Here is a 144179-nt window from a genome sequence, read left to right as displayed (position 1 = left end):
AAGATATATAGGAGGTGAAGGAAGAAGCTATATAAAGTAGTAATACTGTGGTTATATTGCAAAGGTACAGCCAGTAAGATTTTGACAGATTGGATCTAGGATATAAAAAAGGAGAAAAGTTAAGGATGATGTCAAGATATTTTGCCTCAGCAACTAGAAGAATGCAGTTGCAATTTACCAAGATGGGAAATATTAGGAAAGCAGTAGGTTTGGGAAAAAACACAGGAAACAGTTTGGATCACACTAACTTTGAAAAAACTATCAGACAGGTCAGTAGAAATTTCAAGTTGTCAATTAAATACAGAAATCTGGAATTCAGAGAAAAGCCCACCCTGGAAGTTAGTTTGGAAGCCATCAGACTGTTAATCAACATATAATCCATGAGACTTGTGAAGATCTTTAGACTCGTTCAGAATGGGATGTATATAGAAATTCTAAAAGGACCAAGGACTAGGACCTGAGGTCTCTATCATTCAGAAATCAGAGAATGAGAAGGGATAAATAGCCAGCAAAGATGACTAATAAGTAAAGGTTAGTGGCATAGAAAAAAACACGATAAACAACAGTGTCTAGGAAACCAACCAAGAAACAGTACATCAAAGAGAAGGAAAGAGTCAGTGGTGTCAAATGCTTTGAAGGTTACATTGCATGAGGACTGAGATTTTCCCATTGGATTTAAAAATCTGGAATCGATTGATACTTTAATAAGAGATGTTTCATTGGAGTTGTAGAAGTGAAACACAGAGGTAGAACTAATTAAAAGAAACTGGGGCAGGAAATATAGAGAAAGTTCTCAGAGAAGTTTACACCAAAGATAAGGAGAAAAACTGATGGTAGGAAGAAAGAAAGTCAATCAGAGAAAGTTTTGTTGCTGTTACCTTTAAGATAAGAGAAGTTCCAGCATGTGAAATGGTGAAAAAATTCTAAGAGGTGAGGAAATCTGATGATGTAGAAGAAAGAGAGGACAAATGTTAAAGCAATGACCTCGGGTAACAGTGAAAAAGGGATGTGAGCCGGTGTGAAGTAGATGGGTAATAAGAGGTAAGAAGACAGTGAACATTAGTGCTAATGCTTCATTGGAAGATATATATGTGGGAGTGGAATCTTAAAGAAGTTCTCTCCTGATTGCTTCTAATTTCTCAGTAATATGGAAATCAAGAGCAAGAGCTGAGACAGAAGCATAATTGGTTTGAAAAAATAAAATAAGGTAAGAAATAATAGTCTATGGGACAGAGAATAAAATGGGCTTCAGAATGGAGTAAGAGAATCTGGCAGCACTGAGGACCAGTGGGGACAAGTGATCACAAATTAGAAATAAAATCAGGAACAGAAAAACAAAATATGCTATATTACACCAGCCTTAAAAAGGAATGAAATTCTGACATATGCACAACACAAATGAACCTTGAAAACATTGTGCTGATTGAAATAGTTCAGTTCAGTCGCTCAGTTGTGTCTGACTCTGCAACTTCATGGACTGCAGCACGCCAGGCCTCCCTGTCCATCACCAACTCCTGGAGTTTACTCAAACTCATGTCCATCGAGTCAGTGATGCCATCCAACCATCTCACCCTCTGTCATCCCCCTTCTCCTCCTGCCCTCAGTCTTTCCCAGCATCAGGGTCTTTTCCAGTGAGTCAGTTCTTCCCATCAGGTGGCCAAAGGATTGGAGTTTCAACTTCAGCATCAGTCCTTCCAATGAACATTCAGGGCTAATTTCCTTTAGGATTGACTGGTTGGATCTCCTTGCAGTCCAAGGGACTTTCAAGAATCTTCTCCAACACCACAATTCAAAAGCATCAATTCTTTGGTGCTCAGCTTTCTTTATAGTCCAACTCTCACATCCATACATGACTACTGGAAAAACCATAGCCTTGACTAGACAGATCTTTGTTGGCAAAGAAATGTCTCTGCTTTATAATATAAACAGGTCTCAAAAGAAAAAATACCATATGATTCCACTTATACTAGGTATCTAAATTACCTAGAGAGTAGAGTTCCTATGAGAGTAGTCACAAGGTAGAATGGTGGTTTCTGGGGGTTTGGAGGAACAAGAAATGAAAAGTTATTATTTAAAAGCTGTTGTCTGAAGTTATTGTTAGAGTACCAGTTTGGGAAAATAAAAAGTTCTGGAGATTGATGGTAGTGATGGTTGGAAAATAATGTGACTGCACTTTATGCCAGTGAATTGTATACTTCAAAATGGTTAGAATGGTAAATTTTATGCTATACATGTTTTATCACAGGTCGTTCGTCATTCATAAAACATAAAATAAAGCAGAATCAGACATCAGGGTTGTGTATTTCTCTCTAGCCATGTTCAGCTATACAGCCATAGAACTGAGGGAGAGTTGCATGTAAATAACATTGTTGTTTTACTTTTCAAGGTAAAGTAAGAAGTCATTGTAATGATAAATTGTATAACTTAAGACCAAAAAGTGATGAGGACCCAAAGCTGGTTACAGGCACTAAAATTCTGGTGGAATCATTCCTGATCAGATTGGAAGATTATTGGAGTTGAGATAATTTGGGAACGTAAACTGAAAAAAACAACAAAACAGGAGATGATTTTCAGGGGGAAGGGTGCTTGAAATTAAGATTACGGGAATATTAAATTATATGTACTGACAGAGCCTAAAACATGACCAGGGGAGTGAAAAATTTAGGGACTGCTGAAGACAAAAGTCACTAGAGAAGGGTAGGTCAAGGAACTGTTGGGTCAGGGTTTTGGATGGAAAGATCTATGCAGACAGTGAAACGATCGAGAATTACAACAGTATTATTGTAAAGAGTGTCAGTAAGCCAAAAGCTAAAATCTTCCAAGAATAAAAGGGTGTGGGTGTGGGTGAGACAGAAGGTGGCAACAGATGATTGCAATCAGGAAGAAGAGGGGCAGTGATGCAGTCTGATGAAAGAAGATTTAAAGCTGAGTGTCTGCAAGGAGAAGGAGGGATGATTGGAATCTGCAAAGAGAACACAGACTCCATCTGCAGGTCCAGCAATAGAAAATGCGCGAAAGAAAATACAGCTCCCACTTGGGAGGGCTGCGGGGGAAGAAGTGCCCAGATCCAGGTAGAACACAGCATTAATGTCATGTTCAGGAAAGAGGTCAGCGATAAGGGCAGTTTGCAGTGACTGGTCTAATCAGCCAAGGACCACAAGGAGCAAAACTGCAGTCAGACAAAATCGGGTTTATTGACTTGATGGGTTGAAAAAAGTCACTCAGAGGAATCCTGGAACATCCGTTTCAACAAGAGGGAGGAGGAAAGCGTGCTTTGTAGGGGCTGGGTTCCTGCTGAAGGATTGGGAGGAGGGACTGAAGGAAGCCAGGATCAGTGCTGCATCCTTCCGTTTCTGAGGTAGAATGCAGAGAAGCAAGCACTAACTGGGGCTTCCCTCGTGGCTCAGCTGGTAAAGAATCCGCCAGCAATGCCGGAGACCCTGGTTTGATTCCTGGGTCGAGAAGATCCCCTGGAGAAGGGAAAGGCTACCCACACCAGTAGTCTGGCCTGGAGAATCCCACGGACTGTATAGTTCATGGGGTCACAAAGAGTCAGACACCACTGAGCTACTTTCACTTCACTTCACTTCAAGCATTAACTAGGGATCAGGGGATGTTATGAGGTGGGGGTGGCTGAGTGATTGGGTGTCCCCAGTAATGCAAGAGAAGAGCAAAGTAGGTCCAGGATGTCATGGGTAAGAAAGCAATAGTCATTCGAAGAAGGGAGCCCTGTGGCATTTTAAGGTTGCCGCCTCCTATTCACTTTGCAGTTGGCTTTATCTTTGTCTGACCTCCCAGCCCAATGAATAGCAGGGATTTTTTTTTTTTTTTCCTCTTTTCAGTCTGAACTGATATTCACTCTTTCAGTCCCAGACAGACTCACTCCTTCACTGAACATGATTCCAGAAGGCACACGGGAGGAGATTCAGAAGAGGGAGAAGGAGAGAGAGATGGGGCCACAACAGACATATCTGGACAAAGAGGATTGAAGTTTAGAAAATGAGTGATGACCTGGAGAGCATGGATGTCTTGTCCTGATCACTTCAGCCTACTGTCCTGAGATGCTTCGTGGAGGGAAGGGATGCGGTTGGGGAGGCTGAGTGCTCTGGGAGTAGGCAGGACCCGGAGTCCCGCCTCACCTCTGCTGAGGGGGCCCTACAGGAAGATGAGATTCTCTGGAGCACTATGGCCCTCTCTTGACTTCTATGAGAAAGCAGAATATCAAAGGGAGAAAACATCCGGAATGGGCGCTGCCCCATAGTGAAGAGAAGTAACATCAGAGGAGGAAATAAAGATTATAAAAGTATAAAATATATCACATTTCAAAATACACAACCATTTGGAATTATTTGATAACAAGGTAAATAACTCAATATACAGCATGTTCCCTGAAGTCATCATAGTGTTATACCAGAGGATGATTAATATCCTTAATGGTGTCCCTGAATTGCCAGTAAAATGGAAAATTATGGTGAGTGTGCCCTTTACAAGGCAATAAGATAGAACCAGAATATATTTTCTATTTCCTTCTGTTCACAATAAATAATCCATCTCTTCTTCTTCACTAGTTTCTTCTTCATCAAATTTATCTGGAAAAGACCCCACCAAGAAATATTGCCAAGCAGAATACTTGGCTCTACAGACAGACTGTTAGCCCAGAGGTTGTCCAGTGAGTGGACTAGAACATGCCAAGTCTCCAAGCTCACACTCCGTCCTTCAACGTGTGGTAAGAGAACAGGTTCCTTCCACCAATGCCACCCTTAAAAGAAACATGCTGGAAAACTAGAGACAAAGAAAACAGTCCCTGCCCACCGGCACTCACAGTCTAGCACAGATTTGTAACAGTAAACTCACGTTTTCATGTTTCACAATTCACTTAGTGTTTTCATGTGCATTCTCCCACGTGGTCCTCACAAATATCCTGTGAAGATATTCATATGTAACCTCATTTTGCAGTGGCAGTAAGTATGCTTCAGGGAGTTTAAGAAACTTGTCCAAGGTCACATTACTAATGAGTAGAGTTGTGGATGTTGTTGAGTCACTAAGTCCTGTCTGACTCTTCTGAGACCCCATGGACTGCAGCCCACCAGCCTCTTCCATCCATGGGATTTCCCAGGCAAGAATACTGGAGTGGGTTGCCATTTCCTTCTCCAGGGATCCTCCCAACACAGGCATCGAATCTGTAGCTCTTGCACTGCAGGCAGAATCTTCACTACTGAGCCACCAGGTACGCCCTAATTAGTAGAGACTGGACTTCAATTTGTGTCTCAAGCTTCACATGTGAACCATTCTTTGGCCAGACGAGGAGCAGGGAGAGATTACATGAGTGTTTTAGGGAGGGCAAACATAACTCAGCTTCCTGCATACAATCAGGGCACAGAAGACTGGTGAGACGGATTAAGAGAATGAGAAGGTGTCTGCACCTCAAACACAGGTGAGCTACAGGAAGCAGCCACACTTAGCCACTGGCTAAGACACACTTCCATTAGGTCTCTTCTCTTTCTGAGCAGAATGCATAAGTTCTAGCCTTGTGGTAGGTCTTACTTAGGCAGTATTCATCTGAGTTTGACCTCAGAATAATAAACTCATGTTATTGGTCTGATTTGACTTGAACCATGATCTTAAGTCTTAACTAATTGTGTTTATATTGGCCAAATCATATAAGCTCTTTTCATAAACAAAATTGGATACCATCCAGTTTTCCTCATGCAGAAACTGTTCTCATTTTCACTGTTCTCATATGTGATATGTGATATCACCTTAGTGATATGGGCAATATATCGATTGTGTTTAAGAAAGAATCAGACCTACATTAAAATAAAAGATCCTTCCAAAAAATAAATAAATAAAAATAAAAGATCCCTAAATGTTATACGTACATCTTCCTGATGCCTATAGAGATTATCTTCCCAGATAATTACTTCCCATTAAGTCAAGTACACTGGCCTATAAAGTTGGACTACAAAGAAAGCTGAGTGCCAAAGAAATGATGCTTTTGAACTGTGGTGTTGGAGAAGACTCTTGAGAGTCTCTTGGACTGCAAGGAGATCCAACCAGTCCATCCTAGGGGAAATCAGTTCTGAATAGTCACTGGAAGGACTGATGCTGAAGCTGAAACTCCAGTACTTTCACTACCTGATGCAAAGAACTAATTGGAAAAGACCCTGATGCTGGGAAAGATTGAAGGCAGGAGGAGAAGGGGATGACAGAGGATGAGGTGGTTGGATGGCATCACTGACTCAATGAACATAGGTTTGGGTAAACTCTGGGAGCCGGTGATGGACAGGGAGGCCTGGCGTGCTTTGGTCCATGGGGTCACAAAGAGTCGGACACGACTGAGCAACTGAGCTGAACTGAACACTGATCTATATAACAAAGGAAACATTTAAGAACCTACAAACCCTAGAAAATACAAGAAATAGATAGCTGTTTATTAATGTGCATGGCAAGCAAGGGGAGTTGAAATATAAGCATTCATTACTAATATGCTTTAGATACACCTAGAATTCTCAGCATGTGTTCCTACACTAAGACACAGTAAGCACCCGCTGTATACCAGCACGTGCCCTCACGTGGTTTACAGTTTACCAGGGGAAAAGTATCCGTGTGAGAAATATGCTATGAAACCTATATGGTATGGTGGGAACACGGAGTAAAATGGGAAATTAGATATTATATTATTGAGAAATTCTTATCAGCAGAAACAACTTTTAATCTTGATCATGGAAGAGGTTTAAGTCTTTGTTAATTGGGAAAACTGGAAATTTTTAGAAGAGGGTGTTTCCAATAAAATTGCATATCACAAGAGCCAAAAAATGTGGAATGGAGCTCTTAGAGAGCTAAAGAAAAAGACAGCTTTATGCTGTAGGAATCAGCTTGGACTTTATTCTCTCAACAATATCCTCATTAACCAGGGCAGGCTAACTTACCACAACTCTCAATTTCATTATTTTGAAACCAATTTTATATCAATATTATGATGATATATGAGTGGGTAGAGGGTAATGTTTGCAACAGCATGACGACCAAAACTAGGTGTCAGATCTTGCCCTTGGTTTTTATGTGCTTCATGGATAACACTTTTTCCTGTGGGTCAATGATTCAAGACAATCACAGAGTTCTACTTTCATAGGTATCCATGTCCAATAAGTCTGGAGAAAAAGTGAAGTCACTCAGTTGAGTCTGACTCTTTGCAACCTCATGGACTGTAGCCCACCAGGCTACTCCGTCCATGGGATTTTCCAGGTAAGAGTACTGGAGTGGGTTGCCATTTCCTCCTCCAGGGGATCTTCCTGACCCAGGGTTCGAACCCAGGTCTCCCACATTGTAGGCAGACACTTTACCGCCTGAGCCACCAGAGAAGTCGTGTACAAGAGCTGAAAGACTGCGACTTCACTTCTGCTGTTGGTACAGTGGACAGGAATCTTCCTGCCAATGCAGGGGACATGGGTTTGATCCCTGGTCCAGGAGGATTCCACATCCACAGGGCAGCTAAGTCCACTCACCACAACTACCGAGTCTAGAGTAGTTTTAGACTACCAGAGTGCACATGCTGAAACTACTGAGCCCGTGTGCCTACAGCCCACACACCACAACTTCTGAGCCCGTGTGCTGCTAACCCTGAAGCCTGCACACCTAGAGCCCATGCTCCGCAACAAAGGAAACCGCTGCAGTGAGAAACCCACGCGCCAGAACGAAGAGCAGCCCCCACTCGCCGCAACCAGAGAAAGTCCTTTCACATCAACGAAGACCCAGCACGACCAAAAGTAAAATAAATATTTTTTTAAGTCTTAAAAAAAACTGTAGAAAGATTTATTCTACATCTGCTGGGAATACGCTATAATAATCATTGAATATGTAATATCCTTCTAAGCTAAGTGCTTGCTGTGTATATACACTTTCATCCTCAAGATACTTGGATTATAAACTACTATTTTCTCCATTTTTTTTTTTAAGGAAGAAACTACAGCTCCGAAGATATAAATAGTTCATCCAGGGTCATGCACCTTATGAATGGCAAATTAGAACTCGAACCCAGGCTCACAGACTGCAAAAGCCATATTCATAATCATTACACTGACTCTAGAAATATAAATAATTACAGTTCTTTCCCTCAAGGAACACATAACTTAGTGGAGTAAATAGTCAACTGCAAAATAGACGGTAGATGCACAATATAAGGGCACATTGGATAAATACCTGCCACAGACTTAAGTTATGGGGGAATGTATTCCGAATGAAGGAAGAAAAGAAAAAGGCTATTTCAGGCTAAAGGGAGAGAGAAATAACGGAACCATGTCTCTATGCAAAACCACAGTAACTCCACAGGACCACAGGGTCTGGTGGATGGTGACAGGACCCTGAACTAAGACACACATTGGTCACCCACTGTTGCAGCCGCTTGATTTGGGTTTTAATACTCCACCTGGTATCAGTCTAGTTCAAAAGAATACAAAAGTTAGAGGTCAAAGACACACACAAATCCCCAAAATATAAGCTACAAGGAGAATAGCGTCTGTTAAACATGACCAGGAACACATGTAGTTTCTAAGAGCTTGCCAACTTCTGTTGCTACGCACAATGAAAATGTTGGTCTCTGTCTAAGGCTGTACGTACCACTTACCCTTTCATACCTCCAGGGTCAGGCATTTCAAGTTTACATATACAAAAGACCAGCTCTTCAGGGAGCCAGCTCAATGTTCCTGTAGGTCAGAAAAGCATAACAGGTGTAAGATGATCCAAAACTGTTAGATCTAATTTCAGACTTACAGTTTCAGGATTGTGGAATACCATTAAGTATTATAAACTCTGACAAAGGGGAGGGAAGTAGAAAAACAAATGTAAAAAAAAATTCACCAAAAGTGTCTGGGCTGTGGATTGCTATACTAGAAAGTATGATCCAGCACTGACTTCAGAAAGTTTTTTTTTTAATCTTAAATTAACCTTCAAAGTAGTTTAGCCTCATGAACTTGTATCACCAACACAACTCAACTTCCCCCCCACACCCACAAACACCAGCACCACCATCACCAGGAGGAGAGGAACTGTATCACTCCTCACACGGTGGTGGCCACTCGGGACCCAGGACTTTGTAATTCCCTCTGAGATGGCTCCAGCTTAGGCAATGATATGGGGGTTTATCAAAAACCAAAACAAAACACTATACCATAAGTGAGCTCAGAGAGGCTGCCTGAGCCTGTCTCTGAAATAGGGACTGAGCACAATGAAGTCCCAAATCACTTTTTTTCTTACCTACTGATCAACACACCCATAGTTTCAATTCATCTAAATTTTGTTTAAAAAAATAATCCTTGAATGTCAAATTAAGAGAGATACAAATGTGGGACAATTTATGTATCAGTTGAGCTCATCCCCTCAGATTAAATTTGTACTTTAATTAAACAAGTACTTTCCTAATTCAGTTCAGTTCAGTTCAGTTCAGCCGCTCAGTCGTGTCCGACTCTTTGCGACCCCAAGCACGCCAGGCCTCCCTGTCCATCACCAACTCCCAGGGTTTACTCAAACTCTCATGTCCATCGAGTCAGTGATGTCATCCAGCCATCTCATTCTCTGTCGTCCCCTTCTCCTCCTGCCCTCAATCCCTCCCAGCATCAGGGTCTTCTCCAGTCAGTCAGTTCTTCACATCAAGTGGCCAAAGTATTGGCGTTTCAGCTTCAGCATCAGTCCTTCCAATGAACACCCAGGACTGATCTCCTTCAGGATGGACTGGTTGGATCTCCTTGCAGTCCAAGGGACTCTCAAGAGCCTTCTCCAACACCACAGTTCAAAAGCATCAATTCTTTGGTGCTCAGCTTTCTTTGTAGTCCAACTCTCATATCCATACATGACCACTGGAGAAACCATAGCCTTGACCAGACAGACCTTTGTTGGTTAAGTAATGTCTCTGCTTTTTAATATGCTGCCCTCATTTTCACTTTCACTTTCACTAGGTTGGTCATAACTTTTTTTCCAAGGAGTAAGCATCTTTAAATTTCATGGCTGCAGTCACCATCTGCAGTGACTTTGGAGCCCCCAAAATAAAGTCTGACACTGTTTCCGGAAGGGTGAGAGAGAGAGAGAGAAAAGACTGAGCTACCTGAAAAGAGCTGTAACTGTTGGGCAAAGGACGCATCCAGTTTGTGGCGCGATGCCACAGGGTGAAGACTAAAGGGATAAATCCTTCCTCTCTCCCTCTGACCTACAGCCAGTGCTCCACCGTCCGGCCAAACAGAAGCCAGAGAACCGGGAAGGCTGTCAGCTGCAGTCAGTCCAGTTTATCCCCTCCAGGCACCGTGTCTGGAGGGTCTGAATGATCAAAAGCAAAGCCTTATAGAGTAACTGAAATTCCTTGTTCATAAATGAGTTCAACCAGATGCAGGGACCAAACAACATACAAATGTTTCTTTTCCCCAGTCACTCCTCTCCCTAGAAATATATTCTACACATTTGCAGTTCCTTGAGAAGTCACTCAGAACACAAATTATTAGTGTTGCTATGCTTTATTATTAAATTTTGTGCTCTGAATACAGATATGAACAAAATTCATATCAGCAGACACAAAATAGTGGTAAGTAAATTAATCAAAATATTTTATTCAGAATAAGTTTTCATCTTCTAGCTAAACAGAGACAAATAGAGATAAGAATAAAAAAAGATAAGATGTTTATATCTTAAACATTTCTACAATCATTTACCAGTTTCCCATCTTCTACTTTTCCTTTTTTTTTTTCTTTTGAGCAGCTTTATTTTTAGTCTAACCATTTTAAAGATACCTTCTTTCATTATAAAATTAATTTAATATCTGTGTTTGCAACAAATCAAATTTATTTCAATCTGTATCAGTAATATTGGCAGATAACATTGACCCCTCTCATAAATGCATAAATTCAATGTATATACACAGAAGAGCAAATGAACACTATGAAAAGACACTGGCAGCTTAAGGTAAGATTATCCTAAGATATACTGATATTTAAAGTCTCTGCTTTAAAAAAAAAAAAAATCCATGTGTTAGAGTATTAGCTGATTAGATCTCTTTTAAAAGTAAAATGTCCTATGGATAACAGATAAGTTTCTCAAAGGGAGCGTTCTTCTGATTCAAACCAAGAGTCTAAGCAATCTAAATTAGCATCTTGATTTTATAACATTAATCATATACCCGCTATGTGACAGATACTGTACTAGGAGGTGTTAGTGTAGTTGGAGAAACTAATTTATAAACACTTATAAATTCATGTGACTCAAGGAACAATCTATTGAAACATGCCTCCAGCCATTTCCAACAACTTACTTTTTCACAACCGTGTAACGTGACTGTCATCTGCCTCACCCTCTGTTCTTCAGCTTCCTCTGGGGTGTGTTCCCTTTTTCCTCTCCAAATCATATGCCTCTTCAAAGTTTCAACTCAAATGCTGTGTGATACAGATTGCAAACTAAGTACCAGATTAATTCTTACCCTTCTGCTGGGAGTATAGCTTTACCACATTTCACTGCCTGAGGCCCTAAGAATGAGTCCTAGCCAGTCAAATGGGGATGGAAGTGGTTTGAATGATCCCCAGTAAATAATCCATAAAAAGTGGTGCACTCACATCTTCTTGCTTTCAGGAGACTGAGATGGCGATGTTCAAATCAACTTCAGAAGCTCTTTGTTAAAGATTTAATTTCTGCCACTAAGCTGGATTCTCGATGACTATCTTGAACCAGAATCCTCCTGCCAACCAGGAAGCCTCTGGACTGGTACAGGAGCAAGGAATGAGCTTCTAATATGATGAACCGTTACACTTGGGCCTCTGTTTATTATAATTCAGTTTTCCATAATCTGCCTCTTCCATTAAACCACTATGGTCATTCACATTCACCCCCACTGAACACCTATACATTATACCAAATATTACAACACTAATTTGTGTCCTTACTTTTTGGTTTAATGTTATAAGCAGCCTTCTTGCACTTCTTAACGCCTCTAATTTCAAAAACCAGAGATAATTAAATACCTGAGCTGTATCCAGGAGTTTTAGCATAAAAGGGATATGATTATAAAGCAAAAATATTAAATAAAAGCTTTGTTGTGTAGTGAAGAACTTATAACTCATAGCATCGGCGTGCTGTAGTACACGGGCAGCGTTTACTTAAAGAGGGATGTGTCCCAGCTCCTCAGAGGTAACTTCTGAACACTTGGGATTTCCCAAATGATAAGAGTGTCCTTGTTATCCAGACCACACATGCTACTCAGGAAGCTCATGGTGAGCCTCTAGATAGATTATGCTAATGGCTTGCTCCTTGGAGGGAAAGCTATGACAAACATAGACTGCGTATTAAAAAGCAGAGACATCACACTGCCAACAAAAGTCAATGTGGCCAAAGCTATGGTTTTTCCAGTCACCGGCTCAATGGACATGAATTTGAATAAACTCTGGGAGATAATGGAGGTGAGAGGAGCCTGCTGTGCTGCCGTCCATGATGTCGCAGAGAGTCAGACATGACTTGGCAACCAAACGAGTCAGTGATCCTATCTAATCGTCTCATCCTCTGCTTCCCCCTTCTCTTTTTACCTCCAGTCTTTCCCAGTACCAAGGTCTTTTCAAATGAATCAGCTCTTCAGATCAGGTGGCCGAAATATTGGAACTTCAGCATCAGTCCTTCCAATGAATATTCACGGTTGATTTCCTTTAGGATAGGGTTTCCCTGGTGGCTCAGATGGTAAAGAATCTGCATGCAATGTGGGATACCTGGGTTCAATCCCTGGGTCAGGAAGATCCCCCGGAAAAGGAAATGGCAACCCACTCCAGTATTCTTGCCTGGAGAACTCCACGGACAGAGGTGCCTAGCAGGCTACAGTCCATTGGGTCACAAAGACATGACTGAGCAACTCATTTCACTTTCACTTCCTTTAGGATTGCTTGGTTTAATCTCCTTGCAGTCCAAGGGACTCAGAAGAGTCTTCTCCAGCACCACAATTCAAAGGTATCAATTCTCTGGCTCTCAGCCTTCTTTATGATCTAACTCTCATATTCATACATGACTACTAGAAAAACCATGTATGTGACTATAGCAACCTTCGTCAGCAAAGTGATGTCTCTGCTTTTTAATATGCTCTCTAGGTGTGTCATAGTTTTCCTTCCAAGGAGCAAGCATCTCTTAATTTCATGGCTGCAGTCACCATCTGCAATGATTTTGGAGCCCATGAAATTAAAGGCTGTCACTGCTTCCACATTTTCCCCCTCTATTTGCCGTGAAGTGCTATGACCAGATGACATGATCTTAGTTTTTTTTAATGGTGAGTTTCAAGCCAGCTTTTTCACTCTCCTCTTTCACCCTCATCAAGAGGTTCTTTGGTTTCTCTTTGCTTTCTGCCTTTAGAGTGTTATCGCCTGCATAGCTGAGATTGTTGATATTTCTCCCAGCAAACTTCCAGTTTGTGATTCATCCAGCCCAATATTTCTCATGATGTACTCTGCATATAAGTTAAATAAGTAGGGTGACAATATACAGCCTCCTGATACTCCTTTCCCAGTTTTGAACCAAACACTTGTTCCATGTTCAGTTCTGTCATTTCATGACCCACATACAGATTTCTCAGGAAACGGGTAAGGTGGTCTCACACTCCCACCTCTTTAAGAATTTTCCACAGTTTGTTGTGATCCACACAGTCAAAGGCTTTAGCACAGTCAGTGAAGCAGAAGTAGATGTCTTTCTGGAGTTCCCTTGCTTTCTCCATGATCCAATGGATGTTGGCAACTTGATCTGTGGTTCCTCTGCCTTTTCTAAACCTAGCTTGTGCATCTGGAAGTTCTCAGTTCATGTACTGCTGAAGCCTAGCTTGAAGGATTTGGAGCATAACTTTGCTAGCATGTGAAATAGAGTGCAAATGTATGGTAGTCTGAACATTGTTTAGCATTGTCTTTCTTTGGGATTGGAATGAAAACTGACCTTTTCCAGCCCTGTGGCCACTGTTGAATTTTCCAAATTTGCTGACATACTGCATGCAGCACTTTAACAGCATTGTTTTTTAGGATTTGCAATAGCTCAGCTGGAATTGCATCACCTCCATAGTTTTGTTTGTAGTGATGCTTTCTAAGGCCCACTTGACTTCACATCCCAGGATGTCTGACTCTAGGTAAGTGACCAAACCATTGTGGTTATTCAGGACATTAAGACCTTCTTTATATAGTTCTTCTGTGTATTCTTGCCACCTCTTCTTAATCTCTTTTTCTTCTGTTAGGTCCTTAACATTTCTGTTCTTGATTGTGCCCGTCCTTGCATGAAATTCCCTTGATATCTCCAATTTTCTTGAAGAGATCTCTAATATTTCTCATTCTATTGTTTTCCTCTATTTCTTTGCATTGTTGATTTAAGAAGCCCTTCTTATCTCTCCTTGCTCTCTCTGGAACTCCACATTCAGTTGGGTATATCTTTCCCTTTCTGCCTTGCTTTTTGCTTCCCTTCTTTTCTCAGCTATATGTAAGGCCTCCTCAGGCTACCACTTTGCCATCTTGCATTTCTTTTTCTTTGGGATGATTTTGGTCACTGACTCCTGTACAATGTTACAAACTTCTGTCCATAGTTCTTCAGGCACTCTCTCTACCAGATCTAATCCTTTGAATCTATTCATCATCTCCACCTCCACTGTATAATCAGAAGGAATTTGATTTAGGTCATACCTGACTGGCCTAGTGATTTTCCCTACTTTCTTCAATTTAAGCCTGAATTTTGCAATAAGGAGCTCATGATCTGAGCCACAGTCAGCTCCAGGTCTTGTTTTTGCTGACCGTATAAAGCTTCTCCTTCTTTGGCTGCAAAGAACATAATCAGTCTGATTTTGGTATTGACCTTCTGGTGAAATCCATGTGTAAAGTTGTCTCTTAGGTCATTGGAAAAGGGTGTTTGCTAAGACCAGCTTGTTCTCTTGACAAAACTCCATTAGCCTTTGCCTTGCTTCATTTTGTACTCCAAGGCCAAACTCACCCGTTACTCCAGGTATCTCTCACCTTCCTATTTTTGTATTCCAGTCCCCTATGATGAAAGGGATATCTTTTTTGGTGTTAGTTCTAGAAATTATTGTATGTCTTCATAGAACCGTTCAATTTCAGCTTCTGTGGCATCAATAATTGAAGCACAGACTTGGATTACTGTGATGCTGAATGGTTTGCCTTGGAAACAAACTGAGATCATTCTATCCTTTTTGAGGTTGCACACAAGTACTGCATTTCAGACTCTTGTTGACTGTGATGGCTACTCCATTTCTTCTAAGGGATTCTCACCCACAGTAGTAGATATAATGGTCATCTGAGTTAAATTCACCCATTCCTGTCCATTTTAGTTCACTGATTGCTAAGATGTCTATGTTCACTCTTAACCATCTCCTACTTGACCACACCCAATTTACCGTCATTCATTTACCTAGCATTCCAGGGTCCTATGCAATATTGCCATCTTCTTTATAGCATCAGACTTTACTTTCACCACAAGACACACCCACAACTGGAAGTCATTTCTGCTTTGGCCCAGCCGCTTCACTCTTTCTGGAGCTGTTAGTAACGGCCCTCTGCTCTTCCCCAGTAGCATATCCAACACCTTCTGACCTGAGGGGTTCATCTTCCAGTGATGCATACCCTTATCCTTTTTCATACTGATCATGGGGTCTCCAGGCAAGAACACTGGAGTGGGTTGCCATTTTCTCCTCCACTGGGCCATGTTTTGTCAGAAGTCTTCACTGTGACCCATCTGTCTTGGGTGGCCCTACACAGCACGGCTCATAGCTTCACTGAGTTATGCAAGTACATTTGCCATGACAAGGCTATCACCCACGGAGGGGAGAAGCAATGACTACCCAGTAGCAATAAATACCTCTAGCACCCCGATCATGATTCTAAATATCATCTCTGACCAGACTTCTTGGTTTATTCCAAATTGGAACCAGAAGTTTACACCACAGATTAGATCATCTTGCTGCACCAAAAAAGCAAGAAGCTATGAAAGGTGAATGGGGTCCATATCAAAAGGACACAGAAGTCAACATCAAGGGACCCACAACACCCAAAAAATGGGACAATGTGAACACAAAGTGGAATAACACAAACAATAAATTGAAACACATCAAATTCAAATATAAAAAAAATTTAATGAGTTCATAATTTTATTTTTTAAACAAATTCATCATCACCATCAAATACTGCTAGGGTAAAATTCCTTATTTTGAAAACTGACAAATAAAGAGAAGAATTAAGCACAATATTCTGGATAACAAAGGTATGACTTTAAAGACAAATCCAAGACAAAATATACAGAAGGAAGAATCAAATTAGAAAATCATCTTTTTGATTCTTCCTCTTATCTCTTCATCCTCTAACCCTGGGAAACAAAAAGTCATGATATACCTGGATCATCTTGTATCAGAAAGCAGGTAACTTCTCAAAGAAGAATGGAGTCGTGTCAACAGGACACAGAAGCCAGCTCTCAAGGGGCTCTGACTGGCCAAATCAGTTTGAGCATCAAAATTTTAAATGATATTGATGGATTATAACTTACTGAATAAAATAGGAGAATATAACATACAACACTGCTATAACAATAAATAAGTTGAAAATTTCATGAAGAGCAGGACATTTAAATAGTTTCAGAGTACCTCTCCATAAAATATTAAGTAATTACAAAAGGATAAAGAATAACCTCACAGTGGAGAAACCTGGCAGAAGCTACCTTAATCAAGTGATGAAAGTGAATGTCATCAGCAAAGGAACAAATCAAAATCATGAGCCACTTGATAGTTTGGAACAAGAACACAGTATCACTTTTGTGGCATTTCTGCTAAAGTTGCATAACTTTGCTCTAATCATCAGGAAATACCAGTCGAACACAAATTGAAGGACATACTATAAGTGCTCTGTAACCTTCAAGAAAGCCGAGGCTGTAAAGGTCAAGAAAGAACTGAGAAACTGTTCCAAATCAAAAGAAAATAAAGAAGCATGACAGCTAAACACAGTGCAAGATTCTGAACCGGATCTTTTTCCTATGAAGGATATTACTGAGGTATTTGGAAAAACTTGAATGGGGTCCAAGGTTAGATGATAGCAATGTGTCAATATTAATTTACTGATTTTGATGTTTGAACTGTGGTTATGCAGAATGCCCTTGTTGCAGGAAATACATGAAAGTATTAAGAGATCACTGGGCATGACATCATTAACAAACTTTCAAATATATAGAAGTAAAGTTGCTCAGTAGTGTCTGACTCTTTGCGACCCCATGGACTATAGCCTACCAGGCTCCTCCATCCCTGGGATTTTCCAGGCAAGAATATGGGAGTGTGTTGCCATTTCCTTCCCCAGGAGATTTTCTTGACCCAGGGATTGAACCCAGGTCTCCCAAATTGTAGGCAGACGAGTTACCATCTGAGCAACCAGGGAAGTCAAATATATAGGAAAAACAATTTTCTGTACTGTACTTGCAACTGTTCTATAGGTTTAAGATTTATTTTTTAATAAAAAAAGAAAAATCACCATTTTTTAATCACAATTAAATGATTACCTAGATAACAATCAGCAATGGATGCTATAATTATAAAGTATCTTGTAAATACGATATCTTATAGATTAAGCTTCCATAGGCTCTTCTTTATAGTGGAGGGTTTAGGCTGGCCCCACCTGAACCAACTGATCAATCTTAATGTCAGCAAATGTTAGTCAACAAAGGAAAATACAAATTATGATGCAATATAATATGAAGGATACGGTAGCCACTATGAAATATCTTTCCCTCAAAATATGAGTGTGAGTCTCATAACACGTCTAGCTCTGATGAAGAGTGACCAGGAAACACAGGGAATATACCAGTCATTTAATAACACCACAAGGATGCAACCAGCCAAATCTACAGTGCAGAACATTCTACTAGACAAATGAGCTGGTCTCTCTAACAAGTCAGTTATGAAGAGGAATAAAAAGTGGTATATAAGGGAGGACTTAAGTAGAATAAGAGACTAGGGACATAATAACTAAATGTCACTATGGACCTTGTTTGATCCTGATTTGAATAAACCAGTAGCAAAATAACATCACTGAGATAATCAAAAAAACTTAAATAAGGGCTAGTCATAAATAAGATGAAAAAGCAATTGGCAAAATTGTTAGAATTAATTACTGCATAATAGTTACATTTTTAATTATTTCTATAGATTAGAAATGTGTATCAGTGTATTTAGATGGTATGATATTTTAGATTTGCTTTAAAATAGAGAAGCAAGATAAAAGTGATTGAAAAAAAAACATTTGGCAAATGTTGACAATTTTTTATTTTATTTTTTTTCATTTATTTTTATTAGTTGGAGGCTAATTACTTTACAATATTGTAGTGGTTTTTGCCATACACTGACATGAATCAGCCATGGATTTACATGTATTCCCCATCCCAATCCCCCCTCCCACCTCCCTCTCCACCCGACCCCTCTGGGTCTTAGGTAAAAGTTCATTATGGTCTTCCCTAGGGGCTCATCAGTAAAGAATCCCCCTGCCAAAGCAGGAGATGTGGGTTTGATTCCTGGGTCAGGAAGAGCCCCTGGAGAAGGAAGTGGCAACCCACTCCAGTATTCTTGCCTGGGAAATTCCATGGACAGAGGAGCCTCGTGGGCTACAGTCCACAGAGTTACAAAAGAGTCAGACACAACTCAATACATACACACACACACACACATAACTTCAGTATATTATTCTCTTTTCTTTTGTGTATATTTAAGAATTTCCATTTTGAAAAAATCAAATATACATGCAAAAAATTAGCTTGTTCAATTTCTCTAAAAGACTGAATATTTTCATACCCTTTAATGAAATGTGTGTGTGTGCTAAATCGCTTCAGTCAGGTCCAACCCGTGGTGACTCTATGTGCTGTAGCCCACCAGGTGTTTCTGCCCACGGGATTCTTCAGGCAAGAAAACTGGAGTGGGTTTGCATGCCCTCCTCCAGGGGATCTTCCCCACCCAGGGCTCAAACCCACATCTCATGTCTCCTGCATTGGGAGGCAGGTTCTTTGCAACTAGCGCCACCTGGGAAGGAAATAAAATGTCAACAAAGAAATTTGGGGAGAAGGACGGACACAAGGAAGGTTTGGCTTATTTCAAGTGGTTCAGAATTAAGAAGGAAGTTGTGAACTCACACACACACACACACACACACACACACACATACACGCTGATGAACAGACCCCGAGTTAACACTGTGAAGAGCCACGCCGGCAGCACCTTGCCTGTGGAGGGTGACTAACGGAGCAAGGTTACCACGAGGCCAGGCTTTAACCCAGTGAAATCCAGGCTGTGCTTAGCAGACAGCAAGGCGAATCACCATAGTAAGCCACACACTTAGCGCGGGGAAGGAAGCGGCAACCCACTCCACTATTGTTGGCTGAAGAATTCCATGGACAGAAGAGCCTGCTGGGCTACAGTCTATTGTGTCACCAAGAGTCAGACACGACTGAGTGACTAGCGTGCACGCACACACACACACCCATACACCCCTAGCCAGTCTTTAGAATGAACTCTTGATTCCGCACATAATGCTGCAATTCCCAACTTCATCAAAAATACGAAGATAAACCCTGGCTTCCAGCCTTCATATAGAGTCCCCAGCTTACTTTTCAGAAGACTTAAAGGAATCATCACTCCCCCCAGGAGAGAGTAATTCAATTCCTACAAGGTCAACTTATCACGAGGATGTCCTTCTAACTATCCAGATTTTGGAACAGATGGCCCCATGGGTCAGGGCTGGACCGTCTGCTATGAAATCAGTTATCAAGACTTGTGGAGTTACAGTATTAAATTCTTCCTATTCCTTTGTTATTCAGTCACTAAGTCTTGTCCAACTCTCTGTGACACCATGGACTATAGCACGCCAGGCTTCCTGTCCTTTACTATCTTCCATAGTTTGCTGAAATTCATGTCCACTGAGTTAGTGATGCCTTCCAACCACCTCATCCTCTGTTGCCCCCTCCTCCTGCCCTCAATCTTTCCCAGTATCAGGGTCTAAAGAAATATAAACATGCCAGCATGATGAGAGATACATTTCTGTGCAGAAAATCAATATTCAGAAATGCTTCATTGAAAGTAAAATTACTCAATAAATCAAACATCTCCCAAAGAATTTCTTAAGGAAACCGACTTTACTCCAGCCACAAAACTCTTTTTTCACAAAGGGACTTGCAGAATGTCTTTAACACAGTAAGCATCTAACAACCGCTCTACTATGAATGAAAGGAAGATTGCAAACAGACAAGCATAGAAGCTCGTCTGAAGACTTCATTTAAACCATGTCTATGTTTAATTAAAAAACAGCAATACAAAAAGCCCTACTTAACTCTTTCACCAACTGACAGGGATCACTGTGCTCAACCTAGAGCTGCTAAATCTGAATATCAAAAAGTTTCACATAGCTTGCTCCAAACTACTCAACTGTTACTCCTTAATAGTAAAACAAAGAGCTGCAAATTAAAAACTCCAGTTTCTAGTAGCCTTTGTGTTAGGTCTTTTCTTTTCTCTTTCCCCTTAAAAAGCTGAATCGGGGAATAAAGGTAATCTTTGGAAGTGAGATAGATGGGCAGAGCAATTCAAAACAAATCCAGAGAGAACCAAGTTTCCTGTGGAGGAAGTAAACATTACCGAGATGTCACCATGTGTGAAATGTATCTTCTGAGCTTAATATTTCATATTAACTTTTTTCCTGCTGAAATTTACTTTAGAAAATTCAAGCCAAAACATCCCTTTGGGATCCAGATGTGTCCTTTACCTTTGACCTCAATAGGAGTCCTACACGTATGAAAGCAGAAATTGGCTTTTTATAGTAGATCGATAAAAGCTCTCTGGGAATGAGCAGAATGCCTCCCAGAAAGATTTCTGTCTTTACATCTCATAAAATGACCTCGATATCTGGGAAAGAAAATATTCTATTTTCCCATCCAATTCTATTTTCTCATATCACAGAGACCACACATTGCTTATACTATGCGGGTACACCACGACAACCGGGAGAGAGATTTATCACGTTCTGGTACTCCTCAGTTCAGAGAGGTCTTGCTGCTGTCCTATTTCATTTGTATGCATCTAGAGAACAGAGAAAGTGGACTCAAATGCTCAATATAAGTAAATATTCCATCAAGGAGGTCAGTAAAGACATCCTCTGTCCTGTCTTTTCATCTTTCCTTTCTCCTTCTCCATCTTCCCTTCTCATTCAATCCTCTTTTTCTCACATAAATGCACAAAATTGAACATGCTGTAATACATTCCAGAATTGTGTCCCCTATACTTTAATTATCAGTACATATTATGGATTAAAAAAAAGTTTCTTCAAGCAAATTGACACAAACAATGTACAACCTTCAAATGAACTATACTAGATTTAGGGAAAACATTTTAGATTTTATTTCTCACATATAATTTCCTGAAAAATATTTACCTTGAAAGCATGCTGCAAGCTTGCCTGTCTTGGCTTTCCATGAAACAAGTGATTTTAGGAAAACTCCTGCAATTGGAATTTAGATATCTTGATGTATACAATCCCAGAGCTTTTAAAAGTACTTTTTAAAAGCTAGTTACTTGGATTTAAAAAGGAGAAAATCAGATTTCAGGTTTTTAAAATTTTGACCGTCAGGAGCTCTCATTTCAAGGTCATAGGTGTGTGTGTGTACAACTACATCAGTACTACACTACGGCAAATCTAATGCCAACTTAGTAATTTCCAGATGGGACTTGAAGACATGTACCTTTCTGCAGCCTTATTTTGAATTTTATACTTCTGTTCTCCTACTTCAGGCACTTTAGTTAGTAAGTTCAAGTACTCAACTAAGCCCAAAATTTCCCTGGCTTATTCTTACTTCTATTTCTTTGTTCATACACCCTTATACTTGAATTATCTATCCCTGTGATCTAAATATGGTAGCTCTATGGCTATTGAGATGTTCATTTTAATTAACTGAAATTGCATAAAATTAAAATTTCAGTTCCTTAGTCACCCTTGCTTTATTTAAGGTACTCAGTAGCCGTATTTGGCTAGTTGGTACCATATCAGACAGTGAAGATAAAGCACTCATCATCATAGAAAGTTCCACTGGACAGAGATAATCTATACGATCTTTAACGTTGGGCATACTGTCTGTCTCTGCCCTCAGTTACTAACAGAAAATGCTCCCCAGATAAATCTCATACATTCTTCAGAGCTTCTGCGCTGCTGTTGAATTCTCACTCTTCTGAACTCCACAGTTCTTATTTCCAGGCCCCATGTGATTCCAATCCTGCTTCGTACTACAAAATATTTTTCTATATATCTTTTCTCACCAACTTCCACACTCATTCAGTCTTCAAATATTCACTGAGTACCCCCATGTGGCAGAGTTCTGGGAGGTGAAGCTTATCAAAACAGGCAAGAGCCTGAGCTCCTTCAAATCAGAGCCAACACTTTGATTTCTTTAGCACTTGGGACAAACTAAGGACACAGTAAGGGAATGAAAGATACACTTATTAAGCAACTTTAGAATTCAGTTTTAAATAAATAAGTAAAAAAAAAAAAAAGATATATTGTGACAGGAAAGAATTTGATGTCTTCTCCCTGGGTCTACATCCTGAATTAGACACTCAGAGTCACCTACATACTGTTATATGATTACATTTATAAAAGCATGCAACCAAGTGTATCATTTCAGAAACCTTCTAAACATCACTGAGTTGCTGAGGCAATTAAATATCGCATACACCAGGTTATATGTTGAGCTCTTTCATAGAAGAAAATATTTATTTCAAGCCTAAAAGATGAGGTATATAAGTTACAATAGAGGTGAAGTTACTTTAACAAAGAGATAAAAACCGTGGCTTACTTCTCTTTCATATAACAACCCCAGGGGGAGAATTCAAGTTTGATAGGGTAGTTCTGCTACTCAGGGTCCTTCAGGATTACAGGTCCCTGTCATTTTATTGCCTTACCATTCAACTAAGTTATCACTTTCATCTGCATGGGTGAAGCTGGGTCACAAACACATTATGTTCCTACTCACAAGAAGGGGGAAAAAAGAGAGGAAATCCAGAATATATATATATTTTTTTATTTTTAAGCAAACGAGTCTGAAGTTGTCCACACAGCTTATATTCCCAATCCACCGGTGATAACTTAGATTTATGGGCACTCTTGACCAAAAGAATTTGGGGAAATATAGTCTCTAACTAGATGGCTATTTGCTCCTAAAGAATGAGAAAATGGACTGGTGGAAGGAAGGGGAGTTGGCCAGTGAAATTATTTTAGCTTTATTACCTAGAGAAGCTATTTTCTTAGGTTATATCCCATTCATACATAATACATTAAGGAACTACGAAAAGAATTATAATGCTAAGAATGTACCTGTTGAAGAAAGCACTACTGCGTTCTATTCAGAATTCATATTGTCATTTTCCATACATTTACATATGACCTGGAATAAAGCTGATAAAAGAAATGCTTACCAGTTAACAGTAGGATGCAATAAATGCTATTGACTTACCACATTACTATAATGTATGTACATACATGAACCTTCTTCAAAGAGCATATGACTTCAGAGGAGATCAGCAGAATATGGCAAATATAGAAATGCAAGTACTGCATCTAGCATAAGTTAAGATAAAATTATGAGGTACACGATTTATGTCATCTCTCCTTTTTCTCTATTTCAACACTCGGCATCTACCAAAAAACATGAGCAACTCTTTAAAGGCTGTTTAAACAAGCACACTTTGAAAATTCTTGTTCCTGTAGGAGAAAGATTATATCTGAAACTCCTTAATACCTGAGTATAAGTTTGTTCAAATCACATTCTTTTTATATCTGAAACTCCTTAATACCTGAGTATAAGTTTGTTCAAGTCACATTCTTCAAAGAATATTAACATTTTAATGGAGGTTTAGGGGGGAAAAAAGAACACAAATGACTGAATCTGAAATGGGCCCATTTCAGGATTTAGACTCTTACATGAGGAAAATACTTAGGGTAAATTTTTTCCTGCTGGCTTTTGCAAGTCATACAACATAAGGAATCAATGCATTGTAACTGACACACAGACTGCCCTTCCTGCATCCGCATTACTAAACCATGAAATGTTTGCATCATCTCTTCCCTCTGCCACTTCAAGTGTGCCGTTTTTCCCTAAGGACAAAGCCTTCCACCAAGTATACTCTGACACAGCCACCAGGGACAAACCAGTGAGCTCGATGTTCCCTTAAATTATTACTTTCTAGAATTTTAGTTTATGACAGTGACTCAGAAAACTGTAAGAATATTGTCTGCTGCCCACCTTGAGAAATACCTTATTGAACCCAGTCCTCAGCAACATTACTGAGACTCAAATATTAATCTACCCACTTGTCCCAGCTGGCAACCAGATTGCAGCTAACATAAACAGAAGATAGATAGATAGATAGATGGATACATAGATAGATGATAGATAGAAAAATGTGATTTGTGCTCGTTTCTTCAAATCCACAGGCTGTTCAACCATTTCCAGAGGTTACAGAAAATCTGTGATGATGTTGGAAGCTCTTTAGCAGTAAAATTCTGAGAAAGAAAATACAATGCTCCCAGTTTTTATAATCACATAAAACAACAATTTATTATGACCCCTTACATCCTTGACTTGGCTGGAACAGCCAGTTTTTGCTTGGAGTCTCTTACTGATTGCATTCTGCAAGCACCTGGGGCTTAATTTCTCTAAGAAGTCTATTGGACTGATATCTAGATGGCTCACGCACATGGCTGACAGCTGAGGCTGACTGCACGATGAGACAGCGATAGCACTCCTCTCCAGGGCTCCTACCCATGACCGGTACATGTGTGTGCTCAGTAGCGCAGTCATGTCCGACTCTTCGTGACCCCATGGACTACAGCCTGCCAGACTCCTCTCTCCATGGGATTTTTCCAGGCAAGAATACTGAAACGGGTTGCCATTTCCTGCTCCATGGGATCTTCCCCACCTAGGGATTGCACCCATGTCTCTTATGTCTCCTGCATTAGCAGGCAGATTCTTTACAACTGCACCACCTGGGAGGCCCTGGTGGTGACTTCATTCCAAGAGGGTCCATTCCAAGAGAAGCTGCCATTTTCTCAAGGTGTAGGCCTGAAAACTGGCTCGGTATCAACCCTGCCATAATCTACTGTCTAAGTAGTCACATAGCTCACCCAGATTCAAGGGGAGGGGGCCGCAGACTCCCCTTATCAATGGAGAAGGGTCAAACCATCTATGGACACCTTTAATTGGTCACACGTGGCCACATACTCACTGTGGATGGAAAGAAGAGCCCAGAGATCATTAAGAACATATTTTTGGAATTACTAGATAATTAAACTAAAAGTGATATTTCATAACAAAATAATTTACTTCAAATTACTTCACATGAAGTCCATCTGGCCTCTAAGGGATTACAGAAGTCCTGTTATGATTATTACTTTGTAAGTTATGGTGTTCTCTCCAACAGAAGCAAAGAGCTTGATAATTAAAGTGAGATCCTAAGGTAGCAATAAATCTAAAAATAGGAACTTAATAGTTATATTCAGAATACCCTAAATTACAAAGAAAGGAAAAGTGACTAAGTCTTTCATGAAAAAGCAACAAGGATAAATTTTAATTAATACATCGGCTACCACCTATTCATCATTCAAAGTGAATTTTAAATGCTGCCGCTGCTGCTGTTTTGTCATTAAGTCATGTCTGACTCTTATGATCTATGGACTGTAGAGACCAGGTTCTTCTGTCCATGGGATTTCCCAGGCAAGAATACCGGAGTGGGTTGCCATTTCCTTCTCCAGGGGATCTTCCCGACCCAGGGATCGTCCCGTGTCTCCTGCATTGCAGGTGGATTCTTTATCTAAAGAGATCTAAATTTTTCCAAATATATTCCAACTAAACATGAAACATTTGTAAAAAAAAAAAAAAAAAAAGCGTACAGGTTGCTTGCAATCCCATTTTCTCTTTCTGGACCTCTGTATGTACCCCGCCTCCCTTGTGGTTGGTTAGGGCTATATGACCAGGTTCTAGTCAGTGGAATGTGTACAGAATTGATGTGCACCACTTTCAAAACTGTCTGTAAAACCACCTGTGTGATCCTGCATGCTTTCTCTTTGCTTCTTAGCCAGGCAGATGAAAGACGGAGAGTGGACTCCCAGAAGCCTCTAAGGGTCAACCAAAACAAGTCACCTTCTAATAGAGATTTACCCTGTCCACAACTAATACAACCAAAAAAAAAAAAAAATCCTTTGTTTTGCTAAACCACTGACATAAGGGAGTTGCTTGTTACAGCCACTGATATTAAACAAACTGATTAATATAGAAAGTAAAAGTTAGCATTCCACTTTCCTTCTAAAACAGACACTGTAATCACCTTCTTTGGAAAGCTTAATGTATCGTGGAAATTCAAAGTTGACAGGCACCATAGATGTCATCTGGCTGATCTACTTTCTTGATGCCAGTAACCACACTGCCGCCAATGAATAAAACTCTTATAAACACCCATACTCAGAGAAATATACATTGCAGAAAACAGAAGTGTAGAAGCCTATGTTGCCATGACAACAAGAACATAATTCCATTTCAAAAGGATCAGCAGCTACTGTATGAAAAATAAACTTCTTTTCCAAGCAAGCTTTTTAAAATGTTGCATGCAGGATGGAAGGTATCAAACATCTCACTGTGAAAAACCTGTTACATTCTTGGTACTATCAATACCAACTGTAACAAATAGTAAAAACCCATTTTGGTTTCTCTAGGTATTAAGGTGAGTGCCAAAAACAGCATGAAACTTCCAGATCATATATCATTTCCTCTGCTAGGGAATAAAGTAGTTTTTCCTTGAACAGTAATAGTCATGCAAGTTCAATAGTCGCCTCAAAATAAAATGTTTTGATTTAATAAATTAACCTCATGAACAAACATATATGCCAAAAGCCTTATTGTTTTAAATACAGTCCTCAAAATTACATGATACCGATGCTCTCTGAAGCTACAACATAGTAATGTTATAGATATTTTAGAATTATAAGTAAGCCTACAGATCATTCAGTCCAAATTATTCATATTAAGGATTAGAAAACTGAGGCTCAGAGATGTTTAATGACTCAACCAATGTCACAGGATTAATTAAGATGATTTTATACTATTAATATTGTACACTTTTGTACTACATTGTGGGTGCTATTTTCATACTGTGGAGTATTTTCTATTAAAAAATAAAGTACTCACCCCTCCAGAAATTACTTTAGAATGTTTACATAACCAATATCATAATCTCTACGGATTTTTTTAAAAACTTTGCCAAGATTATACTTCAGCATGTAAAAGTAACTTCTACTGTAATCTTTTTTTTCTTTCTTTTTTTTGTTTTTATTATTAGTATTTTTTTTTTTTTTTGGTCATACATTGATATGAATCAGCCATAGGTTTACACGTATTCCCCATCCCGATCCCCCCTCCCACCTCCCTCTCCACCCGATTCCTCTGGGTCTTCCCAGTGCACCAGATCCGAGCACTTGTCTCATGGATCCCACCTGGGCTGGTGATCTGTTTCACCGTAGATAGTATACATGCTGTTCTTTTGAAATATCCCACCCTCACATTCTCCCACAGAGTTCAAAAGTCTGTTCTGTATTTCTGTGTCTATTTTTCTGTTCTGTATATAGGGTTATCGTTATCACCTTTCTAAATTCCATATACATGTGTCAGTATGCTGTAATGTTCTTTATCTTTCTGGCTTACTTCACTCTGTATAATGGGCTCCAGCTTCATCCATCTCATTAGGACTGGTTCAAATGAATTCTTTTTAATGGCTGAGTAATATTCCATGGTGTATATGTACCACAGCTTCCTTATCCATTCATCTGCTGATGGGCATCTAGGTTGCTTCCATGTCCTGGCTATTATAAACAGTGCCACGATGAACATTGGGGTGCACGTGTCTCTTTCAGATCTGGTTTCCTCAGTGTGTATGCCCAGAAGTGGGATTGCTGGGTCATATGGCAGTTCTATTTCCAGTTTTTTAGGAAATCTCCACACTGTTTTCCATAGCGGCTGTACTAGTTTGCATTCCCACCAACAGTGTAAGAGGGTTCCCTTTTCTCCACACCCTCTCCAGCATTTATTGCTTGTAGACTTTTGGATAGCAGCCATCCTGACTGGCGTGTAATGGTACCTCATTGTGGTTTTGATTTGCATTTCTCTGATAATGAGTGATGTTGAGCATCTTTTCATGTGTTTGTTAGCCATCTGTATGTCTTCTTTGGAGAAATGTCTGTTTAGTTCTTTGGCCCATTTTTTGATTGGGTCATTTATTTTTCTGGAATTGAGCTGCAGGAGTTGCTTGTATATTTTTGAGATTAATCCTTTGTCTGTTTCTTCATTTGCTATTATTTTCTCCCAATCTGAGGGCTGTCTTTTCACCTTACTTATAGTTTCCTTTGTAGTGCAAAAGCTTTTAAGTTTCATTAGGTCCCATTTGTTTAGTTTTGCTTTTATTTCCAATATTCTGGGAGGTGGGTCATAGAGGATCTTGCTGTGAATTATGTCGGAGAGTGTTTTGCCTATGTTCTCCATGCAATCCCTATCAAGTTACCAACGGTATTTTTCACAGAACTAGACCAAAGAATTTCACAATTTGTATGGAAATACAAAAAACCTCGAATAGCCAAAGTAATCTTGAGAAAGAAGAATGGAACTGGAGGAATCAACCTGCCTGACTTCAGACTCTACTACAAAGCCACAGTCATCAAGACAGTATGGTACTGGCACAAAGACAGAAATATAGATCAATGGAACAGAATAGAAAGCCCAGAGATAAATCCACGGACCTATGGACACCTTATCTTTGACAAAGGAGGCAAGGATATACAATGGAAAAAAGACAACCTCTTTAACAAGTGGTGCTGGGAAAACTGGTCAACCACTTGTAAAAGAATGAAACTAGAACACTTTCTAACACCATACACAAAAATAAACTCAAAATGGATTAAAGATCTAAATGTAAGACCAGAAACTATAAAACTCCTAGAGGAGAACATACTGTAATCTTTTTAACTGTAAGGAGTTTAATGAAAGAATAAATTTATCTCTTAATTATTAAAAACTTCCTTGTTCCTTATTATCTTTTAAAAACCTGATACTGTAAAACTTTATCAAGTTCTTAATACTTGTAAAAGAAATTATCTAATGAAAAGCATCCATTATTATAAATGTAGCATTATTTTAAATGTATGGCTTTATTATTCCAATTGTAAATATTAAGTGAACTACCCAACATTAAAGTCCACCTTTGGTGAATAGATAATAATACTTTCATTAAAGCACCTGAAATCAAAATTTTTTAATTTATTTCATAATAACAATGACATAATATTTATGTTTAAAGTTCTTCAAAGCTGTCTGAAAACAATTCGCTTATCAAATTTGATAGACGTGCCATTGAAATTTCACTTACTATTCATTTTCTTAGCAAACATGTTTTTCATTGAAAATATATAAAGGTACATTTAGGTAAACCCCTCTTAAAATTAGTTTAAATTTATAATTAAGAGAAATTCTAAATAAAATGTTTTCATTTATTAATACTGATTTAACATTTAACTAACAAGAAAAATAGGCCTAGGAGAAAATATTTATTGTGATATTTTCTAAACTGAAAAAATAGGGAAGCCAAGAAAAGAGTTGATAAACATATCCTTTACACCAGCCCTTTGTCAACACTAATTATTTTCTAAGCCTTAGCATTGTGGAACAATCAATTTAGAAATCAGATCCATCAATATTGTGGCCCAAGAAATTCCTCAAATATTTTAGATAAAGGGAAAAAGGAAAAATTATGGAGAGTGGTAAACATATGGACTGATAAGGTATGAGCTACCTATCTTTTTTTTTTTTTTTAATGAAACTTTTTTTTTTTTGTTCTTTTTTTTTTTTTTTTTTTTTATTAGTTGGAGGCCAATCACTTCACAACATTTCAGTGGGTTTTGTCATACATTGATATGAATCAGCCATGGATTTACACGCATTCCCCATCCCGATCCCTCCTCCCACCTCCCTCTCCACCCGATTAGCTACCTATCTTTTAAGGCCACCAGAGACTTCCTTGGGACTTCTCAGGTGGTGCTAGTGATAATCAAGAACACGCCTGATAATGCAGGAGAGGTAAGAGACTTAGGTTCAATTCCTGGGTTGGGAGGATCTCCTGGCAAAGGAAAGGGCAACCTGCTCCAGTATTCTTGCCTGGAAAATTCCTGGATGGAGGAGCCTGGTACGCTGCAGTCCATGGGGCAATCAAGGGTCAGACACGACTGAGGGCCTGGACAGCGGCAGACCTCTTTCTGCAGTCTGGGGTTTCCTCTCTAACTGTCTGCCTCTTTTATATCACAGCCCCAAACAGTCAGGTCATAAGATGGACCAGCGCCCTCCCAGATGCCCCCATCATCACACACAAAAAATGCTGAAAAGGAGATTCAGCCTTACCGCCACTATTGGCCATTTTTTAGGAATAAGATCTGAATAAAAACAGATGTAATGTATTAGAAACACCGACCAGTTAGCTCATCCTATAAACCACCACACCTAATTTGATGCTTATTTAACAAATGTTAAATTTAACCTTTCCTTAACGCTTTCAATTATGGCAAAGTTAGCATGGCATTGGAAAGAGATTATCATTCACACTTTATTTTCAAAAAAATAGAATGATTACCCAATGGGAGAAAATAATTCTAGGAGCAGGAGATTTAGAAACTGTCCCTTGCTCAAAAGGACAATCTAGTCTTCTTATTCACACAAATATCTGTGCTGAGTTACTGACAGAATGACATAAATGTTGATTAAAAGTCATCACCATCAACATAACCATCATCATCATCTGGACTAAACACCATCCATCACATTTGTCTCTGTCTCACTGTAAACATTCTTAATGCAATCATAGAAAAGTATAAGCTTTTTGTAGTTTCTGTTTTGTTTTGATTTCAGAATAATGTTTCCTGCCCATCTAATAGAGTAAGAGCAATCAGTAAATATTAACATGAAAATCATAAACTCAAACTCCATTTTAAAATGTATTTCTACTTTTAATAAATCCAGAAGATCACATTTTCCCAGCACCATCACTGTCTAGAATACCAAAGCCTGCTCCAACATGGGGATTCAGGAATCCACCCATCTCTCTGCCAGGTCAGTTGCCTAGGGGAAGACATTGTCTTTCCTTCCTCTCTTTTCCCTCATCAGCTCTGCTCCATAACTTGACTTGAGCACACCATCACTTCTCTGTAGAAAAGCAGCAGTCATCATTGAAGATATTCATGATGTACAAAACTGAAAACTAGAGAGGTGAGAAAGATTAAGGGATTGTACGTAACTCACCACCTGGGCACTAAACAGGAATAAGTGAACGCAAAATGGCTCTGAAATATGCAACACCAAACGGCTGAACTTCTTGGATGCTATGAATTATATTTTCAAGCTTCTAAATGCTTGAAAATTCTGTTCTGGATCTATCTTACAACGTTCATATGGGTAAGGAAGGATCGATACGTAGCTCTGGTCATCCCCTTGCCAATGTTTACTGTATTTCCAGTACCAGTTCCTTAGAGACACTGGTCAGCCCCCTGACTTTTCTTTTCCACTAGTAGGAATCACCACACTAGGTTAGGAGCCCTAAGAATACCTATGTCTCTTGAACAAGGAAATTTTCAGATTTTATCTGTCAATGGGTACTCTGATTTGTATTATTTTATTTTAGTCAGTAAGGATGGGATAAAACTTTAATTCATATTTTTAGATATTTGCTGTTGCTTAGAGAGAGAAAAACAGAAACAATAAAATCCACCACCCTCAACTTTACCAAATCACTGAAAAATACCAGACCAGACTAAGTTCACAGCCACAGAACTGAGTAATGAAATTTATAACTTCATTTCACATATGAAGAAAATCGAAGAGTACATGAGAATATATTTGTAAACTAATACATAAGAGCTTCTGAATCAAATGAAATGGTTCTATAAGATGGATGAATGTACTCTAACATCTAATTTGTACATAAAATAGCAAAGTTTATTAGTTTCTGTATAACTCTGTGATGTTACACAACAATTTCACTTCATTATATTTCCACAAGGTCAACAAATATTTTAAAGATACTTATTCAGAGGTCAAAATAGTGTTCATAGGAACATTCGCTCAGTCACGTCTGACTCTTTGCCACCCCACAGACTGCAGCCCACCAGGCTCCTCTGTCCATGGGGATTCTCCAGGCAAGAATACTAGAGTGGGTTGCCATGCCCTCCTCCAGGGGATCTTCCCAACCCGGGGATGGAAACCAGGTCTCCCACATTGCAGGAGGATTCTTTACCAACTGAACCACCAGGGAAGCCCTTGGATATAATGAAATTACTCAAATAAACAGCAGCACAGAAAGAGTTTTGTGAGATAAAAGGATAAAGATTAATAAAACATGTACACCTCTATAGCATTTTTAATGCACTGGAAAGACACTGTGCTATGTACATGTAACATTTGTATTAATAAAACGCTACATATACTCCAGACATCTTTCTGTAAAACCAAAGCATTTGATAACCAGCCCTGAAGACCTCCATGCATGTATAAGCCTATTAAATCACTGTGTACATGAATATTAGTTACTTAGATCATTCCAAGTACCCAAGAGCCTGGTTTTAGAAAGAAAATGGACTATCACACTCAGCAAACAGATTAAAAATGACAGATATTTCTTTTGGTTCCTCTTTTCCCACTCAGTCTATATTCTTGCTGGTGAAGCTACTGAAAGAAGCAAGATGAACAAGTCCTTCTCCAGAGATGTTCACCTGCTGCAGGGCTGCCGGAAATGTAAGTTCTAGCCACCCTTCATTTTTGCAGAATTTCTTAAAGAAAAAAAAAATCTGAATAGGCTATTTAGTTTTCATAGATACTTTTTTTAATAAAAAAATAAATAAATAAATGAAGAGTCTTTTAATTCGACCTTTGAGAAACGCCAAACTCATCACCCATATTCCCATTATTAGCTTTTTCCTGTTTGACTTCTAAACATTCTCTAATTCTCAAAGGAGCCAATTCAGTTCAGTCGTGTCTGACTCTTTGTGACCCCATGAACCGCAGCATGCCAGGCCGCCCTGTCCATCACCAACTCCCGGAGTCTACCCAAACCCATGTCCACTGAGTCGGTGATGCCATCCAACCATCTCATCCTCTGTTGTCCCCTTCTCCTCCTGCCTTCAATCTTTCTCAGCGTAAGGGTCTTTTCAGATGAGTCAGTTCTTCACATCAGGTGGCCAAAATACTGGAGTTTCAGCTTCAGCATCAGTCCTTCCAACGAATACCCAGGACTTATCTCCTTCAGGATGGACTGGTTGGATCTCCTTGCCATCCAAGGGACTCTCAAGAGTCTTCCCCAACACCACAGTTCTAAAGCATCAATTCTTCAGCACTCAGCTTTCTTTATAGTCCAACTCTCACATCCACACATGACCACTAGGAAAACCATAGCCTTGACTAGACGGACCTTTGTTGGCAAAGTAATGTCTCTGCTTTTTAATATGCTGTCTAGGTTGGGCATAACTTTCCTTCCAAGGAGTAAGCATCTTTTAATTTCATGGCTGCAATCACCATCTGCAGTGATTTAGGAGCCCAAAAAAAATAAAGTCAGCCACTGTTTCCACTGTTTCCCCATCTATTTGCCATGAAGTGATGGGACCAGATGCCATGATCTTAGTTTTCTGAATGTTGAGCTTTAAGCCAGCTTTTTCGCTCTCCTTTTTCACTTTCATCAAGAGGCTCTTTAGTTCCTCTTCACTTTCTGCCATAAGGGTGGTATCATCTGCATATCTGAGGTTATTGTTATTTCTCCTGGCAATCTTAATTCCAGCTTGTGCTTCATCCAGCCCAGCGTTTCTCATGATGTACTCTGCATATAAGTTAGATAAGCAGGGAGACAACATACCTCCTTGACATACTTCTTTTCCTATTTGGAACCAGTCTGTTGTTCCATGTCCAGTTCTAACTGTTGCTTCCTGACCTGCATACAGGTTTCGCAAGAGGCAGGTCAGGTGGTCAGGTATTCCCATCTCTTTCAGAATTTTCCACAGTTTATTGTGATCCACACAGTCAAAGACTTTGGCATAGTCAATAAAGCAGAAATAGATGTTTTTCTGGAACTCTCTTGCTTTCTCAATGATCCAGTGGATGTTGGCAATTTGATCTCTGGTTCCTCTGCCTTTTCTAAAACCAGCTTGAACATCTGGAAGTTCACGGTTCATGTAGTGCTGAAGCCTGGCTTGGAGAATTTTGAGCATTACTTTACTAGCGTGTGAGATGAGTGCAATTGTGCAGTAGTTTGAGCATTCTTTGACGTTGCCTTTCTTTTCGATTGGAATGAAAACTGACCTTTTCCAGTCCTGTGGTCACTGCCGAGTTTTCCAAATTTGCTGGCATATTGAGTGAAGCACTTTCACAGCATCATCTTTCAGGATTTGAAATAGCTCAACTGGACAGGGGAAAAGAAATAAAAAGATAGGAAACACTTAATATTAGGGGAAAAAAAGAAAACATAAGCAAACATCCTCAAGAATTGAAGTGTGGAATCTCATTATATTGCTTCTTAGCGACAAGATAGTATCTACTCAACTTGCCAGCTATTTGCATCTATGCTGGGTGGTTTAGTTTGCCTGCCTTCCCTGACTCATGCCCTCCTCAAGCACACCTTCAGGCATTGTGTAGATTAGGAAGCAGAAACATGAAGAGACTGAGCCTTGGCCATTGTCTTGAAAGCTGATTTTCTTTTTCTGATCAAATGTCCATTTTTGATATTTTGCACATATTGTCAAGGAAGCCTAGCACACCACCAGGAAACTATTAAGGGCTATCAAAAGAGATGCCCAAGTCTCTCTGGCAAACACCCTATTGATGATGAATTTACAGTGATAGCTCAGTGCAAAGACAAGAAATAAGGCAACTGGCAACCCAACTTTAATTATTTCAGACTGCAATAAACTCCTATTAGCTATTTCTAGGTCTGTTTTATGTCTTCTTTAAAAATTCATCTTTAATGGGAAAACACATGGAGTGCGCTTGGGGGTCCCATGGTTCTGCCTTTTGCTTCAACAGTGTTTGGACTGAACAGACCCAGGGATGCCGCTTACTCTAGCCTCTGACCACCCTCCAACCATTTTTCCAGTCACAACCTTCAGAATCAGCCAGTCAAGTATCCCGGGCCTTTCAGGACCAGACAACACTGGCTTTTGAGCTTAACTTCTTATTACCTATTACCCACCATCCATGAGCTCCCAGATTCATCCAAATTACTCCATGGAGGTGGAGGCCATCATCAACAGCCTGGTCAACATGCACCTGCCGGTCCCCTAGGCCTACCTCTCTCTGAGCTTCTGTTGCCATGGCGACAAAGTGGTTCCGGATGGCGTGGCGCACTTTTCCCAAGAGGAGAAGCACAAGGGCTCAGGGAAACTCTCAGAAATGCAAAACCAGCGCCGCAGCCATGCCTTCTTCCAGGACGTGCAGAAGGCATCTCCAGGTGAGTGCTGTAAAACCCAAGAGGCAGTGGAAGCCTCCGTTCCCATGGGGAAGAGCCTGAACTGGGCAGTCCCACCCTTTCGGAACTGCAGGCCCTGGGTTCTGCCTGTGCAGACCCCCACCCCTGTGACTTTCTGGACAGCCGCTTCCTAGGTGGGCAGGTGAAACCCATGGAGACTATGGCCATATGGCCAGCCTCAGCGGGCTGGCTGGTCTCCAGGCGCGGCTGGGGACGACCTTTTGCAAAGGCTCACTCTCAAAGCACAAACACTATGAGTCCCTGGACCTTTGAGGAACCTTTGAGGACCCTCTCCAGTGTCAGGGTCTCTGCCTAAAGCCCTTTTCTGCAGCCACTGGGAAGCTTTTTAACCATGGAGCTCCCTCCCAAGCCTTGGACCAAATGGAAACAATAAAGCTTTGTGTAGCAAAAAAAAAAAAAAAAAAGGTGGGGGGGTGGGGAACTATTCCAAATTTTTACCCAAGGAAGGACCTATATAAATACTTTTGTTTTCTTTTTCTTTCAGATATATAAGGCTAGTTCAAATTGAGAAAAGAATAAAGCTGAAAAGATGTTTTTAAAATGAGACCTGCATATAATGGTTTAGTTGTTTTCTTCCCATTCTTTACTTTTAACCAACTATTGAAAAACCTGTAACTTGCACTTTCAACTCCCTAAGTTCTTCTGTATCTGTACAGTGTTTCCCAGCATATTATACATCATTGTACACGTTAAATGTGTTTTTTATTTAAATGCCTTCTTTTCCATTAATAGCTTAAGCCTGTAGGCCGTGCATTGTGAGTACTTATCCTATAGTGAGCAAATGAGTCCCTGAAATCAGTTTGCTATAGTGCCACAGGGCAAGCCAATAGAATTGAAAAACTGTGGGACTGAGGACCTCTGCTGGCGGTTTTGTGACACAATTTTCTTAAACCACGGTAATACAGAGGGAAGGGGAAGTTATCTACTTAGAAATCTTTGATTGCCTTCCTAAAACTTTATTTACTGCTTCTGCCATATTTTCAGCAATTTGCATCTTTCATTTCCACAGTAGTTGCTTTACTTTCTGAAAAAAATGTATGGAAAGTAAGACCATTGGGTGAAAATATTAGTTTTAATATTATTAATGTTCCAGTAAATTAAATTTGTTCATAAATAATGCTTCAGATTTTCTTTAACATGGTGTTTGTACATAAGTATATATGCATATGGAGGCATAGATATAATAGACAGGTACTTCTTATGATATAGAACATGGAATTTTGTATCAAAATCTAATCAAGTTTTTATAACATAATTACTAAGAAAAATCTCATTTTTCCAGAAGCTAGATTTGTACCATAGTCAATATATACCTAGATAGCATTGGAAGCCAAGTTTTCATCTAAATATCCAGAACACTTTTTTAAACTTGAAAAGGCAATTGTACCATCACTCCACTTCACTGCTAATGTTGCTTACCTGTGCATTGCCTCTATTATTCAGTAATTCACAGATCAACTGAAAGAGACCTTAAAAGTCAAAGTAGCCCAACCCTTTGGTTTTACAAAGAAGAATCTGAGATTGGTGGAGGTCAACAGCAACCACTGCCTGTTCTCGCCAAGTCTGGACCAAATGAACAAATAACTACCCAAGGCCTTCTCACCTTCTAGGGGAAAGAGAGAAGGGGAAAGAGACAGTAGAGTCCCAGCCCTGGGCCCACAGGGACCCAGTTCTGCTGTGAAGGCAGGAAGACTTAAACCAAGTCTCATTTCAAGCATTCCAACTGCTAGGAAGAAGTTTGGATCGAGAGGATAAGAGCGACAATGATAACCATTATAAACATTATTGAGCACCGACAATGTGCCAGGCGGGCACAGTTCTAAGCTTCCTACGTGGGATAGCTCGTGTAGTCATCACATCAATCTCGTGTAATGGATAAACTTGCTGGTATAATTGAGGAAACGGAGGTCCAGGGCGAGCATCACTGGACCAAGGCCACTAAGTCACATCCATGCGGTGGAGATCCAGAGCTCACATGCTTAACCCTACACTCTGAGAAAATATAACAAGCCCCAAAATTTGTCCCAAAGGGTCCGCCTTGAATTTTATAGCTGGTCTGTCTGACCTTGAATCAGAAAGTGATCTTCTATAGCCCAACCCCATTAGATCAAGAATTCTGGAATTTTTAAGGGCTGGGGAGAGCCTTATTAAGCTTGTAGTCTGGTAGCCCTTCATCTCTTTTGGTATATAGAGTTATTTGAAAATCTGCTGAAAGGAATAAAACTTGTTCTCTGAAAAAAACTATTCACTACATAAACACACACGACAGCCGAGCAGCAGACCCATGCATGATAAAATTTCGTGCTGTTTATGGAATCTTTGAATACTCGTTTATAGACCTTCGGGGACCACAGGATTCTGATTCTGACTTAGTCCAACTTTCACAATTCATGTCTTATGTGAAGTTATTGATCGCATATCTCAGTAGCCAAAACAAATATGCCAGTCTTATAAATGTCCAATCTTACACATATCAGTGCTGTCCAACTGTTTCACATGCCAGCGCGTCTAGAAAATAATATTATGACACACAGGCATAAAGAAAGAAGCTTTCTCGTGACCAGAAGTGACAAGCTTCAAGAATTCAGCCTCCCCAGACCTCACCAAACCACCCAAAGTATTAAGAAGAATCGATATCTCAATGTACCCAATTCACAACACACCAGTTGGGAGGCACTGGCTCAGAAGCCTCCAATAGATAACAAAGTATGACCAGGCTTAGGAGACCAGTGCTTAAATTTCCTTCTCACTCCTAAATCCACTTCAAATTCTCACCTCTGACCACTAGCCCCAACTTAGTTTAGATTTTAACCCTCACTTCCCAGATCTTCAAAATAATGGCTATGTATACTGATTGCTGCTCAAGGCTATGGTTTTTCCAGTAGTCATGTATGGATGTGAGAGTTGAAATATAAAGAAAGCTGAGTGCCATAGAGGATCTTGCTTTGATTTATGTCGGAGAGTGTTTTGCCTATGTTCTCCTCTAGGAGTTTTATAGTTTCTGGTCTTACATTTAGATCTTTAATCCAGTTTAAGTTTATTTTTGTGTATGGTGTTAGAAAGTGTTCTAGTTTCATTCTTTTACAAGTGGTTGACCAGTTTTCCCAGCACCACTTGTTAAAGAGGTTGTCTTTTTTCCATTGTATATCCTTGCCTCCTTTGTCAAAGATAAGGTGTCCATAGGTTCGTGGATTTATCTCTGGGCTTTCTATTCTGTTCCATTGATCTATATTTCTGTCTTTGTGCCAGTACCATACTGTCTTGATGACTGTGGCTTTGTAGTAGAGTCTGAAGTCAGGCAGGTTGATTCCTCCAGTTCCATTCTTCTTTCTCAAGATTACTTTGGCTATTCGAGGTTTTTTGTATTTCCATACAAATTGTGAAATTCTTTGGTCTAGTTCTGTGAAAAATACCGTTGGTAACTTGATAGGGATTGCATGGAGAACATAGGCAAAACACTCTCCGACATAATTCACAGCAAGATCCTCTATGACCCACCTCCCAGAATATTGGAAATAAAAGCAAAACTAAACAAATGGGACCTAATGAAACTTAAAAGCTTTTGCACTACAAAGGAAACTATAAGTAAGGTGAAAAGACAGCCCTCAGATTGGGAGAAAATAATAGCAAATGAAGAAACAGACAAAGGATTAATCTCAAAAATATACAAGCAACTCCTGCAGCTCAATTCCAGAAAAATAAATGACCCAATCAAAAAATGGGCCAAAGAACTAAACAGACATTTCTCCAAAGAAGACATACAGATGGCTAACAAACACATGAAAAGATGCTCAACATCACTCATTATCAGAGAAATGCAAATCAAAACCACAATGAGGTACCATTACACGCCAGTCAGGATGGCTGCTATCCAAAAGTCTACAAGCAATAAATGCTGGAGAGGGTGTGGAGAAAAGGGAACCCTCTTACACTGTTGGTGGGAATGCAAACTAGTACAGCCGCTATGGAAAACAGTGTGGAGATTTCCTAAAAAACTGGAAATAGAACTGCCATATGACCCAGCAATCCCACTTCTGGGCATACACACTGAGGAAACCAGATCTGAAAGAGACACGTGCACCCCAATGTTCATCGCGGCACTGTTTATAATAGCCAGGACATGGAAGCAACCTAGATGCCCATCAGCAGATGAATGGATAAGGAAGCTGTGGTACATATACACCATGGAATATTACTCAGCCATTAAAAAGAATTCATTTGAACCAGTCCTAATGAGATGGATGAAGCTGGAGCCCCTTATACAGAGTGAAGTAAGCCAGAAAGATAAAGAACATTACAGCATACTGACACATGTATATGGAATTTAGAAAGGTGATAACGATAACCCTATATGCAGAACAGAAAAAGAGACACAGAAATACAGAACAGACTTTTGAACTTTGTGGGAGAATGTGAGGGTGGGATATTTCAAAAGAACAGCATGTATACTATCTATGGTGAAACAGATCACCAGCCCAGGTGGGATGCACGAGACAAGTGCTCCGGCCTGGTGCACTGGGAAGACCCGGAGGAATCGGGTGGAGAGGGAGGTGGGAGGGGGGATCGGGATTGGGAATACATGTAAATCCATGGCTGATTCATATCAATGTATGACAAAACCCACTGGAAAAAAATAATAATAATAATAATAATAATAAAAAAAAGAAAGCTGAGTGCCAAAGAATTGATGCTTTTGAGCTGTGGTGTTGGAGAAGATTCTTAAGAGTCCCTTGGACTGCAAGGAGATCCAACCAGTCCATCCTAAAGGAAATCAGTCCTGACTATTCTTTGGAAGGACTGATGCTAAAGCTGAAACTCCAATACTTTGGCCACCTGATGCAAAGAGCTGACTCATTTGAAAAGACCCTGAGCTGGGAAAGATTGAAGGTTGGAGGAGAAGGGGACGACAGAGGATGAGATGGTTGGATGGCATCACTGACTTAATGGACATGAGTTTGAGTAAACTCCAGGAGTTGGTGATGGACAAGGAGGCCTGGCGTGCTGCAGTCCACGGGGTTGCAAAGAGTTGGACACGACTGAGCGACTGAACTGAACTGAACTGATTGATTGCTGCAAAACAAATGAACCCAAGTTTAGTGGCTTAAAGGAAAGTACTTCCTATCTCACTGTCTGGGTGGGTTAGAAATTCATGAGCAGCTTAGCTCTGTGGTTCTGGCTTGTGATTTTTCCCAAGGCTGCAGTCAGAGTATCGGCTGGAGCTGCAGTTTCTGGGGCTACTTTCAAGCTTAATCAGAGGGCTATTGGCAAGAAGCCTCAGCCCCTCCCCACCCTCTCGCGGGGGCTGCAAGAACATGTCCTCTCCGATGTCGAGCAAAACAGAGAGCCTCAAATGAAAACCGCAATCTTTGTATTACCTAATCTCAGAAGTGACACTTCTGCTGTATTTCATTGTCACCCAAACCAACTCAGGTAAGTGTGGAAAGGAAATGAACAGAGTTAACACTAGGAGGTGGGGCCTTGAGGGACATCTCAGAGGCAGCCACCAGACCTGGGGTTACTGAGTGCCTATTTTGTTATGAGCACATTAAATTTACTCAGCATTATCTCATTGTATTTTTGCAACAGCACTCTGATATAGAGATCTCCTTTTATGGCTGAGACTAAAACCAAGGAAGGTTAATTGCCCAAGATCATACAGATAATCAAGCTTATCCATCTTTAATGATTCACATTCTTTTCAATACATATGCTGTGCTTTGCCTTCTGAACCTCAATTTTTCTGGACCCCAGTTCTCATGTATAAAGCCCCTCCCACTCTTCTCAGTGCTGACCCATCATCCTATTTGGATGTGAGAGTTGGACCATAAAGAAAGCTGAGCACCAAAGAATTGATGCTTTTGAACTGTGGTGTTGGAGAAGACTCTTGAGAGTCCCTTGGACTGCAAGGAGATCAAGCCAGTCAACCCTAACAGAAATCAGTCCTGAATATTCACTGGAAGGACTGGGGCTGAAGCTGAAGCTCCAATACTTTGGCCACCTGGTGCAAAGAACTGACTCATTGGAAAAGACCTTGATGCAGCGAAAGATTGAAGGCGAGAGAAGGGGATGATAGAGGATGAGATAGTTGGATGACATCACTGACTCAATGGACATGAGTTTGAGCGAGCTCCGGGAGCTGGTGATGGACAGGGAGGCCTGGCATGCTGCAGTCCATGGGGTCACAAAGAGTCGGACATGACTGAGCGACTGAACTGAACTGAACTGATCCTATTTGTCCACTCTTGCTGCCAATCTATACTCCACGATTACTGAAATTAACAGCACTTCCTAAGGACATATTTAATTCCATCTTCTCAATAATCATGTGAGATAATGTGAGGCATTAAGTATCAAAATATAATCATAAATGTATTAATAGCTATTGTTAAAAGACATAGAAAAGAGTAAAGAAGCTGCAGAATAATTGAGACACGTAATTGTTTCATTTGCAGTGATTAACAAATGTATTCCACTATCAGTAAACACAGGCTGAAAATGTGAAGGAGAATGAAGCAAAGTGGAGGTGCCTATGTTTGATTCTCACATGTTTCCTAAAGGCTCACTGAGGATTCTGTTGATTAAAATGGATAAACAACAAACTGCAAGATAACAGTGGGCCTATAGAATGTTAACTGGCCAGGTAGGCTTTCATATCAACAAAGCAAGAGTCAAATAGGAAAAATTGTCTTGCTTTCTGACCCTTTATCAACTGCACTAAATAGTTCTTACTAAACTGAATTGGTGGGTATTTAGTAATTAAAGAAATCCACCCCAATACCAACTTATTCAGCTATTAACACCCCAGGATATCAATTGATCAATATGATATGAGCCAAATAAATAAGTTGAATCAAGTTTCCTGTCACACATAAAAGAGCCTTAATATTGCTTCTTGAGTTGCTTCAAATCTGAAGTTATCTCTCTCTGGTCATTCTGACTAGGCAGTGGTAAAAATGTGTTGGAAATACATTGTACACATATATATGTGCATTTATGCATGTGTGTGTGAGTACTTGCCTGCTTACATGAATGTCATTCTATGATTAATAATGAAAATCACACTTCTCAGTCTATTTGTGAAAGAAAGTGAAAGTGAAAGTTGCTCAGTCAAGTCCGACTCTTTGGGACCCCACGGACTGTATAGTCCATGGAATTCTCCAGGCCAGAATACTGGAGTGGGCAGCCTTTCCTGTCTCCAGGGAATCTTCCCAACCCAGGGATTGAAGCCAGGACTCCCTCATTGCAGGCAGATTCTTTACCAGCTGAACCACAAGGGAAGCCCTTTGTTCTAAGTCTTTCTCTCTAAAGTCATGCATTTGTAGATATGCCTTTCCATTTTTTTTTTTTTTCTTTTCTTTTTTTTTTTATTAGTTGGAGGCCAATCACTTCACAACATTTCAGTGGGTTTTGTCATACACTGATATGAATCAGCCATGGATTTACACGTATTCCCCATCCCGATCCCCACTCCCACCTCCCTCTCCACCCGATTCCCCCAGGACCTCCCAGTGCACCAGGCCGGAGCACTTGTCTCATGCATCCCACCTGGGCTGGTGATCTGTTTCACCATAGATAGTATACATGCTGTTCTTTTGAAATATCCCACCCTCACATTCTCCCACAGAGTTCAAAAGTCTGTTCTGTATTTCTGTGTCTCTTTTTCTGTTTTGCATATAGGGTTATCATTACCATCTTTCTAAATTCGATATATATGTGTTAGTATGCTGTAATGTTCTTTATCTTTCTGGCTTACTTCACTCTGTATAAGGGGCTCCAGCTTCATCCATCTCATTAGGACTGGTTCAAATGAATTCTTTTTAACGGCTGAGTAATATTCCATTGTGTATATGTACCACAGCTTCCTTATCCATTCATCTGCTGATGGGCATCTAGGTTGCTCCCATGTCCTGGCTATTATAAACAGTGCTGCGATGAACATTGGGGTGCACATGTCTCTTTCGGATCTGGTTTCCTCAGTGTGTATGCCCAGAAGTGGGATTGCTGGGTCATATGGCAGTTCTATTTCCAGTTTTTTAAGAAATCTCAGGGAATGCAGTCATAACCTTCCCCAAGTTACAACTGAAACAAAACCAACAACCAAAAAAAAAAAATTGCTGAAGCTTGGAGAGAAGGTGAGAAACACAGAAAAACCAAGACTGAACCTAGATCTCCCAGCTCCGAATCTAATATTCTCTTCACTACATGAGACCAGTGAGTCATAATTAGAGAAAATTATTGGAGAAAGAAGAGCTTATGACATCAAAGTAAGGAATAATATCTCTTCAATGGGTATCTAACGTTAGAGACAGCCCTTTCACATATATCACAGCAGTATCAGCTCATTTAATGAGAAGAGTGGAATAGACTAGAGGGATACTGTGAGTAAAAAGGAAATAAAAATTTTCTTCTTCCTTCTCTCCTGATTTGGTATTACTTTGCAATGTTCGGCTATGGTGACAAGTGCCTGCCCAAAGTCTTTAGAGCTTCAGCCCCTGAAAAATTGAATGAGTACAGCCAAAATCCATTACGTCCATTACTCTACAGTTCTGCCAGTGCCATTATAAGGCTCCGAGTATTTCATGTCAGAGACAAAACTTATTCTTAAATTCATCTGTTCCTAAAAAGCACCATTGTACATGTTGGGCTTCTTTATTCTGAGACACCTAACTTTATCTTACAAAAGACTAAAGAAATTCACTAATAAAGTTCAACCCTAGAAAGGGTTAATTCAAGTAGTGACATCATAGAGGACCCTTTTAGATGTTTCCTAAGACAAAGAGAAATAAAATGGTCTACTGGGGATTCAATTTTGAAGAGTGAACAACTTAAGGATAAAATTTACTATCATACTTTTTGGATTCTAAGACATTTTTTAGCACTAGTAGAAATCATAATGCATCATACTATTGGCATTATTAGGGTTTCTAAAAATGGGCTGTTACTTAGCAAATGGTGTGGTTTATAACCCATGACAAAGGCAAATGAAGGGAAAATGACATCTACAGATGAACATTAATGAATGTTTTAGAAATATGTGTCCAAAGAGACTTCGGAAAAAACATAAGTCTTTGAAAGTGTTAGGCATCATAACTAGGTAAAGCTGTAATCTAATAACTTGCACTGTCCTCTGTTTGAAGAAAAACCTGTTGACAGGGGCAGGTGTCCAATGGGGATCTCAAAAGTGGAGGATGAAGGAGGGTGGATGTGCACGTTCACCTCCAGTTGCTACAGAGGCTAAGTCTCTTATCACCAGGCAAGTGCAGCCCATGTACAAGGAGGGCAGCAGGACCAATGCCCTCAGATAAGGTCTCTCGTTCTGAGCCCAAAATATATTCAGTTCAGTTCAGTTCAGTCGCTCAGTCATGTCCGACTCTTTGCGACCCCATGAACCACAGCACGCCAGGCCTCCCTGTCCATCACCAACTCCCATAGTCCACCCAAACCCATGTCCATTGAGTCGGTGATGCCATCCAGCCATCTCATCCTCTGTCATCCCCTCCTCCTCCTGCCCCTAACCCCTCATCAGGGTCTTTTCCAACAAGTCAACTGTTCGCATGAGGTGGCCCTTTGGCCTTTGGAGTTTCAGCTTCAGCATCAGTCCTTCCAATGAACACCCAGGACTGATCTCCTTTAGGATGGACTGGTTGGATCTCCTTGCAGTCCAGGGGACTCTCAAGAGTCTTCTCCAACACCACAGTTCAAAAGCATCAATTCTTCAGTGCCCAGCTTTCTTTATAGTCCAATTCTCACACCCATACATGACCGAAATGTATTAGTCAGACATATTTCAATCGTAAGTAAAAGAAACCCACTCAAGCAGACTTCAGTAGGAGAGGGATCTTGGCTGAAACACTTGCAGATGGAGCTGGTCTCGGGCAGTCCAGGGGTTCAAACACTGTCTTGTGTTCATCCTTGCTTAGTCCCTGTTGCGTTTTGTTGTTGTATTTTTTTTTTTTTTTAATGTGCAGATAATCACTTACAGTATTGGGTTGGTTTCTGCCATACATCAACATGAATCAGCCATAGGTACACATATGTCCCCTCCCTCCTGAACCTCCCTCCCACCTCCCATCCCATCCCACCCCTCTAGGCTTTCACAGAGCACTGAGTTTGAGCTCCCGGCATCATACAGCAAGATCTCACTGGCTATCTATTTTATGTGCATTTGAGTCAGTTCTAATGAGGTGGATGAACCTAGGGCCCACTATACAGAGTGAAGTAAGTCAGAAAGAGAAGAACAAATGTAATATATTCATGCATATGGATGGAATCTAGAAAGATGGTGCTGGTGAACCTATTTGCAGGGCGATGGAGACGCAGACATAGAGAACAGGCTTGTGGACGCAGCGGGGGAAGGGAGGGATGGGGTGAATGGAGAGAGCGGCAATGAAGCGTATGCATCACCATATGTAAAACAGTCCGTGCTTTTGACCCCTCCCGCATCCACTCTCCCAGATCCATGTTTCTCTGTCCGTCTACTTCATCACTCCTCACTGAGGCAGAGGACAGAGGAACATAGTCAACATAACCCCAGAGGGAAAAGAAAGCTCTTTTCTCTCAGAGACTATATTGCCCCAGCTTGTGCTATGAGGCTCACTCTTGCATCAAACACTACAGCTGAGGGGACGGGACATTAAGTTTCTACTCTAAGTCCCAGGCCCACCCATATAACCAGGCTAGGAAGACCTTGTCACTGGTGGTCCCTACAGAGCTATAGGGAATAAGGAAAGGCCATTCCCAAGGGAGAGAAAAAAGGCAAAGAAAACAACAAATATCCAACACACACATTCACTACACAAACTTATATACACAAGGTCTGTTTCCCACACAGACTTTCCCACCAGGGTATCAATGCAATATTCACTGAAGGAGTATTTCCATATACCTGCAATTCCAATTCTCAATACCTGGCTGACATTTCAGAACTCTTCAGTGTTTGATCAGTTTGAGTCCATCCCCTGAGCTTAATGAATCAATAACTAAACAGGCTGCCATTCTAAAAGATGACTTAGAGTAAATCAGAAAAATGTCCTCCTCCCTCAAGACACTTTAATGCCATCTACCAAAAATTAGTTATAATGACATGTGTCACGTCAACTGATGGAAATACTACTCCATGGAGCTGTATAATGCAAAACTTGCACAACCAATAACTATAGCCCTGACCAGGCTCTTACCCTGGCACTGTTGCTCTGTAAGATGCTAGGTACTCCCTGACCTAACCTTTGTACTTCTCCAAATTGAGGCTCATCAGCATCATCAACAGATGTTTAAGAAGTACCCACTTTCTACATTTGGCTGAACAAGAAAAGAAAATCTTTGCTCCAAATCAAATTTTCTCCATCTGATTGAAAAATAAAACACGAGGATCCTCAAGTTCTTTGAAGGAACAGAGCAACATTTTGAGCATTGAAAAAGGCTAAGTGGTAAGAACTACCAGCCTTAAAATAATTTTACCACTGTCTAAAATTTTCTCTAATAAGTTCCATTGTATTCACTCTAAGAAATCCTTCATAAGACAAATGTTATTTAATAAGGAGCACTGTACATTAATTCATGTGATGAAATAATCATATACAATGAGTTGCACAGAAATTTTTGTATCCCATTAAATCTTGCAGGTACTTGAAAAGTATCTTGGAAGTTTGCTGGCAGGTGTCTGGGCAAATCTTTACTTCCCTCACATGCCTTCTTTTACAGTTATCTCATGACTCTGTCAGTTTCACACATTGACATTTTGTTTGAATAAAGGGTTTTAGTGTTTTTTAAAGTTTGAAAGTCAATGCATTAATTTATATTATAATTTCTGTCTTGGCAAGTACATGCTGAGTAAATGTTATACCCTAAGACAAGCGGAAAGAGTCATAGGGGCAAGGGCATTGAAAAAAAAACAAAACCCAAGGAAAATGTGAAATTCATCAATTCTGTCATTAGAGGGAGTGCAAGGCAAGCATGGAACTCAGATTCCAAGCACTTATGGAAAATAGAAAAAAAATGAGTAGACAATTCCAGTGAGATGAGTCAATAAAAGAGCTTCCCTCCCCATCTGCAAAACTTGGTGTTTGTTGTATGCTGGGGCTGGCCCTGCAAAAGCAAGTTTGAGAAACTATATTCAGCATAAATCTTGGAGATTATCAAGAACAATACATTTAACAGAGACTTTATGCAGCTAGGAAAGATACAACTGTACCAGCAAGTATACAAAGTATATAAACTTAAGCACAGAGGATTTTTTGGGCAGTAAAATTCTGTATGATTCTCTAGTGGGAGATACATGTCATTGTACATTTATCAAAACCCATAGAATGTAACCAGCAAAAGTGAACTCTATTGTAAACTATGGACTTTGGGTGATAATAATTTGGCCATTTAGGTTCATCAGTTGTAACACATGCACCACTCTGGTGGGGAATATTGATGATGGAAAAGTCTATGCAGGTGTCAGGGCAAGGAATATGTGAGAAATCTCGATACCTTCCCCTTAATTTTATTGGGAACCTAAAACTGCTCCAAAAAATAAAGTCTACTTTAAAGATTTGTTTGTGTTAGTTGCTCAGTCATGTGTCCGACTTTGTGACCCGCGGACTGTAGCCTGCCATTCTTCTAAGGCCATTGTGTTCTCCAGGCAGGAATGCTGGAGTGGGTTGCCACGCCATCCTCCAGGGGATCTTCCCGAGGGTGAAACCCAGGTCTCCCACATTGCAGGCCGACTCCTTATGGTTTGAGCCACCAGGGAAGCTTCTCAGTAAACTCAGTACCATTCACAGATTATAAATTTGCTATTTCACCTAGAGACCTATGAATGACTCACTCTTAACTATTTCTCCTTTATTAAAATTGAAAACAGATCTTCATCAGGAGAGCTGGCAAGGTAATACAATGCAATCAATTACCTAAGAAATGCAAGTTTTACCCCCATCTAGAGGGACAGTGGCCATAGTATTGCCTTCTATTTACACAACTCTCAAGAGTTGGAGGGTTTTCTTAAGCTTCAAAAGATTTTGACATAAAAAAAAAAAAAAAAAGATTTTGACATGGATAACCTCATGCGGTCATCAAAATTATCCTAAAACATATGCAAATATCCATCACACGAATGAGAAACTCAGCCTCAGAAAGTTGTGATTTTCCCAAAGTTATGCTAACTGTATGTTGGTTCAACTCTTTTATTTTTAGAGAGATTTAATGATTGGGGGCAGGAGGAGAAAGGGACGACATAGGATGAGATGGTTGGATGGCATCACCGACTCGATGGACATGAGTTTGAATAAACTCCGGGAGTTAGTGACGGATAGGGAGGCCTGCCGTGCTGTGATTCATGGGGTCGCAGAGAGTCGGACACGACTGAGCGACTGAACTGAACTGAACTGAACTGAATGACGTAGTGGATTCTTATTCCACTACATCAGAGGGAAAAAGACATGAAAACATATCCAAGCCTGGGTTGATTCTTTGCAAATTTGGTAACAGAGAGGGTGGATGCCCTTCTTCCAAGGCAAATCCCTTACATTTTTGTTTAAAGCCTATCCTTTCCTACTTTCCAGGAATTATATTTTATCAGTGATAGCCTATTCTCATTTGTCTTCAATATCTTGTTTTTGTCCTGAATTTTAAATCTCTCAAATATCAAACAAATTAACCAAACTTTTCTTGACCCTATGCCCTACATAGACAGACAGTATTCTATCCTTCTCCACTCAGACTTCTCAAAGACAGTCTCTAATAATTCACGTTATGACCTCTTTTTTTATCCTTCAGCCTAAGCCACTGTACCTTCTACTCCTTCCATGCCATTTTAATTATTACCAATTTAACCAGTGACATTTTCGTTAATAATACAAATGGGAATTTTCCAGTTATGAATTACTGGACATCTGAGCTGCTTTTTACAAAATCGATTGCTACCATTTTCTTGTCACCCTTTCCTTCCTTGGCTTTTGGGGAGGGGAAGAATGGAATGAAAGAGAAACAGAAAGCTTTCAAGACAAAAACAACAATGTATGTAAAGACTTTAAGGCACAAGGGAAGTGATCCAAAGAACTAAAGGACAGTCATTGTGATTGGGTCAGAGAAGGCAATGGCAGCCCACTCCAGTGCTCTTGCCTGGAGAATCCCATGGACAGAGGAGCCTGGTGGGCTGCCGTCCATGGGGTCGCACAGAGTCGGAAGCGACTTAGCAGCAGCAGCATTGTAACTAGAATGTTAGTGAGGGGAAGCATGCCAGAAGATGAGCTATGGATAGAAACTATCCATGCAGGCCATTTTTTAAATTTTAGATTTTATCCTTAAAAGAAAGACTAAAGGATATGATGGAAGGATATGATCTAATTTGTTCTTTAACCACCCTGGCTATAATCAAGAGAAAACATTGGCAGGATGGATTTGTAGACAGGTCACAGAGGAGGCATGGGCTTCCCTGGTAGCTCAGCTGATAAAGAATCTGCCTACAATGCAGGAGACCTGGTTTGATTCCTGGGTCGGGAAGACCCACTGGAGATGGGAAAGGCTACCCACTCCAGTATTCTTGGGCTGCCCTTGTGACTCAGCTGGTGAGAATCTTCCTGCAATGTGGGAGACCTCGGTTTGATCCTTGGGTTTGGAAGATCCCCTGGAGAAAGGAAAGGCTACCCACTCCAGTATTCTGGCCTGGAGAATTTCATGGACTGTATAGTCCACAGGGTCACAAAAAGTTGGACACAACTGAGCGACTTCCACTTTCATGGAGGAGGCTAATCTTTCATATGAAAGAGGATGATGATTCGAAGTGGACTGGTGGCTGTAAAGATGTAGAGAAATAACCAGATGCCACTTTATTCTGGTTTTACTGTGACTTTTTTGACCACTCCTTTTTTTTCCATGTGACTCCTAATTTACCACTCCTAATATATTGATGTCATCCAAGGTGGAGTTTTTCTACATCTGAACTTTTTCATTTCATTATTCACTATTGTTTCTAAATCAGTATCACCTACATAGCTTGCAAAATAAAAAGTCCAGACTCAGTTTCTTGTAACATTTGGCATATGTGGTGGCCATGAGATCAGGCCTCTCAGATCTCTGACTGCAAGGAGTATAACTTCCTTAGTTCACCGAGGGCCCTGGCGGCTTCTCACTGAAGCCGTCACGTTTGTATTGAGGCCATACTGAAGGCCAGGCATTTCCCTAATTCATTAACGTCTTCTACATTTTACCCTGTCATGGCGTCTGTTTCTTTGGCAATCCAAGCTAACCCTAGCGGTGCCAATAGTAAACCTAGATAAAGACAGCAAGATCAAGCTCTGGGTGGTTGCCTCCCACCTGGCAGTGGAATTGGATGCCGTCCAGGTTAGCAGGGGTCACAGTTTGTTGTTGACACAAGGTCTGGTCAGGTCATTCCAGTGGTTATTCTCTTGAGGTCTGCACATGCCCTGCTCGACCAATCCTTGCTTCACTCACATGACTATCCAATTCATTTAACTGCAGGGCTTGATCAAAAACAACCTACTTGCTTGCCCATTCCCAGCCTCTGGTTTCCCTGGTAACTGGTGAGCCAGCCTGAGGTCAGTTCCCCCTAGAAATGGTAGCCTCTTTCCCCTCGAGTAATGAAGATAGCTGCTGTGTCCTGCCTGCCGTTGGCTATATGTACGGTGGGATGTCTCTCCAGGAGGACCCTTTGTTTTGGGCTTGCAAGATCCCATTTCCAGTAAATCACTGATGTCTCTGCCTCTGAGCTCTTTCTTCAGTCTCGAGGTGGGCTGTTACAGGGTTTCCAGGCCTCGGGGGTACAGCCCAACATACAAGGTGAGGGATAAATGTTAAAACTTCAATAATAGTAATGTGGGGGAATGTCCCAAAGGGGGAGAATGCTATGCTGTGTGCAATGATGGGCATTCTAAGAAACCAACCCTGATCCCTGGTAAGTTTTTCTACACACTTCGAAAGGATAATGAGAGACTGAGGGCTGTTAAAAAGCCATTAATGGTTAAAAGGGAAAGCACTGTGTCCCCCCTAATAACCCACAGGAGGCTCTTTTCTCAGATAGAGGAAGGGCAGACATAACTGAACAGTAAGCTGAAGACCTAATTGTTAGTCTCAAAGTCCAAGAGATATTTGAGTCCTCAGCCAAAGCTGGCATGCTATATAAAAGTCAAGTTCCTGGTGGGGAGATGTGGGACACTTACACATAAGATAGGACCATCCGAACGGATTCCCCTGAAACTCTTGTCCCGAAACCTATGGATTTACATAAACGATCAACATTCTGTAGAGACCCCTCCCTCATAAAGCATTACCTGCTCCCCTCAGAAACCTTCTGCTCAGTCCACCAGACTGCTAACCACAAGAGTTAAAGCTGAGCAGAACTTGACTGGAAACATAATGGATCCAATAAAAGACAAAAATAAACAATATACCTAACGAGTAGCAAGAAATAGTATTTACCAGCAGGAGCTAAAGGAAAACTCCTAAGATTGATTTAAGAATACTTGATCAAGTAGAAGAGAAGGTAAGACCGGACAAGAAAGAATTCTTTGATCTGGGGATGTTTCTTTGGACACAGGATTTAGCATCTTAGCAATGTCTCCAGGGAATGGCCAGTTCACTGCTGGGATGGCTTGTAGAGGCCTGGGAAAAATAATGGCCACTGTCAAGCAAGTGGAAATGTCTGACTTGTCCTAAGGGAGAACAGAGAAAGAAATCGTCTGGGAGAAGTGGAATAATATGTGAGGCCAGAAAAACTCGCACAGGACTATGCTCCACGGCCGGGCTCAGGACACACACCATTCCCCAAGTCCATCAGGTCTGTGCTGGTGATAAGGGCACTCCCTCGGCAGACCAGGTATGGTGGTAAGGAAGGCATTCACATAACTGGGCTAGTCAATCTCTCTGGAGATGACGGGATTCTGATATAACTGAAGGCAGGTGTTACGATGCTCAACTGCCAAACCCAGGAGGCTACGATTATCATGAGGATTGGCAAGGTCAGAGGGGCAACCAAGGTCACTGGACATTCAGAGATTTGAGACTTAAGAGCGAGTGGTGCCCAAACCTCCAAAATTGATAGCCAGCCCACCAACATGCTGCCTTCCATCTATCACTGGGGGATGGGGAGGTAAGCAAGAATGGAGGAGCAGGACTCTACACTGAAAGTGATGGCTCTCATAAAAACCCACAACCCTTTGCTCATTTTCCAGACCTGAGCTACTTTCCAGATCCAGAACAGGAAGCCAATGGCTGAGAAGGTGGCCAAATTACCTAGAAAGAAGACCCTGCCTTACACACTGTGATGACCCTCACAGCCCTTCCCCTAAAGGGATATAGAGCCTTTTAGTGGGTGGGTGAATGTACTGGAGAAGAAAAAACACTTGCTAATGACTTAAGAGAAGGCAAGCTAATAATAAGGCTAGAAGTGCTAAGGAAGATTTTAAGGAAAAAGTACCCTGACTCAACAGGACTAATCCGCATCTACTGTTTGTCATTTTGGGCTTCCCTGGTGGCTCAGATAGTAAAGAATCTGCCTGCAATGTCAGAGGCCCAGGTTTGACCCCTGGGTCAGGAAGATCCCCTGGAGAAGGGGATGGCAACCTGCTCCAGTATTCTTGCCTGGAGAATCCCATAGACAGAGGAGCCTGGCGGGCTACAGTCCATGGGGTCGCAAAGAGTCAGACACGGCTGAGCACGCACATCATCATCATATAACCCATGGATCAAAGAATACATCAAAAGAGAAGTAATAGGGACTCCCCTGGTAGTCCACTGGTTAAGACTTCACTTTTCATTGCAGGGGGCATGAGTTCAATCCCTGGTCTGGGAGCTAAGATACCACATGCTTTGTGGCCAAGAAAACAAAAAAACAGATGCAATATTGTAACAAATTCAATTTAAAAATGGTCCATATCAAAAAAAATCTTTTAAAAAAGAGAAATAATAAAATACCATTGAAATAGTGAAAATGAAAATACAACATTTCAAAATTATGAGATACAGCTATTGCCTATATAAATTTTCCCTTTGTCTCCATATGTGATAATTTTATTTATGTGCATTCATCTAGCATCTAGAATATAAGCTCTATGAGGCAACAATTTCCTTTTTTTCTCCACTGCACATGTAGTCCCTAGCATAATGCCCAGTCCCAATTAAAGAAATATATGTATATGAGGGCTTCCCAGGTGGCGCTAGTGGTAAAGAACCTGCCCGCCAATGCAGGAGACATAAGAGACCTGGTTTGATCCCTGGGTCAGGAAGATCCCCTGGAGGAGGGCATGGCAACCCACTCCAATGTTCTTGCCTGGACAATCCCATGGACAGAGGGGTCTGGTGAGCTGCAGCTCATAGGTTGCAGAGTCGGACACAACTGAAGCAATTTACCACGCACACGCATGTATCATTAAAGGGTAATAAAAATACTCAAAGTCATTTAAAGAAATTGAAAAAGCCGACTTTTTATATATATATAATTTTCTCAAAATGGAAATTCTAAAACATACACCAAAAAAGAAAGAAAATATATAATGAACTTATGTGTGTGTGTGTTTAGTTATGTCCAACTCTTACCATCCTGTGGACTGTAGACCTCCAGGCTCCCCTGTCCATGGACTTTCCCAGGCAAGAATACTGGAGTGGGTTACCTGGTGGGATACAGTCCATGGGTTGCAGAGTCCGACACGACCGACTAGACTTTGCACACACACACACAAATATGTATGAGTCCCATCACTCAGAAGCAACCACAACAAAAATTTAATTGCATATCCTTCCAGAATTTTCTAGACATACATAAAGATATCTACATTTCTTTTTTACAACAATGGAATAACACTATCCACATCAGCTTGTAGACTGCATTTCCTCAACTAACAATATATTAGGAAGTTATTTAAGTGCAACTAAATGAAAACTTACATCAATTACTAGTGGTTGTATAGTATTCTATTATATAGACTTATCCTGATTTATTTAATTAATCTCTACCAATGGACATTTAGGTATTTCTGGTTTTTATAAAAATAATTTTTATTTAAAAAATGCAATAATTCACATATACCCACACATCATACTTACTTGACTATTTTTTAAAGATAAATTTCTACAGGTAGAATGACTGCTAAAAAGGCATGCACATCTAAATGTTGGCTACAAAATGACAAATTCTAGAAATAATATACAAATCTCATAGCACACCAAGCTAGTTTTTTTTAAAGCTATTATCTTGAACTTGGAATCAAGTATATATTGATACTTGTGTGTCTATTATATTTATAATTTGTCCCTTTTACTCAAATAATGGTTCAAATAACACTTTTTTTGCATCATCTTTGTGCATGTTCAGTTACTCAGTGGTGTCCCCCTCTTTGTGACCCCATGGACTGTAGCTTGCCAGGTCCTTCTGTCCGTGGGATTTTCCAGGCTACAATACTGGAATGAAGTGAAGTGAAGTTAAAGTCGCTCAGTAATGTCCAACTCTTTGTGACCCCATGGACTATACCGTTCATAGAATTCTCCAGGCCAGAATGCTGGAGTGGGTAGCCTTTCCCTTCTCCAGGGGATCTTCCCAACCCAGGGATCGAACCCAGGTCTCCTGCATTGCAGGCAGATTCTTTACCAGCTGAGCCACCAGTGAAGCTTTGCAGCATCTTAGTAGTCCACTAACAAAATACAGATAACAATTGTGCATTTTAAGATTTGCATAATATTTATAAGCCAGTTGTTGTTTTTTCAAATTGTTGATGAATCAACTACACTACCAATTACCAATAATGACTAACAGTTGAATAGGATGAATCTGAGCAAGCACTTATTTTGCAAATGACTTAAAACTTGAGCAGATTATTTGACATTAAAATTACCTAATCAAGGTTAAACTATTCCTTCTCCTCTCCTACAAATCCCTGTAGCTACTTTGGAAGGTAGGTGCTCTGGGCATTAAATTCCAAGTCTAACACAGTTACTCCAAAATAGTGTTCGTTTGAGCCTCAATTTGTCCAATGACAAGATACAAATAACAGCACTTGTATAACAGCTGCATAACAGAAAAATGAAATATATGTCAGAAAATTACTGGAGTCCCCCATACTAGTTCAAAGGCACTTTTTACTACTATAACCTTTATGAAAGATCAATTGGCAACATCTGTTGAATCACTGAAAAAAGCAAGAGAGTTCCAGAAAAACATCTACATCTGACTAACATCTACTTATTGACTATGCCAAAGCCTTTGGTTGTGTGGATCACAACAAACTATGGAAAATTCTTCAAGACCTGGGAATATCAGACCATCTGACCTGCTCCTGAGAAATCTGTATGCAAGTCAGGAATCAACAGTTAGAACTGGACATGGAACAACAGACCGGTTCCAAATCAGGAAACGAGTACATCAAGACTGTATATCGTCAACCCTGCTTATTTAACTTGTATGCAGAATACATCATGTGAAATGCCAGGCTGGATAAAGCACAAGCTGGACTCAAGACTGCTCAGAGAAATATCAATAACCTCAGATATGCAGACGACACCACCCTTATGGCAGAAAGTGAAGAAGAACTAAAGAGCCTCTTAATGAAAGTGAAAGAGGAGAGTGAAAAAGCTGGCTTAACTCAACATTCAGAAAACTAAGATCATGGCATCTGGTCCCATCACTTCATGGCAAATAGATAGGGAAACAAGGGAAATAGTGACAGAGTTTATTTTGGGGGACTCCAAAATCACTACAGATGGTGACTGTAGCCATGAAATTAAAAGTCACTTGCTCCTTGGAAGAAAAGCTATGACAAACCTAGACAGAATATTAAAAAGGCAGAGACATTACTTTGCCAACAAAGGTCCATCTAGTCAAAGCTATGGTTTTTTCCAGTAGTCACATGTGGATATGAGAGTTGGACTATAAAGACAACTGAGCACCAAAGAATTGATGCTTTTGAACTGTGGTGTTGGAGAAGACTCTTGAGAGTCCCTTGGATGGCAAGGAGATCCAACCAGTCCATCCTAAAGGAAATCAGTTCTGAATATTCATTGGAAGGACTGATGTTGAAGCTGAAACTCCAATAATTTGGCCACCTGATGCGAAGAGCTGACTCATTGGAAAAGACCCTGATGCTGGGAAAGATTGAAGGCAGGAGGAGAAGGGGACGACAGAGGATGAGATGGTTGGATGGCATCACCGACTCAGTGGACATAGTTTGAGTAAACTCCAGGAGTTGGTGATGGACAGGGAGGCCTGTTGTGCTATAGTCCATGGGGTCTCAAAGAGTCAGACATGACTGAGCGACTGAACTGAACTGAACTGAATAACGGAACAAATTAAAGTCACAGACTACTTGATAGGATGCAATAAAAAGAACACATCCTTTCTTCTGGGTTTCTGTGATATTCCTGCCATGTACACAAAATCTAAATCAAATAATGAGGAAACATCAGATGTACCCACATTGAGAAGTATTCTACCAAATAACTGGTCTCTAAAGGTCATGAAAGTCAAAGACAACTGAGATTCAACATTGAAGGAGATTAAAGAGAAATGACAACTAAATACAACATGTGGTCCTTGACTGGATCTTTTAACTGTGAAACATATTACTGGGACTATTGCCAAAACATGAATGGGGTAAGCAACTAGCTGGAAGTAATGTAGCAATGTTAATTTCCTGGTTTTGATGATTATGTGGTATTTGGGTTCAAACATGTCCTTGCTTTTCCATTTATCCATTAAGTATTGGAGTTAACATGCATCATGTCAGTAACTTACTTTCAAATAGTTCATGCCAAAAAATTTCACTGTACTGTAAATTTTACACATATTTAAAATTATTTCCAAGGAAAAAATACTTAAGGCTATGGTTAATTTTTTTTTTTTTAATCTAAGCCCAGAAACTATAGTTGAATGAGTCAGTACCACAGACAAGACTGATTATGTTGTCTTGAGTATTCCTGGTCAAATAACCAAACAAATTCTAAAAATGATGTACACAATTTAATATACTACTTTATGGAATTTGAAGGTGTACTAGCCACAACTGTTTCCTCATCCAGATATCTATTACTGACACTGATGCATTTCTAATCTCCTCCTTTAGGGAACACAACCTGCGTGGTAGATACCAGTAGTTGTCTACACAGTATCCATCACTCCTTCCTCTTTTCTAACAAAATCCCACTCTTACTTAGGCAGAGAGACTGATTCAGCTAATCCAATTAGATCATGGTAGTTGCCTAGCCTAAAAAATTGGTTCAGGAATTAGCTTGTAACCTACTATGGACCAGTAAGTCCTGGAACAACAACAAAGACTTCCTGTAATTTTGCATATGCTTAGTTATATGGAGCCTAGAACCTCAAGAGGCATTTTTGCCACCTTGAGGCAAGTCAGGGTAAGCAAAAGCCCATCATACTAACAGCAACAAAGCCAAGGAAACCACAGAAAATTGAGCTGTGTCCACTGAGTTAACTGAAACCTATCCTGCCCTTGACCATTACTTTGCGAACCAATTTAAACAAGAGGGATTGAACTAAATTTTCTGTTACTTGCTTCCAAAAGTATGCTAATTTATACAGTTTTCAATTTCAGGTTTGAAAAGTGGTACACACAGGCCAATCTTTTTAGGTAATTTCTTATTTTGTTCTCCCAAAGCCTTCTCTCTCTAATATGAGCAGAGGGAAAAGATAAGAAAGAGAAGGCAATTAGTCCATCAATTGAAAAGAAGTCTGAAGTTAGATAGGTGCTTGCACATATATTTAGAAGAGGTGTAAGTATTTTATTTCTTTAAGAAACATGTATATGGCAATGTTTGGCACCATTTAGATGTTTCATACGGAGAAGGCAATGGCAAACCACTCTAGTACTCTCGCCTGGAAAATCCTATGGATGGAGGAGCCTGGTAGGCTGCAGTCCATGGAGTCGCGAAGAGTCGGACAGGACTGAGGGACTTTACTTTCACTTTTCACTTTCATGCATTGGGGAAGGAAATGGCAACACACTCCAGTGTTTTTTCCTGGAGAATCCCAGGGACGGGGGAGCCTGGTGGGCTGCCGTCTATGGGGTCGCACAGAGTTGGACACGGCTGAAGCCACTTAGCAGCAGCAGCAACAGATGTTTCATAATATTAACTTATTTGATTAGTGTAACAAATTTATGTGGATCTGTTATAACTTTCATTCCCATTTTCAATTGAAGAAACAGAGGCATGTAGAGGTTAAGTAATGAGCCTAAGGTCACACAGCTAGCAAGTTGCAGTCAGGATTAAAATCATTAAGTATATTAATACCAGAGAGAAACAAAAAACCATCCAATGGGGACATTTCAGTTTTATATGTCTGTTATAGGATATGGCATGTAGTTAATTCATTTGGAAACATAAAAGTTGCATCAAGAAACTAGATTTCTCAAATATCAGAAAAAGAATAAATGGAACTATTAGTCATTTATCTTAAAAAAAAAAAAAAGATAATTACCAGATGTCTATGTTTATTTAAAATCAACACACGAGTAGACAGTAGCACAAACTTAATACGTGTAAATCTATGGCTGATTCATATCAATGTATGACAAAACCCACTGAAATGTTGTGAAGTAATTAGCCTCCAACTAATAAAAAAAAAGAAGTACTACAACAGAAAAGTCTACTAAAAAATAGAAAAAGAATAATTTCTCTTTTTAAAAATAGAGTGTGTGAGTTATATAGTGGGAAATCTGAATAATTACAGTTGTTAACTTGGAAGCAGTACCAGCTACAACTTTCTTTTTTGTCTATTACATTGGGTATCTTTGCTTATTCAAATCCGCCTAATTGACACCTGAACTTCATGTCTCATCACCTTGACCCACTTAATCTGTACTTCCCATAGAAGGTTGGTCTAAAGAATCTTCTCCAGGCTTGAAAGGGGAGGAAAACAAGAAGGTGGACGCCCCCACCAGAGGCTAAAGAAAGTCTTGTGTTGACCAACAGTTTGTATATGACTTAGGGGAGCTGCCTGTTTCTGCTTGAATAAATCCTCCCAGAATTTTCCCTTTCAAAGCTGTCCACCTTTTTTTTTTTAATTCTTTATTTACTTTAATATAAAATGACATTTATAATAGAATTCAATAAAATCTCAGGAAACAGAAAGACTTAAGCCAACAAATGTGACATAATTTACTAATGAGGTCACATCTTATTCATTTGCCAGGTTATTCTGTTTTTATTTTTTTTTAATTAAAATAAAATAGAAAACTATCCCCAAAAGATCCTTTTCAATTTTTACAGTTAAGATTTTACAAACCTGTCCATCATATTTGAAACAGGTGTAGAGAAGAGGCCTAAAATTAGAACACAGAGAAAATGAGTAAGAAGGCAGCTCCCTTCAACCCATCATGACTGAAGTGCTTAATGATGCCTTTAATTATTTAAATGCTGCAATGTCTAAATTTTAAAAGGACAAACACAATATTGAGCGCACAGGAAGGTTAACAGCACAATTTTAAATATTTCTGCTTGCTACAAGGAAATTGATCAGAAACAAATCACTCGGGAAACTTCCCTGTACAGTATTTAAGCCGGCTGGCTCATTCCTAACAGTCCCCAAAGCTCAGCTAAATGGTAAGAAGGCAATCAACATTACTGTTAAACTGTTCTGTTGCTCTTGTAGTTAGCATCTTTATTTTATCTATGTCAGATGTTATGGGGTTTTTTTTTTTTGTTTTTCCACTTCTGTATGTCAGAAAACATGTCTTTATAGTCCCCAAACTCAATGGACATGAGTTTGAGCAAGTTCCAGGAGCTGGTGACAGACAGGGAAGGCTGGCTGCTGCAGTCCATGGGGTCGCAAAGAGTCAAACACAAGTGAACAACTGAACAAAAACAAATATTGCCCACAGTATGTTGAATATGGGCTTCCCTGGTGGCTCACGGGGTAAAGCGTCTGCCTGCAATGCAGGAGACCCGGGTTGAACATATGTTGACTCTGCTGCTGCTGCTAAGTCACTTCAGTCGTGTCCGACTCTGTGCGACCCCATAGACGGCAGCCCACCAGGCTCCCCTGTCCCTGGGATTCTCCAGGCAAGAACACTGGAGTGGGCTGCCATTTCCTTCCCCAACGCATGAAAGGGAAAAGTGAAAGTGAAGTCGCTCAGTCGTGTCCGACTCTTAGTGACCCCATGGACCGCATCCTACCAGGTTCCTCCATTCATGGGATTTTCCAGGCAGAAGTACTGGAGTGGGGTGCCATCGCCTCCAACTATGTTGAATCTAGCAGCTACTAAACAAACCCGCTTGAATAAATAAGTTGAAAAGGCCAGGTGTCAGGAGTGCAGACCCATCAGCCTTAACGGGCCGGCTGCTCTGCGGCGCCGCCTACAGGCGAACGCTGGTTGGTGGCCCGGCTCGGAGCCGGAAGTCCCCTTTCCTCACACTTGAGCATCGTCTGGTTTCACTAATGGCGGATTACTTGATGTGTTCCTCAGAGTTCCGTCAACCTGGTTCGCCCTCTCTTCTCACAGTGTGGCCAAAGTGCATCTCCAAGTGTTCTTTCTGTGACGTAGAAGGACTATCAGCTAAATTCAAAGGAACTGGGTTGCAGCCCCAACTCATATCCTGACTTACTATGTGAAAGTTGCTCGGTGGTGTCCGACTCTTTGTGACCCCATGGACTATACAGCCCGTGGAATTCTCCAGGCCAGGATCCTGAGTGGGTAGCCTTTCCCTTCTCCAGGGGACCTTCCCAACCAGGGATCAAACCTGGGTGTCCTGCACTGCAAGCGAATTCTTTACCAACTGAGCCACAAGGGAATCCTGACTTACTATGTAATCATGGACAAATTAACTTCTCAGAGTTAAGTAATTTCTTCTTAAGTAACAGTTCGTTTCTTCAAGTCAAAGGTTGAACTGTTAAGAAAGATTAGGAAATGACTTCCGACATGGTCCATATCTATGCTTTCTTTGACCACATATTGGGTGTGTGTGTGTCTAACATTTTAAATTACTTGCCCACATTTTAAGTTGACTGTAATTTTTTTAGTAGCTTCTCAAAAATATAGAGATTCTGATTCTGTAATGCTTATAATTTTATTAGACTTATTGTAGGTTTATCATTGTGTCTTTGTTTTTATAATGTGTTGCTAGTCACAGCCATGACTTATTTAATAGTGATTTAACTGAGCAGGAATGCAACTGCAACTTTAGGTTCCTGTGGGAAAATGCAATGTGTTTATAATGCATTTTCCAGAAGAGAATTGGGGAAAAATGAGGATTATCCTGTGATTTTGTTATATTATAAATTCACATGATCCCTAAACTAGATTTTACTTTGTTTGTATAATTAGTTTTGATCTCAGATTTTATAAGAGTTTGCTGATATGATAAAATTTAGATTGTAGCTAAGGTTGCTAATATTTTCTTAAAAGTAAGTTTGGTTGCTAACTGTGGAATATAAATAGTTGAAATTTGTGTTAGGGCCAACCAAATTTGGTTTTGTTTTCTTTCAGCTGCTTGTCTTTAACATTAGAAAATAAAGAGGAAAAAAGCCAAAAATCTTAGGAATGTATCTGAAGTTAGTTTTCAAATGCCATTCAGACAAATTGGAGGAAAGTGAAAATAGACATAAAGGAGTAATAGAGATACATGGAAAATTCTACAGGAGAATTTTACTTTTAAATTTATGGCATGGTTTAAATGTGTATAAAGTTTGCTTGTGTGTGGATTTCTGATACACATTAAATAACACACATTAGATATATATGAGATCTTTAAATAAGTTGCAAATATATGATTAATGCAGTGGCATTTTTATGCTGAAAATAGGCTGCCCTCTTGGAATTAGTTAAGATAATATCATCTTCCAAACTAGAATGAATATGCTTTAATTAAATGAGTATTGGTTATCTGGATAAGTAACACCTTGAAATAACATTTTGTAATGGTAATGTTAGTGAATCTGGATAGTCTACTAAAATCCTTTCATGGAAACAAAAAAATAAATATAAGTCATACAAAATAAACTTTAGTCTGCATGACATTTTTTAAAATTTATTTATTTATTTAATTGAAGGATAATTGCTTTACAGAATTTTGTTGTTTTCTGTCAAACCTCAACATGAATAGGCCATAAAAAACTGAACTCAAAGGGTAAAAATTCCTTTGTCTCTGGTTCAGCCTTTTCAGGAGAAAGAGTTCCCCTGTGTGATGGTTAACTTTACGTATCAAATTGACTGGGTCACAGGATGCCAGATATTTGGTCAAACATTTTTCTGCGTGTTTTTTGTGAGAGTGTTTTTGAATGAGGTTAACATTTAAATCAGTAGCCTGAGTAAAGCCCTCCCTAATACAGGTGTGTTGGGGTAGGTTGAGGGGGGCAGGAGGAGGGCTCACCAACCCACTGAAGGCCTGATAACAAAAAGGATGATCCTCCCCAAGAAAAAGATAATCCCTCCTGCCTGAATGCCTTCAAGCTGGGAATTGGCTTTTTCCAGCTTCAAACTCAAAGTGAAACCTCAGCTCTTCCTCAGTCTGATGCCTGCCAGGCTCAGATTGGAACACCGCCATCAGATCTACAGGTCTCCTCCTTGCTGACTCACCCTGTAATCTTGACATTTGTCAGCTTTCATAACCTTGTGAACCAATTCCTTACAATAACTCTATTTTATTATATTTTACCTTATAAAATCTATATATTTCTAGTCTGTTTCTCTCAGTTCAGTTCAGTCACTCAGTTGTGTTCAACTCTTTGCGACCCCATGGACTGCAGCACGCCAGGCTTCCCTGTCCATCACCAACTCCCAGAGTTTACTCAGACTCATGTCCATCGAGTGATGCCATCCAGCCATCTCATTCTCTGTCATCCCCTTTTCCTCCTGCCCTCAATCTTTCCCAGCATCAGGGGCTTTTCCAATGAGTCAGTTCTTCCCATCAGGTGGCCAAAGTACTGGAGTTTCAGCTTCAGCATCAGTCCTTCCAATGAACACCCAGGACTGATTTCCTTTAGGATGGACTGGTTGGATCTCCTTGCACTCCAAGGGACTCTCAAGAGTCTTCTCCAACACCACAGTTCAAAAGTTCCAATTCTTCAGCGCTCAGCTCTTTCTCTGGAGAACTGTAAATATACCAGGTCATCCACAACATGACTTCACATTCATCATATTCATTCTTATTTTATAGACAGATCCATGACACTCTCTTATTCTAAAGCCATTATGCTTTATGAACATTCCACTCTTCATTTTCTTTAAGTTGCTTTATTAACTTTCTGATACTAATTTGGTTTAGTGGGACGTTTTTGTTGAAGGTAAAAGAAAGTAAACCACTTAGGTAGACCACTAAATGTGTGTTTTATAGACTTCTTATCTAGAAATTTCATTTTTAACCAAGCACTTTTTAAGATTAATAAATTAGGACTTCCCTTGTGGCTGAATGGTTAAGAATCAGCCTGCAATGCAGGGACACATGTTTGATCCCTGCTCTGGGAAGATGCCACATGCTGCAGGGCCACTAAACCCAGGAGCTGCAACTACTGAGTCGACGTGCACTAGAGGCCATGCTCTGCCACAAGAGGAGCCACAGAAGAAGAAGCCAACACATGCAACTAGAGAAAGACTCGGTTCACTGCAGTCAAGACCCAGAGCAGTTACAATAAATAAATAATAATTTTTTTAAAAAATCACTGGTTGTTACCCAATACACATATAAATATATAAATATATATGTAGCATAAGAGAACATATTCTTAAAAATTAATAAATCAGCTTCTTCAGACTATACCTATCTCTGAAAACCTAGTTGTTCCTCAAATCACAAAATAAAGGTGCTCAGAACCAAGGCTGCAGAGCAAATCCTAGGTTCAAGGTGGGCTCACATGGAATATATGCTCCCTATGGCCTCTCTGAAACACAGCTTCAATCAACGACCTCTTCTCTCCTTGTCCCCTACCCTTTTCTTTCCACTCCACCCTAACCCCACTGACATCACTAAATTTCATTATACAATCTCTAGGGAACAGATGATGGTAAGTGTATTCCAGTTTAAATTTCTGATTCAAATTCATTAGTACTGGCCACCTCACCCACTTTGTTGAGGATTAACCAGCAAGTGTAGACCATAGCAAGAAATGATTAATGAGCTATGTCTGCCATGGGTGAGGGAGAAAGCAGTGGCTGCCAAAGTCATGCCTTCACCATTCGTGCTCCGGATACTTAAAACTGACACCCTTTTAAAATATACATGGAGAAGTGTGTTGCAGGGTAATTTTTTGAGATAATCATTTCTCCTGTTCCTACCCCTACATGAGACTCTCAGAAGAAATACAATTTTTATTTCATTGTGGTGACCTAGACCCTTAGAAATAGGAACTCCAAGCATTGCAGTCTGATTTCCTTTACCTCTAGGGACTGTTAACAGCTTTGGGTTCCAGAAGCAGAAAGAGGAGTTGTCTGGCACAAAGAATGCACGTCCTTTTTAGGCTTTTGTTTGGCTCACTAAGGCTCGGTAATCCCGGTGGAGAGAGGGGATGGTGACAGTGCTTGGAGCGGTTTTAGAAAATGGCTCATTCTGGAAAAGAAAGGATAGTTTCTGGGAAGACTAGTGAAGGCACAGGGGGACTTTCTGACTTTCATATCCAGGGAGCATGCTCCCAGTTCCAGAGAGTAGGGAGGATAGAGAGCTTTTGGACATCTGCAGGATCCTGACTCAGACTCCTAAGACTCTCCTTCACAGAGGAGAGGGTCTCTGTGGTTAAGCCTGAGTCAGTACTGAAAACTGATGTGAAGGCATCTGAATACCTCAAGAGCAACAGGGCTGAATAATGGTAGAGACGCAGCTTTTCTGGAAGCATCCCTTCATAGAAGGAATATTAATGACAACCAACACAATGACTAAGAATGAGAATCTTCTCTCATTTTTCAAATGAGTGCATGTTTGCACAAGTGGTCTACTGCCCTCACCCTTCCGAAAAACGGGGCTGAGGGGTGGCGGGGTCAAACTAAAGTTCACAATTTAAACTATGACAAATTCAAATTTAAACTATGACAAAATATTACATATTATTACCCAAGAATTGCAGAGCAAAATTATACACAATACACAAGATTTGTAAAACAACAAAAAAAAATAAGAATTAAAATAGGTTCAAATTCATGGGCATCACTAAACTTCTGCAAAGCTGGGAGAAGGCATCAGAAGATTTTAGAGATCCATGAAAGGGATTAAAAAGAAGGAAAACTAAGACTCTAATAGCTTAAGCCATTTGTCCAAGATCGTGTAACTGGTATGAGAGGGCCAAAATACTAACCAAGGTCTTCTGATTCCTGTGGGACTAGAAGAGCCAAGATGATTCGATATTAAGAAGCATAATTCATACTATAGGGTTTCAAACTCTGTGGGGGACCAGAGATAAGGTGGCTGAAAGCCCTCCATGGGCCCCTTTGCATGTTAGGGAGGAAAGAGTAGAGAGTCATCAGGAATACAGTGGTATGGCTGTAACTTCCTGAGGTGTGCATTGCAGCAGACTGAGAGACTGTACATGGGATGGTCAGATGAAATTAGGCAGTTCTGAATTTTTATCCCTTCCTTTTTTCTCTCTGCCTTTTAAAAGCTTTTGTTACATATTGAGATATAACTGGCAAACACTATATTAGTTTCAAGTGTACAACATAATGATTAGATATCTACAGACACAGACACTATGAAGGGGCTTCGAGGTGGCGCTAGTGGTAAACAGCCTGCCAATGCAGGAGACGTAAGAGACGCTGGTTGAATCCCTGGGTCAGGAAGATCCCCTGGAGGAGGCCATGGCAACCTACCCCAGTATTCTTGCCTGAAGAATCCCATAGAAAGAGGATCCCAGCAGGCTACCATCCACAGGGTCACAAAGAGACAGACATGACCAAAGCGACTTGGGATACATATGCTATGAAATGATCACCACAATAACTCTAGTCATTTATCACCATACATAGTTACAGAATTCTTTTTCCTGTGTTGAGAAATTTTAAGATTTACTCTCTTAGCAACTTTCAAATAAGCAACACTGTATTGCTGACAATGATACTTGCCATGTTGTACATTATATGTCAATGACTTATTCATTCTATAATTTGAAGTTTGTCTCTTCTGACTTCCTTTTATCAATTCACCTACCCTCTACCCTCTGCCTCAGGCAACCACCTAACTGTTCTTTGTAACTATGAGCTTTATTGTTTTTTAGATTCCACACATGTGTCCTCTCACTTCTTTAAGAAATGTTTCTTAAACTCTGAGTTTAAAGAAATGCCTATAATGTGACCAGGACATGACAGGTCCTTAGATCAACATACTTTGAATAGAGGTACAGTGAGATTGAGTTTAAAACTTGAGAAAGAATCTGCCACAGCAGATCGAAACATCACAGCAAATTTCTTGCAGAAGGTAATTGAGGAAAAGAAGTATCTATTAGTGTAAGTTATTCACAGCTTTGACTTGTGGTTTGATTTGAAAGGAGTTGCTCTTTTAACTTTTATTTATAACTTTGTATATTTCTATGTCTACACTTTGCTATATATTGCAATATTTTCCCAATTTCTGTTTATTTCCAAATTTCTAAGAGACCCTGATCCTACAAACTCCAGTTCTGTCATGTCCATTAAAATCCAGGAACATAATCTTGAAACTTGGCAGGAAATGAACATGTACCAAATTTCACTGTTCTCTCAGTCTTTTCCTAGACTCTTACTTTCTGTGTGCTGTGTTGTGCTAAGTCACTTCAGTCATGTCCGACTCTCTGCAATCCTGTGGACTGTACCCTGACAGACTCCTCTGTCCATGGGATTCTCCTGGTAGGAATACTAGAGTGGGTTGCCATGCCCTCCTCCAGGGGATCTTCCTGACCCAGGGAGAAAGCCTGCATCTCTAAAGTCACCTACATTGCCAAGCAGGCTCTTTACCACTAGCGCCACCTGGGAAGCCCTTTGCTTTCTCTCAGTTCAGTTCAGTCACTCATTCGTGTTCAACTCTTTGCAACCTCATGGACTGCAGCATGCCAGGCCTCCCTGTCTATCACCAACACCCAGAGCCTACTCAAACTCATGTCCATTGAGTCAGTGATGCCATCCAACCACCTCATCCTCTGTCGTCCCCTTCTCCTCCCGCCTTCAATCTTTCCCAGCATCAGGGCCTTTTCCAGTGAGTCAGTTCTTCGCATCAGGTGGCCAAAGTATTGGAGTTTCACCTTCAGTGTCAGTCCTTCCAATGAATATTCAGGACTGATTTCCTTTAGGATGGACTGGTTGGATCTCCTTGCAGTCCAAGGGACACTCAAGAGTCTTCTCCAACACCACAGTTCAGAAGCATCAATTCTTCGGCACTCAGCTTTCTTCACAGTTCAACTCTTACATCCATACATGACTACTGGAAAAAACATAGCCTTGACTAGATGGACCTTTGTTGGCAAAGTAATGTCTCTCCTTTTTAATATGCTGTCTAGGTTGGTCATAGGTTGGTTTCTTCCAAGGAACAAGTGACTTTTAATTTCATGGCTATAGTCTTTTCTTTTCACAGCTATTTGTAAGCCCTCCTCAGACAGCCATTTTGCTTTTTTGCATTTCTTTTTCTTGGGAATGGTCTTGATCCCTGTATAATATCACAAACCTCCATCCATAGTTCATCAGGTACTCTGTCTACCAGATCTAATCCCTTGAATCTATTTCTCACTTCCACTGTATAAGTGTAAGGGATTTTATTTAGGTCATACCTGAATAGTCTAGTGGTTTTCCCTGTTTTCTTCAACTTAAGCCTGAATTTAGCAATAAGAAGTTCATGATCTGAGCCACAGTCAGCTCCCGGTCTTGTTTTTGCTGACTGTATAGAGCTTCTCCATCTTTGGCTGCAAAGAATATAATCAATCTGATTTCAGTATTGACCATCTGGTGATGTCCATGTGTAGAGTCTTCTCTTGTGTTTTTGAAAGAGGGTGTTTGCTATGAACAGTGCATTCTCTTGCAAAACTCTATTAGCCTTTTCCCTGCTTCATTCTGTACTCCAAGGCCAAATTGCTTTCTATATTTGTAGTCAATTTTTTTGCCTTAAAAATAAAAAAATAAAAGCAAAGGAAAAGGAAGGGGGGAAAGGTTGTCTGAATGCTTTTTCTACTTCATGATACCCAATTCCAATTGCTGATCAGACTGTCCTCTGAACTTCTTAAATGAGAGACTCATTTCTTATATAAAATTTTTATATCTTTAACAAATATTCAGACTACATTTAAAAAGACTGAAAATTGTGCTCATATTCAGGCATACTTACATTTATTAATTATGGATACATATCACAAAATTAGGTCAATAATGAATGAATACATATATCCCCATATATGTGTGCTTGAAAATCTCTATAAAATCAGTAATTACCGTAAGTGGTCTCTCAACTTATCACACACAAACAAGTAACTGAGAAGCAAGGAACTTTCCGTTTGAATCACCATTTTCTACTTGACTAGTTTCATTCACATATAAAATAAATTAGAATGTGGCTGAACAGTCAGCATGTTAATTGCTCTCCGAACAAGTATTAAATGTGTCATTATTATCTAAATAATGAAAAGCTGTGGTGTGATTTCAATATGGAATAACCTGCCCTTGGCTTTTATTTATTGAGAGATGTAATATCACTTCAATTGCTTTCAGTCAGATGTGACATCTTCTGTACACTGATAGATGTATTATTGATATACATGGTCTTGATGTGCTGTAACAGATTATCTCTTTTATCTCTGATTAAAGTGAATTATCACATTGCAACAGCTACTCTCCCAGTTGTCAGTTGCACAGGCAGCTTACCCCTTATTCACCAGGATATTTCAACTTTAAAACGAGCGATCAGGGAGCACATCTGTGCTTCTAGGTGTGTAACAAGAAATATAAACTTCTACTCCTCTACAGGAGAACGCTATTCGTTTGGCCTGCCTTCTTTCCACTCTCGTGACAACAGCCCAATTTTCCTTTGGCGCATCTCCTCTGCCTTACCTTCAGTCTTTGTGATATGACTGGGGCTGGTGATAACTGTCCCTCAACCACCTCATATCGAAGACTAGGAATATGAGTAAACTTGACCAATGAACTTATTGCATGACCCATTCACAATGAATGGCTCAGAGTAAGGGACATAAACCCATCAGTGAATCAGAATCATCTTCTGGACTGGGTTGGTACAAAAAAGAGTAAAATGGTGAGTTGGACTAAGAAAGAGACCCACATCTTGATGACAGTTTTTCATCCTTTGGATTTAACTATGACTGCCTCTGAAGACTGCCCTGGAGAAGGGAATGGCAACTCACTGCAGTATTCTTGCCTGGAGAATCCCATGGACAGAGGTACCTGGCTGGCTACAGTCCATGGGGTCACAAAGAGCGACTAACGTGCATACACACACACACACACACACACACACACACACACAAACACACACACATCTCTCTGAAGACCTACTCTTGGACCATTCAATTACATAGACTATTCAATTCCCCTTCTTTTTAAAAAATGGATAGAGATTTTCAGTCACTTACAACCAATAGACTTGTAATTAACATGCCCATGGCCTGATTTTTTTTTTTTTTTCCTGTTTGGAGAGTGTATTATTCAAGATAAGATAAACTCTGATTACATAACAAATGAAATCTGAAATCTCGATTATTTAACACAACAGAGATTTCATTATGGGCTCATAGTTTATCTAATAGTCCAATACTGGTTGGACTGCCTTCATAAATGGCATAGGTATGTTATTAATATGTGGGCACATACTTTCCAAGGTCCTCCCAGTCTAGGATGGGGGAGAAGAAGACATCCTGGTGAAACAGATCGCCAATCCAGGTTGGATGCATGAGACAAGTGCTCGGGGCTGGTGCACTGGGATGACCCAGAGGGATGGGATGGGGAGGGAGGTGGGAGGGGGATTCAGGATGGGGAACACATGTAAATCCATAGATGATTCATGTCAATGTATGGCAAAAACCACTACAATATTGTAAAGTAATTAGCGTCCAACTAATAAAAATAATTGGGAAGAAAAATAAAATAAAATGAGGAACCACAGGACTTCCCTGGTGGTCCAGTGGCTAAGAATTCATCTTCCAAGGCAGGGGCCATGGGTTTGATCCCTGATTGGGAAACAGATCCCACATGCTGCGGAAAAACTAAGCCTGCGTGCCGCAACTACTGAGCCCCTGCATCTCAACTAGAGAGAAGCCCACACGCTGTAACAAAAGATCCTGCATGCTGCAACTAAGACCAACACAGCCGATAAATAAATATTTTAAAAAGTCATTAAAAAAGAAGCCACTGGGAAAAGAAAAAAGAAAGAAAGCATCCCGGCTCCTCAGTGGCTTGGACTACATACGACACTGTCACTGCAGCTCACAGCCCATTGTCCAGTCTGATCACCCAACATCAGACTAAGGAAGGCTGGGGAAATGCAGGCAAGCACATGCGTGCTCACTGAGCGGTACTCTCTGTATCACTCAGGGTCCTACAGAGAAGAATAACCATAGAGATGTGTGTGCGTGTGTATGGGGAGAGAGAGCTTAAGGAGTTGGTTCACGTAATCGTGGGGGCTGGTAAATGTGAAATCCAAAGGCCAGCAGGCTAGAAATTCAGACAGGCTCTGGTGAGGTGGGGTCACCTCAGAGACTGTGGACACGTGACCCCAGGTACAGGGTCTGGGATGAGTGTTACCTTGGAGCTTGTGGAGGGGTGACCCCAGCAGCAGGGGCTAGCTAGGAAGGGGCCTCACCCTGGAGCTCGAGGACACGTGAGCCTAGGTTCAGGGTCTGGGAGGGGTGTCACGCCACAAACTGTGGATATGGGATCCCAGGCGCAGGGTTTGGGGGTGGTCACCCTGGAGATGTGGACATGTGAACCCTGGGGCAGGGTTGGGAGGAGGTCACCCTGGAGACTGTGGTCGTGTGTCCCCAGGTGCACGGAATGGGAAGTGGGGTCACCCTGGAAACTGTGGGTATGAGGCCCCAGGTACAGGGTCTTGAGGGTGGGGTCATACTCTGGAATATATTCAATAGCGTGAGCCAACTGGATCTTTAAACCAAAGGTATTTTAAGCAAAGGAATGGCATGACTCATGATATATACTTTGGATGATTCATGATACATACTCTGTAAGTATCAAGTTGATACAATCTCAAAAAATGAACAATAACTCCTTTTTAAGAAAACCTCAGGTTTTGCTCTTATGCCCTTTAATTGGATCAGGTCCACCCATATTACTTAAAGTCAATTGATTATAGATGTTTCATGCATGTGTGATAAGTCGCTTCAGTTGTGTCCGATTCTTTGTGACCCTAAGGACTGTAGCCCTCCAGGCTCCTCTGTCCATGGGATTCTCCAGGCAAGAATCCTGGAGTGGGTTGCCATCCCCTCCTCCAGTAGATCTTCCTGACCCAGGAACTGAATTTGTGTCTCTTATGTCTCCTGCATTGGCAAGCAGGTTCTTTACCACTAGCGCCACCTGGGAAGCCCCTAATAAATGTTAACTAAATTGAGGCATCATTGACACAATGGACATTACTCTGTCCCAGAGTCCATAACTCTGGGAGATAGTGAAGGACAGGGAAGATGGGTGTGCTGCAGTCCATGGCATCACAAAGAGCTGGACACGACTTAGCAACTGAACAACAACAGTAGCTAGATTATGTCTGGCTGAATCACCATATACTACAGCCTAGCCAAGTCGACATATAAAACTAACCACCACACTATCTCTGCCAAAGATCCAATGCACTTATTTTTCATTTTCTTCTCATTACATTGCTGTGGGAATAAGTATCTCTGCTTTCTGGTGGGGATTATAGGCATGTCCCATTATTCAACATATTCTGAGTATCTCCTTCTATTCCATGAGGCTAAATATTTTAACAATAATAAAAATATTCTTCTGGTCTTCAGAATGCTAATTCATTTCTGTAATCTTAGTGAAATTCTAGGTCTGTAATTTAAACTGATTTCATTTACATCTTTATTAATTCATTCAATTAATATTTTTCAGTTATCTACTGTAACCTAGCATGCCAGAGGTCATCTTTTCCTGGTAGACATCTGCATCTTCACAATGAGAAGAAATCAATAACTGTGGTAAGAATTTATGCTCTGTCACAAATCATCCCCAAATTTGAAGGCTTTAAGGAAGAAACACTATGTTTCATGGTTTCTATGGGTCAGGAATTTCTGAGCAGCTTCATCGGGGAGTCTCCTGGGAGTGCAGTCAGATGTTGACTGGGCTGCGGTCATTAGACGGCTTGATCAGGACTGCAGGCCCTGCTCCCAAGGTTGCTCATCACTTACTTGGCAGGGGGCTGCTGGCTGCAGCAGGATTCTTTCCTTGTTCTCTACACGGGCCTCCTCAAAGGGTTTCCATTGCTCCATACAGTAAGCTTCCCCAGGAGAGATCCAGAAGACCAGCACAAAAGCTTCAATGCCTTTTATCACCTCGGCTTGGAATATCACACACTTTCATTTCCAGTGAATCCATTGGTCACACAGACCAGCCGTAAACTATGTGGGAGAAGACCACAAAGGAACATAGAGTCCAGGAGGTAAGGATCCTGGGGGCCAGCTTGGAGGTCAGCTATCACAGTGGCGCATGCCAGTCCCTTGCTTGCAATACCTTTGGTTTAAAGATCCAGTTGTCTCACGCTATTGAATATATGGCTCCATAATTCACATATTCAGGTCTAACTAGATCATGAGCTGAGGTTTTAGTTTATTTTAGCATGGATCTAAAACTGTGATGATCAGTTTTTTGTGTGGATCAAAAAAGCTTCAGACCACCTTATCTGCCTCCTGAGAAACTTGTAGGCAGGTCAGGGAGCAACAGTTAGAACTGGACATGGAACAACAGACTGGTTCCAAATTGGGAAAGGAGTACGTCAAGGCTATATGTTGTCACCCTGATTATTTAACTTACATGCAGAGTACATCATGCAAAATGCCAGACTGGATGAAGCATAAGCTGGAACCAAGACTGCCAGGAACAACACCAATAACCTCAGATATGCTGATGACACCACTCTAATGGCAGAAAAATGAAGAGGAACTAAAGAGCCTCTTGATGAACATGAAAGAGAGTGAAAAAGCTGGCTTAAAACTCAACATTCAGAAAACTAAGATTATGGCAACCAGTCCCATCACTTCATGACAAATAGATGGGGAAACAGTGGAAACAGTGACAGACTTTATTTTGGGGGGCTCCAAAATCACTGCAGATGGTAACTGCAGCCATGAAATTAAAAGACACTTGCTCCTTGGAAGAAAAGCTATGACAAACCTAGACAGTGTTTTAAAAAGCAGAGACATTACTTGGCCAACAATGGTCCATCTTGTCAAAGCTATGGTTTTTCCAGTAGTCAGGTATGGATGTGAGAGTTGGACCATAAAGAAGGCTGAGCACCGAAGAATTGATGCTTTTGAACTGTGGTGCTGGAGAAGACTCTTGAGAGTCCCTTGGACTGCAAGGAAATCAAATCAGTCAATCCTAAAGGAAATCAACCCTGAATATTCATTGAAAGGAGTGAAGCTGAAGTTCTGATACTTCAGCCACCTGATAGAACCAGCTGGCTCACTAGAAAAAAACTCTGATGCTGGGAAGGATTGAAGGCAGGAGGAGAAGGGGACGACAGAGGATGAGATGGTTGGATGGCATCATCAAGTCAATGGACATGAGTTTGAGTAAGCTCCAGGAGATTGTGAAGGACAGGGAGGCCTGGTGTGCTGTGGTTCATGGGGTCACAAACAGTCGGACACGACTGAGCGACACACACCAACAGAACACTTGCCTTTGGTAAGAGCAGCAAATGGGGAAAAAAAGCATTCCTTTCCTCACTGGATTGATAGCTCAGCAATTCTCTAAGATTCAGCGGAAGGCCATAGACATCAAACACTAACACACACACACACAAGCAATCATTCACCTCAGCACCAACATTATTACCTTAGGACCCCCCCCCCCCACCTCTTACACAAGTAGAAGTGTACTATCTTTGGTCACAGAACCAATATAGTTAATAACTATTATTTGGACATTATACTTAATAGGGCAAATAGATGTAACATAGGCTGATTTCTGTATCTTGGATGTGTCTGGAATTTCCATCTTACTGCAATTAAAATGTCCAAAATATTCAGTTTCAGTTCAGTTCAGTTACTCAGTCGTGTCTGACTCTTTGAGACCTCATGGATTGCAGCACACCAGGCCTCCCTGTCCATCACCAACTCCCAGAGTTTACTCAAACCCATGTCCATTGAGTCGGTGATGCCTTCCAACCATCTCATCCTCTGTCATCCCCTTCTCCTCCCACCTTCAATCTTTCCCAGCATCAGGGTCTTTTCAAATGAGTCAGCTCTTTGCATCAGGTGGCCAAAGTATTGGAGTTTCAGCTTCAGCATCAGTCCTTCTAATGAATACTCAGGACTGATTTCCTTTAGGGTGGACTGGTTGGATCTCCTTGCAGTCTAAGGGACTCTCAGGAGTCTTCTCCAGCACCACAGTTCAAAAGCATCAATTCTTTGGCCCTCAGCCTTCTTTCTGGTCCAACTCTCACATCCATGCATGACTACTGGAAAAACCATAGCTTTGACCAGATGGAACTTTGTTGGCAAAGTAATATCTCTGCTTTCTAATATACTGTCTAGGTTGGCCATAACTTTTTTTCAAGGAGCAAGTGTCTTTTAATCTTATGGCTGCAGTCACTATCTGCAGTCTCAAACAAGATACAAATGTGAACAGAACCACATTTTATTTACTTTGTTGTAATGGGTGCAAAACTGAACTGCAACACTGAAGATCATGAGAACTCTTAGTCTCGGGAGCTCTAATAGAATAAAAAATTGTGATAATTGCCACTATGGGTATAATCAATTTAGGTCTGGGTAATGTCAGTGAAAGCAATGGCACCCCACTCCAGCACTTTTGCCTGGAGAATCCCATGGATGGAGGAGCCTGGTGGGATATAGTCCATGGGGTCGCGAAGAGTCAGACACAACTAAGCAACTTCACTTTCACTTTTCACTTTCATGCACTGGAGAAGGAAATGGCAACCCACTCTAGTATTCTTGCCTGGAGAATCCCAGGGACGGGGGAGCCTGGTGGGCCGCCGTCTACGGGGTCACACAGAGTCGGACACGACTGACGTGACTTAGCAGTAGCAGCAATGTCAGCAGTTTAGTTCTAGTTTTTACTTTCATCAGTTGTAGTGATAAACCAGCTTTTTATCAATATCTGTCCCAGAAAAAAATTTAGATAGGAAAAAATGCTTTTTTTTTAATCCATCATATAAATTCAAGGAATCATTCTCAGCTTTCTCCCCCCAATTCTACAGGACTTCTAAGTCTATTTACATTTGGACCCCAACCCTTGGATTCAGAATCTATTCAAGTTCAATATTAAACCAGGTAATTGAGCTAATCATGTCACAAAAGCTTATTTAAAAAGATGTTCAGAATAAACTATTTATAAAAACCTTGAGTTAGTTGGCCAAAGAAATATTTAAAATTTTTCAAAATTAAATAATCAATACTGTATTACTTAAATGGAAAATTGATAACACAATAGGTTTTAATGATCTAAGTAATGGAAAATTATAATAAAATTTCTTTAAAATTTTTTCAACATCCTGATATTTTTCCATATTCGTTCTATTGTATATACTTTCAAAGGAATTAATGTCAATGGAATAATTAAAGAATGAAAATGACCTCATTTATATCCAATGCTCCTTTTCTCAAGGCTTTATTCTTCCAGTTTACATAGTCTTTGGATTAAAGCCAGAAATTTTTTTTTTTCTTGGCTAAAAATAATAGCTTTTCTAGTTCTTTCAGAATAAACAGAAACAGGACAGTGGTACGTTGTCTCATCATCATAAACCTAAGCTTCAAAAGAAAATAATAAAACCATATCCAACTAATCTAAACTGCCAAACTGAAATAAGTTTCCATTTATTTCAAATGTCCAGAACAAAAACACTAGTGCTTCAGTTAAAAACAAACACGCAGCATAATTACATTGTTGATATGACTATATAATAATGTATCCCATCAACTCCAGTCAAACCTGAGTGATCAAATCTCTAGATTTTCTTGAGTTCACAGCAGGCAAGAACTTCACTGACAGTATTAAATCATCCATAGGAAATCTTACAATTACACTGTTACTTCTATGCTATATCAAGCTACACTCGACTATACTTGCTTGCTTTTTTAAAAACGTAAATAAAAGAAAATGTAAAACTTATCCTCAAGTTTCACATGTGCTGAGAATAATACAGAAGATAAACTTAAGTGGTGAATATTAGTTGTCTATTGAAATGTAACAAATTATCCCCAAATTTACTGCCAGTAAACAATAGTATTATCTCATTGCTCTTCCAGGTCAGGAATTTGGGCACAGCTTAACTGAATCCTTGACTCTGGATCTCACGAGGGTCATCTCTGAAGGCCAAAGTTAAGCTGTCATCCTGCCATCCAAGTCTGCAGTCAGTTTAAAACCTGACTAGTGGTGAAACTATTGCTCAGCTCATTTCAGTGACTGTTGGCGGGATTCAATTCCTCTCTAGCTGTTGGCTTAATGCCTTAGTTTCTCATTTACTGTTGGCCAAACACCACCCTCAATTCTTTACCCCACAGGCACCTCCCACAGGGTAGCTCTCAACTTGACAGCTTGCTTCATCAGCGCAAGCACGTAAGTAGAACCAAAGCAAGACAGAAAATCCAGATTTTGCCCCTTAACCTCAAAGTGACATCCCGTCTCTTTTGACTGTTCTAGGTATTAGAAGAAAGCCACTGGCTCCAACTCACGTAAAAGAGGAAGGGATTATACAAATTGTGAACAAGAGGAGGTGGGGAACTTCCCTGGTGGTACAGTGGATAGAAATCTGCCTGCCAATGCAGGGGACACAGATTCGATTCCAGGTCCGGGAAGATCCCACATGCCATGGAGCAACTAAGTAAACACACCAGAACCACTGCGGCCAGCTGCTACAACTACTGAAGCCCGTGCACCTCGAGACCACGCTCTGCAGCAAGAGAAGCCACCTCAATAATAAGCACATGCACCGCAACGAAGAGTAGCCTCCACTCACCCCAGCTAGAGAAAACCCAGACACAGCAATGAAGACCCAGCACAACCAAAACTAAATAAACAAAGATAAATTTCCTAAAAAATAGTTTAAAGAGGAGATGGGGATTTCAAAACACTCTACCATAGGCTGCTACTAAACTCAAGGGGTTGCCTGAGTTTAATAATGTCCCCAACATTTATATCCTTCCCAGCACTTTAGAATGTGACCTTGTTTAGAACCGAGGTTGTTACCCTTGAAATTGGTTATGCTAAATTTAGGTCATACCATAGCAGAGTGACCCGTCAATCCAATGACCAGTGTCCTCATAGGAAAAGAAGAGACACAGGGAGAATGCCGGGTGGCGGCCCAGGCAGAGACGGAGGGATGCATCTGCAAAGCCAAGGGATGCCGAGGAGTTCCAGCAACCATCAGGATCTAGGAGGAGGTAAGGAAGGATCCTGGGCTTCCCTGGTGGCTCAGACGGTAAAGAATCTGCCTGCAATGCAGGAGACCCAGGCTCAGTCCCTGAGTATTCTAGGACCTGTGACCCCCTTCTAACAAATAGAAAATAGCAAAAGTGATGGGCTGTCTCTCTCACAATTATAGTATGTCATATCAGTGTCCTGCTAGAGACTCTTTCTCTCTACTGCTGACTTTGACGAAGCCAGTTGCCATGACTCCCACAATTGCAAATAAGTGAACTCTGTGAACAACCTGAGAAATACAGGAAGTGGACTCCTGCATTCAGGCCTTAAGATGAGAACCTAGACAAGCAGAAGCCCTGACTATACAGCCTTCTGAAATGCTAAGTGGGGGCCACAACAAACACATGCTCAGACTCCTGACCCATAGAAACTCTGAGATAATGAGTTGTTTGAAGCTGCTGTTTGTGGTAATATGTTTTGCAGCAATAGATAAGTAATATCCAACTTGATTCTTCTTATTTTAAGCATGATAATGCCTTATTTGAGTTATAATCATCATGTTATCATTAAACATTTTTTAATACTTTTTTTTTTATAGATCAGTTCCAGGTTTACAACAAAAGAGGAAGGAGATACAGAGATTTCTCACATACCTCCTGTCCCCACACAGGCATAGTCTCTGTTATTATCAACATTACTCATCAGAATGGTATTATACATTTTTTTTTCTCAAGGATGAATCTACACTGACACATCATAATCACCCCAAGTCCATAGTTTATCATAAGTTTAGCTCTTGGTGTTGTGTATTCTGTGGGTTTAGACAGATGCGTAATGACATACATCCATCATCTGAGTATCATACAGATTACTTTTACTGCCCTAAAAATCCTCTGTACTCTTCCATTATTTTTAATAATATATTGCTTTTAAACTATTGATTGTTTTTTAATGAATCAGTTACCTAATGCTAACATTCAACACTAAAAAGTAAAAGAACTTCATCTAATTAAAAAGCCTTTTGTATATTACTCTTAGGATTAAGAGATTTCCCCAAGTTGGGAAGTGAATAACTTAGAGATATTTGTATTACTTTTAGCAATGCTAATATGATACTATCTTATGCCTAGAAGATTCAACTCTCTAGTTCTCTCAATTTAAACTACTATGAAAATTCAAACCATACAGCACATCACAATGTCACTTGGCCTTCACTAAGATGTAAGTCACGTAAACATAAAGGCACACTCCACAGAAATTATGGAGCCATTCCCAGTTACAAGTGTTCAACCAGATGATCCAGATTATGTTTATCCTGCTTATATTACAATTTCAGATATTATATAAACAAAACCACAAAATATAAAAATTCTAATTGATGTATATTCAAAATTTTATCCCCAAAAACTCTCCCATCTGCACTTCTCATAAAAATAGAAGAATAAAAACAACTAAAAGTGATAGTAAAAGGATAAATTGAATAATGCTAGTTCAGTTCAGTTCAGTTCAGTTCATTTGTTCAGTCGTATCTAACTCTTTGCGACCCTATGGACCACAGCACACCAGGCCTCCCTGTCCATCATCAACTCCCAGAGTTTACTCAAACTCATGTCCATTGAGTTGGTGATGCCATCTAACCATCTCATCCTCTGTCATCCCCTTCTCCTCCTGCCTTCAATCTTTCCCAGCATCAGGATCTTTTCAAATGAGTCATTTCTTTGCATCAAGTGGCCAAAATATTGGAGTTTCAGCTTCAGAGTCAGTCATCAGTGTAGAGCTGATGTGCTAGATGGGGTTCAACCTCCGCTCCTAGGAACTCCCTTTATATGCCACAGTCAATGCTCAGATCTTATGACCCTAAGACTCCGCCACCCTTCTTGGAAGTATAGACCTGGAGGAGCAGGCAGGAAAGAAACACCTCCCAACCCTCAGTAGTGACTAGCCTATCACCAAGGACAGAAGGGTCTTCTTGATAAAGCATAAAAAATAAAAACTGTCAAAGTTCCTTTGGTGAGAACTTCTACTATATTAAATTTCAAGCAACACATCTCAAAGCTGACAGCCACACAATACTATGTTATGATAATGTAGTTTTCTAAAGATCCATTATAGCTCAAATATACATTCACATTTACTTGGTAGATTTGAAGAAAAACTTGAAGTACCACACTTCAATGTATTATAAAGAGAACACTAAAAGAAAGCTGTTCTAATTCTAGGTATTTACCCAAGAGAAATAAAAACATGTCCACAAAAACATTTGTGTAGGGCTTCTGGCTTCCAGTCCAACATGTTCAGAGCTTGAAGTCATCAGGCCATCATAACAGCAAGCTTGAAGCTGAACATGCTGAAAATCAACCCTTCTTAGATTCATCAGAGAGTTGAGGTCACAGGGCAAGCCTTGCTAAGAAGAATGGAATGATCTGGTGTGTTTCAAACTGGTTCAAAACGGGATTTTTCTTCAATTTTCACTGTGAGAACCTGGCAGAGCTTTTGGAGGGAAATCTCACCAAAGTGTGGCCGTGCCCCCTGGAGGCCATAGCTCTCAGCTTTGAGCCTGCAACAAATCGTCGGTTACAGTTCAGGTTTTCTCAGCCCATACTGATTCCCGTGGAGGTTTCTGCTCCAGTAAGCGGTGGTTCTCTGTGCCTGCCTGTATGTCTCGCCAATTTCTGAGGGCACAAACACTATGTACTGCGTACATATTATCCTATCATCTTTACAGTTCTTCAATTATTTTCCCCCTATTGCAATGAAAAAACTGAAGCTTGGAAAGTTAGAACTGTGCCTAAAGTCTGAAGCAAAGCCAGGCCTTGAGTCTAGGCTGAGCCAACTCCAAAGTCTGTTCTTTGAACCAACAAACTGCATAGCCAAACTCATTTCCAAACTCATCTCTAAGTCACCAGACTTAGAACCTGAGTAAATTAGCCACCTTCTGATGGTGATGGGGGGAAAGGACTTGAGGGAAGACATGGGTGGCAGACTATTAAGGGCAAAAGTTATTACATGTAATTTTAGACCTATTACTACTTTAGTGTATCATCTTGTCTTGATAACTTTTTGAATAAAAGAAAACAAAATGGACAGACTAGATCCAGATTTTTCCCTTACGTTGGAATATATTTTTGGGCTAGACGGGATCAAAGAACACTGAAATTCTGTGGTGGTGGTGGTATGAATGTGTGTACACGCAAGAGCAGGTGTATTTTTCTGGGAAGGAGACCCAGGACTTTAGATTCTCAAGCAGGCTTAAATCCAAATAGTTTAAGATGATCTCTAAGATCCCTCTGAACTCGAGGAGTCTGTGCACCTTTCATTTTAAGCCACAGTTCTTCTTTACCTTCACTTCCATCCATTATATAGATAATTTACATTCCTCCCAAAATATAACATTTTACAGGAAAAGAACAGGAATAACTTTCCATTTTGAAATACAATGCTTGAAAAGCTCTCTGGTGGATGTTTATACTGTGTCTGAAAATTGCATCTACATCTTTGAACAAATGCACTGGATGGATAAATATATGGTCATTTTCCCTATCACAATTACCTAAAATATTACCTAGGTGTGCTAACATATATTCACTTTATATAGTTAGAGAAGTTCTGGACAAAAGCAGAGAAGTAGAACCCATTTGTTGAAGTTAGAAAATCTGGAAATTTTTTTTTAGTGATTTTTAAGAAACTTTTTTAAACCAAAGTGAAAAACCTATTTTTTTTTTTCCTTTGAAGAAACGCCTCCTATGTTCTGAGAGGAAATGTTTTGTTAAGCATTTTTTTAGCCAGACAGTTATGACAAGAATCTTCACATACTCTCAGCGAAACCCTGAAATGAGTAAATAATCCAGAGCAAGATACTTAAGGCTGGATTTGTGAAACCTAAGCATTCCCTGAGGATTCTAAGAAAGACCTGGGGAGGATATTGGGCTTCCATTAGTTGTACATTTGGGACTTGACGATGTCCACTGAATTTTCAGTGGAGCTGGATCTCTCATAAGGACAGATACACGAAAACAAACAAGCTGTGATACGCTGGTACATGTTTCACAACTGACTTTCCAAGAAAACTGAAAAGCCCTGATTTGTCGTGTTTGCTGATTTCTGAAAGACTTTCTGAGACAGCAAGAGTAAAAATAAACTTGTCTTGAAAAACAAAAAGCAGCCCTTGCTGCTAGGCAGGTTGAAAAGACAAATGTATACAGTCAGCAAAGTTAAGGAACAAATTGCTTCTCCCAAGGTTATGTGGCTGTGGAATGTCAAAACAGTCTCCTCTATGAGTGATCACCACTTTCTCACCAATGACACTCCCAGATGTCTTTGGTTGTTCCCGGTTGGGAACATAACCCCTAGTAAATCCCCACTCCTGCTAATCCTGCCTCAGAAACAGCAGCCAACCCAGAAGGGATCTCCCCTGCCCTTAGCCATCCTCAGAATCTTCCGGCAGGACCAGCGCTTCTACCATGTTCTCCACCCCTTTGTCCAGGGTGGGCTCCAGCAGAGCTTCTCGGACTGTGCTGCCTGACTGTGCGTCAGTCAGTAAATCAGAGTTTGCAGGAAGAGAAGGGGTGACAGAGGATGAGATGGTTAGATGGCATCACCAACTCAATGGACATGAATTTCAGCAAACTCTTAGAGATAGTGAAGGACAGGGAAGACAGCATACTGCAATCCATGGGGTTGCAAAGAGTCAGACATGACTTTGCAACTGAACAGAACAACAACAGACTAGATGGCTAATGAGGTTTTAACATTTTCATACTGCTAATGTTTCCACCAGAGCTGATTGTAAGCTGCCAACTGCCAGGTCCCTGAACACAATTTGGGAAGAAATGAGCACAATCAACCGAAGTAGGTAAACCTGGCTGCACTGCCCAGGCTACACTCTCAACAACCACAGAAAAGAGATGTTTTAATCTCCATCCTATAGATGAGGAAACAGGCTCAGAGCTTACATTAAACAATATAAATTGTTTAAGGTCACAAAGCTGGTGACAGAATCACTATTTAAATCTGTGTCAATTTGATTAAAATACTAAGATCTTTTAACTAACCCCACACTTTAATATGTTCAAATATTGTCTCTTCTTATATGAATGTCACGGGTATAGTTCTTTCCGTAGACTGCACATTCCATTGTTGATACAGACGGCACTTTGTAATTCTCTTGTAAATCTTTCACACACTGTATGGTAGCTGTATAACTTTAGGCAAAATATTTACTGTCTTTAAGTCTCAGCTTCCTCATCTGTAAAATGGGGACAAATACAGCGCTTACCCCACAGGACTGTTGTATGGATTTTAAAATTAGTACATGTATATTGTTTAGTATAATGACTGAAGTGAAAAGTGAAAATATAAGTCACACAGTCGTGTCCAACTCTTTGTGACCCAATGGACTACATGTAGCCTGCCAGGCTCCTCTGTCCATGGAATTCTCCAGCAAGAATACTGGAGTGGGTAGCCATGCCCTTTTGCAGGGGATTTTCCTGACCCAGTGCTCAAACCCGGGTCTCCCTCATTGCAGGCAGAATTCTTTACCATCTAGGTATTTTAAAATATGTTATTAAAATTATAATGCTGAATATGTAAAGGGCTGCACATCATACTTATGGACATTCAACCTAATAAGGCTCTATAATTCTCTTAGAAACACTTTTAGATTTTCATATACAGGTCAGAAGGTTTAAAAAATCTTTCTTGGGAATCCCTGGTGGTTTAGAGGTTAGGACTCTAAGGTCTCACTGTCAGGGGCCAAGTTCACTCCCTCATTGAACTAAAACCCCACAAGTTGTGCAGCCCAGTCAAAAAAATAAAAATAAATAAAAAACCTTTCTATAATCCTGTTTCCATTATCTATTGTTGCTTTACAAACCTAAACTTATTGGTTTAAAACCACAATGATCCACTATTTTCATCTTTTTGTGGGTTGAATGGATGGTTCTAGTCTATGTAGTGTCAGCTAAGGGCTCTCATTTGGTGACATTCAATTGCAAACTTGATTCAGATACCTTGGTTTTCTTCCTCCTAGAAGAAGTGCTGTTTCCTCCTCTAAGGCCATTCCGTATGGCTTCTCTCTATAGCATCATAGCCTAGGCTTCCTTACACTGTGATATCTGGGTTCCAATATGGAGTTTTCTAAGAGAACAACTTGAACCTGCATGTCCTCAACAAGCCTTGCGTGTATCAGGTTTTTTAATGTCCTTTGACTACAGTCACTTATGAGGTCAAGCCCAGAGCACTTGTGGGAGTGGACACACAAAGGCTTTAGTTTTGAGAAGCCACCAAAGCAACAGCCTGCCACAGATTCCTATGCATATTCATGTGTAAGTCTCTTTCAGAATCAATGAGAAGATGACAAATAACTGATTTCATAGAGGGAGTCTTTAGTCCTGTGAATAACGAAAGCAGAATCAGAACTGACAAAAAGTTCCCATCAGTCTGATTACCTGTGCCACATGTGCGTGGCCCTATCACACGATGAAAATTTAGAAATAATGGCAACGTCATTTTAATGAGCTAGGGAGATAGGAATATATGATGATTCCACAGGTACCAATTTTAGTCCACCTCTTTATGGACAAAAAAAAAGTGTCACAGATTATCTAATCATCCATCTAACCACACACAGACACATAACATCATCGTCATTAGAGTTGCCATTATAACCATTACATTTTTATTAACATTTTCTCCCTGAAATTTCCATTTGAAAGCCAATGGTAATTTTATTTTGAAATCAGTCCTAACTATGAATGGCTCCATTACATATTTTGATTCTTAAATCAGCCTCCCATGATAAAAGCTGGCCTGTTTTACTTTTTCTTTTATTCCTTCCTCTGACCTTCTGGGGATAAAAAAGAAAAAGACCATTAGAAAGAAAAAAAAAAAAGCTATTATTGTACATCTACTATAATTATAAACAAGATTCAATTACACTGCTCTAAAATATTCATTGCAAATTTATGATTTAAAGGTATTTCATTTCTTATTCATGTGTAGTTCCCATACTCACAGTATAAATATTTACAGTTAATTATGGAAAATTTCACACATTAGTCCCAGGAGCGTGAAAATATATTAATAAATTTACATTAATAAGTGATTCTTTGAAAAATTATTAGAAGTGGGAAAAGAAAAGACTTTAAAGTAACTATGGTAGCCAGAGGCTTAAACTTTGGGGCTCTTATTCACCCAGGGCCTTTCCAAGGCTATGTTCACATAATTGTATGCTTTTGTAAAAATCACAAAATGAAGATATTATATCTTAAGGTCCTTTGCCTCTTTCTCTGAATTCCTTTCCATCACATGTCCCCTCAAGTTGGGTGGTATTGGAGTAACTGTAGGGTTTTTAGACTCTGTAAGGAAAGTTAAGTAGGGATACATTTAGTTTGAGTTTTGCAGGATATATTTATATGGCTTATAGTCTCATGGATATGTAGTTAAGTGATTACTAGTCATCTCAGAAAAGGAAAGACTTTCAACAAAGTCATTCCAGTCAAGACCAGGCCTGCTCCCCCATCATGACAGGAAGGTAAAAGTCAAGGTCCCATCACCATGTGAACATATCTTACAGAGTCTGGCAGGGAAGTTTGTTGGTAGTGGAGGAGAACCATGGTTTGAAATTTATAGACTAAATTATCTATATGTTCTCAAGTGATAGTCAAAAATATATACTAAAAAAACTATTGGGGGTGGGGGGGAGTAATGTACAGGTTTATCAGGCCGTTAGTTAATAAAAAGTGCATGTTTTCTTTCTAATAAAAAGTGCATGTTTTTCTTTCACCTTTTAATAAAAAGTGAATTTTGTTATGCTTGCAGTATTTTTCAGTTTTTAAACTTTTGTAATTATTGTGATTCCTCTTCTCAACCTAAATATTCACTTCCATACCTAATCTTATAGGAGTAGTTTTATAGTCTCTTCTTAAAGACAGCTCCCTAAACTGTATAAGCAAAACCTGGATCTGCTCCCAGTGATAACTAATCTCTGGCACTGTGAAATCCCCTTCTATGTGAAGGATTGGACAAAAATAAACTCATGTTGAATAAATTATTTTCTTGTTTTTGGACTTCTATTTTTCTTCTCTTCACCCATGGAGACTGATTCATTCATCTACAAAATGTGACTCTAGTCTTTCACTCTCACTTTAAATGCTAACTCCAGGGTTTTAAATGAATTTTGGCCAGAGGTAGATCATTAATCCTGACTGACTGACTACACTAGTCAGGATTTTCCTGAGAAACTACAGATCTAGATCTAGAGAGAGAGAGAGAATAGATAGATAATAGACAGATAGATACACATACAGAAAGAGGGGAAATTAAGAAATTGGATCACATAGTTATGGAAGCTGACAAGCATGAAATCTCCACAGCTTGATTTGTACCAGTCTAGGTCTGCATGCTGCAGACCCAAGAAAGCGTTGATGTTGCAGCTCAAGCCTGAAGGCAGCCTACAGGCAGAATCTCCTCTTCCTCATGGAAGTTGGTCTTTTTCTCTTAAGGCCTTCATTTGCAATGAGGTGACTATGACCCCCATTATGGGAGAGTAATTTGCTTTATCCCAAGTCTACTGATTTAGATGTTGATCTTATCATAAGATACCTTCACAGCAACATCTAGACTAGTGTTTGATCCAACATGCAACATCTGAGTCCTATGACCTAGCCAAGTCGATACATCCAATTAACCATCACATGGACGAATACATGGTGAAGGTGGGAACCAGCATTGCTACATTCACCAAACTCATGACACAAAAATAAATTTGCATATCTGATTAATTTGTGGAAGGACACATGCTATGAAACTATCAAAATTAACAAAAAGGTATCAGATAAAGAAAGCATGTTTTGCTTGTGAAGCAAACAAGTTATCAGAAGAACATATGAGGGCTTGAGTGTAGATATAGAACAGAATGTTGAGATCTTGGTCAGGTCATAAGGTTGGGAGAGTCCTACTTCAAATTGGATTTCCTCTAATTCCTTGCAGGATTCCAGAGAAACAAAGAGATTGCAACCATATGAACCAACATCCCTTATAGTTCTAATATTCTATAATTCAACTGGATGTTATTAAGTAAGATTTAGCAAAGATGGGGGAGGAATATTGAAACAAGATTGGATAATAGCTCTACATTAGATGTGTTATGCTATCATTTGACTCAAAGAGCCCATCATCTAAAAAGACAGCTTTGAGAAGCAAAGGAGGCTTAAAACCAGACACATTCATAGTCCATATCATAGTTCAGAATAGCTGATTCTCTAAATAATCTTTCAAAGAACTGCTTGTAAAGTGACTTTTAACAAGTGCTGACAGATGATAAATACAAAGTAACCCCCCTCGATCATCCAAATCTTTAACATTATAAAAATGAATTTCATGGGGTGGAAAATAATTCAAATAAATTTTATTATACTACATGTCATACTAAGCATCTTAGCAACATGAGAGTATATACATACTCTTTTTTAGATTCTTTTCCATTATAGTTTATTACAAGTATTGAATATAGTTCACTAGGCTATAGAGTAGGCCCTTATGTTTACCTATTTTATACATACTAGTGTGTATATGTTAATCCCAAACTCCTAATTTATCCCTCACCCTCCTTCCCCTTAGGTAACCACAGGTTTGTTTTCTAAGTCTATGAATCTAACTTCCATTTTGTAAATTAGCTCATTTGTATCATTTTTTAATTCCACATATAAATGATATCATATGATACTTGTCTTTCTCTATCTGCCTTAATTCACTTAGTTAACAATTTCACGAAAGACCTCAAATAGCCAAAGCAATCTTGAGAAAGAACAAAAAAAAGTGGAGGAATCATGCTTCCTGACTTCAGACTATACTATGAAGCTGCTGCTGCTGCTAAGTCGCTTCAGTCGTGTCTGACTCTGTGCGGCCCCATAGACGGCAGCCCGCCAGGCTCCCCCGCCCCTGGGATTCTCCAGGCAAGAACACGGGAGTGGGTTGCCATTTCCTTCTCCAATGTATGAAAGTGAAAAGTGAAAGTGAAGTCGCTCAGTCGTGTGCGACTGTTAGTGACCCCCTGGACTGCAGCCCACCAGGCTCCTCCGTCCATGGGATTTTCCAGGCAAGAGTACTGGCGTGGGGTGCCATTGCCTTCTCCGTACTATGAAGCTACAATAATCAAAACAATACTTTACTGGCACAAAAAAAGATATATAGACCAGTATCCTTGTTAAGAGATTTATAAGTCTTTTTGTTTAGATTTTTCCAACAAATATCATACTCTCATTCACTAGGCAGTTTAATATGATATGGTAAGGTCATGTAGCCTATCAAACCTAGTCTCCAAAAACACATTCTCTTGTTAGTAAATTGATCCTCCTCTGCATTTTGGTTAAGGTCTGTCTGCATATCTTTCTCCTATACTTCATTTACTCTCCAAGTTTATGGCCTATTTTTATCATAATCCAAATCTAATACCTCAATCAAAGATTAGACCAAGTCTTAACCCCTTAATAAATGCCAGTGCATAAAAGAGAAGCACCAAGATAATAAATCATTCAAATTTGTAACAGTGGTTTCCAAACCATCCTCTTGCAAAACACTGCCTTCCCTCATGTTGATCTGTGACATTTTAACTATTAAAATCTTAACATGGGAACTCTTCCTAATCTGCACATTTAAAAATGTAATTAGCAGATAAAAATTTTGATGTGAAAGAATTCTTTCATTTATTTAAAGTAAACTTCAGTGTCATCTAGTACCAATCAGATGACAAAACCAATGTATCAATAAATGAATATTACCCATCACTAAATTTTACACAAGCATTATCATCACTTGAAAAGAATATTCCCCATTGTACATTAATATGTCAACATTCTAATTATCCATTAGCTTCTTTTGAGTTTGGTTAGAAAAAATAAGTTTCTGACAAAAGCTCAAAGTCCACTAACAAACTGAGTTTCTTTATTCAATGTTTTAGCATTAACCTTGAATTATAACATCCCCACCAAAGTATCATCATCATATGAAACCATACAGAAACAATCAGCTTTCCAACCCACTATTATCTCTCATTTTTAAAATGCAGTATGTATTTTTCATTTTCCAGCTGTAAATTCTTAAAAATGTATGTATGGCTATGATTTTCCAGTCTTTGTATCCTCCACACCACTTATCACATCACTGACATATCAGAGATGCTTAATAAATAGTTATGACACTTTTATCTACCATTTAATGACACCCTTCAACTTTAGAAGATCTACAGCTTTTAGTCCACTACCCAACAACTGCACATGTCTTCCCAGCACCAATCTATCTGCTAATCTCTTGACCAGCATAAAGAATAACTGCAGACCAAAGTCTTGCTTTGCCTGTTTCCCACAGTGTATCCAGTCTATCTCCTCACTCTCAGTACTGAAAAATAAACAAAATGGTAACTTCACCCACCTCTTCTCTGGCAACCAGAGCTCTGGAAACCCAACATGCAGTGATTGAGAATAAGAACAGCATCAATAACATTACGAGTAATAATTACCGGGACTTACCTGGCGGTCCAGTGGCTAAGACCCTACACTCCCAATGCAGGGGGCCCAGGTTCAATCCCTGGTCAGGGAACTAGATCCCACATGCCACAATTAAGAGTTCACATGCCACAACTAGAAAAAAAAAAGATCCCACATCCTGCTGCAACAAAGGCCCTGTGTGCCACAACTAAGACTCAGTGCAGCCAAATAAATATTTTTTTGAAAAAAGAATAATAATTTATTTTAGTAGGTGCATAATTTGTTTAGGCATTGTACTAAACACTTTACAAGGATCATCTTGTTTATTCCCATTAATGCACTTAGAAGGTAAGTTTTGTAATTGGATGACTGCTTTCCACTAACCCTAAAGTAAGTCTACATGGAAGAGAAAACTAGGGTACCTGAAGAGGCCCTGCAATTGGGATAAGAAAGAGACAGCAGCCTTCATAACTAAACCCCAGACAGGCAGGAGAACAACCCAGCTATCATATGTTCCTACTCCCTTACCTTTGTTACAACTTAGAAGAAGGGGGAGAATTTTGTGTATATGGAGGAACGTGAACCCTGAAAGCACTAAGACTGTTTCCACAATAGATGGACTGAGGATTCATAATAGAAATTAATTTCAGTTATGGGAAAGTAAATGTGTATTTCTTGCATGGGTTTCCCTGGTGGCTCAATGATAAAGAACTTATCTGTCAATGCAGGAAATTCAAGAGGCCCATGTTTCATCTCTGTGTCAGGAAGATACCCTGGAGGAGAGCATGGAAACCCAATCCACTATCCTTGCCTGGAGAATTCCATGGACAGAGGAGCCTGGGGGGCTACAGTCTATGAGGTCACAAAAGAGTTGGACATGACTGAGCAACTAAACATTTCTTGCATATCTGAGATTCTAGACCTAGGTAATGATATCACTCCTATGGTTCAAGGGGGAGGTAAAAAGCTGAGATTCAGACATTTGTGCAAGACCATACAGATATTCGTTGATGGTATCTGAATTTGAAACCATAATATCTGAAACCACACTTTACTCTTTTGAGCATTGGATACCTATAAATTTTACAAATTTAATGGGAATATTTTGACATTAAAAATGTAACCTGCCTCAGTATCATTTCTCCCAGAAGTTATGTCCTTCCTGCATATCTCTGGGTCACTAAAAAATAAAGGCATAAGTGGATCTGGATAATAGCTCTGCTCTATAGAAATATAATTCAATCTAAATATAACTTAAATTTTTTTAACAGCCACAAGTAGAAAAAAAAAACTTCAAAAACAGAAGTCAAAATTAATTTTCATAATATATTTCCTTCAAAAGTAACCAAAATATTATCATTTCCAACATGTAAGCAATATTTTAAATTGTCAAATTATTCTACATTTGTTTTTACACTAAGTCTTCAATTCTGGTGAGTATTTTAAACTAAAATCACATCTCAATTCAAATTAGTCACATTTCAAATGCTCAACAGCACGTGAGGCTAATGGTGACCTTTGGACTGTGCTAAACTAGATAAAATACAATAAAGTGGTGATTTAAATTCATCACAAAGGACGCTTTTTGACCCCAATTCACATTTTCCCCAGACACTCCTTCTTCCATAAAGCGCTGTGCCCAGACCTGGTGTCCATCTTTCCCAGAACTTAATCTTCCTTTGAAAATAATTCTCAGAATTCTGGGGAGTCAAGCTTAGCCTTTTGTTTTGGTAAGACAATTTTTATTTGAAATTTTCTTCCTTCACTTTTATTAACAGCTTTATTGAGGAATAATTGGCATATAAAAATGCACTTTAGTGAAAAATTATTCTGTTTTAGTAAGGACAAGAGTTTCTCGAGTCTTTTCTGCATGTCCCGTATTAGGCTAGCTTATTTATTAATAACCCTGGTGAAGTCTTGCAACCTATGAGGAAGCACTGTCAGTATTATTTATTCCATTTCATACATCAGGAAATTGAGGTTTAGAGGGCCAATGTGACTTGTCAAAGTTATTCGCTGGTAAGTGGAGCACCTGGATTCAAAACTAGGCAGGCTGCCCCCAATAAGCAATCTTGTCTTCAGGCTACCTACCTGTAAGTGCCCATAAGACCCAGGTTTATGTTGCTGCACCATAAAATTCTAGAAGCAGAGCTGAGGAAGTGCTAGGAGCGCTGTGATATTATCACCTAGAAAAACAGAAGAAACAGATAAATGCAGACTTCTGGCTAGTCAAGCTAATCTCCCTTTAGAAAACACCTCCCCACCTACAGAGGCTTATTTGACTAATTTGACTCTATGGTCTCTTGTGGGTTTCTCTGGTGGCTCAGGCCATAAAGAATCTCCCTGCAAGGCAGGAAACCTGGATTTGATCGCTGAATTGGGAAGATCCCCTGGAGGAGGGCATGGCAACCCCCTCCGATATTCTTACCTGGAGAATGCCATGGACAGAGGAGCCTGGCAGGTTACAGTCCACGGGGTCACAAAGAGTCCTTAGTATTTGTAAACAGGAACTTTACAATAATTCTGTGTTATTTTTGCTGTGTAATGGAATGCTTCCACATTACAAGCTGGAAGTACCTTATACAACAGAAAAATGCTAGAACATCATGTTTCATGTTCTTCTCTCGTAATATACTCAAGAACTTTTGAAACTATCCTCGGAGTTTCCATGACATGCATTCTCCCCTCAAGAACAACTGCTAGAAATTTGAGAAGCGTGAGCTCCACCAGAATCTGCCATCTAAAGATACTCTCTTTTGCCTTAAAGAGAGCACCCACCCCCACCCCCCATCGCCTCATCATCACTGGAGACTAGGGAGAGAGCCCCCTGGACGTGATAGACGCAGACCATGTCTGCGCATTTCTGCAAATGGAGAAATCAGAGCTAGGAGGAATCTGTTTGCGATGGGCAGGGAGTGGGGCGGGTCGGGGAGTGCTCTTTAGGCATAGTAAGAGAGAGAAGTGAAGCTCACCATTTCTTCCGAGAAAAATGCCCAGGGTGGAGAGTGAGAAGCGGAACACCGGCAAGTGAGGTCCCCCTTGCGCGGTGAGGTCCCCTCTTCCTCCTGGTCCTGCCCCTCCTGACTCCCGGGGGGACCTGGAGCCACAGGGGCAGAGCCTTTAACGGGAACCTAAGAGAGCTGCCTGGCTGAGAGGTCAGCGCGACTCTGGGAACTCTGAAAGACGCTACAACAAGGGTAGACCTTTTTTCCCCGAAGGGAGATGAAGCCAGAACAGATTTGAGAAATCCCAGTAGGGAGTGAAACCTTGGCATGGCTGGCGCTCTGGCGCATCAGCAGCCTCCGGGCTGTTTCCGGCCACAGGGTGAAGCTGAGTGACCTCAGCTGGCCCCGGCGTGGCAGAGGCTGCATCCTCTGGACCACACGTTTTAGCAGCAGCCTACGCCCAGACCCACAGGCAGCACCAGACGGCCTGTGCATCCTCGGCAGCCGGGGGAAAGAGAGGAAAGCACGTGGCGGCCCGGGGGCTGAGAGAACCGACTGTGAGCTCTTCTGGGGATTCAGGGGAACACCCAGAAGTCGTTGGGATGGAGACCTCTGGAGGGTCCACAGAGGCAGGTACAAATAGAACCGGAGATATCATCTACAGGTTGTGAGCCTAATTTTATTTCTAGCTTTGTGTTATTAGGCATACAAGCATATCTCTTTACCATTACTCAGACTCCAACTTGTGTGCTCAAGGTCACGAAATTATTTTTTCCGACCTCAGGAAGAAAAGAAACATGTCAGTGGAGAAGAGGCCAAGGGAGACATCTGTGTAGGAGACGCCAGGGAAGGGCGGGGTGGATTGTGAAGTTGTGTCCGCAGGGACACACTTTCTGGTAATGGTGGGTCCTGACTCTGGACCTGAGCAGATAAACGCTGAATGGAAGCCTCCCTGTAGCCAATTTAGGCAATGGTATTTTGCCAATTAATCATTATCCGTACAAGTGAGAACAAATGATTCCATCTAACAAAGTTTAATAGGAATTTGTTTTACCAGAATTTTTTTTATAATGTCTCACGTTTGTTTCATAGAGATTTACCTAACTCCTCAGTCTTATAGCTGAGCAAGTAGTGAGTCACATTGTTTCAGAAATTCAAATCATGTTGTACAAATAAACAGGGAAATGATTCATCCTTTCAGATTTCCCCAAACTGCAACTGAGCTGCCAATAAGACTAATACCACGAGCATTTCTCCACAAGAGGGCGCCAGAAACTGACGTTTCTTAATAATATAATCTTGCTGAACAAGTGAAGATTTGAGTTTAATGACAAAGTTAAAAGAGAGAAGAAGTCAAATACATAGAAGCAATAGGCAGATGTATAAGGTTTATATGAGGCTTTTTACTAATGCTTAAATAGTTTTGAAATCTCCATAATGGTTCAGGACGTTAAATATGTAAATAGCAACATTTGAGCAAGGGAGATCATGGTGTCATTCTGCTTGAGATTGCCTTGCTGAGTACAATGGGGTTTTTGTAATGAATTAATTTTAATAGGTTTTCTCCACTTAAAAAGTGACTTAGGATGGTATTTCAATTATAATCATTGGTACATATCCTTTTATGCAATGGCCAAACTGTTACATTAAACAATAGAAAACATAACAAAGTATCTATTATGGTATGTCATTGTTAATTTGCTAATGAATGCCAATTTTAAGGATCTGGGTTTTGAAATGAAGCTGTAATGTAGAATACAAATAGAGGGAGGGCTTTAGAATATTCTATTATCAAAATAGAAGTAACAAATTTGTTTGGGGAGAGGCAAAAACATGATTCAAATTACAATAGAAATGGATTTAAATAAACTTTAAAAAAAAGAAAAGAAAGAAAGGGTCAGTAGTACTGAGGAAAGAAGAACCAAGATACTTTCAACAGGAAAATGTCAAGCTAGTGATTCTTAAGACAGGTGCACACAGTAAGTTTCATTCAGATCACTCAGTCTCTCCCACCTGTATTATTCCTACATTTAAGCAGTAACAGTATCAATGAGCTATGTTCCTTCATTGTCTCCTGGATTTCTCCATTCAGCACTTAAAACTGTAACCAGAACATCAGACCCTTTGTATGAAGGATGGGGAAGAATAGTATGTGAGTGCTAAGTTGCTTCAACTGTGTCCAACTCTCTGCAACGCTATGGACCGTAGCCCACCAGGTTCCTCTGTCCATGAGATTCTCCAGGCAAGAATACTGGAGGGGGTTGCCATGCCCTCCTCCAGGGGATCTTCCTGACCCAGGGATTGAACACATGTCTCCTGCGTTGGTAGGCGGGTTATTAACCACTAAGCACCACCTGGGAAGCCTGGGGAAGTATAATACGTAGTCCTAAAGGCTTGGTTTGAGCTACTCAGACACAGAGAATTCAAAAGAGCAAACAGCTCACATTAAAACAATGTGTTCACCTCCTACAGAACCCACAGGACAGTGGAAACTTGGAGTGGATCCCATTTAATTCATTTCCCAACATATTATCTATTGTCACATAATTAACTACTCCAATGGACAGTGATTTAAAACAACACAGATCCATTACTAACAGTTTCTTTGGGTCAAATATTCAGCAAAAGCTCAACCAGTGGTTCTAGCTCAGGGTCTCATGAGGTTGTAGGCAAGACATTTGCCCAGGCTGTAGTCATCTGAAGGCTTGACTGAGGCTAGAAGATCCACCTCCAAGAATTCTCACTCAAAAGGCCTCACCTGTGGGCCTCTCCAATGGAGCTGCTTGAGCGTTCTCATAACAGGTAGCTGGATTTCCCCAGACTGAGTGGTCCAAGGGAGCAGAGCAGAAGTCACGTATTTTTTACAGCCTTGACTACAAAGACCCAGTCAATCAATTCTACAATATCATATTGGTTATATAACTCAGACTATTCCGAAGTGGGAGGAAACCACACAAGGACTTGAATACCAGGGGGCTAGTATCATTGAGGACTGTCTTGAGAGATGGTTCCATGCCCATCTCCTCTAGATATTCATGTTCTGCATATGCATGGCAGTCCCAAACAGTCAACCGAGGTGTAAGCAGATAAGTATCTCAGCCAAGAGCCCTTTTCTCTCTCCTTCCTCCCACAGCCTCTCTGATTCTCTTTTTGCCCCTTTTCTCCTTACTCTCATCTCCTTCAACCAGACCCCCAGAATCTGTCACTGGATCTCTGCTTATTCAGATCCTTAATGTTTCATTGCCAGATCATTCCAGAGCTTTCCATTACTGAAAGCAGAAGAGAAGGGAAAACAATTTTCACCGAGATCAGTCTTTTAGAATCTCAGTATAAAGCCATTATCAACTTCATACAACCAAGACACAACTTTCAGTATATCTCCTACACTTGATTATGCTAAAGAATATCTGTTTCTTCCTCAAGTCAGATTTTAAAAAACACCCTGCTTTCTTGGCCTCAATACGAGTCAGGCTCCAGGTTGGATGGGCAGGGGTTGTGGAATGAGGAAGGGGAAAAGGAAACAAAAATCATATAACTATGCAACAGTTGCAATACATAAATTACTTGTAAATTATTCCTTTGACATACATCTTACCTGATAAAATATATACTCTCCAAATGCAAACAGTGTCTACTTCTTTACCACTTTAATCCTAGTACTCACCACAGTGTCTGACACATAGTAGATACTCTATTAATCATTTAGTATAAAATAGGCAGCCCACCCCGGCTTCTACGCCTGTTAGACACTCTGCCAGTCCCCATCCCCCTGACTTGCACTTTCTCTTAAGGCTTGTCTGCATCCTGCCATATCTTCAAAACTCACCCCTTCTAAAATAAATCCTCCTTCTTGAATTATCTGGTGAAAGTTGCCTGGTTTTTGTTGTAGTAAGTGGTCTCCTAGAGAAGAAATGTGACCATCCACAGCCAGCCTCACCCTTTTCCCTCCCTCAGGGGAGAGCACCCAAAATATCCAAGACAGGAGAGCTTTATTTTATTTCTCTCTGAATCTTTTGCAGGGAACATAGGATTCACCACAAGTAACGAGTCCTTAGGAAATGGTTTGTGGGAACTGAACCAGACCCCTCCTCCTCTCTCCCCACACTCAAGCTGTGATAACTGGTAGGTCCCCACCTGCAACATGAGAATGATAATACGAAAGGGTCTTCCTAAAAAAAAGTTAGAGAGAGAGACTGTGCTGTGAATGCTACATTTCTACCAAATACAAGTCATGGAAGGTCCCTGAAGGAAAGCTTCCTCCTTATTAATAACACAAATTGCCATTGCCTAGGATCACTTAGTAGTCAAAAAGCAGGGCTGATTTTCTCCTCTTTTTGTTTTAAATGTGGTGAACAGCCTCTATTTTCCTCGTTTAGTAGGCAGAGCTAGGTATGAGGGTTAACCTGTGTCTTGCATTGCTCATCATTCCCTACCTCAGTCATAGATTTCCAAGGAGAGAGATACATCTTCTAACGACTAACACCTACATAGTTCCCATCATCATTGAAAGTCATGCTATCAATGTAAAAAAAATCCAAAAAGAGTAATTTATGATTTTTTTCAGTTGTACACACAAATACACAAATACACATAAACAAGCATGAAACAGAGATGTGCTTACACATATATATATGTACACACACATATATATACACAAAATACACCATTTACATATATATACATACATACATACATATACACCAAAAATACCACTTACATCATGTGAAGATTTCAGATGCTGATTTTCTCCTATAAATTATTTCATTTGATAACATAAGTAATCTAAGATAGAGGAATCTATATTTATTTCCACATGACTCAGTAATTTAGTCTTATTTTTCATGGCAAAAAAGTCACTTACAAAAGAAAAAATTATTGTATTGTTAGTTGAGACTTAACCAAGTCTGTGTAAAGGTAGAACTGAGCTGTTCAATACAGTACTAGTCATATGTGGTTATTTAAATCTAACTGTTAATTAATTAAAATTAAATAAATTTAAAACTCTGTTCCTTGGTCACATTTGTCACATTTCAAATGCTCACCAGCCACATGTATCAGATGGTACAGAACAAACATTTGCATCATCACAAAAAGTTCTACTGGAGAACTGCTCAGCCCAGAATAATGACCTCTTTGGATTCTTCCAAAATTAAATTTTTATAATTATATGACTAAAATTAAAAATTGATCACACTGTAAAAGAAAAGGGAATCTTCCTATACTATTGATGAGGATGTAAATTGGTACAGCCACTATGGAGAACAGTATGGAGAGTCCTTAAAAAACTAAAAATAGAGTTACAATATGATCTAGCAATCCCACCCCTGGGCATACATCCAGAGAAAACACGAACTTGAAAAGATACATGCACCCCTGTGCTCATAGCAACACCATTTACAATAGCCAAGCCATGGAAACCACCTAAATATCTGTTGAGAGATGGATGGATAAAGAGGATGTGGTATGTGTATACAATGGAATATTACTCAGCCATGAAAAATGAAACGATGCCACTTGCAGCAACATGGACAGAGCTAGAGATGATCACACTAAACCAGGTAAATCAGGAAGAGAGAGACAAATGCCACATCACCTATATGCAGAGTCCAAAAAGTGATCAAATTAACTTATTTACAAAACAGAAATAGACTCGTAGACATATAAAACAAACTCATGGTTACCAAAAGGGAAAGGGTGGATTGTGGGATAAATTAGGAGTTTAGGATGAACAAACTACTTTATATAAAGTAAGTAAACAACAAGACCCTATGGTATGGCGCAGGGAACTTTATTCAACACCTTGTAATAAACTATAATGGAAAAGACTCTGAAAAAGCATACATACATACATACATATATATAGATAGATACACATACATATATGTATTCTATCTGAATCACTTTTCTGTACACCAGAAACTTACACAACATTTTGAATTATCTATACTTCAATAAGAAAAAATAATAATTAAAAAAAAATGACCACCCTTTGGCTAGGTCATTTTGTCCAGGGCTGAGCTATGATCACAACAGTACATTCCAACTATTAATAATGGCTATTAACATGAAATCTTTGCTTTTTAGAAAGAAGGCTAGTATTGTCATATCAGCTGCTCTTAAGTTATATTTAACAGAAATGATATAAAGTTAAAGTGCATGGGAATATGGGGATTTTTTTTTAAGCTTGTAATTTCTCTCTACTCATGTAATAGAGGTTCTATAATAAAAAAAATAATGACTTTTTGCCAAGTGAAATCATTTACTTATGTCTGTGTTAATGTAACAACACAAGTTTGATTCCAGGTAGTCAGAGCACAGATATTTTGGGATTTTATCTGCCATGTCATTCAGTCCTTATTATAGCACAAAGTATGACTAAACTACTTACAGCAGGAAGTGAAATTGGATGTTTTTTGTGGACTTCAAATTTGGACAATAGTTAAGAAATACACGAATATCCTACATTCTATACATGGCCCCACGGTGGAGCCAAGAGATCTTGAAACTATCACACCAATGGCCCACTTAGGGGGAACACGGGCAAGGAGGGAGACCTGCAGGGTCAGTGGTTCGTATTTGCGGTGACAAGCTGGGCCTGGATGCATGAGGTTTCCCATGTCCTCTCTCTGCTGCCTGACCTGGGAAGAAAATCACCTGAGTCTAGTGCTGGGCGGGAGCTGGGGCGGGAAATACAAAAGTGTTGGCCAGCAAGCATCAGGAAACTACAGTGCAGAGATCTCTCTCCATGGAGGGAGGAGAGGGCAGGGAACTCACAATATCAACCAACAAAAGAGAACTAACAACAGATATCTGCCAAAGGAGAGAGCAATCAGTGTCTGAAACACCATCCTGGAAGAGAGACCAACGCCCACTGATAACAAGTCCAGTAGGAATATCCAGAACAACTAACAATTATTGTGTAAATGCTTTACATAAATTGCATCACCAACCCTCACAACCGCAAATCACTGTGAAAATGAGGTAATTGAAATAGCTATTAATTACTGAATAACTTAAATAATTAAAATTATTATTGTCACTTTATAGATGAGGATGCTGAGACACTACGGAGTTATAACCCAGGTCACAAAGCTGTGAGTGGTAGGGGGATCCAGCACAGGATCCAGCACTAGGTATCTAAGTCCAGAGTCCACGCTCAACTGCTGAACCTTCCTTGTCTCCCTCTCTCCCCTCTACGGCTCACCAAACTCCCTACCTGCACAAAGAAAGAGCTAGGCGCAGCACTGTGAGTGGAGAAGTGGAAGATGGTCTGAAAAAACAGAGGGAAAATTTTTACATTGGAAGCAAGATTAAGACGTTGCTTTAGAACAGACTTTTTTTTACACCTGTTAATGACCGACAAGCTACAAAGTCTGTTCAAAACCCTATCAAATACTGGAGAAGGGAAAGCCTAAAAATCAGGTGCGGGAGAGGAATAAAGCTGTTTTCTGACTGTGTACCCCTGAACTCCGAGCAGTTGATGAATATTTTGTTTTTGTAGTTATTTTTAATAGTTTGAAACTGACAAATTTGTGCTTATAGCTCTGCCATGCATGTTGATAAATAAACTCATCAAAGTGGAGCCAAGATTAATTTTAGTCATAGGTTTATCAATATATGAATCTGAAAGGACCTTGAGAAGCCATTCATCTATAATCCTTTCAACAGACTGTGTTAAGTCTAAACCAATGATGAAAAATGGCTGGGCATATGCTATAAATGAAATAGATAGGAAAAATGACTAATCGCCATAGAAGTTTTCAAAGGGTAGTTGAAACTTAATGAGTATCTAATAACACAAAAGAATAAACTAATAGAATATCTATTTGCATGTCTTTTCAAATTTTAAAAGTTCCAAATTTGCAACTCCAAAAATTATATTTCCTTATCAATCAATTCATCCTTTCACTTCAGTGCTGGCAGTAAGATAAATGACTTAAACTAATAAAGACTGTATGATAAATGGAAAAATATTCTAACTTCCAGCAAACTACAACTTACAGAAGTTTGAAATAAATTGGGCAAAGAAACTTTCCCTTTTGTCTACCCCCTAGAAAAACATAATTCTTGAAAATTCAACAGATTTTCAAAATAAGATTTCCTATCAGATTACACATTAAAACTCTCTCAATAGTTACTGAGGGGGGAAAAATCTGTCAAAAACATATTGATATTTCAGACCAGATAATGTTTACCTGAAAGTCTACACATTATGGTAAGTCATAGAAAAAAACCTGATCAGTACTTTTTGATTTAGTAAATGACTTTCCTAAGACATTTCACAGTATAAAAATGGTCTCAAGAAGAAAATTGTGTTAGAAAATAAAAAATGTCTATAGAGTCTTTAAAGTTGACTAATCTTGAAAAGGAGGTAATCTCTAGAGGAGAAAAAGAAGCATGAAGACCTGAGATAATTTCAAAGGGCTGAAGAAACCCTAAACAGTGGCTTGGTGTGGGGTTTGCAATTATGCTCATAGAAGGCACAAACAAAATAGCTACCTCATCTGCCTTTCTTCCTGACCTAGTGCAATATTCAAATGTAATATGCTTTCCTAAAATTAACCTTATCACTAGCTTCCCATTTTTAACTGAGAGAAAAACTTAAAGGTGCTAATTCTAACTTTTTGGCATAACAGCCATAAAATACCTAGGCCACACCTCCAGATATTCTGATTTGCAATTGATCTTGGGTGGACCCTAGATGTTAGCATTTTTCAATAGTCTCCCTGAGATGAGAACCGCTGCTCTGTCTTATTTGTACATGCATATGTGTCTCAGTTTTCCTTTACTAAAAATACCTTCAATCCAAACCAAAAGAGAGAAGAGAGGTATAAACCTCCAGTTAAATCTACAAGCAGAATTGGTCTTGTATGTTCAATATTTCTGCAGTTCTGCAGTTGTGCCCTTTCCCAGCCATTCACTATAGTCTTCCCAGCATGATACATATCATAACTGTAAATTAAAACTTTTATAGTGAAAGTGAAAGTGAAAGTGACCAACTCTTTGTGACCCCATGGACTGTAGCCCACCAGGCTCCTCTGTCCATGGAATTTTCCAGGCAAGAATACTGGAGTGGGTTGCCATTTCCTTCTCCAGGGGATCTTCCCGACCCAGGGATCGAACCAGGGTCTCCTGCACTGCAGGCAGACCCTTTACCGTCTGAGCCATCCTAAACAGAATTCTGAAGCTGTTTTGTGAACTGTTAAACACCCTAGGTGCCCAAATACTTGGTACTTTTTGAGCCTTTGATAAAATTGAAATTAGAACACTGTTTTTACTTCAAATGACCCTCCTCGCACATTTATCTACTGTTCATTGGAACAGCACTTTTGTAATATTTGTATTCACCTGCATTCATACTTATTTCTATGGATAATCCATTTTAAGTTGCCATTGGTTAAAAATTAACTGATGGTTCTTCAGTTGCTTTATTTGGACCTGAGCCCAGTCCTCATTGCTTTCAGAGAAGCTCTAAGGCAGCCATAATCAGGATCTCTGAGTCCAAATAATAGTTTCTTGTCTCATTTCCCACCTAAGCCATTCATTACTTCAACTGAATTTTCACTTGGTAAGAGAACCAGGAGAAATTTCTTTCTCCAATTATAATATGACATGCAAAACTGCATGGTAATGGCCAAGAGAGAAACGGAAACCATAGGAAAAACCATTTTCCTTTTTTTAAATATCAGGGTGGTTTTTCATTCAGCAAGTTAATTCAGCCTTTCACTCAACTGCTGATCTTAAAATTAATTATTAAGTGTTGATGTCTTTTATTCAACAAAAATAACCCTGATTTTTTTAACCAGCACTTATATTATCACTCATGCATTTTCTCATTCCCATGGCAAATTTATGAGGCAGAACATCCATCTTTAATAGACTGGTAAGGTGAAGCTCAGAAATATTTAATGAGTTTTTTTTCAGTGGCAAAGAGAAAAATTATGGCAAGGCAGGACCTAATTCTTAAATTCTCAATTCTTACTTCATTCCTAATGTAAATGTTAACATATGTGAGTCAAAAGAAGGATTGTTACTCTCAGTAATTGATCCAAAAAATGTATTATTATTTGCCTAGCCCTGTGTCATCAGGCGCTACAAGGATGTAAAACAGTAATAAAAAATTACCTCATAGACTTTACAGTCTGGTTGAATCTAGCTAAATTAACTTACTAATTTCAGTAAGTTAATTTAAACTTTCAGTAAGTTAAATTTTAAATTCTGATTTTTTTCAGTTAACATTTTCAATAACACCATGGTGGGTATTTCCTTCTTGGAGAAAGAAATGGCAACCCACTCCAGTATTCTTGCTTAGCAAATCCCAGGCACAGAGTCTGAGCCTGGTGGGCTATAGTTCTTAGGGTTGCAAAGAGTCCGACACGACTTAGCAACGGAGCAGGCATGCATGTGGTGGATATAGCCAGACAAACAAGAATGTGAGAAATACTACAGAACTAGTGGTCCAGTTTTTTTCAACAAATGAAAAGCATGGGGAAAAAGAGGGAAAGAAGCCAATGGATTAAAGACTGTTAAGGAAATTGTTGACCAAACTTAATGTGTGTATTTTACTTAGATCTTAATCTGAATATACCTACTAGGGGAATATGAACATTGGGCATTTCATGAGAGCAAGGAATCGTTAATTTCTTCAAGGAGTTCAGTTCAGTTCAGTTGCTCAGTCGTGTCCGGCTCTGCGACCCCATGAACCACAGCACGCCAGGCCTCCCTGTCAATCACTAACTCCCAGAGTCCACCCAAACCCATGTCCATTGAGTCAGTGATATATAACTTTAAGTGATGTTTAACTTTAATGATATATAACTTTAAAGATATATAATATATATAATGATATACAACTTAAAGGAGTTACAATGTACTTAATCACATTTTTAAATGCTTCTTCAACTTTTAGAAATAAAATTTAAAAGTTAGCAACCAGCTAACAATGGCTAGCATCTCATATGTTCCAAGGACTATCTGAAGTATATTACATGTATTATCTCATTTAAAACTTACAACACTACACATTGAGTCCCACTTTACAGATGAGAAACTGAGATTCTGATTCCTTAAAGGTAATAACCCAAATCAGAGAGCTATCAAATGTCTGAGCTGGTAATTGAATCCAAGTCTGTCTGATCATAAAGCTCATGCCATAAGCAATCCACCTGCACCTAATTGTGTGGCTTTGTTTGTTTTTTGTCTAGTGCAGCACATGCTATGCTTTGAAAGACTGAAGGAATAAGGAGATTTTGTAATTTTCATTCTAAAACCTGAACAATGAAAACGTTTACTGCTGCTGAGTATGTAAGAAGTGTCTCACAAAGTGCAACTCCGATTTTCTCTTGATTGTCACTGTAAGGAATTTGAGGAATTTCTTACGGGAGGCAGAAACATTGTTCTTCTCCCAAATTGGTTCTATAAATTCAGCAAGTTGAGTGAACACATTTAAGAACAAGGGATGTGGCGGAACAGGCATTTAAATCACTTCAACTTCAAAATGCTTTGTGCTCTTTAAATCCTTTTGATCATTAAGCCAGTAGTAAGTGGATGTCTAAATTAGAACATTTTGAAAAATATTTTCCAGAAAGTGTGTAAGAAATATTGCTTCTTTGAATTGAATAAATTTTCCCCCGTAATTTATTTGAAGGCAGATAAGCCACTGCTGCAAGGAGATAGCCTATTGTCATTAATGTATTGAATCCTTTACTGTGTTTTAGAAAATAATTGGATGTGCTAAAACTTGAGGGGCAGAGAGATAGTATTGAAGAGATGGTACTCAGAGATACAGAACCTGCAGTGTCCTTCAAATGAACACATTTGTCCTAGCATTGCTCCCATTTGGGAAAATACTGTGAACTAGCATTAATGCATTTTTTAAAACTTTGGAAGAGAAGAAAGCGTGATCTCCCAACCATCCTCTTCTCCAAAGTTTTACCAAAGTGTGTGCATACTATTCAGCATAGAAAGGCTATGCACATACAACACTTTGTGTTTATAAAATCTGTGTAAGAATGCACCAGCAGAGATGCATTATATCCATCCTAGAGTCCCAGTTACTGGCTCTTATCTCCATCTCTAGCAAAGAAGGTTATTGCAAGTGAATTTGCAGATGAAAGGAAGTACTTCTTAGTACTTTCTTCAGATAGTGAAATTTTAAATCTCTTACCAAAGATTCACAGAAATTTAGAACTGGAAATGGTTCTAGAAATCATCTAGTCAAACTCTCTTGTTTTTCATGTAGAGAAAGTAACCACAAAAAGAATAAATAATTTGCCTAATGTAGCAACAGTGAGCGAGTGAACAGTGAAAGTCACTCAGTCATGTTCAACTCTTTGTGATCCCATGAACTATACAGTCCATGGAATTCTCCAGGCCAGAATACTGGAGTGGGTAGCCTATCCCTTCTCCAGGGGATCAGGAGTTGAACCGGGATCTCCCGCATTGCAGGTAGATTCTTTATCAACTGAGCTATCAGGGAAGCCAATGTAACAATTGCATTGGTGAACTAAGACAGGAGCTGAGACTACAACTAAAGCTTCTTTATTTCCCAGGGCCATCTGGAGCAAGTGACTGCCTGGATATCTTGGGAAATATAAACTTATATCTTTAAGTTTATACTTAGACCATCAGGGTAACAGTGAACATTTTAGCTAAATCTTGCTTTATGAAATAAAGACTTTAAAACCACTTTATGTCATGAGAATAGCCCAGCTCTGGAAAATATTTTTCTCCTTTTCAAAATGAAAACATTAATAACATACATAGAAAATATTTATAAAGAACGAAAGTAGTGACAGTTTTTTTTTAAGAGGCAATGCATATCAAACTATTCTGTAAAAAATGGCCAGCATTGAACATTGTGTGCATTTTAAAGTATACTTCCACCAGGAAAATTCTTTAAGGAAGTCCTGTAAGTTAACATTTCTAACAATACTGGATTGTTCATCTGAAAATCCCTGTGGTATTTTTATTTTTTAAAATTGCTAGTTAATTCAGAATTCAGAAAGTACATTAAATGTCATAACATCTAATTTAAAACTACATATGAAAAAATATCCTAAGACAGCACTAAAAAGAAGCATTGAAAAAAATGTTGCAGATAAAGTTACACTAAGAAGCAAATGTCAATTTAAGGTCCATTATTCCCATTCCAATCTTCAGTATTAGACTTTACATTTAATAAGAAGAATTTTTCTTAAAAAGATATAATTTACCACGGCATATAAAAATATCAACCTATCCATACATATGAACTTCCCTTGTAGCTTAGTCAGTAAATGATCTGCCTGCAATGCAGGAGACCAGGGTTCGATCCCTGGGTCGGGAAGATCCCCTGGAGAAGGAAATGGCAACCCACTCCAGTATTCTTGCCTGGAAAATCCTATGGACAGAGGAGTCTGGCAGCCTACAGTCCATGGGGTCGCAAGAGTCAGACATGACTTAGCAACTAAACCACCATACATCCATACAGGCTTCCCTGGTGGCTCAGATGGTAAAGAATCCACCTGCAATGCGGAAGACCCGAGTTCTACCCCTGGGTCTGGAAGATCCCCTGGAGAAGGAAATGGCAACCCACTCCAGTATTCTTGCCTGGAGAATCCCACGGACAGAGGAGCCTGGCGGGCTACAGTCCACGGGGTCTGAAAGAGTCAGACACGACTGAGACACTAACACTGTCACTTCCCTACATACATACAAATCTTCCCTACATATATACAAATCTTGCCCTAAAGACATTGAACAAACCAAGTAGTTATTTCAAATTACTAAATCATTCATATTGGTAGGAGATTCATACAGGAGATGTCAAAATAGTAGCAAACCTGAAGGTTAAATATTCTAAGACATAAAATCGAGAGAAATTAAAATACAATGGATATATATGATCATGTCAAAAGCTCAAAGGAGATAGCCTGTAGGGGCTCTCTCTGGTCAAATACGGGACAATTTGACATCAAAATAATAATAATGCTAATGAATTATTATGCATTGAAAAATTTCACAACCCATAGTATTAAAGAGGAGAGAGACCAAAAAAATTGAGAGAGAGAAGAACTAATTTGGCAAAGTATTAACAATTGGTAAATCTAAGTAAGAGATACACAAAGATTCATGTTACTACTCTTTTAACTGTACTGTAATTTTTTAAAATTTTCAAAATAAAATGATGGGGAAAACAGCATTTCTCGCCCTCTACAATATTTATAGATATAGACATAGATGTAGATACAGATATAGGTATACAGCAAGAGGGGAAAAGTAAGGGATAAGGTCAGACATTTTTTGGTAGAGAACTAAAATTCAAATAAAAGGTAGAAGGTCAGAGTAGTAAGAGGATTAAGTGATTAGGTTATGGTCATAACAGGGAGGCTTAAACCCAATCAATTTTATGGACATTAACTTTTTTCTTTTTAAAGAATATATAAACAAGAATGGAGTAGTCTGCTTGTTATGTGTAAAAGGGGAATTTTAAGAGCCTAATTTGACTGATGCTGGGTTTCCATCCCTCTCTAGAGGACAGATGAGTCTGAGCATAGACTTTGTGTTAATTTGGCAGTTAAACCACCATAATGGAAATCGATATATCAGGTATCAGCTATGCTGGCACATTCATTAAAAGTATCTAATTCCCTGCCCGTGAAGATCCTTCTGCAGATTTCAGTGGCAGAAGGGAGAAGAGGAACCACATAGACTAGTCAGTAATGCTCTGTCCCTTTGGCGGGTATATTTCTATTGACTTTCTGCTTGACACTTCAGCCTCCTCTAGATTTAGTGAGTGTACATGATTAAATATGTCTAGGTGATTAGGAATAATTGTGTTTCTGAGTTTTTAGGTATGTCAACACAGGAAATAGAACCTGAGGCATGGTAGATATTGGGACACTTTCTTCAAGTGGTGCATTCATTGTATTGCAGAATATTTCTGAAGTGACCTTGAAGTTTAGTAATAATATGAATAAGAAATGGATTGCTGCTGTTGAACAGTCACCCAGTAGTGTCTAACTCTATGCAACCCCACAGACTGTAGCCCACTAGGCTCCTCTGCCCATGGGGCTTCTCCAGGCAAAAATACTGGAGTGGGTTGCCATTTCCATCTTCAGGGGATCTTCCCGACCAGGGATGGAACCTGGGTCTCCCACATTGCAGACAGACTCTTTACTCTGAGCCACAAGGGAAGCTCACCATCTCCCAAAGTTTGCCCAAATACATGTCCATTGCATTGGTGATGCCATCCACCCATCTCATCCTCCAATGCCCTCTTCTCCTTCTACCCTCAATCTTTCCCAGCATCAGGGACTTTTCCAATGAGTTAACTGTTCACATGAGATGACCAAAATACTGGAGTTTTGGCTTCAGTACCAGTCCTTCCAATGAGTATTCAGGGTTGATTTCCCTTAAGATTGACTGGTTTGATCTCCTTGCAGTCCAAGGATCTCTCAAGAGTCTTCTCCAGTACCAGTTCAAAGGTGTCAATTCTTTGGTGCCCCATCTTCTTTATGGTCCAGCTCTCACAACTATCTGCCTGTAATGCGGGAGACCCGGGTTTGATCCCTGGGTCAGGAAGATCCCCTGGAGAAGGAAATGGCAACCCACTCTAGTATTCTTACCTAGAAAATCCCATGGATGGAGGAGCCTGGTGGGCTACGGTCCATGGGTCACAAAGAGTCAGACACAACTGAGTGACTTCACTTTTCTTTCTTTCTTTCACGTTCTCACAACCACACGTGACCACTGGGAAGACCACAGCCTTGACTATACAGACATTTGTTGGCAGAGTAATGTCTCTGCTTTTCAACACACTGTCTAGGTTTGTCATAGCTTTCCTGCCAAGGCACAAACATCTTCTGATTTCATGGCTGCAGTCACCATCCACAGTGATTTTTAGAGTCCAAGAAGAGGAAATCTGTCATTACTTCACATTTTCCCCCTCTATTTGCCATGGAGTAATGGGGCTGGATACCATGATCTTAAGTTTTTTAATATTTAGTTTTAAACCAGCTCTTTCACTTGCCTCCTTCACTCTCATCAAGAGGCCCTTTAGTACCTCTTCACTTTCTGCCATTAGAGTGGTATCATCCACGTATCTGAGGTTGTTGATGTTTCTCCCACCTATCTGTATTCCAGCTTGTAACTCATCCAGCCCGGCATTTCTCATGATGTGCTCAGCACATTGATTAAACAAATGGTGACAGCAGACAACCCTGTCATACTCCTTTCTCAATCTGGAACCAATCAATTGCTTCACACAGGGTTCTAACTGCTGCTTCTTGACCCGCATACAGATTTCTCAGGTAAGGTAAGATACTCTGGTATATCCCATCTCTTTAAGAACTTTTTACAGTTTATTATGATCCACATGGTCAAAGGCTTTGGCATAGCCAATGAATCAGAGATAGATGTTTTTTTCTGGAATTCCCTGGCTTTCGCTATGGTCCAGCAAAGGTTGGCCATTTGATCTCTGGTTCCTCTTCCTTTTCTAAATCCAGGTTGGACATCTGGAAGTTCTTGGTTTGCATAATGCTAAAGCCTAGCATGCAAGATTTTTAAGCATGACCTTACTAGCATGGGAGATGAGTGCAATTGCCCTGTGGTTTGAACATTCTTTAGTACTTACTACCCTTCTTGGAAACTGGCATGAGGATTAACCTTTTCCAGTCCTGTGGCCATCACTGGGTCATCCAGATTTGCTGACATATTGAATGCAACACCTTGATGGCATTATCCTTTAGGTTTTTGAATAGTTCTACTAGAAATCCATCGCATCCACTAGCTTTATTAACAGCAGTGCTTCCTAAGGCCCACTTGACTTCTCTCTCCAGAATGTCTGGTTCCAGCTGGCTGATCACACCACTGTAGTAATGTGGTTCATTTAGATATTTTTTAGACAGCTCTTCCATGTATTCTTTACATCTCTTCTTGATCTCTTCAGCATCTACTAGGTCTCTACCATTACTGTCCTTTATTGTGCCCATTTTTGGGCAAAATGTTCCCTTGATATCTCTAGTTTTTCTGAAGAGATCTCTAGTCCTTCCCCTTCTGTGGTTTTCTTCTAGTTTTATACACTGTTCATTGAAAAAGGCCTTCTTATCTCTCTGTCCTGCTCTTTGGAAATCTGCATGTAGTTGGATATAACTTTCCCTTTCTCCCTTGCTTTTTGCTTCTATTCTTTCTTTAGCTAGTGGAAGGCCTCCTCAGATAACCATTTTGTGTTCTTGTTTTTCTTTGGGATGGTTTTGTTCACTGCCTACTGTAGAATATTATGGACCACTGTCCATATTTCTCAGGCACATTGCTTAACAGTTCTAATCCCTTGAATCTATTCATTACCTCCACTGCATATTCATAGGGGAATTGACTTAAGTCATATCTGTCTGGCCTAGTGGTTTTCCCAGTTACCTTTAGTTTTAGCCTGAATTTTAAGCAGTGAATTTCCAGATGTTCAAGCTGGATTTAGAAAAGGCAGAGGAACCAGAGATCAAATTGCCAACATCTGCTGGATCATCAAAAAAGCAAGAGAATTCCAGAAAAAACATCTACTTCTGCTTTATTGACCATGCCAAAGCCTTTGACAGTGTGGACCACAACAAACTCTCGAAAATTCTGAAAGAGATGGGAATGCCAGACCACCTGACTTGCCTCTTGAGAAATCTGTATGCAGGTCAGGAAGCAGCAGTTAGAACTGGACATGGACCAACAGACTGGTTCCAAATAGGGAAAGGAGTAGGTCAAGGCTGTATATCGTCACCTTGATTATTTAACTTATATGCAGAGTACATCATGAGAAATGCTGGGCTGGATGAAGCACAAGCTGGAATCAAGATCGCCAGGAGAAATATCAACCTCAGATACGTAGATGATATCACTCTTACAGCAGAAAGCAAAGAAGAACTAGAGCCTCTCGATGAAAGTGAAAGAGGAGAGTGAAAAAGTTGGCTTAAAACTCACTGTTCAGAAAACAAAGATTATGGCATCCAGTTCCATCACTTCATGGCAAATAGATGGGGAAACAGTGGAAACAGTGAGAGACTTTATTTTTGGGGGGTCCAAAGTCACTGCATATGGTGACTGAAGCCATGAAATTGAAAGACACTTGCTCCTTGGAAGAAAAGCTATGACCAACCTAGACAGCATATTAAAAAACAGAGACAGTGCTCGCTTCAGCAGCACATATACTAAAATTGGAATGATACAGAGAAGATTAGCATGGCCCCTGCGCAAGAATGACATGCAAATTCATGAAGCGTTCCATATTTTTTTTGGACTCTGTGGGAGAAGGCGAGGGTGGGATGTTTAGAGAGAACAGCATCGAAACATGTATATTATCAAGGGTGAAACAGATCACCAGCCCAGGTTGGATGCATGAGACAAGTGCTCAGGGCTGGTGCACTGGGAAGACCCAGAGGGACTGGGTGGAGAGGGAGGTGGGAGGGGGGATCGGGATGGGGAATACATGTAAATCCATGGCTGATTCATGTCAATGTATGGTGAAAACCACTACAATATTATAAAGTAATTAGCCTCCAACTAATAAAAATAAATGGGGAAAAAAAACCAAAAAGCAGAGACATAACTTTGCCAACAAAGGTCTGTCTAGTCAAAGCTATGGTTTTTCCAGTAGTCACGTATGGATGTGAGAGTTGGACCATAAAGAAAGCTGAGTGCCAAAGAATTGATGCTTTTGAACTATGGTGTTGGAGAAGACTCTTGAGAGTTCCTTGGACTAAAAGGAGATCAAACCAGTCCATCCAAAAGGAAATCAGTCCTGAATACTCATTGGAAGGACTGATGCTGATGCTGAAGCTGAAGCTCCAATACTTTAGCCACTTGATGAGAAGAACTGAATCACTGGAAAAGACTGATACTGGAAAAGATTGAAGGCAGGAAGAGAAGGGACGACAGAGGATGGGATGGTTGGATGGCATCACTGACTCATTGGACATGAGTTTGAGCAAGCTCCAGGAGTTGGTGATGGACAGGAAGGTCTGGAGTTCTGCAGTCCATGGAATCACAAAGAGTCAGACACAATTGAGTAACTTAACCACAGCAATAAGCTGACTTTATTCTGTCAAGTAAGCTATCTTCAGCTGAGGCTATTTTTATTGCTCCAGATGACATCTCCCTCTAGTAAGGTGGGGGAAATGTTAACGCATTTCTTTGCCTCTAATGTTTGGAAGAAATTTACTGAGCGGATATCTGCCTCAAATAAAATTTAATTATAGCTAATTAAAATTTTCAAGAGATGATTTTCTGCCTAATATGCTAGATCTTTGGTTTTGTTTTAATCATTTAACAAATATTGGTCATATGAATTGTTTCTGAAGCCACGTACAAAAAGAGTTCCATGATTTATTTGGATATTGAGGAGAATGTTAGTGATGGCAGAATGGGAAGGAGCAGGATACAGCATTGGATATTTGTGAGAACCCATTTAGCACCAAATAAGTGTTATAAATGAAATAATTGAAACACAGCAGAGATCATGGAACATCATGGGAATACTCTGTCAGGACATGAATCAAGTAATCCCTACAAGGCATATAACGAATAGAGTAAAAGCAGTGATACTACATCTTCAGACACTAAGGGAGCTTTCATGACAACAGGAAACAAAAGGAAATGCAGTACTCCATAATAATTGTTCCCAGAAAGCCACTTCGGCACAAGCACAATGGGAATTATTTTTAAAAACTAACAGACTATGCATTAGAAAGCAATCGCATTGTGCAGGGTCAGTTAGAGTTCTGGAGACAGATATCTGCTCAATAAATTACTTCTGAACTTTGGAGGCAAAGAAATGAGTTAACATTTCTTCTACCTTTCCAGAGAGAGCTGTCATCTAAAATAAAAAATAGCCTTAGCTGAAGATAGTCTACCTGACAGAGGAAAGTCAGCTAAGAACTGTGAAATAAATGATAGAATTACAACTATAGGTACTTTGCAAGCCCTAATGAGATTACTGATTCCATCAAGTCTTATCAATAAGGATTAAGCAAATGGTTGTTGGTAACCGGGACATTCAGTGAGTTCTAGTCTAAAATAAAAATTTGATCACAAGCTGAGAAACATACCTTTACAATGGAAGGATCTGTCTTTTAAATCTCTCAACCCTATGGCCAAATTTTATCACCATTGGTGGGATTACCAGACATTTCTGACTCCCAGTGTGATGCAACACAACCTATGAATTTAACTTTGGCAAAAATGTTTAAACTTAAACTTTATAAAGCCTTTACTTTTGACTTCTAGATTAGAGATTACTGCAGGTGAAGGAACAAGTAAAACACCACCTCAGGAAAGGAAACAAACAATATAAGAAATTTTAAAAGACAACCAGGAAAACTTGCCCAAGTCATAATGTCACTGCAAAAAGTCCTGTGGAAAAACAAAAGCGACTCAAGGAGTCTAATAAGACATGTTTGGATTGAATCTTGTTTCAAATAGACCACTTATAAGCAGACAATAGGTATGAACTGACTATAAAGTGGCATTAATAAATCATTGATTTTGTTAGGTGTGATGTCATTTTTGGCTATGTAAGATGTTTCTCTTTTTAAAAAACTATATTGGAGTGTTAGGATGGAAGGTTATATTTACTTAACCTAAAGTATAACACCATAGGCAGTGTGATATGTATATGAATATATTAGATTTAATCTACAAACTAGAAGCAGAATGCATAAACCAGAGACAGTTAGCATTTTGATGACTACTCAAAAACCCGTCAAAAGTACCTGCTTCTAGCTTCAACTATCTTTATCTCTAGCCACCAAAGTATTTATTCATCGACATAATGGATGTTAGAAATTATCTAGTATTAGTGAGATGACTGTGTTCAATGTATACATATTAGCTGGAAATATTTTGCTGGAAATATTGGTCCTGAATTCTGATGCTCTAATATTATTCCATCTGCCTTGAGTAAACCTCCCACACAAGTTGCTTGTCATTGGCCTGGAAAGGGAGCTAGACTTCACTGGGAATACTGAGGACTGGGATGACTGTGTTGGTGTGTTCATGCTGACAAATGCTCGCTGACTTCAAAATTCAGTCTGAATGTTTCTTGATTTCTCACACTGTAAAATGTGTCACCTCATATCTAGGTTGAGGAAAAACACACCCATGGTCTTCATTGCCACCTAACAGCTGGAAGATGTTAACTACCTCACCACCCTGGGAACTGAATTGTGAAGGAGCAATGTAGCTTCTGTTGGCTGGAGACAGGCTGGGAAGGACAATGATCAAGAGTAATTTCAGGTGCTCACCCATGTAAACACTGGGCTGAGTGCGAAAGCGGGGGTCAACTCGACAGGGTCGTTTTCACTGTGAAAGGGAAAGCCGCGCAGTCGTGTCCGACTCTCTGACCCCGTGGACTACACAGTCCATGGGATTCTCCAGGCCAGAATACAGGAGTGGGTAGCCTTTCCCTTCTCCAGGGGATCTTCCCAACCCAGGGATCGAACCCAGGTCTGCTGCATTGCAGGCGGATTCTTTACCAGCTGAGCCACCAGGCTCGTTATGTAGAGACAAAACTTGAGACCATAAAACCAGCTTTTGTCTAACTTCAGTTAAAGGAATTTTCATAAAATGGCTCATTATTCTTCCATTTAGTCTTTTTATATATATATAAAAGTAACATCTGGGTATCTATTTTCAATTCAAAATTTAGTGCTTAGTTTAACTCCAACTAGTTCAATTACCAATTCCTTGCCTTTTTATTTTTCCCATAAAGCATATCACATTTTCTGAAATAGATTCTGTTTATCTTTTTAACATCAAATTATATTTATGCTAGTTTTTTGAAGTTAGTCATAAAACATATTTAACCTATAATTCCTACCAGAGTGAAGAAACAAAGGATGTTTTATAGAACTCCAGGTTCTAACTAATTAATGGAACATAAATCAATGCTTGCCATTTATACGCTAATTCTCAATAAGGCCAAGAAAAATTTCTCAGGTCTTTTATTCAAAAAGCATTCCTCTTACTGAATCTTGTCAAGATAACTCTCAGCTTTGTGAAAGCATGGAAGGAAAAAGAAGCTGCTTACTATTACATCACTGAGGACTTGACACCTGCAGATTAAGCAACACAGTCTTATAAATCAAAGGCCAGATGTTAAACATTTCTGGTCGACTGATGACTTGATTTAAGATTCCCTAGTCACAGTTTGCTAGAGCATTACACATTTCAGTGTTTTCTAGTATTAATCTTTTGTGCTTGATGTAGTTTATACAACTAAACAATATATATTTTAATTTAAGCAAATTAATGTGGTATTCAAATACAGATTTTTTTTTTTTTTTGGCTCTATTTTATGTAATAGCTCTACTCCTGAAAAAATCTCCAAAAATCAAGTATTCATGGAGTTTATATTTTAATTTCACCAGGAATTCTTACTTAAAATGATAGCATCAGGGGACTTCCCTAGGGGTCCAGTGATTAAGGATCCAGCTTGCAATGCAAGGGATGAAAGTTCACTTCCTGGCTGGGGAACTAAGGTCTCATATGCCACGGAGCAAGTAAGCATGTGCACCACAAGTAGAGCGTCCATGAGCCGCAACTAAGACCCGGTGAAGCTAAACAAATTAACATTTTTTAATTTAAAAATAATAGCATCAAAATACACAATGAAAAAAAATTATCTTACAAGAAAATTTATTTATGACTAAATTGTACATGATTTTATAGATTAAATTTATGTTTGAATATATTTCAAGTGCCCTGAGCATGCTCAGTAGCTTCAATCAAGTTCACCTCTTTGCAATCTTATAGACTGTATAGGATTCTCCAGGCAAGAATGCTGAGGTAGGTTGCCTTGCCCTCCTCCAGGGGATCTTTCTGACCCAGGGGTCAAACCCGGGTCTCCTGCATTGGAAGGGGGATTCTTTACCGCTGAGCCACTGGGGAAGGCCTCGAGTGGCCGTGAAATTTCTAATTAAGGTAACAGATAGCTTTTAAAGTTCATTATTCCAGCTAAAATGCAGGAATTTAAGTTAATTTATATTTTTTTACATCTGGGCATATGAGTAAAGTTACAAATGAACAATCGTTTATTTCTCCTTATGACATTTACAGTCAGGGTTAATAAGGCTAGCTAAAGGAAGGTTGATATATTTCCTCCAGGCCAATAACATTGCCATTCTTGTTGCTTCCACCAGTGAAGGTTGGTGCTTTAAGATGCAATCATGTCCTTGAGCTTTTCTCTCCAGAGCTAAGAAGGGGCAGGTGTGGCTCACAGGCCATTCAATTATTTCTATTTTATTAAAAGGTCTTTTATCCCCACAAAGAGTAAATCTTAATCACTAACATTTGCAGAAATATTTAAGGAAAATTAATAAACTTCATGAAGCAGTATTTCAAGAAATACAGAAAAGTCTTCTAAGATCACCAGCTTGAAGGTAGATAAAAAACTATTCAACTTGAATCTTCTTTAGACTCTTCCTTTTTCTATTTTAATCTACTTCCAGGAAACTGCTTCCTTTTGGCAGTTGATGATATTAACTGCACTGTTGACTAAATTGCCCTGAGGAAGAGCATCGTGTATCTAACTGGTTTGTAATCTTCAAGAACCCCAAGATCTCACTTGAATAAAAAGTTCGCCCAGGAGGACATTTCTCCTTCTCCTGACTGAGTCCTGCCTGCATACAAATATCAAAGAATTTGTGTTTTGAATAAGTTCTAAACACAACTTTCCCTTTTTTATTCTTAATAGATAATTGTTTTTGACAAGAGCTACATGTTCATTGTGTTCCTCAGCCCCCCGTATCAGTTCAGTACTCTGTTTTCTCTGAAGATTTTTATTTTTCTATAGAACAGTCAAGCCTCAAAGGGTCCAATATTTCATTTACTTGTGAGGTACATTTGTTTTTTTTTTTTTTTTTTTTTTTTTTGCCACACAGCATGTAGGACCCTAGTTTCCCAGCTAGGACCTGAATCTGCACCTCTTGCCTTGGAAACTCAGAGTCTCAACCACTGAACCACCAGGGAAGCTGCGGCGCACTTGTGTATATTTGTGTGTGCACATATGCACACTATCTTCCAAAGTAGATTGGAGAAGACAGGCTTATTTACTCTTTTTATCCTATTTTTAATCATAAAATTCACATATTTATCGGGAAAGCAGATAAAAAACATCCATTATTCCATCATCCAAAGATAATAGTAATAAAATTGCATTGAATATCTTCCCCATATAGTTTACGTATATGTATACATTTTTTTTTAAATGTCTCAGTAGGGGCCACAGGACAGGAAAAGGTCAGTTTTCATTCCAATCCCAAAGGAAGGCAATGCCAAAGAATGCTCAAACTACCACACAATTGTACTCATCTTGCACACTAGCAAAGTAATGCTCAAAATTCTCCAAGCCAGACTTCAACAGTACGTGAATCGAGAACTTCTAGGTATTCAAGCTGGATTTAGAAAAGGCAGAGGAACCAGAGATCGAATTGCCAACATCTGCTGGATCATCGAAAAAGCAAGAGAGTTCCAGAAAAACACCTACTTCTGCTTTATTGACTATGCCAAAACCTTTGACTATGTGGACCACAACAAACTGTGGAAAATTCTTCAAGAGATGGGAATACCAGACCACCTTACCTGCCTCCTGAGAAATCTGTACACAGGTCAAGAAGAACAGTTAGAACTGGACATGCAACAACAGACTGGTTCCAAATTATGAAAGGATTACATCACGGCTGTATATTATCACCCTGCTTATTTAAATTATATGCAAAAATCATGCGAGATACTGGGCTGGATGAAGAACAAGCTGGAATCAAGATTGCCAGGAGAAATACCAATAACCTCAGATATGCAGATGACACCAACCTTAAGGCAGAAAGCAAAGAGGAACTAAGGAGTCTCTTGATGAAAGTGAAAGAGGAGAGTGAAAGCTGGCTTAAAATTCAACATTCAGAAAACGAAGATCATGGCTTCTGGTCCCATCACTTCATGGGAAATAGATGGGGAAACAGTGGCAACAGTGACAGACTATTTTCTTGGGCTCCAAAATCACTGCAGATGGTGACTGCAGCCATGAAATTAAAAAAGACACTTGCTTCTTGAAAGAAAAGCTATGACCAATCTAGACAGCATATTAAAAAACAGATACATTACTTTGCCAACAAAGGTCCGTCTAGTCAAAGGTATGGTTTTTCCAGTAGTCATGTATGAATGTGAGAGTTGGACTGTGAAGAAAGCTGAGTGCCAAAGAATTGACGCTTTTGAACTGGGATGTTGGAGAAGATTCTTGAGAGTCCCTTGGACTGCAAGGAGATCCAACCAGTCCATCCTAAGGCAGATCAGTCCTGGGTGCTCATTGGAAGCACTGATGCTGAAGCTGAAACTCCAATACTTTGGCCACCTCATGCGAAGAGTTGACTCATTGTAAAAGACCCTGATGCTGGGAGGGATTGGGGGCAGGAGGAGAAGGGGATGACCGAGGATGAGATGGCGGGATGGCATCACTGACTCGATGGACATGTGTTTGAGTAAACTCCAGGAGTTTATGATGGACAGGGAGGCCTGGCATGCTGCGATTCATGGAGTCGCAAAGAGTCGGACACGACTGAGCGACTGAACTGAACTGAACTGAACTGAAAGAAGCTGTACACCATTCATCTTATGCCTTTCTTTAGAGATAAAGCAACAGAAAAAATCCATAATGACAATAAACATATTGATCTTTTTATTCATTTTTATATATCAAAGCAATTTTTGTGAAATGCCTACTATTAGCTTCTTATGTGCTGGGGAAAACGAACAATGAGTTCTTAGACCAGTTGTATTACAGAAAAGTCAGTCAAATAATGTTTATCTGTGTGTTGAGTACCATGACAGAGATAGGTCTTGGTATTACAGGGGCACAGAAAAGGAGCATCTAAGTCAAAATGAGGATTGCCTGTTAAGTGACACTAGACATCTGAAGGACAAGAGGGAAGGATATCGCAGGACAAGAAACAACATGAGTAAAAGTACTGTCAAGAAACATCCAGGTAGTATTTCATAAACCAGCCCCATCTTAAGAATTAGTAGGGATTCCTATATTCTACCCCTGGAGATTCCAATTCAATAGGGCCAGGCCAAAACCCAGCATGTTTAACAGGGCCCCCAAATTTACTTACATGCAGGCAAAGTTACAAAATAATTCAAGTCCCTCCAAAAGGAAGCTTGATTGTTTTATAGTAGAGACATAAGGAACTGGCCATCAAGCAAGGCTTAGAAAGTGGGCAGAGACAGGATGTGAGGGATAGACTTTGAAGTCTGTCCTAAAAGATAAAAGGACTAAATCCAAACTTACAGATTAGATTAGCATTTTAGAAAAACCACTCTGAAAAAAATGGAGTATGATTTGGAAGGAAACTGGTTTTGAGGAAGCTGATGTAGCAATCTAAGTGAGAAACTATGAAGACCCTAACCTAGAGTGTGGTTACAAGTGAGGGAGAGAGGAGGACCAGACATATTCAGGAATTAAATGCCACAGGGTTTCGTGAGTGATTGGTGACTGATGAGTAAGTGTTCGGTGTCAAAGTGACCTGGGAAGACTCGCAGGAAGTGGACTGGGAGACTGATTAGAGATAAGCCATTCACCGAAACAGTATATCTGGGGCCAAGAAGAAGGTTCTGTCTTGCTGTTGTTGTGCTTACTCACTGAGTCATGGTCGATTCTTCATGACCTCATGGACTGTAGCCGGCCAGGCTCCTCTGTCCATGGGATTTTTCAGGCAAGAGTACTGGAGTGGGTTCCCATTTCCTTCTCCAGGGGATCTTCCTGGCCCAGGGATCGAAACCACGGTTCCTGTCTCCTGCATTGCAGGCGGATTCTTTACCCTCTGAGCCATCAGAGAAGCCTCTCTTTTAGAGATGCTTAATTTTATTGGATAATTCAAGTGCGGGATTCAGTATAAGGCTCAAGAAAAACTTTGGCCCCACCATGCGGCATGCAGGATCTTAGTTGCCCAATGAGGGATTGAAACTGTGCCCCCTGAAGTGAGAGTGTGGAGTCTTAACTGCTGGACTGCCAGGGAAGTCCCTCGAGAGAAACTTTCAACATGTGCTGTGGTTTTTAAGAGTGACAGCAGAGAAAGCTGGAGCCACATACCTGAGAAGAGAATATCCGCAGGGCCACCAGGAAGCCAATCTTTAATGGTTAAGCAGGAAAAAAAAAAAAGGAATCTACAATGGAGACCAAACAGAGTTTCAATATACTTTTTCTTTTACTGGAGAGAATACGGTCACAGAGGTCAGAGAGAGACAAGAACTTGTGCAGGAGGGAATGTTCATCCCTGTCAAGTGCTACAGAGAAATCAAGCGAGATAAGGGCAAACAACATGCAGTGAACTGTACTATGTGGAAGTCAGAGGTGGAAATATCAAGAGTGTCTCCCCGATACATGCTTCTTATGGGCCGGGCCAGTCAAGTGATTCCTTCTTAGAAGCTGAATCTTGAGTGGTGATACACAAGGGAAGGTCAGTTGAACCTACATCTGCAAATATATGTGACCATGAAGGTCTACCATTCCATTTTCTCTGATGCTGAACTTTCTGCCCTCAGGAAGCTTGATTGTTTAGCATTTTCTTCTAGGCTCTGAGTTACACCAATATTTTTCCAATGAATTCTACTTTTTCAGTAAATTACTTTGAGTTGATTTCCTTTGCTTTTGGTTAAAAACCCCAAACTGGTACAGCAGAGTTGCTTTTTGTTCTGTTTTTGAGGGGATAAAGCACTGTGCTCTCTGCTTTCTAAGGTAAAAGAGAAGAGGGGAGATGACTGATATAACGAACTCATTGTGTAGGCAGAAGGGGATGGAATCCAGGCTGTGGGTTAAAAATGAACTTTTACTTGGGCAGCTCTTCCATGAGGAAGGGGAGGTACAGATGCCAATAAGCGTATAAGAGAGAGGGAGATACGGTCCTTACTTTGTGTCCTTGGCTTTTCTCGGGGAAATGGCAGAATTGTCATCGGCTGAGTCCGAGAAAGCCTGGTGGCAAAAAGAGGGATTTAAGAGGAGAGAGAAGATTTAGAATAACCACTGTCAGTTGATTAGATATATTCACTATCAGTGAGGACCCAGCCTCAGTCAGAAAGCAGCAATATGTAGTGACATCAATGGTCACAGCTGTCTAATGTTTCTCCAGGAACTCTCAGCTGCTCAGTCTAAGGGCCAGAGAAAGAGGATGGCTGTATAAGAGGTGAAAGTGATATTGAAAGCATGATTTAAGTGGTGGACACCAGTGTCCGGGGCTGGACAGGGGAAAATGGGAAGACAGAAGGGGCTGATTGATTAGGAGAAAATGGAAGACTCAAAGCACTGGGGGTCACCAGGTCAAAGAGCAAGCACAGTTCAAGAAAGAACAAGAAAGCTAGCAGAAGCAAACAGTGGAGAGAAGCAGATGTCTTGCTTAAACATGAAGCCTGAATCTGAATCCCTCTACAGAGGAGGATTTGTGTTTATCCACCTTCTCTTGCATCATTCTTTCTTAGGATTCCTGATCTTTGTGTGACTTTCGCCCACAAGCTGGATGACCACTTGGTGGGGCTCTTGCAGAGACAATGTCAGCCTGTTGGTTGAAAATGAAGATCCTCTGAAAACCGGAAATGCTATGAAATTGTGCAGTTTAGTTTATTCTGGCACTTCAGTGGTAAGTATTGGGAAGCACTTTTTTCCTCACTTCTTTGAGTTACCTAGTCCCTGTTGCATCCAACAGAAAAACAGCTGACTTCTGGTACACTGAAGTTTTGGGAAATTCTTTGATCTTAACTAAACAATTACTATTCCCTTTATTACCAGCCTAACTCTAACTTTTTCTTTCAGTAGAAATCATCTTTAAGAGAGGATGAGAAAAAGGGACTATAGGAATTCCCTAGTGAACCAGTGGTTAGGACTGCATGCTTTCACTGCCAAGCACCCGGCTTCAATCACTACTTGAGATCCCTCTAGCAGAGTTTTGTGGGTTTTTTTTTTTAAAGAAAAAAAAAAAAAAACCATAGCTAGGACATGGTTCTTTTAGTCTTAGTCTGTTAATACTATCTTTACTACTTCACTTCAAAAGTTTAAAAAAAAAAATTCTTTCTATTGCCTAGTGCCACCCTTCCTTACTGCTGACTATGAAACAATGATCTGTTGCATAAATTACCACCTACCTTTTATTCTATAGCAGCCATGTGTTAAAACTGAAAGGCCAGTAATTACCAGTAAAGAGAGTGGCATTATCGGCTGTGGCTTCCTGTTCAGTTTTACTTTGAAAAAGTTTTAGCAGGTGAGCTTACTTGAATATTGTGTACCATAGACCACTTATTCTCCTGTCCTTGGCACAGTCCCCCAAAATATGCCTTATCTCTGCAGGAGGAAAATGGCTGAATTGTAACTGGCAAGATGATTCAAACCACAAAATTTCATTACCTAGGGTTCATGATTTCATCTTGGTTTATGACCAACAATGCATACTTTCTACTGAAGTGTGAGCAAAGACAATGTAGACTAATAACTTTGCAGCAAGATACTTGTGTACTCCTTACAATTCCACCCAGTGGTTGAAATCATTATACTAAAAAGCCACTTTAGGTAAGCTGTCAGTGTAGGTATGCTTCCTACACCAGGTCAAAAGCTGCATGAAAGACTCCTTGTGATCTCTTCCAGTTCTGAGAGTTTATGCTCAAAATACCAACTTAAATTACAATGTCTGTCCACACTCCAAGGGCAAAGCTTGCTCCAGGCCTATAGTCCAGCCTTGATATCTTAAGAAAGATGTGACAGAATATAACACAACAAAAATAAAGTAGGCCACATACCTGAATGGGTTGTAAGGGTAGAGAAAAACAAATTGATTAATACCATATTGAGGGTTATTATTGCATCACCTAAAAATAGATTCAAATTATAGTATCTCATTGTCTTAGATTTCTATTCAACTCCACAAAAACTAAAGATACCTTGTAATTAAAAGAAAAAGAAATTTATTACAGAGGCTTTAAAATTTGAATTATGTCATCAAATTGAACTGGAAACAACTGTCAGTCTTCCTAATGTCCAAGATAGAGAATTTGCCAACTCTCAAAACTTTTTTTCATGCCACATAATTATCAAAATGTTTTCCTTTAATCAGTATCCCAAATTATTTCCTGGGTGTACAGAGCATTTTGTTCTGTTCTGTTCTGCTACTAGACAGGACTAAGTAATAGCTTCACCCTCCCTGTTTTATTTTCTTTCCACAAGGAGAACAAGCTGCCTATGAGCAACAAATGAGCAAAAGGACAAAGTGAAAATAATTAGTGGAGAGAAACGGCACAGTTGAGGGAGAGGATGGTGAGAAAGAGGAGGAAGAGGTGTGTTCAATGGAGCAGAGGAATCACCATCACATTCTCTAAACCCTTCTCACTGTCTGTAACCCTCAGGGGTTACAGTTTGGAAGGCCCTGCTCTGGTAGCGGAAAGAGAGGAGAAACGGGGGCTGCAGGGGTGTATCAAAGGCACAATCAAGCCTCATAGAGTGACATCAAAGTAGAAGAGGGCGTGTTTTTGTTTGGGGTTAAGAAGGAAGGTCTGGACAGGTCAGCGCCTAAGAAAGATGCTAACTTCTGATTAAAACACTTGGGGAAAAAAAAAGAAAGAAACAGGTATGGGACTTCCCTGGTGGTCCAGTGGTTAAGACCATGCTCCCGACAGGGAGCAGAGGTATGACGCCTGGCTGGACAAGACCCTGCATGCTGCATGGCATGGCAAAAAAAAAAAAAAAGAGAAATCAAAACAAAACCAAAAAAACCCAGGTATGTGTGCTCTGAAGTTTCTGAACTTATTTTATGAGTTTATATTAATGCAATCACGTATTTCCATGAAATTTCTTTGAGGGGAATTTTATTTCAATTTTTTTTTTTTTTTTTTGTAACTTTGGGATCAGGGACAGTGATCTAGAGACCAGGGATGGAAGGACTGAGGAGAATAAAATGGGAAGAAAGAAAATCAGTACACGGAATGCTCTCAGGTTGGACATGCCCAAAGGCAACTAGGACAAGAGCCACTGGGACCTCTAAAGAGCCTCAGAACTGTGAATCCAAGGGATAGAGTCCACGGGGTCGCAAAGAGTCAGACACAACTGAGCAACTGAACACACAGGTAGATAAATAGGTGAGGGAGGAAAAGCCATAGCAAAATGACAACAGTGAGTGAATCTGGGTGAAATACACAGATGGTCTTCACAGTATTGTTGTAACTTTTCTCTAAGTTTAAAACTATTTCAAAAAAAAAAACTTAAAAATATTAAGATCTAGGTCAAATGAAACTGCATACACGGTTCAACAGACCTGAGTTGTAGTCCAAGTCACTGATGCTTGTTAACTCTTAAGTTTTCTCATCTGGAAACTTGTAGAATTTTTGTAAGAACTAAATAAGGTAATACATGCAAAAGAGATTTGAAGCATTTACAATAACACACATTTGGGGAGCATTGTTAGAAATGAGAGTCTGACATTTGCAAAGCAGCTTACTAGATGGGATGTATGATCAGGCATCATCTGAGCATTAACAGACATATCCAGACAAATGGAAGAATGAGTGAGATAAAATGAAAGAAAGGGGGCATTTTTGGTTATTTTCAGCTACCAATGCCCTATCCCAAATTGGTTCTCTTCAACGGTCTTTATTATTTACTACATATTAGATAATACACATATTACAAGAATTGAAAGGATACACATTTTGTATCCTCAGGGAACTGAGTCTATCATGGTGAAAGTCACTCAGTCGTGTCCAACTCTTTGTGACCCCATGGACTGTAGCCTGCCAGGCTCCTCTGTCCACGGGACTTTCCAGGCAAGAATACTGGAGTAGGCTGTCATTTTCTTCTCCAGGGGATCTTCCTGACCCAGGGATTGAACCTGGGTCTTCTGCATTCCAGACAGATTCTTTACCATCTGAGCCACCAGGGAAGCCAGAGTCTATCATAGGATAAACTAAAAAAAATTAAAATCTGTAACATGATGTATTGAGAAGCAACTACAGAAACACAAATAAGAAACCAGTAAATCTGAGGTTTAAGAGAGTTTCTGGCAGGATATAATTATTTGAACTGAGCCTAGAAGAATGAGCTGATCACTTAAACCTGAGAAAAGAGCATTTGAGATGAAGAGAATGTTTGAAGAAGGTATTAAAGTACTTGATTTGCTCAGTCTCTTGGCAATTTTTTGCCTCCTCTGTGACAGCTCTCTCACATAACTTCCTTGCATGCATGATGCCAAGAGAATTCCCTCTATTTTAATTTCTTTTCTGTTACTATCTTTGAAATTTTAAAGTATAATAAAATAGTGGGTGGCCTACCACAATATGAGGAATGAATGAAACCTGCTGATAAAAGGTTTAGGGCTAATTAATTCTCTTAAATCTGATACTGGATCCCAAGAAAGTCATGGAATTGCTTAAAATAAAGAAGCTTAACATCTACATATCATGCCGTTCTCTTCTTTAGAGTTTGGGCTATCTCATAGAGCATTTTGGTTAATGGTGCAGGTGAGTCTAATTACCAAATCAGACTGAAGCTCTCAGAAATGATGTCAGTGAATACACATACTGTGGAAAAGGAAAGAAGCAAGACTCTTCATAAAGCCACAAATAACTATTTTGGGTATCCATAAGATGCCTTGGTTGGTACAGAAAACAGTAAGATATATCCCGATTTAGAATGTAAGTGAAAGACACCTCTGTGGTTAATCATTTCACTTGCAACAAGGGAGCAGAAGCCCCCAGCAGACACATCCCACTGGAGTTACAGACAGGTAGAAGGAGAGTTTCAGTTTCAGTTTTGCTCTCTCTTTCTCTGAAATGATTATAGCTTCTGCTTTTGAACAAACAGTAACAGTTTCTGATCCCCATTTTACTGCCATTGAAGACCAAAGTGAGAACTTGTTTTTGACACAGGAAATGCTGGTGAAACTCCTAGCTCAGTCAGCACTTTCTAAGCAAATTTCTGCACATTTCTTCCACTCTTGTGCTTTGTAGTCTTGCCCTGTCCAAGATACTCACTAGAATCTGGAAGCTAAAATAATCCAGACCCCAGGTACTACTGACTTTTTTTTTAAGAGGTACAAAGATTTAAATGAAGCAATGTCTGAAAACTGTTCTAGTCACCTTTCTAGGAGAAAATTACATACTCTAAAATCATCGACTTAGAAGGCATTGCTAGAACTCTGCTCCAAGTCTGCATTGTCTTGACTTACAGGGCAGAGTAAGTTAAGATGGGTATTCTGGGCCTTTTGTTTTGGAAAGTCAACATCATGCAACTTAAAATCGCTCTAGTTCTGTCATCTTTGGCTGCCGATTTATGCCCAAAGAAGTCAGCTTTATACTTTTTTAAATTAATTACACACACAGATTCTTCCCTTCCTTCTGCTCTCTTCACCAAAGTAACCCATATGAATAAGGTCTCTCTCCACTCAGTTCGTTTAGGCTATCTCTGGCTGTTGTGAAATATTCTACCCCCACCCCCAAGTTACCTTTGATGTGCAGTTTAAATGTACTTTACCTATAATGAAACTGAGAGCAGCTGGCAGGCAACGGAGGCAGGAAGAAAAGATTTCTCAGATTGTGGAATTCTAAGGTTCCAATAGCAAGATGGATTCTGAAATCCTTAGAGAAGTTCAGAAATTCTCTGGAGGTAGCTTTCTTAACTCACCGCCACTGTATCTCCAATTGCTTTCTCTCCCTTGGGGTGCAACGCTCTAATTAACAATATTTAACTTAAATAGTCCCACAGCACCACAGTTTTGTACGTCTTTCCCAGGTGAGCCAGATGGACTGGGGAGGCTCCCAGGAACTACCACTTTTAGTTTGCACAGCCTTCCGAGCTCCTTGCCAAGATGCTCTCCCACAGTCCCTCTCCTCTACAACAAATTCTCTCTTTTAGTTGATACTTAAAAATATATTCATTTAAGCTTTATGCCTTCAGCCTAATGTTTTAATTTCTGCTAAAATGAAAATGCTTTCTGCCATACTATTAATTATACTCTAATGGATGATTCTAAAAAACAATTTTGATACACAGAGGAATGCTTTAGGCTGAGAGTCAATTAACCATTATTGATCACTCTGAGAATTAACATTTATTGCTCACTTACTATGTTATAAGCTCTGGACTGAGTACTTTTTTTTTTTTTTTTTCTGAGTACTTTTTTAAAGGCACTTTTGGTTGCAAGCAAGCATACTCAGTCATGTCTGACTCTTTGTGACCCTATGGACTGTAGTCTGCCAGACTCCTCTGACCATGCAGTTTTCCAGACAAGAATATTGGAGTGGGTTGCCATTTTATTTCCCAAGGGATCTATTCCACTCAGGGATTGAACCCACATCTCCTGCATCTCCTTCACTGGTAGGTGGATTCTTTTACCACTGAGCCACTTGGGAAGCCCAATTTTTGGTATGTACTTATTTTAAGTCACAGTAACTCTGCCAAGTAGCCATTCTTATCTTTGTTTCTCAGAAGGGAAAACTGAGATTCAGAAGGTAGGAAAGATTTACACTACCTGTAAGTGGTAGCCAGCATCTAACTTCATCTCTGCCTGTCAGATGCCATAGCTGAGGCCACCGTTGTGCTGAGATCCAGAATAGGATGTGCACATTCTTATCTTGAATGGTAGCAGGAAGAGAGTGGATGGATAAGGACCAGAGATCTGGGGGAAGACTAGTTTGGGGCTGTGTTGAAGGAAAAGAATTAAAAAAAGAGAGAGTGAGAGAAGCGAAACATGAGGAGATATTGTGCTAAGTCTTGGTACAGGAGGGAAGAGGCAAAAGCCTCAAAGAGCTCAGGCAAGAGCAGAAACAGCAAGTCAGTGACTTGTAGGTCAAGGACAGGCTGCAAATTGGTGGCCCATTCAAAGTTGACCTGCTCAGTGAAGTGAAAGTGAAGTCATTTAGTCATGTCTGACTCTTTGTGACCCCATGGACTGTAGCCTACCAGGCTCCTCTGTCCATGGGCTTTTCCAGGCAACAGTACTGGAGTGGGTTGCCATTTCCTTCTCCAGGGCATCTTCCCGACCCAGGAATCGAACCCGGATCTCCCGCATTGTAGGCAGATGCTTTACCGTCTGAGCCACCAGAAATTTTAAAAATTTCCCTCTTTTTGGTTATTTTTTAAAATAAATGATCACATGCACATGAAATAATCTTCAAAAAAATAACAAAAGATGCAAGTGAAAAGTAAGCAGTAGCCTTCCTGATTCTGTTGCCAACCACTCAGGCCCCCATCACAGAAAAAAGTCACGCTTCTAGTTTCATTATATTCTTCCACAGATAATCTTTAAATACATTTACTATACTACATACATAGGTGTTATATATCTTCTTTAAGATAAAATACATACTTGTTATTTGAAAACTATAAAGACGAATGGTAGCATAGAATATAAACTATTTATTCTGTACCTTGCTTTTCTTAACAATACACCTCAAGTTAGTATGTATAGGCTGCCTTATTTACCCTTATGACTATATAGCACTGCATTGTATTCATGTAGCATAAGTTATTTAAATGGGACCCTTTTGAAGGACATTTAGGATGTCTCCAGTATTTTACTACTAAATAAGTGCTGCAATGAATATCCTTATGCACATATCACTTTGCAAATATGCAAGTCTACTTGCACGGCAAATTCCTAGAAGCAGACTTACTGAGTCAAAGTATACATGCATTTGTATACAACTTTGACAGACAATGCCAAAAGATCTCCACAGAAACATTCTCAAACTCACATTTCCATCAACAGTACATGACAGCATCTATTTCCCTATCTCACGCCGTCCCACAGCTTAGCCAATCTGTAGTAGAATATGCAGTCTCTATAGCTTGTATTTGAATAGCCAACAATTTTAAATGCAGAGTATTTCACAAGGGGAAAATAAGCATGACTTCCAAGTTCTCTTAAAAAATCTAAAATTTGGCAACTTTGGACCAACATTTCCACAAGGTTAACATCCGAATGGTGACCAGTCTCCTCAGATAGAACATGTGTGTTTGGTATTGTGTCAATCCACCCCCAATGTCCCTCTATATTTTTTACTGACCCTGAAGCCAAGAGTCAGTTACCATTTATCGACTTTTACTAGAGCCCCATTTACTAGTTTATATTTCCTTCCTGGTTTTAGATATTTGAGTTTTCAACTGGTCAAGAGAGAGATTATTAACAAAAGGGAAAACAATTGAAGTAAAAAGTATAGTAAATAAGACAGCCAGAATAGTAGGTAAACACAGAATAAAAGTATGTTAACATAGTTCATGGACAACAAATATTAGGCTCTTATGAATGATCACCCATCTTCCTAGAATTTTATTATCAGGCTAGTTGTATAAACTAAATCCAGCACTGAATAACTTTATGCCGGTGGCACAAGCATCCCAGAGTAACTTCAAAAACCTTGGGGTTAGCCCTGATGTGGGTCTAATCTTGTAACAAACCATGGTTCTTGCTTTCTAGAATGCAAATGTCTTCTATACATCCAGGTGCAGGAAGTATTACATTGCTTTATTTTCCTAAATCAAATTAAATTTGGAGTCACATGCATACTGACAAGGAAGTAAAATCAGCAGACATTAGTTATCATGAGAAGGCAGCAGAGCTTATCAGACCTGCCCTGATAACTTGGAGAAGCACTCTGGTCTGGGTTCTGTCCTGGTCTAAACCTGTGACGTCCACCTAAAGACCAATAGCCCACTCCCTGCATGGCAATTATGGGCACAAGAACTTTCAGAAAGTTCTAACTCAGACCTTTAGAAACAAAATGTTGGCTTCCCCTCCCTTGTTTGGAGAAAGGAGATGCCTTATTCTTTCCTTTTTGACTTGCAGTGGAAGAAAACATCTCCTTGGCTTGATTTTCTGAATAATTTATCTGATGCTTAAGAGGAAAGTTCTGCAGTTTCTGCAATTTAAAAGGAGGTGAGATCTTCTTTTGATTAGAACCACATAACAGATCAGGTCCTAGATCAACCACAACAATCTAAAGAATATTTAAATTGCCATAGATGGACCTATTAAGAAGCCTCTGCAGTCTCTTGGGCCCTTTTATCTACACAACTATTTATGGAAATATATACATCTAGCCTGGAGAAGGAAATGGCAACCCACTCCAGTGTTCCTGCCTGGAGAATCCCAGGGACAGAGGAACCTGGTGGGCTGCCGTCTATGGGGTTGCACAGTGTTGGACGCGACTGAAGCGACTTAGTAGCAGCAGCAGCAGCATACACCTAGCCTAGATCTGAATCTCACCATCTTGGGGTTTTTTACATGGGCATTCATTTTCTGAAGGCTGATCTGTCATTTAATCCAGTCTCTTTATGATCTTGAAATGATTTGTTTGGAATAAAAAAGTTAGATTTACTATCCGCAAAGGCTTCAGTTAAAAGGAAGGGTGGGAAGGAGGCAGTGACTGTTAGATTAAGGTTCAATTAAAACTTGAAGCCAATATGAGTCAGAAAACATCACTCACACCGATTTTCCTTCTTTCCTCTGACAGACTGACAAGTACATATCTGAATAAGTCTCCCTTTCTTAAAAAAATAATGTTATTAATTTATTGTTGGCTGTGCTGGGTACTCATCACTGCGCGTGCTTTTCTCTCCTTGAAACAAGTGAGGGTTACTGTCTAGCCTTGGGCTGTTTTCTCACTGCTGTGGCTTTTCTCGTTGCAGAGCACAGGCTCTAGGGCCCGTGGGCTGTTGCACATGAGTATTTGAAGCTCCAGGTCTCTAGAGCACAAGCTAAATAGTTGAGGGGTACGGGCTTAACTGGTTCGGGCCTGTGGGATCCTCCCAGATCAGGGATTGAACCCGTGTCTCCTTCATTGGCAGGCAGATTCTTTACCACAAAGCCAGCAGGGAAGTTTGAGTCTCCTTTTTTTTGTAATAAAATTACTACAGAGAAATAACTCCCATGGCAAAGAATAGGGACATATATGGCAGTTTCCTCCTTTTAAGATTTCAGCAATTGACTACAGTTGAATATTTTGCTCATTGACTATTTGCTCCAACATTTTGTGACATTTCTAGTAAACAATCTGAAATTTTTGAGACCAAAAGGAAAGAATATATTTTCTTCCAATGCCTAAAAATTATGCAATATTACATTTAAGCTAGTTTTTGTTATAAGATTTGTTGGTTTTTGAAAGTCAACTTGCTGTGACTGCTTCAGAGATAAGTGTACAAAGTTGGAATCTTGATTGTTTACATCTCATGTTGGAGAACAGTTAAGCCTCTATAAAAATTTGACTCTGTACTTTGCCCACTTGAGTGTGATCTTGCATCCAGAATTCAAACTCTGAGAATACAATTAAGTTGAATTTACAGTAACAGCATTTTCAACAAGGTATTTACCATTTGATGAGAGACTTTTTGCACTGATTTAAAGCAAAACCAGCTATAGATAAATAATTTTTACAGAGTGAAGTTTTCCAGAAATAAAGTTGCTCTTAAATGAGAATGATGTCATAATAAAGCTGTATATCAAGGACAATTGCCCAACATGTGGCCTGTGAAAATTAAACTCATTTTAGGTTTTATGTGATGAGTCACCATGGTTATAGTCACTGGACAGTGTCAACAGCACAAATTTTGAATAGATTTCCAGTTCATAGAAATTCTTGGCAGCTTTTATACATAAAAACATTGTAGATTTCTTCGTGTCCCACTTGTTCTGTTTTGTTTTGCATGGATCCAGCGCAGAGCTTCTCCAGAGCTCTCCTAGGAAGAACAGAGCTCCCCTCCACATCCCATGGTGCTCTTTCCTCTGTTCTTTCTCAGTCCATTTGCCTTCTACCTCCTATTATTCCTCATGTCTTACCTACTTAAGAGTGATGCTATGGTTTCATCACCAAAACAAATAAACAAATAAAACCTGAAGAGCAGACAGCTTTCCTGGCATTTCAGTGGAAGCTTGGCAGGGGAGTGAAGGAGGTACATGAGTTCAGTCCCCCTTTCTGAGCCTGTTCAGTGGCTTTTCATCACCTATTTACCTATTTAAAAAAATTTTATTTCCTCTGTCTAGTGTTCATGGCCTAGCAGATCTCTTCAAGCTTACCGCTGTTGTTATTCAGTCACTAAGTCATGTCTGACTCTTTGTGGCCCCATGGACTGCAGCATGCCAGGTTACTCTGGCCTCCACTATCTCCCGGAGCTTGCTCAAATTCATGTCCGTTGAGTCGGTGATGCCGTCCAACCATCTCATCCTCTGCCAGCCCCTGCTCCTCCCGCCTTCAATCTTTCCCAGCATCAGGGTCTCTTCCAGAGAGTCAGCTCTTCGCATCAGGTGGACAAAGTATTGGAGCTTCAGCATCAGCATCAGTCCTTCCAATGAATATTCAGGACTGATTTCCTTTAGGATGGACTGGTTTGATTTCCTTGCTGTTCAAGAGATTCTCAAGAGTCTTCTTCAGCACCGCAGTTCAAAGGCCTCAATTCTTCAGTGCTCAGCCTTCTTTATGGTCCAACTCTCACATCTGTACATGGCTACTGGAAAGACGATAGCTGTGACGGACCTATACAGACCTTGGTTAGCAAAGTCATATCTTTGTTTTTGAACACGCTGCCTAGGTTTGTCATGGCTTTCCTTCCAAGGAACAAACATCTGTTACTCCAAATCACTGTTCCATAAAACTACTATATTAGTTCAGTCATCACCGCCCTCCCCGCCCCCACTCCAAATGGTATGTCAGAATCCCAATACTTCAGAAGTGACCTTATTTGGAAACAGGATTTTTATAGAGGCAATCAAGTTAAAATGATGTCACTAGAAGGGGCCCAAATTCAACGTGACTGGTATTCCTATAAAAAGGGAAAATTTGGATCCAGAGACAGACATGAATAGAAGAAAGATGATATGGAGACAGGGAGAACACCACGTGAAGATGGGAGATTAAAGTGATGCATGTTAAGGAACGCCAAAGGTTGCTGGCAAACCATCAGAGCCAGGAAGAAGCAAGAAAGGATTCCCCTAGAGGTTTCAAAGACAGCATGACCCTGTCTACACCTTGATTTTGAATTTCTATCTTCCAGAACTATGAAACAAAAAAAATTCTATTCTTTCAAGCCATCCAGTTGTTGGTACTTTGCTATAGCAGCTCTAGGAGTAAATCTCAAGCTCCTCTTGATACTATTTCTTCTTCTTTTATTTCTCTTCTTCCTTCTTCTTCTTTAAAAAAATTCTATTCTTTTCCAGAAGCCCAATTACACCTTACTTCCTTGGCTGCCACTGTCCCTTGTAAAAACAATCATTCCTAGGAATTTGAACTCCTATAGCATTTCCTCTGTTCTTAATACTGACAGTTCCTTATAACCCATGGGTATTTAACTTACATGTGTATGTTCTCTTCCTCATTCTAGACTCTAAAAAGACTATACTTTTGATATTACTTAGGTAAGCAATTAATTATGTGAAAGTATTCAATAAATAATTTTAGTGAACATGATAATATTGTCTCCCACCTGACAAACACAGTTGGCCCTTGAACAACACAGGTTTGAACTACACAGGTCCACTTATGCAGGGATTATTTTCAATAAATACATATTTATGTACTATAAATGTTTTTCTCTTTCTTATGACTTTCTTAATAACATGTTCTTTTCCCTAGTTTATTTTGTTGCAAGAATACGGTATATAGTACATATACAAAATGTGTGTTAATCAACCATTTACGCTGTTGGTAAAGCTTCTGGTCAAGAGCAGAGTATTAGTTAAGCTTTGGGAAAGTCAAAAGTTATACACAATTTTTTACTGCTGGGGGTTCAAAGTTCTTAAGCCCTGTGGTGTTCAAGGGTCAACTGTACACTTAAGTAACTATCTACTGATCTATTTATCTATGTATCCTACTGGAGAACTCTGACCACCAGAGTTATATTTCCTTTTTATTGAAGTATAGTTGATTTGGGCTCCCCAGGTGGCTCAGACATAAAGAATTCTCCTGCGACGCAGGAGACGCCATGGGTTCGATCCCTGGGTCAGGAAGATCACCAGAAGGAGGGCATGGCAACCCACTCCAGTATTCCTGCCTTAGAGAATCCCATGGACAGAGCAGCCTGGCAGGCTACAGTCCATAAGGTCGCACAGAGTCGGACACGATAGAAGCAACTGAGGATACACGTAGTTGACTTGTAATATCATAACAGTTTCAGGCATAGAACACAGTGATTTGATATTTTTAGATTCCACACCATAAAAACTTATTACCAAATAATCCCTGTGCTATATATTACATTTCTGTGACTCATCTATTTTATAACTGGTACTTTGTTCCTCTTATTCCTCTTCGCCTATTTCACCCCTCCCCCACCCTCCTCTCCTTTGGCAAACACTATTTTATTCTCTGTGGCCGAGTCTGTTTCTGATTTGTCATGTTTGCTCATGTGTTTTGTTTTCTAGATTCCACATAAAAGTGAAAACATACAGTATTTGCCTTTCTCGGCTACATACCATTTAAATCATATGGTTACACCATAATTTAATAATTCTGTTTATGATCATTTAAGTGGTTGCAATCTTTGCTCTTATAATTTCATGAAAATTAGCTTTACTCATACAGCCTTGATAGCACCTACAATCATTTTCTTGAATAGATTACTAAAAGGAGACTTAGTATATCAGAGAGTATGGATGTACCCGTATTTCTTGACACAGGTCATCAAACTGTTCTTCACACCTGGCTATTCTGGTTTAAAGTTCCATTAATAGCAAATGGAAAGTGCCTACTACACTTCAACCCTGAAACATCTCAGTATTATCATTTTAATGGTAATACAATATGTAAAATTATTATACTAGTAGTATAAAATACTAGTATATATATAGCATATATAGTATATCTACATATATATAATATACTATATATATAATATACTAGTATAATAATTTTTTAGTCATCTGAAACGGCAAAAGTGAGTCTTTTGTTTTCCTGGGAATTTTCTGTTTAAGCACTTTGGTCATTTTTCTACTGCAGTATTAGTATTTTTCTAACAGAAGAGGATGTCTACTATCTAGACTCTAGGTTCAGGTTTAAAGCTGAGGTTCAGAGGTACAAAGTATCCTACATGCTAAAGAGATGCATTGTGCCAAAATGTCACCAAAAGTTTTCACTAGAGAGTTCTTCCTCCCTCTAAGGTAGAAAGAGGTAGCAGAAACAATGCTATTTCTTCCAGTCTCCTCTCACCCTTATCTGCCACCCCAGATAAAGCACCAGGCTAGGCAGTTTTTGTAGTGTTTCCTCAACTCCCTACACCCATTTCCTGAAGCCACTCCCACTGGCCAGAGACACAGCTTCTAGTGGTACCAGGGATGGGGATATGAGGTTGTGGTGTTAAACTATTCAGGACTCATTTAATAACAAAATGCCTATAAGATTTTGGAATCTGTCCAGGAAAATGTTAAGGAATAAAAAAGGAAAGTTGAACACAGCACATTTTCAAGCAACGGTTTGTTTTTTCTTTTTAAAAAGCTACTTCATTTTTATACCTGAAGAAGTAGAAGCAGCTCAATGATCTTTTATACCTATTATTAATAATGTAAAAAGCTTTTGATTTCTGACAAAATGTTACTATGTGTTAAGAGATAGTTTTCTCAATTGTCTTTTGCCTTTAACTTAAATTTGTTGTTGAATGTACTGTTACATTAAAACTACTGGCCTATCTTATACTTTTTTTCATGTGAATGAAATTTGATTTGTTCCCAATGGTAGGTTTTATGATTGAACTAAATAGGAGTAACACAAAATTGGCAATTAATACAAGTTACAGATCAGTTTGTAAATTTCTTATGGCTATAACAAAAGGAAGTGGGACACAGGCCTGTATAAAATACGACTGATTATAGCAAAAGAAATAGTTACTATGACCACGGCTGGTCCCTGTGAAATGTCCGGACCGAGTCCCAAGTTCTTTGGTGCTGGCAGCAAGTTTACATATGTTTTATATGTCTCTAGTTCAGGCCCAATTTATTTATCGAGGATGATTCAAGGAGGAGGAGGGTGTCAGCCAAGAAGTCCTTTGTCATGGTAATGTTTCAACGTAGTGTTAGTAACCTTTTACATAATTTTTTTTTTGTTCTTTCCCTAACTCTTCCCCTAAAGTTTCAGTAGTAAACATGGTTCACAGACAGAAAAAGGGCAGCAATGTCCGAAAGTCTTCTTTTGGGGGCAGGACAAAAGCCCAAGTTTGTCGGCCGACGTTTATGCATAATTTTGCTGGGCCCATACACAAAGGAAGGACTTCATAACCTAAAGAAATGTTAATTAGTTTTCCCTCCTCCCCAGGGTGTGAGGGTTCCAGGGAGGGGGCACGTGGGTGGAGTCATTGGTTGATACTCTGGGTCTTTTCTCTGTCCATTTTATGACCTGAAATAAAGGGGGGTTGGGTAAGTAAGTTAGTTAATCCAGCTTGACCAGGGGTCGCGCAGGCCAACGGAGCATAACGATAAGGTTTTCAGGATTCTGAGGCATTCCCTATTGAGAAATCAGATTCTTTACTTGATTAGTGAGGGCTTTTATCAATCCCCAAGTGGGGAGATCATAGGGTTGATGTCGCCAAGGGCGGTGCTTTCTGGAGATCTTTAGAGCCGCCATGGCCTGTATTGGAATTTCTTCCTCCCAGAGTTCTTGTTGTTTCCATTTTGAATGTCGGGGGTTCCCTTGGGTTGAATTTTCCGAGGAAAAAGTTTGTTGGATCCACTGGCCTCAATAGGCCCTGGGGGTCACTCCGTCTGAAGCCACGTGTACCAAGTCCCTGTTTCTGGGCACCACTTGTTGGTCCTTTAATGGACCGGAACCTGGTCGTCCGGAGTCGACAATAAGAAAGTAAGAGAGAGAAAGAGGCTGATACCCCCTGGTTATGCGGAAAGCCAATAGAGTCCTGTTCTTAGGGCTCGCGCTGCTGCACGTAGGCACCGGGCGCCCTCTCGAGTGGGTGAAGGCACAGTGCACCTTCTCGAGAGGGTCTTAGAAGCCCGGGCAAGAAAGTGAGCTCGGCGGGCCTCCGCGCTCCAAGGAATTAGCCAGAAAGAGAGAGAGAGACAGAGACAGAGACAGAGACAGAAAGAAGGAATAGAAAGAAAGAAAGACACAGGGACCAAAGCTCTGATGGAGCAAAGGTCCTATCTTATACTTTAAATGAATCTTTTAGCATGTGTGATTTTGGAAAACTGTGCTTCAATCATCTCAAAAATATTAGCTCATTGAGTTATTCAGACCTTCCATATGGTGACACATTCCATTATATGATATCAAAAGTAAATCACATTAATTAATATCACCATTATAGTATCTAAAGTCCTTATTGTCAAATTTTTAAGCTCACAGAGGTAGATAGCTTTCAAAAATTCTAACCTATTTGGAAGCTTGAATATTTTCATTGGAAACAAAATATTGTCAATCATTTCCCTTGAAGTGACAGGCTCACTTCATTTATTTTTTGAGAAAATATCTGCAAAATACACAATAATTCTAATTTGTCAATTGTTCTTTCAAGTAAAAAGGCAGCTAGTTCAACTTGTAATTTACACAGTTCTATAAGTGCTTTTCTACAATACAAACGTTATATTTTGGTATGTAAAAAAATGCTAAAGCTCTCACTTTCTGAGACAGCCCACAATCTGCCTATGGAATGTGTATCTCTTTAAATAAACCTGATTTCCCACTTAGTTCTATGGGAAGAGGCCCTTGCCTGACTACTTATATCCCTTACAAGTGTCTTACATTAATATATCTACTTCTTGGCTATCAAAAGTAAAATGCTGTATGCACAACTTCTCTTTTATTACACAGACATATCCTAGCTGGGTAAAACTTTAGTAAAATTAAACATTTTGACCACCTCATCTTGAATATTTCCATATTATTTTTTTAATTTATTTATTTTTAATTGAAGAATAATTGCTTTATGATATTGTGTTGGTTTCTACCAAACATCAGCATGAATCAGCCATAGGTTTACCCATGTCCCCTCCCACCTGAACATCCCTCCCACCTCCTTGCCTATCCCACCCCTCTAGGTTGTTACTGAGCCCCAGTTTGAGCTCCCTGATGAATATATATATATTCTGGGTGTAAAATCTTTTCTGGGAGTGCCTAGTGGTAAAGAATTCTGTAACTTTCAGTCTAGTTTCCTGTCCCTTCCTTGATTCATTCTAAGGGGATCAGAGGTATTACTGAACATTGCTTTTGGACCATCAGTATAAATGAACACAAAGAAAATGGCAAACAATGTCTTAGTTTAACTAAAACACAGTTTTGACAAAAGACCTGTACTCTGAAAACTATAAGATGCTTATGAAAGAAATCAAAGATGACACAAAAAGAAGGAAAGATATACTATGTTCTTGGATTGAAAGAATCAATACTGTTGAAATGACTATACTACCAAGGCAATCTATAGATTCAATGCAATCCCTATCAAATTACCAATGACATTTTTCACAGAACTAGAACAAAAGCCATTAAAATTTATATGGAAACACAGAAGACCCTGAAGAGCCAAAGTAATCCTGAGAAAAATGGAGCTAGAGGAATTGGACTCCCTGACTTCACGCAATACTACAAAGCTACAGTCATTAAAACAGTATGATATTGGCACAAAAACAGAAATATAGATCAGTGGAACAGAAGGCCCAGAAATAAACCCATGCACATATGGTCAATTAATCTATGACAAAGGAGGCAAGAATATAAAAGGGAGAAAAGATAGTCTCTTCAATAAGTGGTGCTGGAAAAACGAGACAGTGACATGTAAAGAACTGAAATTATAGCCATACACAAAAATAAACTCAAAACAGATCAGAGATCTAAATGCATGGCTGGATACTATAAACCTCTTAGAGGAAAACAGGCAGGATGATCTCTGATGTAAATTGAGGCAATATCTTTTTGTATCCACCTTCTAAAGTAATGAAAATAAAAGCAAAAATAAACAAACAAGCCCTAATTAAATTTAAAAGCTTCTACACAGCAAAGGAAACCATAAACAAAATGAAAAGACAACTCACAGAATGGAGGAAATATTTACAAACAGAGTGACTGATAAGAGATTAGTCTCCAAGATAAACAAACAGCTCATGCAGCTCTATGTCCAAAAAGAAGGAAAAAAAATTAAAAAAAAAAAATATGCAGAAGATCCAAATAGACATTTCTCCAGTGAAGACATACAAATGCCCAAAAGCACATGAAAAAATCGTCAACATCACTAATTATTAGAGAATTCAAAACTACCATGCAAGTCAAAACTACAATGAGGTATCACCTCATACCAGTCAGAATGGGCATCATCAAAAAGTCTACAAGCAAGAAATGCTGGAGAAGGTGTTGAGAAAAGGGAACATTCCTACACTGTTGGTGGGAATGTAAATTGCTACAACCACTATGAAGAACAGTATAGAAGTTCCTTAAGAAACTGAAATAGAGATACTATATGATCCAGCAATCCCACTACTGGTCATATATCTGAAGAAAATCATAATTTGGAAAGATACATGCACCCTGATATTTATTGCAGCACTATTTACAATAGCCAAGGCATAGAAACAACCTATATGTCCACTGACAGATGAATGGATAAAGGAGATACAGTACATATATACAGTGGAATATTACTCAGTCATTAAAAATGAAATAATGTCATTGACAGCATCACAGATGGACCCAGAGGCCTAATGAGGTCAGACAAAGACAAATATCATATTTTATCACTCATATGTGGAATCTAACTTTTGTAAATGATAAAAAATGAACTTAACTGCAAAATAGAAACAGATATATATATATTGCAAACACTCATGGTTACCAAAAGGGAAACTTGGAGGGAAGGAATAAATCAGGAGCTTGAGGTAGATATACACTTACTGCCATATATAAGATAGATACTCAATAAACTAAATTATTAAAACTCAGTATTAAAAAAAACAAAGATCATGGAACCTGGCCACATTTCTTCATGGCAATTAGAAGGGGAAAAGGTGGAAGTAGTGACAGGTGTTCTCTTCTCAGGCTCTAAAATCACTGCAGATGGTGACTGCAGCCATGAAATTAGAAGACCATTGCTTCTTGGAAGGAAAGCTATGACAGACCTAGATGATGTGTTAAAAAGTAAAGACATCACTTCGCCAACAAAGAGCTGTATAGTCAAGGCTATGATCTTTTCAGTGGTAACTACAGTTGTGAAAGCTGGACCATAAAGAAGGCAGAGCACTGAAGAATTGATGACTTCGACGTGTGGTCCTGGAGAAGACTCTTGAGAGTCTCTTGGACAGTAAGGAGATCAAACTAGTCAATCTTAAAGGAAATCAACCCTGAATACTCACCAGAAGGACTGATGCTGAAGCTGAAGCTCCGATACTTTAGCACCTGATATGAAGAGCCAACTTATTGGAAAAGACCCTGATGCTGGGAAAGATGGAGGGCAGGAGGAGAAAGGGGTGAAGAGGAGAAAGGGGTGAAGGTGGTTGAGAGGATGAGCTGGTTGGGTGGCATCACTGAGGCAAAGGACATGAACTTGGGCAAACTCCAGGAGATGGCAAGGGACAGGAAAAGAAGGCATGCTGTAGTCCATGGGGTTGTAAAGAGTCAGACATGACTTGGCGACTGAACAACAACAATAAGTAACAAAGACCTATTATATAGCATAGGAGATTCTTCCCAATATTCTGTGATAAACCATATGAGAAAAGAATCTTAAAAGGAATGAATATATGCATTAAACATGTATAAACTGAATCACTGCTATACACCTGAAACTAACACACTGTAAATCAACTATGCTACTGTGCTTAGTCACTCAGTTGTGTCCGACTCTTTATGACCCCATGGACTATTGCACATGAGGCTCCTCTGTCCATGTGATTCTCCAGGCAAGAATACCAGAGTGGGTTGCCATGCCCTCCTCCAGGGGATCTTCCCAACCCAGGGATTGAACACAGGTCTCCCACATTGCAGGCAGATTTTTTACTGTCTGGGCCACCAGGGAAGCCCAAGTATACTGGAGTGGGTAGCCTGTCCCTTCTGCAGGGGGTCTTTCTGACCCAGGAATTAAACTCAGGTCTCCTGTATTGCAGGAGGATTCTTTACCAGCAGAGCTACCAGGGAAGCCCAAATCTACTGTGCTCTGATAAAATTAAAATTTAAAAAATAAACACAGATTTAACTCAGAGACCCCCTGAGAATTTTGGAGAACCCTAGAGTCACACATGGGGAAACACTGTTATATGGGATACCACAATAGATAATACAATGTTAATAAATTCGCCACTCCATGGTGGTACTGATGGAAACTTTTCAGATAGGGAAGCCAAATTTTTCCAAATGTATCCAGAATAAGAGTACGCTCAAGGAAATCAACCTGCCACCAGACTGTAGTTAGTTTTCCAGGAGATTGTTGCCATTTCAGAGACTCAGCCATGATTTACCCTATTGGCCAGTTGAGCATTCAGCAAAGGTGGTAGTCGGATTAGCCCTGATGAGAGTAAGTTCATGTTTCTGAGACCATGCATAACCTTCAGCCCTGCTCTCATGCCATTTTGTTTATAAGCCACTGGGGTGCCTGGAAAGAGAAGCTGAGAGTTATCCACATAATTTGCCATCTTTTCCAGCAGGTAAGACTCCAGTCAGTGACTTTTGATAGGAATTCACATGAGACAAATCTCCATATTCTGTCCTCATTCTAAGAGTTACATCTACCTGCCTCTTCCTAGATTTCCTTGTCTTCTAGATTTCCTGGTCTCCAATCTTCCCAATGTTATATCTTCCAAGTCCCTGAATATCCAGTATCAGCCACTAGCCACTGCCCATGTGATCTGTATCTCTGGTCATCTCTCCTTTCAGACAGAGTGAGCAAGCAGATTTACTGCTTGAAGTTCTCCTCAGTGGAAGTACTTCATTTCCTTACTATCAATCAGAACACACCTTAGTTGGGCCATAATTATGCAGCAAATCACTTTGATCTGTGGCAACATATCACAAAGAATCATGTGTAAACTGGGCCTGAAGTTCTTTCCCCTCAGTCCTCTGATCAGAGGGAGCATCCCACGAGGTCAGAGATGTGAAGTGAAGGAGAGGCAACAATGCAGTAGAAGTAGGTATCATGAAAGTCTGAACTTCAACTCTTGCAAATTATATATTCAATAGGTCTTTTAGTTCAGTCTCACACCACTATCACTTTATGATGGAGTGCTGCTGTTCCTATCCAACTTTAGAGCTTTGTGAATCAGATAACACCCAGTTCATTACAGTCATCCCAGAGCGTCTGGTCATTTGGTGTTTCATAATTAGGTATTTAGTCCCAACCAGCATTAAGCAGCCAGAAAGGTGCCATTTTGCAAAAGGAGAATGGATCTCTGCATGGCTTGGCTTTAAAATCCTAGGGGCAATGCACTGCCATTCTCTTATGGGGTGCTGCCAGAAGCTCCTTAGAAAAGCCCTAAAAGCTACAGACCTGCAGCTTCATATGGCCTAAATGGTAGAGCAATAGCTTGGACTGTGGACCAGCTTCACAGCCTTCTTTTGCTCTGAGCCCCATTTGAAACCCAGTAAATGTACAAAGTAAATCACTCAAAGAGGCACTTCAGAACCTGAAGAGCCCCACAGATCATTGGATCTCTTTTTGAACATTAGCAGGTGGAAGATACATTAACTCAATTTTCACTTTGAAGAGATCTCAGTATATTCCAGACTCCTGGAGACCTACAAACCAACCAAATTCTCATAGGTTTTATCTTCTACATTCTGGCACATATACATCTTATTGAAGCCTCCAGATTTTACTACTTTCTGCCTAACAGGTCTATTAGCATGATTTCATAGATTCTATACCCTATATCATGACAAAGAGCCCTGGATTTGAAAGCAGCAGTGAGCGTGTCTTGTTGACCTGATCATATGAAAGTTCATATGATCTGATCCATATAAAAGTTGCTTCTTGGTTAATAAAGAGAGAATAAAGTATTTGCCAGAGTAATAGCAGTATACCAGTTGTCAGAGATTGTGTGGTTTTGCCCGAGTGATGGGACTTTATCTATAAAAGCATAAGCATTTAGGGTTACCAGTTGATTACATTTAGGGAATTTAGTGATAGAGGACTATCACTCTCCAAAACCCCACCACCATGTGGTCAGGCCAAGTCAACACTCTTGCATCACTCAAGACCTTCATTCTGACATTAATCTCCACAAACCTCCCGGGAATACAGAATTGAACTTGATTTAATATTCTGGTTGAGCAGGGCAATTACAGTGCTTTCCACTTGGCCTTTTTTCTCATATAAGCCCTTGTTCCACAGGTCAGGGAGCCAGCATGAAGAGTCTGCTGGTTTGCAAATATTTTCTTAGGAAATATTGTCGCTGTTGTTCAGTCATGAAGTCATGTCTGACTCTTTGTAACCCCTGGGACTGCAGCACACCAGGCTTCTCTGTCCTTCACTATCTCCTGAAGCTTACTCAAACTAATGTCCATTGAGTCAAGGATGCCATCCAACCATCTCATCCGCTGTCTCTTCCTTCTCCTCATGCCCTCAAACTTTACCAGCTTCGAGGTCTTTTCCAATGAGTCAGCTCTTCGCATCTGGTGAGTGTTGGAGCTTCAGCTTCAGCATCGGTCCTTCCAATGAATATTCAGGGTTGATTTCCCTTAGGATTGACTGGTCTGATCTCCTTGCTATCCAAGGAACTCTCAAAAGTCTTCTCAAGGACCACAATTTGAAAGGATCAGTTCTTCAGCGTTCAGCCTTCTTTATGGTCCAACTCCCACATTTGTACATAACTGCATGACTATACAAACCTTTCTCAGCAAAGTGACGTCTCTGCTTTATAATATGCTGTCTAGGTTTGTCATTGCTTTCCTTCCATGAAGCAAGCATCTTTGAATTTTGTGGCTGCAGTCATTGTTCACAGTGATTTTGGAGCCCAAGAAAATAAAATGTTTCCACTTTTTCCCTAGCTATTTGCCATGAAGCGATGGGACTGAGTGCTCTGATCTTCATTTTTTGAATGTTGAATTTTAAGCCTGTTTTTTTCACTCTCCTCTTTCACTGTCATGAAGAAACTCTTTAGTTCCTCTTTGCTTTCTGCCATTAGGGTGTATCATCTGAATATCTTAGGTTGTTGTTATTTCTCCAGGCAATCTTGATTCTACTTTGTACTTTATCCAGCCCAGCATTTCTCATGATGCACTCTGCATGTAGGTTAAATAAGCAGGGTGACAATATACAGCCTTGACATACTCCTTTGTCAATTTTGAACCAGTCTGTTGTTCCATGTCTGGTCCTAATCATTGTTTCTTAGCCTCCATACAGGTTTCTCAGGAGACAAATAAGGTGGTATAGTATTCCCATCTCTTTAAGAATTTTCCAGAGTTTGTTTTGATCCACATGGTCAAAGGCTTTAGCGTAGTCAATGAAGCATAAATTCAGGTAAAATTCAGGCACAGAGAGAACTTCTATAGGGCTACATGTGTGGACACACTGGGCCTACTGTTAGAAGGTATCAGACCAAACCTCCATTTATCATCTAATCTCTATAAATGCTCACTGCCCAGCTTCCCTGGTGACTCAGTGGTAAAGAATCCACCCGCCAACGCAGGAGACACAGGTTCCATCCCTCATGTGGGAAGATCCCACATTCCTCAGAGCTGCTAAGTCCGTGTGCCATGATTATTGAGCCTGTGCTCCAAAGCCAGCAAGCCACAACTACTGAAGCCCTCACAC

At 39.8% G+C, this 144179-nt stretch overlaps 1 long non-coding RNA gene and 1 other non-coding gene across 2 annotated transcripts; one reads left to right on the top strand and one right to left on the bottom strand.

Moving 5' to 3' along the window:
- Nucleotides 1-32269: 32269 nt before the first annotated feature.
- LOC133062710 (uncharacterized) lies at nucleotides 32270-92021 on the bottom strand. The gene is made up of 3 exons (XR_009694242.1): nucleotides 91963-92021; nucleotides 91626-91720; nucleotides 32270-34519 (listed from the first exon to the last, which is right to left on the bottom strand). It is a non-coding gene; the product is annotated as an uncharacterized LOC133062710 (long non-coding RNA).
- Nucleotides 92022-110628: 18607 nt separating this feature from the next.
- On the top strand, nucleotides 110629-110735 carry LOC133062948 (U6 spliceosomal RNA). The gene has a single exon (XR_009694267.1). It is a non-coding gene; the product is annotated as a U6 spliceosomal RNA (small nuclear RNA).
- Nucleotides 110736-144179: the final 33444 nt, after the last annotated feature.

The sequence above is a fragment of the Dama dama genome, chromosome 9 (assembly GCF_033118175.1).
Source record: "Dama dama isolate Ldn47 chromosome 9, ASM3311817v1, whole genome shotgun sequence".
In the NCBI taxonomy this organism is placed as follows: domain Eukaryota; kingdom Metazoa; phylum Chordata; class Mammalia; order Artiodactyla; family Cervidae; genus Dama; species Dama dama.
Note: the sequence above shows the minus strand (reverse complement) of the source record. Positions and strands in the feature narration are given on the sequence as shown.